Source organism: Salvia hispanica, chromosome 4, assembly GCF_023119035.1.
Source record: "Salvia hispanica cultivar TCC Black 2014 chromosome 4, UniMelb_Shisp_WGS_1.0, whole genome shotgun sequence".
NCBI lineage: Eukaryota > Viridiplantae > Streptophyta > Magnoliopsida > Lamiales > Lamiaceae > Salvia > Salvia hispanica.
In genome coordinates, this window is record NC_062968.1 from 38,377,216 (window position 1) to 38,516,134 (window position 138,919).

General features: G+C 36.1%; 20 protein-coding genes and 1 pseudogene across 24 annotated transcripts; 9 read left to right on the forward strand and 12 right to left on the reverse strand.

Moving 5' to 3' along the window:
• Window positions 1-5,609: 5,609 nt before the first annotated feature.
• On the reverse strand, window positions 5,610-6,660 carry LOC125217754 (UPF0161 protein At3g09310). Its single transcript, XM_048119280.1, has 5 exons — window positions 6,510-6,660; window positions 6,357-6,429; window positions 6,215-6,274; window positions 5,987-6,127; window positions 5,610-5,911 (listed from the first exon to the last, which is right to left on the reverse strand). The coding sequence occupies exons 1-5, from the start codon at window positions 6,630-6,632 to the stop codon at window positions 5,853-5,855; spliced, it is 456 nt and encodes a 151-aa protein (XP_047975237.1). The 5' UTR covers window positions 6,633-6,660; the 3' UTR covers window positions 5,610-5,852.
• Window positions 6,661-6,754: 94 nt separating this feature from the next.
• On the forward strand, window positions 6,755-8,914 carry LOC125217752 (mitochondrial inner membrane protease ATP23-like). 3 transcript variants are annotated; one of them, XM_048119279.1, is made up of 5 exons: window positions 6,755-6,883; window positions 6,948-7,069; window positions 7,145-7,282; window positions 8,284-8,382; window positions 8,561-8,683. In XM_048119279.1, the coding sequence occupies exons 1-5, from the start codon at window positions 6,784-6,786 to the stop codon at window positions 8,570-8,572; spliced, it is 471 nt and encodes a 156-aa protein (XP_047975236.1). In that variant the 5' UTR covers window positions 6,755-6,783; the 3' UTR covers window positions 8,573-8,683. The 3 variants fall into 3 exon arrangements, with proteins under 3 accessions (XP_047975236.1, XP_047975234.1, XP_047975235.1); XM_048119277.1 differs by having other exon boundaries at window positions 6,756-6,883; window positions 8,573-8,914; XM_048119278.1 differs by having other exon boundaries at window positions 6,775-6,883; window positions 6,956-7,069; window positions 8,573-8,914.
• A 625-nt stretch (window positions 8,915-9,539) lies between these two features.
• On the forward strand, window positions 9,540-10,766 carry LOC125185207 (mitochondrial inner membrane protease atp23-like). The gene is made up of 5 exons (XM_048081707.1): window positions 9,540-9,812; window positions 9,881-10,002; window positions 10,074-10,211; window positions 10,288-10,386; window positions 10,462-10,766. The coding sequence occupies exons 1-5, from the start codon at window positions 9,689-9,691 to the stop codon at window positions 10,588-10,590; spliced, it is 612 nt and encodes a 203-aa protein (XP_047937664.1). The 5' UTR covers window positions 9,540-9,688; the 3' UTR covers window positions 10,591-10,766.
• Window positions 10,767-11,414: 648 nt separating this feature from the next.
• On the reverse strand, window positions 11,415-13,889 carry LOC125218656 (suppressor of disruption of TFIIS-like). 2 transcript variants are annotated; one of them, XM_048120373.1, is made up of 9 exons: window positions 13,735-13,889; window positions 12,989-13,043; window positions 12,843-12,908; window positions 12,651-12,748; window positions 12,530-12,567; window positions 12,349-12,436; window positions 11,931-12,260; window positions 11,791-11,856; window positions 11,415-11,718 (listed from the first exon to the last, which is right to left on the reverse strand). In XM_048120373.1, the coding sequence occupies exons 2-9, from the start codon at window positions 13,035-13,037 to the stop codon at window positions 11,560-11,562; spliced, it is 894 nt and encodes a 297-aa protein (XP_047976330.1). In that variant the 5' UTR covers window positions 13,038-13,043; window positions 13,735-13,889; the 3' UTR covers window positions 11,415-11,559. The 2 variants fall into 2 exon arrangements, with proteins under 2 accessions (XP_047976330.1, XP_047976329.1); XM_048120372.1 differs by lacking the exon at window positions 13,735-13,889 and adding an exon at window positions 13,203-13,329.
• Window positions 13,890-27,256: 13,367 nt separating this feature from the next.
• Window positions 27,257-30,628, reverse strand: LOC125219256 (probable protein S-acyltransferase 16). 2 transcript variants are annotated; one of them, XM_048121181.1, is made up of 7 exons: window positions 30,234-30,628; window positions 28,570-28,674; window positions 28,387-28,488; window positions 28,224-28,292; window positions 28,030-28,128; window positions 27,864-27,959; window positions 27,257-27,746 (listed from the first exon to the last, which is right to left on the reverse strand). In XM_048121181.1, exons 1-7 carry the CDS (start codon window positions 30,504-30,506, stop codon window positions 27,633-27,635), a joined length of 858 nt encoding a protein of 285 aa, XP_047977138.1. In that variant the 5' UTR covers window positions 30,507-30,628; the 3' UTR covers window positions 27,257-27,632. The 2 variants fall into 2 exon arrangements, with proteins under 2 accessions (XP_047977138.1, XP_047977139.1); XM_048121182.1 differs by having other exon boundaries at window positions 28,570-28,662; window positions 30,234-30,627.
• Window positions 30,629-31,851: 1,223 nt separating this feature from the next.
• On the reverse strand, window positions 31,852-44,544 carry LOC125221022 (annotated as a pseudogene).
• A 4,949-nt stretch (window positions 44,545-49,493) lies between these two features.
• On the forward strand, window positions 49,494-51,489 carry LOC125222476 (hsp70 nucleotide exchange factor fes1-like). Its single transcript, XM_048125115.1, has 6 exons — window positions 49,494-49,731; window positions 49,947-50,089; window positions 50,184-50,234; window positions 50,317-50,538; window positions 50,632-50,734; window positions 50,868-51,489. Exons 1-6 carry the CDS (start codon window positions 49,646-49,648, stop codon window positions 51,376-51,378), a joined length of 1,116 nt encoding a protein of 371 aa, XP_047981072.1. The 5' UTR covers window positions 49,494-49,645; the 3' UTR covers window positions 51,379-51,489.
• A 135-nt stretch (window positions 51,490-51,624) lies between these two features.
• On the reverse strand, window positions 51,625-52,718 carry LOC125222477 (thaumatin-like protein). The gene is made up of 2 exons (XM_048125116.1): window positions 52,577-52,718; window positions 51,625-52,482 (listed from the first exon to the last, which is right to left on the reverse strand). Exons 1-2 carry the CDS (start codon window positions 52,644-52,646, stop codon window positions 51,803-51,805), a joined length of 750 nt encoding a protein of 249 aa, XP_047981073.1. The 5' UTR covers window positions 52,647-52,718; the 3' UTR covers window positions 51,625-51,802.
• Window positions 52,719-55,853: 3,135 nt separating this feature from the next.
• LOC125221978 lies at window positions 55,854-59,735 on the forward strand. Its single transcript, XM_048124345.1, has 13 exons — window positions 55,854-56,110; window positions 56,211-56,322; window positions 56,404-56,477; window positions 56,556-56,602; window positions 56,704-56,857; window positions 56,937-56,981; window positions 57,065-57,269; window positions 57,359-57,420; window positions 57,507-57,607; window positions 57,835-57,889; window positions 57,979-58,026; window positions 58,101-58,240; window positions 59,427-59,735. Exons 1-13 carry the CDS (start codon window positions 55,924-55,926, stop codon window positions 59,505-59,507), a joined length of 1,311 nt encoding a protein of 436 aa, XP_047980302.1. The 5' UTR covers window positions 55,854-55,923; the 3' UTR covers window positions 59,508-59,735.
• A 415-nt stretch (window positions 59,736-60,150) lies between these two features.
• LOC125221979 (60S ribosomal protein L35a-3-like) lies at window positions 60,151-61,656 on the reverse strand. Its single transcript, XM_048124346.1, has 3 exons — window positions 61,557-61,656; window positions 61,237-61,465; window positions 60,151-60,324 (listed from the first exon to the last, which is right to left on the reverse strand). The coding sequence occupies exons 1-3, from the start codon at window positions 61,622-61,624 to the stop codon at window positions 60,283-60,285; spliced, it is 339 nt and encodes a 112-aa protein (XP_047980303.1). The 5' UTR covers window positions 61,625-61,656; the 3' UTR covers window positions 60,151-60,282.
• A 345-nt stretch (window positions 61,657-62,001) lies between these two features.
• On the forward strand, window positions 62,002-65,000 carry LOC125217749 (protein SSUH2 homolog). The gene is made up of 6 exons (XM_048119274.1): window positions 62,002-62,348; window positions 62,932-63,001; window positions 63,254-63,585; window positions 63,682-63,826; window positions 63,994-64,119; window positions 64,403-65,000. The coding sequence occupies exons 1-6, from the start codon at window positions 62,132-62,134 to the stop codon at window positions 64,785-64,787; spliced, it is 1,275 nt and encodes a 424-aa protein (XP_047975231.1). The 5' UTR covers window positions 62,002-62,131; the 3' UTR covers window positions 64,788-65,000.
• A 1,637-nt stretch (window positions 65,001-66,637) lies between these two features.
• LOC125185450 (O-fucosyltransferase 19) lies at window positions 66,638-70,147 on the reverse strand. The gene is made up of 8 exons (XM_048081984.1): window positions 69,567-70,147; window positions 68,756-68,828; window positions 68,612-68,682; window positions 68,441-68,529; window positions 68,196-68,328; window positions 67,869-68,101; window positions 67,301-67,777; window positions 66,638-67,165 (listed from the first exon to the last, which is right to left on the reverse strand). Exons 1-8 carry the CDS (start codon window positions 70,044-70,046, stop codon window positions 66,946-66,948), a joined length of 1,776 nt encoding a protein of 591 aa, XP_047937941.1. The 5' UTR covers window positions 70,047-70,147; the 3' UTR covers window positions 66,638-66,945.
• A 7,396-nt stretch (window positions 70,148-77,543) lies between these two features.
• Window positions 77,544-78,844, forward strand: LOC125219833 (universal stress protein in QAH/OAS sulfhydrylase 3'region-like). The gene is made up of 4 exons (XM_048121905.1): window positions 77,544-77,808; window positions 77,908-78,014; window positions 78,410-78,531; window positions 78,656-78,844. The coding sequence occupies exons 1-4, from the start codon at window positions 77,565-77,567 to the stop codon at window positions 78,756-78,758; spliced, it is 576 nt and encodes a 191-aa protein (XP_047977862.1). The 5' UTR covers window positions 77,544-77,564; the 3' UTR covers window positions 78,759-78,844.
• A 3,197-nt stretch (window positions 78,845-82,041) lies between these two features.
• LOC125218244 (lectin-like protein LEC) lies at window positions 82,042-83,493 on the reverse strand. The gene has a single exon (XM_048119879.1). The coding sequence runs from the start codon at window positions 83,298-83,300 to the stop codon at window positions 82,236-82,238; it is 1,065 nt and encodes a 354-aa protein (XP_047975836.1). The 5' UTR covers window positions 83,301-83,493; the 3' UTR covers window positions 82,042-82,235.
• Window positions 83,494-86,659: 3,166 nt separating this feature from the next.
• Window positions 86,660-89,779, reverse strand: LOC125217594. Its single transcript, XM_048119114.1, has 4 exons — window positions 89,333-89,779; window positions 88,437-88,615; window positions 87,510-87,858; window positions 86,660-87,181 (listed from the first exon to the last, which is right to left on the reverse strand). The coding sequence occupies exons 1-4, from the start codon at window positions 89,729-89,731 to the stop codon at window positions 87,101-87,103; spliced, it is 1,008 nt and encodes a 335-aa protein (XP_047975071.1). The 5' UTR covers window positions 89,732-89,779; the 3' UTR covers window positions 86,660-87,100.
• An 8,735-nt stretch (window positions 89,780-98,514) lies between these two features.
• On the forward strand, window positions 98,515-101,040 carry LOC125217782. The gene is made up of 7 exons (XM_048119317.1): window positions 98,515-98,737; window positions 98,822-99,086; window positions 99,386-99,574; window positions 99,651-100,326; window positions 100,411-100,520; window positions 100,617-100,676; window positions 100,761-101,040. The coding sequence occupies exons 1-7, from the start codon at window positions 98,564-98,566 to the stop codon at window positions 100,814-100,816; spliced, it is 1,530 nt and encodes a 509-aa protein (XP_047975274.1). The 5' UTR covers window positions 98,515-98,563; the 3' UTR covers window positions 100,817-101,040.
• Window positions 100,991-102,563, reverse strand: LOC125217783 (fructose-1,6-bisphosphatase, chloroplastic-like). The gene is made up of 4 exons (XM_048119318.1): window positions 102,094-102,563; window positions 101,807-102,031; window positions 101,225-101,731; window positions 100,991-101,148 (listed from the first exon to the last, which is right to left on the reverse strand). Exons 1-4 carry the CDS (start codon window positions 102,508-102,510, stop codon window positions 101,071-101,073), a joined length of 1,227 nt encoding a protein of 408 aa, XP_047975275.1. The 5' UTR covers window positions 102,511-102,563; the 3' UTR covers window positions 100,991-101,070.
• A 583-nt stretch (window positions 102,564-103,146) lies between these two features.
• On the reverse strand, window positions 103,147-104,972 carry LOC125217553 (fructose-1,6-bisphosphatase, chloroplastic-like). Its single transcript, XM_048119070.1, has 4 exons — window positions 104,492-104,972; window positions 103,977-104,201; window positions 103,393-103,899; window positions 103,147-103,300 (listed from the first exon to the last, which is right to left on the reverse strand). The coding sequence occupies exons 1-4, from the start codon at window positions 104,900-104,902 to the stop codon at window positions 103,229-103,231; spliced, it is 1,215 nt and encodes a 404-aa protein (XP_047975027.1). The 5' UTR covers window positions 104,903-104,972; the 3' UTR covers window positions 103,147-103,228.
• Window positions 104,973-111,875: 6,903 nt separating this feature from the next.
• LOC125220035 lies at window positions 111,876-113,102 on the forward strand. The gene is made up of 3 exons (XM_048122149.1): window positions 111,876-112,036; window positions 112,133-112,459; window positions 112,769-113,102. The coding sequence occupies exons 1-3, from the start codon at window positions 111,967-111,969 to the stop codon at window positions 112,927-112,929; spliced, it is 558 nt and encodes a 185-aa protein (XP_047978106.1). The 5' UTR covers window positions 111,876-111,966; the 3' UTR covers window positions 112,930-113,102.
• Window positions 113,103-114,558: 1,456 nt separating this feature from the next.
• LOC125219468 (laccase-7) lies at window positions 114,559-117,425 on the reverse strand. Its single transcript, XM_048121447.1, has 6 exons — window positions 117,294-117,425; window positions 116,893-117,044; window positions 116,423-116,667; window positions 116,218-116,346; window positions 115,089-116,036; window positions 114,559-114,896 (listed from the first exon to the last, which is right to left on the reverse strand). Exons 1-6 carry the CDS (start codon window positions 117,390-117,392, stop codon window positions 114,766-114,768), a joined length of 1,704 nt encoding a protein of 567 aa, XP_047977404.1. The 5' UTR covers window positions 117,393-117,425; the 3' UTR covers window positions 114,559-114,765.
• Window positions 117,426-124,618: 7,193 nt separating this feature from the next.
• LOC125224499 lies at window positions 124,619-126,487 on the forward strand. The gene is made up of 2 exons (XM_048127907.1): window positions 124,619-125,125; window positions 125,985-126,487. The coding sequence occupies exons 1-2, from the start codon at window positions 124,797-124,799 to the stop codon at window positions 126,208-126,210; spliced, it is 555 nt and encodes a 184-aa protein (XP_047983864.1). The 5' UTR covers window positions 124,619-124,796; the 3' UTR covers window positions 126,211-126,487.
• Window positions 126,488-138,919: the final 12,432 nt, after the last annotated feature.

The following is a 138,919-nucleotide window of genomic DNA, read 5'->3' on the forward strand; positions in this document are numbered from 1 at the left end:
CCGTTGCCTAAGAAAGTCAAGTTTTTTTTTATTTTAAAAATATATGGATCTTATCACTATCGAACGACATTTTTTCATTTTTTATTTTATTTTATTGTAAGAGTAATTTTTAAATTAAGTCATTTGAATGATTTGTGACTTTTATGTTCTAAAACTCGAAAGAATATCTGTTGAAAATTATTAATTGCATTTTTTAGATTATTTTTAATTTTATCTTTTTCATTATGCTTCTAAATCACTTGAAAATATAATTAACTAAAATTTATTGGCATTTTTATATTTTAAGAAATTACTAGTACTATTATTTTTATAGATGTATACGCATTATATTTATACATTCCTACCAACAACCATATATTAAATTCAACTAAAATTTATTTTAGATGTTTTTAAATTGGTCTTAACACTCTCAACATTGAAGATGACTTTCTAACTCTTCCATGCCCCATTAGTTGGAGTGCAAGTGAGGACACAACACAACTATGAGCACATGGTCGAGTCGAAGCCATCCAATGGGCTAAACGACGAGCAAATCGCAAGAGCAAGATGGTTCTGTTGGATATTTTAATGTAATTGGATTAACTTGATTGATCAATATTATTATAATGATACATCATTTAAGTATGGAGGTGCGGAGTGTACGCTTATTTGAATTCATTATTATGTTAGGGGCGAAGTCCCTTAACAGATGAACGGGGGTCCAGGGGCAGCGCCCCCGGGTAGCAGGGTCCAAGGGGCAGAGCCCCAGGGGAAATTTTTTATTTCCAACGAAATTGCTTTATAAGAAATTCATCCGAAAATGTAATTTCTTAAAATCAAAGGACTAATTTGCAATTTCGAAAACTTTGAAAATCAGTTAAATTCGGTTAAGAATTTAACAGATGCATCTTTTCGAAATTAACAGATGCAACCCTTCATCTTGATTAAGAACTGATCAACTCTTGGTTCATTTTCAATCTCGAATATACATATGATATTTCTGATTTCTCTGAATTTTATCCGATCAAATAGTTTGGTAAAACCACCAAAATTGATTTCATCTGAAAGTGATTTATCACGACTTTCAGATAGATTATCCGTTCTGTTTTCTGTTCTGTATATTGAATCTCCCCAACAAAGATCAAATCAATATTAAAAATGTCGAACAAGGAAACGGTGAAGGAAGGAACGAAAGGTTTCGCAAAGTTGGATAAATTTGCTGACTAAGATTTCAGACGCTGGCAAAAGAAGATGCATTTCATGCTGACAAATCTCAAGGTGGTGTACGTTATGAGTACTCCCATGCCCGAGGCTATTGAAAATGAAACTCTGGAACAGACGAGGAGGCGGATGAAGTGGGAGAACGATGACTACATATGTCGTGGTCACATCTTAAACGGTATGTCTGATTCCCTATTTGATGTGTATCAAAATGTTGAGTCTGCTATTTAAGGATCGTCAATGGTTCAAGGATTTTAAACCAATCGTATAGGATCGCCTTTTGAAGATGGGCAACGTTGTAACTCAACCAATCTAATACGACCAAGTAGCCTTCAAGATTTACTCGAAATTCTTTAGTATTGTGAAAATGTTGTATATGTACCTGGTATTCGTAAAGAATCTAGTTTCGGCATCGTATCAATAATTGTGGTTATAAACAAGTCATAGAAAGTGACAAATACATTTCGTCAAGGCATGGTACTTTTATTGGATTTGCTATCTACAGTGGCATGTTTAGGTCAATCTAGATGTCTCTTTTGCATAAGAATTATGTCTGTACGACTTCTACTAGTATTAGTAATCATGTTAGTAACCGAATTGTGGCATGCTAGACTCGGGACATGTACATTATAAGAGATTGAAAGATATGTCGAAAATGAGTTTAATACCAAAGATTTGAGTCGAACAATGAAAAGCGTAAACTGTGATTGCTAACTAAAATAATTAGACAACCTTTCAATAAGAATGTCAATAAAGTTACTAAGGTATTAGAACTTATACATAGTGATTTATGTGATTTTCATTCAACTTCATCACTTGGTAATAAAAAGTATGTAGTTACTTTTATTGATGATGCTACTAGATTTTGTCATGTCTATCTATGCCATTCAAAAGATGAAGCTCTTGATAAATTTAAAATCTTTAGAGAAAATGTAGAGCTTCATCATGGTGTGAAGATTAAAACTCTTCGCACTGATAGGGGAAGTGAGTATTATGATCCAGCGTATTTTGAATCTGGTATAGTACATCAAACGATTGCTCCATATACACCACAACAAAAATGGTGTAGCTGAAAGAAAGAATATAACGTTGAAAGAAATGATTAATTCAATGGTGTGTTATTCTGGTCTAAGTGAAGGATTTTGGGGTGAGGCTATGTTAACAGCTTGTTATTTGTTGAATAGAGTTCCTAATAAAAGGAACAAGATAACCCCTTTATGAACTTTGGCATAAGAAACCACCAAAATTGAGTTATCTCAAGAGTTTGGGGTTGTCGAGCAGTGGTAAGACTAACTGACCCTAAAATGAAAACCATAGGTCAAAGAGGTATAGATTGTGTGTTTCTGGGCTATTCAGAAAATTCTGTTTGCTATAGGTTCTATGCCATAGAACCCAATGACTATGTATCCGTGCACTCTATTATTGAGTCAAGGGATGCTGATTTTGGCAATAAGGATAGATTCACGTCTATATCTAAACCTGGAGACATGATTGCAAGGTCTAGTAACTCTGGTGTAACTGAAAAAGTGATTGATACACCTCCTGATGCTAGGAGAAGTGGTAGAGCAAGAAAAACTAAGTCTTTTGGAAATGATTTCCAATTGTACTTACTTGAAGGATCAAGAAATGAAATTAATTTTCAATATCAATATTGTTTTACTATTGGTGATGATCCAAGGACCTACAAAGAAGCTATGGCTTCAAGGGATTCTGCCTTTTGGAAAGAGGCAATCCAAGATGAGATGGATTCTATAATCCAAAATGGTACTTGGAAACTGATTGATTTACCACCAGGTTGTATAGCCTTGAATAGTAAATGGATCTTCAAAACGAAGATGAAGGTGGATGGAAGCATAGACAAATATAAAGTCAGATTGGTTATCCAAGGCTTTAGACAAAAGGAATGAATTGACTATTTTGACACCTATGCTCCCGTTGCTAGGATTTCCACAATTAGATTATTGTTAGCACTTGCTGCTATATATAATCTTATAATTCACCAAATGGATGTCAAGACTGTCTTCTTGAATGGTGAATTGAATGAAGAGATTTATATCAAACAACCAAAAGGTTTTGTCATGCCTGGTAATGAACATAAGGTTTGTAAGTTGGTAAAATATCTTTATGGACTAAAGCAAGCCCCCAAGCAATGGCATCAGAAGTTTGATGACGTGGTGTTGTCGAATGATTTTGTATTAAACCAAGCAGAAAAGTGTGTATATAGCAAGTTTGATGCTACCGGTAAAGGGGTTATCATTTGCCTATATGTGGATGACATGTTGATCTTTGGTACTGACCAAGATCAAGTTGATAAAACAAAGGAATTTTTGTCATCTAAGTTTGAGATGAAAGACATGGGGAAGGCTGATGTGATTCTTGGAATTAAGATCACACATGGAGAATAAGGAATTTTCATTTCTCAATCACATTATATTGAGAAGGTGTTGGAAAAATTTAACTTCGAAGATTGTTCTTCAGTTAAGACTCCTTTTGATCTTAGTGCAAAACTCGTGCCAAATAAAGGAGTTGTTGTAAATCAGCTTGAATATTCAAAGGCTATTGGATCACTAATGTATGTTATGATTAGTACTAGACCCGATATAGCCTTTGCTGTTGTAAAATTGAGTCGATATACTCATAATCCAAATTTAATCCATTGGCAAGCAATGAATTGAGTATTTAAATACTTAAAAGGAACCATGGATTATAGGTTGACATATTCTGGATTTCCTTCTGTTCTTGAAGGATATTCGGATGCAAGTTGGATTACCAATATGGAAGATCATTCTTCCACAAGTGGTTGGGTATTCCGTCTTGGAGGTGGTGTTATATGTTGGGCATCAAAGAAACAAACTTGTATCACGAATTCAACAATGGAATCGAAGTTTGTGGCATTAGCAGCAGCTGGTAAAGAGGCTGAATGGCTAAGAAATCTAATATATGAAATTCCATTGTGGCCTAAACCGATATCACTTATATCTATCAGATGTGATAGTGCAACTACCTTGGCTAAGGCATATAGTCAAGTGTATAATGGAAAGTCAAGACACTTAGGTGTTAGACATAGCATGATTCGTGAACTTATTATGGATGGTGTGATATCTGTGGAGTTTGTGAGAACTCATGATAACTTAGCCGATCATTTAACCAAATGGTTAAGTAGAGATCTTGTACACAAATCGGCTATAGGGATGGGATTAAAGTCCACTACAAGTCTCTGATATTAAGATACCCAATTCCCATTTAGTATGACACTAGATGCAGAATTCAATGTGGAAGACTTAATATTTGGAGATTGGAACACATTTGAAAATCGTCCCAAGGTATGTGTTCGGACCTACAAGTTAAGAAGGTTGAATGCATATATTCTTAATAGTTCTTTTGGAAAATTGCAAATGTAGGTGCAAGAATAAAGGAGCTACCTATATAAGCATGAAGTTTAGCCGCATCAAGAAACTGGGACTTGGTTTCGACGTGTTTATGAAGGATAAGGACATAGGCTAGTAAAATATAGTGTCAAGATAGAACATATTCGTATGTAAACTTTTGTGTACATTATCTTCGTGTATTCAATGTGAGTTCCCAGGGTTCAATCCCTAGAGACACCCGGGGTATTCGAATGTTTGGAATGTGTAATGTACTAAGGTGGAATTCATCGTTACGATATTTCATTTATGCAAAAGTTTGAATGTTTGAGATGACTTGTTTTAGTTAATCAAGGATTGCACTAAAATAGGGGAGGATTGTTGGATTTTTTAGTGTAATTGGATTAACTTGATTGATCATTATTATTATAATGATACATCATTTAAGTATGGAGGTGCGGAGTGCACGCTTATTTGAATTCATTATTATGTTAACAGATGAACGGGGGTCCGGGGGCAGCGCCCCCGGGTAGCAGGGTCCAAGGGGCAGAGCCCCTGGGGAATTTTTTTATTCCAACGAAATTGCTTTATAAGAAATTCATCCGAAAATGTAATTTCTTAAAATCAAAGGACTAATTTGCAATTTCGAAAACTTTGAAAATCAGTTAAATTCGGTTAGGAATTTAACAGATGCAACTTTTCGAAATTAACAAATGCAACCCTTCATCTTGATTAAGAACTGATCAACTCTTGGTTCGTTTTCAATCTCGAATATACATATGATATTTCTGATTTATTTGAATTTTATCCGATCAAATAGTTTGGTAAAACCACCGAAATTGATTTGATCTGAAAGTGATTTATCACGACTTTCAGATAAATTATCCGTTCTGTTTTCTGTTATGTATATTGAATCTCCCTAACAGGTTCTAGAGATAGAGGAAATAGATTGCTCCTCCTTCCACCATTTACCAAAATTGCTGGAAATTTGAATTTTTATTGGGGGCTTTTTGGTCATTTCATGCATTATACCATAACAGAGAATGGCCAAAAATTACAAACACTCATTTCCGTGGACTAGTTTGCATTTCTCCACATAGAAGTTACTCAAATCCCTACATACACAAATGTCCACATTTCTCAACTAATAAAGCGTTAAATTAACAGACTTGTGGTTTCTTTCTATCACAAAAGCTTGTTCATGTTACTGATCCATTTTTCTCTTGTTTTCACAAGAGAATTAAGATATCATATTCATGCAGCATTGCCATTTCAATGTTGAAGTCGTCATTCTTGTGGGGGAGTGGTCTCCCCAAACCATCGCGGTGGATCGAAACCAGATCCTCCTATCATATTCATTTATTTCATTTAAATGAGATATTTTGCACAAAAATAAAAGTGGAAGAAGAAGAAGAAGATACCAAGCGGATTGCAGCGGCAGAGACGCCAAGCAGTCAATATAGTCCCCTTCCCAACTCCATACTTTTTGTAAGCAATCATCGAGTATTCACTACACGTTGGGACATAACGGCAACTATTTGGCATCAACGGCGAAATTTCCCCTGTTATTTTAGAAATAAAAATAAAAAAGTATTAGTATCAACAGAATGTTATCCGGCAGAGAATTCATCCAAAAAAAAAAAACTCACTCTTGTAGAACTTTAACATCGACAGAGCTGCTTTGACGCCTATATCTTTAACTTCTTCCTCTGAAAATTGACAAACACACAAGTTCACAAAATCTGAGAGATAGTGCAGTGACAATTGGTAAATGGTTAGTTAACATTGTACCCTCCACACCGCTCCGAGAAGAATCTTCTCCTGAACCGCTGAAAGCGCGTACACAGCGCCGTCCTTTCAGGCCCTAACAAAAATGAGACACAAAAATCATACAACGATTCGACGAGATACAAATGAAATGAGAGGGGGGGAGGGAGCAATTACGTCGGTGAAAGATGAAGAGTTGCGCTGAAACTGCAACGGGAGTTGATTGAATTTGAAGTTAGGGGTTTTTGAAGATTGGGGATTTTGGCAGTTTATATGGTTAGGAGAGAATAGCAGCGCCATTTTAATGGAAAGCAAATAACAAATGGCAAGTGTTATATGAAACTGAATAAGGCCTGGGCACTCAACTTTGGGCTTTGTTTTATGGGCCTACAATACTTTTTTTAGATAATAAAGAATCTGCATAATTTCTTAACCCCTGATTTCAGTTTCAATGGGAGACGACGATGTGGGTTCATCTGCTGCCTCCCCAGCCCCCTTCCTGGACAAACGCCAGCAATGCCAGGACATTATCCAGAAAAATATCAAAAAAAGTACTAGTAATTTTCTATTTTATTATTGCGTTTGGTTAGGGTTTTCATAGATTTCATTTCGCAGATTCCAAGGTGAAATTTCTAATCGAGAATTTGGAGAAATCTGGCTGCCGTATCGGACGCCATTTCATAAGGGCCGTCAATTGCGATCAACCTGCTGCTGGCGGATTCGCGAGGGCATATGGAGTATGCCTTTTTTGCTTATCCCCTGAATTCACAAATCATTTTCATGCTTTTACTGATCAATAGCATTGTCATTAGATTGAAATATGCAGTAATTACTTGCATATGGAAGACGAGGTGGTACAAGCGATGATTCACGAGCTCATTCACGCATACGACGACTGTCGTGTTGCCAATCTCAGATGGAGCGACAGTAATCATCAAGCTTGCAGTGAGGTTATAATAATCTATGCTGTATTTTTTTATTGCTTTTCTCTTTTTTAGATTTATATGACTGTTGGGGGTTGTTTCTGTTATGCCTACTTGTTGAGAGATTTCAGAAAAAAAAAATTTAATCCGTTCACCTTTCAAATTTTGAAATTAAATTTGGATTTTAGTCCCAATCTAGTGAATTCTGCAATGGTCTTCTCAGGTCTTCAATTTTTTGATTCCGGAAATTTTCTATGGGGAAATAAGGATTGTAGAATACAGATAAACTTGAAGCAAAGTTTTTGAAGTGATAAGAAGCAATGGCAGGAGAAACTACATGGATTTCAGAGGGGAAGCGTGAAACGAAAAAGAAGAAAGAAAAATATAGCTGAGAGTGTTATTTTGTGATGATAATTTTCTTCCTAAATCTAAATTGTGGGCCAGCCCATTGATATTCTGGTTTATGTGAGCTCATTTATTCTCCAGTCTTTATTTGATTCATTATTTTTGAAGTTCAATTTTTTGCATAAAAATCTGAACTTGAATTTGAAAATGCAAGCTTGAATCTTCAATTGAGGGAGTGGCATTTTGGGTGTGGTGGGATTTTCGGATATTGTTGAGTTCTGGTGTTTTACTTAGAGTTGCAAGGAGGTATCTTAATTTTGATTTTCAGATACTGTTGAATCTCCACAGATCTTCAATTTCTTATCTCTTCAAAAAACTTGCTTCACATTTCTCTGTATTTTAATCCCTCCCTTGCAGAATTCTCTCTATTATTTTTCCAGAATTTGGGTCCAAATTTGAGTTCGGCAATTTGGTCAATTGATACATGTTGAGAGTGAAATAAATAGAACAAAAAGAGAGAGAGAGAAAAGGGGATAAAAAAGAAGCAAAAATCCCTTATTCTGAAAAAATTTGCTTGCCTCCATCTTATATTTTGAAAGGTTAGCGAAATTAATCCCAATTTCTGAAAGGTCAGCGAATTTAATCCCTTTTTTTTTTAAATCTCTTGCTGTTTGTTGGAGCAGATTAGAGCTAATCATCTCAGCGGCGATTGCCATTATGTGAGAGAGATTCTTCGTGGTCATCTACAGCTGGATAATCTAAAGCTAAAGGGTCATGAACCTGTGAGTTTCCTCTCTCTGTCTCCAGTATACTATAGTACTATACTACCAGTTGAGGAGTGGATGGATGGCTTTATCTATCTCTACCTCCTTCCTTAATTGTCTTACTCATTTTCTGGTGCAACTGCAAATGAAACTACATCCTATTTTTCCTTTGATTATAAATACTATTTGTCTTGAGTTGATGCCATAGGTATGTGTGAAGCGGAGATCAGTGCAATCAGTGGCTGCAAACCATTCACCGGCCAAAGCAAAAATAGCCGTGGAAGCCGTTTGGGATACTTGTTATAATGATACAGCCCCCTTCGACAGAGTTCCTTGACTACACCTAACACATTCTTGCTTGATGATTTCTCACTTCTCTTGGCCGGGAACTAGACTTATGTTTTGTTACTTGAGCATCGTTCTTGATCCGAATTGTTGAATGGTCACTGAAGCTGTGACATCTATATGCAGAAGTTGCACTGTGTCTGTAATCTGTATACCCTGATTCTGTATTCTTGAACTATCATTAATGGTCATGTCCATTTTTGCAGCTCTGTTTCTTTGCATTTCGAAATTAGTGAAAAAGGATTACAAGGTTATACTCCCTCTGTCCCACATAATTTTGCTCACTTTGACCCGGCACGGGTTTTAAGAAATTTAATGGAAAGTGAGTTGAAAAAGTTGGTGGGATGTGGGTCCTACTTTTAAAGTATTAGTTTTATAATAAAATGTGAGTAGGAATGAGTTAGTGGAATATGAGGTCCACTACCAAAAATGGTAAAAGTGAAGTGTGTAAAATTATATGGGACGGCCCAACATGGAATATTGGGTAAAATTATGTGGGACGGAGGGAGTATATGTTTTTTATAACGTGTGTGTATTTCCTGTCCTCGAATGATACTTAATAGCCAAAATGTTCAACCATTTTTTTTATGTTGGTACAAAAAGTTCTAATAATTGTTTTACAGTACAAAACTTTTCATCCTTATTTCATGTTACGTAAGTCACGTATGTAAAGAGTTAACCACGTTCAAACACATATGACAAAATGTATTAAATTGAATATTTTTTTTATAATTTATATAAACTTGAAACATTTTGTATTTATATGGAACAAAGTTTAAATATTTTGTAGTATATGAAATGTTTAATTATCTTCGGCAATTTCTGTTGTATTTACAAGGCTGAGAAGATGAGATGCAGTTTGGTAGTCAAAAGCAGAATAGTTCACAGGCTTTGACTAATGGGCTTACAAAACCTCAAAAATGAAACAAAAAAAAAATGTGCATCATAAAAATTGTTTCTGTAGTTTTGGCTGATTTCAATGGGAGACGAAGATGTGGATTCAACTTCAACACCATCACCTGCAGACTCCCGAGCCCCCATCCGGGGCTACGGAATGACGGTCCAGAAATGCCAGGCTATTATCCAGAAAAGTATCAAAAAAGGTGAGTAAAGTTTGTATTTAATTTGAATTAGAATTTTGATAGGGTTTTGATAATTGTTGATGTTGCAGACCCGAGGGTCAAATTTGTAATGGAGAGTTTGGAGAAATGTGGTTGCAGCATCGGAAGCAAATTCATAAGGGCCGTGACTTGCGGTCGGCCAGCTTCTGGTGGATTCGAGAGGGGCGATGGAGTATGGCCTTTTTACTTACTTGATCTCAGAAATCGCTTTTATAGTCTACTCATCAATAGCATTGTCTCTAGATTATTATATGCAGTAATTTCTTAAATTTTAAAGACGAGGTGGTACAAACGGTGATTCACGAGCTCATTCACGCATATGATGACTGTCGTGCTGCTAATATCGATTGGTCTAACAGCGCTCATCAAGCTTGCAGTGAGGTTACACACATTTTTTTCATAGCTTCTCTCTTTATTACTAGTATTATTCTTACTTGTATGCTGTTTGTTGGAGTAGATTCGAGCTAATCATCTCACTGGCAATTGCCATTATGTGAGAGAGATTCTTCGTGGTCATCTAAAGCTGAATGATCTAAGGATAAAGGGTCATGAGCCTGTGAGTTTCCTTGTTTCTCTTCTAATCATAAATTACTGAAATATACTACTATGTCTTATTGACTTGATTCCATAGGTATGTGTGAAGCGGAGAGCAATGCAATCAGTGGCTGCACACCATTCACCAGCCGCAGCAAAGAGAGCCGTGGAAGGCGTTTGGGATACTTGCTATAACGATACAGCGCCCTTCGACAGAGTTCCATGACTACTCCACCTCTCACGTTCGCTTCTCTTAGTCGGGAATTAGACTTATGTTTTGTTACTTGAGCATTTCGGTTTTCGAATTGTTGAATTCTCATTGAAGCTGTGACTTCATTAAGCAAAACTTTCCCTGGGTTTTGTATTCTTGAACAATTATTAATCTTCATGCCCATTTCTGCAGCTCTGAATGATGATTTTTAATGTTTGTAGCAGTGGATAGTTAAGATTTACTACATTATTTCCTTTGACTATATAGTACTATAATGAGGATATTAGACAAATAAATTGCGAACAACTCTTTTGTATAGATTGAGAAATTATATGATGTTTACATATGTTAATACTTTAATATTTTCATACACTGTGTATGGTGTGCCAAGCCAGCCACACCTAAACGGAGTAATAATTTTTAAAGGAGATAGAAAGGCAAGTTTAAAGAAAAATATATACCTCTAAAGCAACTTATATTAATAGAAAACAAAATCCCCCAGTTTTTTTATAATGACAGCGACATCGACTACGAAATCGAAAAGACTAGATTACAAGTATTTTCACTAATCATGGCAACACTATCAAGACACCGTTTTAACACAGTCATTAATCATATACTAATCCATCACTAATCTTGATTCTTGACTATGATGACTTATAGCTAGTTTGTTACTTCTTCAATCTGCCAATTACATCACTTTCACAATCTCTTTAAAATTATTTGAATCAACAGCTCAATTTCGTAACAAACTCAATTCCAACTTGCTAGATGGGACTAGCAAGTAACAACCATCCGTTGCAATTCAATCACGTGGCAAACACATAACACAAATAGAATCATTGCAAATAATCATAAACTTTATATTAACACCAAAACATTTACAAGGCTTGATTGAAATGGACATGTGACATAAATGCAAGAAAAGAAGATCACATGAAACATGGGATCTCCCTTGCAATGAAAATGACAATAGAAACCTAATTAAGCAGTCACAGATGTCTCAACTGTAACAACCCCTGAGCCAGTGTAGCTCACATTGCCAATCTTATCAGCTTCCCACAGCTCAGGTATGGCTTCCCTCAGATTATGGATGCTTTCCAGCGCGTAATCTGCTCCTTTCACTCTCTGTGATTTCCCAACCTGCATTCAATATTATGTGTAAATCTTTGTTTTTAAAGGGACACAGATATGTTTGCAAGAATATTTCTTTACCAGTACAGTGTCGAGCCCTACGCATTTTCCAGATTGGATGTTTCGGACACTGTCCTCGAAGAATAACTGCACGGATAAGATGAAGATTGATGAGTATTGATTAGCCTAATGCTTTGGAGTGTGAGTGAGTGGTGACTCACTGTTCTGTGAGGATCTATGCTGGCGATTTTAAGGGCCTTTTCGATGGCAGATTCTGATGGTTTACAGACGATTGGTGTTTTAGGCAAGCCAGATGCCTCTGCATCAGGCTGAGAAAAATATCCAATGATGTCGAAAACCCCAGAGCTTCCATTCACTGCAGCAGAGGATTGCGTTGATCCTATGAACTCGGTGTCATCCTCATCATCTGATGCAGTGCTTTTGTGAGTAGGGTTCAGAGTCTCGAAGCAGATTATCCCTTCAAAGCAGTCTTCCAAACCTAGCCGGTTCAGAGCTTTGATCGCGTGCACCTTATCAGCATTTGTGAAGATCTGTTCGTGCAATGAAATTTTTTTTAGTGAACCATCAAATTGCTCGTGAGCTAGCTAGAAGTCGACAAAGAAGGTTGAACGCACTCACCACTTTGCGGATGGGCAAGCTAGACAGGAGGCTTTTCAACACAGGATCCGGTTTCAAGTTTTCGTAAGGCAATCTACCATGGACAAAGCTGCGAGAATGAAAGTTTTGAACGTTTAATAACATAAAACCATGAAAGGAGAAAAAACAACATAGTTCCAGCAAGATGTCCTGTTCCACTTACCTATGGTACTCGTCATAGTCAAAATCATAGCCTATTGCCTGCAAAGGAAGACACGTGATCAGATAAGCTCTCGAATGTAACCAAGTCCAAATCCACAACGAAATGGAGCAGGATGGCTTACCCTAAGACCTGCCATTGTTGTGCCATAGTTTTTGTAGAGTAGATTGCACAAGTCCGGGATTTTGCTCTCGTCTATACCCAACTTTTCAACCATATAAGCTGAATGAAGTTACATATTCAGAAAACATCAGACACCAACAAAAAATTTCACCAACATTAACAACAATATGCAGCAGAGAAAAACAAGTTTTACCTTGAATGTTCTTGAGGACTGATGCTGCTAGACCAGTACTTAAAGGGTAAAGGGTGTCATCAAGATCTGAGACAAGTCACACAAAATCACAAATGTTACAAACTTTTATCATATTTTCCCTCAAAATTGTGTCTTTTGAAACTTACCAAAGAGAAGGCAATCATACTTTGGCACCTGGACTTGACTGTATTCCATCTTAATCTACAGCAAATTGAGAAAAAAACCAAAATATGTGAGCATTGTGTGCTAGGATAACATAGCTCCACCAAAATTGAATTGAAATCAACTTCAGTTTAATATTCAATATGCATCTTTTCATGGCTAGGGAAACAAGGGAAGTTTCCTAATGTTATTGATTACCACAACTTGAAAGAAAAAGGAAAAGTTCATGAATCAAGACTTTATTTGAATGATATCAAGCCACTCTTTTTTATGAGATGGTTAGGATGGTTTGGTTTTGTGTATAATTATGAAAAACTTTTTGGATGCGTAATTTACATGAATCTTGCCATTTGTAATACCGAAACCCCCAAGAAACAATATGAACCACAAAAAACAAGGCCAAAAGTTGAGTGCAAGCAAACACCACTTGAATAATTTCACAGAACATAAAAACCCCACCAAAAAAAGATAAACTTTTCTCTCCATTAAACTAAGAAGATCATTATAAAACACCACTTTCCATCATTCAAATTATGAAGAGCACCAAAAGCTCCCATAATTTTTTTAAAAAAAAAAAATTAACCTGAATCAAAGTTTCACATTAGCCCTCATTTGTGCATTTTATTTATTGATCATAACAATTTGAACCCATAAATTGGCAGAGCTTCGGAATACATTAAATGCATGGAAAATGAAAAAAAATGGCAAAATCCCAAGAAAGGAAGTTTACCAGAAGGATGGAAATAGAATCGAATATAGCAACAGAGAGCACAATATGAAGATCGGCAATCCTCTATTGCAATGTAGAAAATGGATTATTGGTATTAAAGCAGAGGAGAAGAGAGGAGAGGGGGAAGAGAATTCATGCCATACGCTGCCTTAAATAGACAAACAACCCGTGTGCAAACCACCCACCCCCCTTTTTTTTAATTTTTGATTAATTATTGTAAAGATTAATTGGCCTAAACTATGGTTTAAGTAATTGATTAGTGTACTTTCTAGATGCTGCTTGTCCGAAATTTTCGATCTCGCCATTGCATACAAACCAGATATTTTATAAATTAGATATATTATAAATTATAGAGGAATAAGTAGTTGTTGCTACATATAATAGGGTGCAATGCCAGCATATTCCTTTTTAGAAATGCTGATTTTCATTTTGTATATAAAGGATTTTGGAGTTGGATATTTAATGATAGATTAGATGTGAAAGAACAATACAAGAGGTTTAAGACGCTGATTTGTTAGGCCAACTCTTCCATGTATTTCTTATCCATATGCATTAGAGGATTGCTTTGTTCTTTATCCCATAAAAATAAATTATTTCATTTCTTTCTAATTGTGTGGAGTGTTAATTACTTGTCGAGAATAATGAGGTACAGGTACATAATAGAAATTAGAGGTTAGAAAATAGATTTTTTTTATTATTCAGAAAAAAACTAGTATAACATTTTTGGAGAATGTATTTCGATCGGATGTTAAGTTTTGAAGTACTATTAGTTACTTGTTTTTTTATAATGCATTTACGGAAAATGAAAACAATGCCATACATCAAACTTTATATTTGGTGCCTTGATGGTATTATTTTTTTGGCGTTGAATTATTTTTACTTTAAATTAACCATTTCTCCTGTAAAGAGAGGGTAAAGCTTAAGTCCGTATTAAATTTTTTTTTTTCCTACTCTATTTGAAATTTTCAAAAACCAGCTTTACCAAATTTTTGTTGCTAAGATTAAATCATTGCAATTTGAAGGTGAAATAGGCTGAATTGAATTTAAAAACCAAAATTCCAGAAAGGCGAAATAAAGAAACAATGATGGTCATGGTTTTTTTACGCCCGAAAGTCGTTTCACGTGGAATAAAGTGGCCAAAAGGAAGGCGAATGGGAAGGCTACAACAGACCCACTTGGGTAAATACATAACTCATACAAAATGTTTCACATTTGTTTCATATTAGTACAAAAAATTTGAAGTTTACATAAATCAATACAAAAAATTTTACATTTGTTTCATATTAGTACAAAAAGTTTGAAGTTTACATAAATCATACAAAAAATTTCATTCGTATTTCAATTTAGTACATTCTGTTACATGAGATTAGTTAGTAATGATGGAAGTGAATAGAAAATGCCATGAACACCTGCACGAACTATTTCAAGGCGAACTATTTCCAAAGTAATTTAAATTATGGTTTTTTAAAGTTTTAATCTAGGTAACTTATTTTTTGTAAATTATGCATTTTTATATGTTTAATTTAGTTATTTTAAGAATTTAAATTATGTAAATTTTTGTATTTAATGAGTACTATAATTTTAGAAATTTTAATTAAGTAATTTCAACTTTTTAGTTATTTATTTTAATTGGAGAATAATTTCAACTTTACTGTTGTTACCTAATGAAAATATTCTCCTTGCTGTTACAATAATACCAATCAAATTACTATAAAAAACAACTACTAGTAACTAACTAATTAGTATCGCCAAAAGAATTTAGAAAATATATTCGGATTACTGCCATTGTGCTTGGTTTGAGTTAGATCGAATTAATTGTCACCTCAATCCAATAAAAAAGTAAATTTATTAAAAAGGAATACTGCTACTTCAAATCTTAATCCAAAACATAAACGCGAACAATTCAGACAACTCAATAATTAAAATTGAACAAAAAGTTCATATAGTAATTAGTTAGTTACCTGCTTACAACATTGAAAACAATTTGTTGACCTGTCCGAATCACTAAAATGGATTTTTAGCTAAATTAGGTTGAAACTTTTATGTTTGAACTTGCCAGCTAGTGTAAAGGTAGGGGATTTCCTTAGTTGCAAGTTCGAGTTAGCTATTACTACTTTTTGTTGCCAGCAAATCGATTTGAATGCATTGAATTTGAACCAAACTAAGTGTATAAATAAAATTCCAGGAATTTGCTTGTAGAAGAATTCAAAATGTACTGTCTTTCATCCATTTTTTATTATACTAAATCCCATGAGAAGTTGTCATCACTCGCCTCATGAAATTGCACATAGATTTATTCATGCACACAACAAATACTCCATTTGTCCCAATAAAAATGACATTTTTCGTTTTGGATTGTCCCATTGAAAATGAAACATTTCTTAAAATGGAAATCCATAATCTCTACTTATTCGCTCTCTCTTATTTTATTCTCTTTTTATTAACTTACAAACAACACTACATAAAAGTCTGTGTCGAAAAGCAAATATTTCATATTTAATATGTTCATTCAAAAGTTCACATCGACGTTCCAACAACTTGTCTCTAAAAGATGTGTCGATCAATTCGTCAAGAATGCTTGAAATTAATATGTCGCGCCATTTTTTATGCATGCGGCACTGTACATTTGATGTTACCCACATCTCTTGGCTCTCAGCAATTGATCCATATGCAGGAGTCATGTAATGTCTTACCAAGCATGCTTGAGATCATCATTTGCACGCACTACGATTGGAAACATTAGCGGGCTCGTATATTAGCGTTCACCATAGCTCTAATTCAAACATGGTGCTAAAAGCAGCGATTATCCACCAACTTTTGATTTTGCATGTGTTTTTCGGTGTTGCCAGCTCCAAGAACAACACCAACGACGTTAACCACTCCAACATATTTAACGACGTCTTGAAATGATAGAGTCTCGGTGATGGCGTTCACAATCAATGGACGCCATTATAACATGGGATACTATCTTGCGGACAACATTTATCTGAATGACTGACATTTGTCAAGTACTTTTTTTCAACTTCCCTGCCCAACTGAGAACAAAAGAGCTTGATCTTCTCAAGAATAGGAGTTCGCGCGAAAAGGATGTGTAACAAGCATTCAATGTTTGTCGTGTTTAAAAACGTCAATTACGATGGTGCGTTTTAACACGCCAATATTATTGGTTTTTTTCAGATTATGTACATATATATTTATTTTTTTCTGTAAAGATAATTGAAACGCAACTTAGTGGTGGGGAGTCCTTGTGCGAAATTTGAGACCTAGGTTCGAAACATGCTATTTACGCTACTTTTTTTTTAAAATTGTCCACGTTTCGGAAACAAAAAATGATAATATGAAACTGAAATGAATGTTGGTGTCCAGATGCTGGTGAACATGCGTGATTGTTCATGGATTTCCTGAGATGTTCAGGTTTAGAAAAAAAGTTCCATGAAAGGAAACATTTTTTTTCTTTCTAATTATGATAGTATGTTTAAATTAGGGGTGGGGAATATACTGGAATACCGGACTTACCGTACCGAAAAAATACCGAAAATACCGATTTTTCGGTATACCGTAGTTTTCAGTACGGTATCGAATGATTCGGTACGTTAAAGGTATTTGATTTCCTATACCGCGGTATATCGTGGCATACCGAATCTTCGCATTACCGACATATACCGTCATACCGAATAGTCGATATATACCGACACTTCGGTATACCGGTATACCGATTGATTATTATATACATAAACATACTATATACTATATTTATATTATATTTATACTAAAATTTAAAAGTAGAATTCTCTATTATACGAAAATAAAAAATAGAATTGTTTTTTTGAATATTTTGGGTATAATAGATTTTTTTCCGGTATAACAGGTACTATAACGGTATGTTGTACCGCAGTTCGGTATACCACAAAAGTACGATATACTGAAATGCGGTACGGTAATACCGAAAACACGGTATGGTAGCGGTATTAAAAACTACCTTACCGAATTTCCGTTATACCAACCTACGGTATACCGAAAAGTTCGGTACGGTATCGGTATGAGGTTTTGTCATACTGTAACTTTCGGTACGGTATACGGTATGACACTCACAGTGCGGTATACCGAACCACCCCTAGTTTAAATACACTAATATTATTGGCGTTTTTCAGGTTATGTCTCGTGGCATGGAGGGTTGCTTTTACTAGCGGCCACAAGGGCCCACATCGGACTATCGTGCTGGAGGCGTTTGCCGACCAACGTATGTGGATCTGGCATGCACACTTCGGAGTCGTTAGGTCTAGCAACGATCTCAATGTGTTGAACAAATCGATCCATTTTGGATGATCAATGGGCGTACAGTTGGCCACCAATGGTCTCTCGTACAATATAAGCTACTCCCACCGTCTCGCAATAGGAGTCCTATTTAGTCATGGCACGGGTTTTAAGAAGTATAAAGAAAAGTCGGATGAATAAGTTAGTGGAATATGGGTCTCATTTATACATATTAGTTTTATAATATAATGTGAGTTGAATAAGTTGGTAGAATGTGGGGTCTACTTACCATTTATGGTAAAAGTGAAAAATATGACTTTTATTGTGGGACGGACCGAAATGACAAAACATGATTCTTATTGTGGGACGAAGGGAGTATTATTTGGCACATAAGATCTACCTACAATGGCCTATCTTTGTGAAGATGATAACGTGCCTGACAACTCCGATGTTGTTCGCTCATAAGTCATAAGCATGAGACATGAGACAGCTCAGAGTGACATCGAGCATGCATTTGGGGTCCTCCAAGCACGGTGGACTATAATAATGAATAACATGATAGTTGAAAATGAATGAGACAACGTCAAGATATGACAAGATGAATCGGGTGCCTACAGTTGAAAAAATAAATAAATAAATAAATAAAAGAATCGGGTGCTTCCAGTTCGACTGTGGTAAGCGACCCCACACTTAAGGCCTGCCTCCAAAAATTCGCAAGTTTGTAGCCCGTCGTGCTTCTATGCATGAAAAACAAATCCACCGCAACCTCCAAGAAGAGTTAATAGAAGAAATTTGGTCATACATAAACATTTTACAGCATTGACGTACTTTTTCACTTTTCATTTTTATAAATTTAAGTTTTATGTGTTTTAATTTTAATTTTTAAGTATTTGTAATTTTCAATGTTTTTAATGAAGTAATTTCATGTTATATATTGTCTTGTATTTCAGTTTTACAGTAAAACAATGAATAATGCAAATTAATGTGAGAGGTATGGGGAGGAGTAACTCGTATGGAAAGAATGTCTATTATGAGAGTTATGGCCTAGTGCTGAGAAAAAAAAGAGAATGATGATGTGATGGGAGGAATGTGCATGTGAATGTGAATGCTCTGACATTTTTGTGAGATTAATTTACTTATCTGACGTAAAACTTAGTTATATATTCCATTAATTGTTTTTGTTCATTTTTCCAGTAAAAGGGAACCATTTCGCAATACGTGCTGAACACATACAACTTGCTACGCCAAATTTAATCATTTGTATGCTCAAGAATTGCCTCTGAGTCGAGTCTGATTCTTCATTTTTATAATGGTACGTCCCCATCATCCATATATATTATTATTAGGGGGAAATGAATAATAATTCGTGTTTTGGCTACACTCCACTATCTAATAATTGATGTTCAATTATTTAATATTATAATTGAATTAATTAATATTAGTATTTGTATAATAATAGTATTTAATTATATTTTACCAAGCATTAATTTTTTATTATTTTTGTATATTATGTAGCATATTTTATTATATTTTATTCTAATGTTTCGAGCTAGCCAATCAATAGATAAACTGGTTCATTTTGACAATTCACTTATAGATTTGGTTTTTAAAATATTGCTTGTACGTTTGTTAAACTAATAGTAATTCAAAATATAGTTATGAAATTCATGAATAGTGCAAGCGAAGATCATGAGGTTGTGAATATTCTACAGTATATATAAATGTCCTCATGCTTGCACTGTAATGAGATTTGTATTTTAACTGGTCTCCAAATATAGATATTTACTTTACAGACGTTGGAATGATGTGCACATCCACTTGATTTCGTCAACTTTATTGCATATACATAAGTGCACTATCTTTGATTAGTATATCAATACTTAGTCGTATTAATTTTTGTAAAAGTTTAGATCCTTTAAAGAACGTTATCGTCAGTTGAATGTTTCTTATATTGTGTAATTTAGGAACTTGTAAAGTATATATTGTATTTTTTTGGAATGAACATTAAAATTTGACTAAATATATATCACACTAATTAATCTAAAAAAATTGCTTCTATATGGAGGTACATAGGTAATATATAGTAGAACAACTTGCTCGTGTGTAAAGACAAGCATATTTCCATACAAATTCTGAAAATTGGAAGTACGTTCATTAAAATAATTTGCTTGTGTGTAAACACAAGAAAATTCCTTTACAAATTCTGAAGATTAACTATACTAATACTCCCATGTTAATGTCAAACCGAAAATGACCAGTCTTATGACATAACTCCATAGTAATTTTTAATTAATCAGAACAATAATTGAATCAATAAACTAAGTACAAAATGGTATCCCAGAATATTCTTTGAAGGGAAAAGAGAAGACTATTGTTTGGTCTTTCTTATCATACTATTTTAGTATATAAATATATAGGTTCAAATATACTTATTTTTAAGAGGGAACGTCTTTTTTGGTCCACGAACTTTGTCAAAGTATCATTTTAGATCCGTGAACTTTGAAAATATCATTTGAGGTCTATCAACTATGGATTAATATCATTTGAAGTACTTTTGTACTATTTCCAAGTTTTTCTGGACGAAAATACCCTCAATACCTTAAAGGGTATATATTTTTAATAAACTTATCATATACTCATATTTTTTATAAATATCTTTACGATATAATTTTGACGAATTTTCTAAATATAGTTTGACCTTCAATATTATCACTTAATTTTGTGACATGAAAGTAAAATTGCTTCTTCAATTTTTTATATTAAAGAATTTTAATTGAAAAAAGAATTTTTTTTTTAATAATAGAAAATTAAAAAAGGATCTTTTCTTGCATGTCATAAAATTAAGTGATAATATTGAAGGTCAAATTATATTTAGAAAATTCATCAAAAACATATAGTAAAGATATTTATAAAAAAATATGAGTATATGATAAGTTTATTAAAAATATATACCCTTAAAAATATTGAAGGTATTTTCGTCCTGCAAAAATCTTGGAAATAGTAAAAAAGTACTTCAATTGATATTAACCCATAGTTGGCAGACCTCAAATGATATTTTCAAAGTTTACGGATCTAAAATGATACTTTGACAAAGTTCGTGGACTAAAAAAGATGTTCCCTCTATTTTTAAAAACAAGTACACACAACACCTTATTATAAAAAATAAATACATATATTCAATATTTTTTAAACCAAGGGATAAGTAATTAGTATTACATACAGAATATATAGCTGCTGGAACACTTTGAACATATATTTTTTGAAGATCAAGACCTTCTGAGTATTTATTTTGTTGAGAACCATCTTTCCTTCATATCTATTAATTAATGAAAAAGACACGGTAACATACTATTTATAGTAACAAATGCTACTTAACACTTCAATGAAATCATTTGTCCCAACAAATAATCTGGCAATATGTATATTACTATAAATTGAAGACGAGACATGAGACATAGTATATCTTTCAGAATACATCAAAATCCCTAGCCTCGAGCCCTCAACAAAGATAACTTTCCAAAATTCCCTTAACGGATTCAAATTTCTCAACTTTTATTCAAGCCAATTTCTATTTCATTTCTAGAACTAGTCCTATAAGTTTGATCAAACTATAGGATTTAATTCCTTATATGAATAATTTGCGTTCTAAGTATGTAATTAATTGTTTAAGCATGAAAGCAATTAATTATACAATCGACCAAATAATTTTTTTTTTTAATTTATTTGATTTGTTATATAAGTCTTCCATTGCAAATCCCTAACAATATGGTGGAACTACACAAGCAAAATATGAACAACTAGGGAGGGGCAAGTCCCATTGTGGTTTGCAAAAAAACCAACACACACGCAAGTAGGAAGGTTATTATGAAGAGCTCACTTTCCAATTAATGCTCCCTATTCCCAATCCTCACCTAATATCACTCATAATTAAAGGCTTAATTAAACAATAGTGGGCTAGGAAACACACACTCCTCAAATAGGGAAAATATATCCTCGACAAATTAGCTTTAGGAATTGATCCGCAATTTAACTATTAATTTCCAAAGCATGGTACGTAATACTAATATTCAGCCAATCAATGGACCAACTAATCAAGGAATGTTGAGCTATATTTTTGTAGACACACCACTGAACAACAACATATTACATATGGTTAGAATTTCAGATTCAACCATTATCTCTAACTACTCCTATTCCGATCATACAAGGAAAATGAGGAATCCAACCAAACTCTTGCAAGGCAAAAACTTATGGCTCTAGATACCAAAACATATGAACCTTTGATCCATGAAATTGACTTCCTTCATAAATGCCTTGTAAAACTAAGCTCAATTAAGATGAGGCAGAGTCTTATGAATTAAGAATCCCACTTGGACCTCTGGGCCTCCTCCAATGGAATAGATGTCAATCCAATGACTATTTTCACCGTGAAATCTATTTAAATTGACTCAACTTGTTTAGCAATACTCAATTTTGAAGACATACATTCCCATCAATTTATAAGTCAATAAATTCAACCACAATGAAAGGCAATGATAAATGATGAAATCATCGTTGTTAAGTTGTTTTTCGTGGATATTTATTTTCCTAGTTAATAGAATAAGTAGATGAAAAATTAATGATTAATATTAATTGGCTTAATTTGCTTTGCTTATATATAAATTAGTGTTTCCTTTAAATAGAGTAAATAGATATAAAGTTATTGACTATTATTAATTGGTTTGAAATGCTTTTCTGCAAATTAGATTTTCCTTTTAGTTTTAGGATGTCTCTTACCTATTTAAAGGTCAAGTTCAACCAAAATTTGGACAATCTTTCTTTGAGTCAATAATCATACTTCTTTGGCGTCATTTTACTACTCCACATTCTTAAATTCATTTAGGTTGGGTGAACATCCACTCAATCTATCTGATCATCTATCCAGTTTTATCAAAGCTTCCACAACGTTTTCCTAATTGATTCCTCATTGTTCATCAATCAATCGACAGGGATTATACAAATTAGTAAATTCATTGATTAGTATCAAATTAGCCAAATTAAATCATGCTCCCTCCATCCCAAAAAAATATGTATATTTGGGACGACATGAGAATTAAGAAAAAATTGGTTAAGTAAGAGAGAGAAGACTGGTATAGTAAAGTAAGAGAGAGGAGGGGAATGATAGTTAAAGTAGTATTAGGGGATAGTTGAACCTACATTATTAAATTGATATAACTTTTCAAAAATTGGAATGCACATATTTTTATGGGACAGACGAAAATGGAAAGTGCACATATTTTTATGGGACGAATGGAGTAATATATTTAATTTATTCAATTTAGTCAGATACAGCCTAATATGTTGATTAATTAAACCACCACACTTTTTCCTCAATTAACTAATGTAGACTAATGAATCACAAATAAAATGCCTAAGTATCACCAATATAAACTAATACTCCTACTATTTTTCCCAATTATCAATAGCATTTACTTTGATATACATAATCTAGGATGCTAAACACCAAACTAATTTTATGATAATTACTACTCCTGAACAGTTTATCTAGTCTTACTCTATCTTAAATTTTAACATGATCTTGTTATCATCTTGGCATACTTCGTCCATTCCACTATAAGTAATGAACTTCTCATTTTGGTTGTTCCACTGTAAGTAATCGAATTTTTTTTTCTTTTTTTTTTGGCAAAAAGCAACACCTTTATATTTATACTTTATTCTCTCTTTAGAGTGTCCACAATAAGGCGGCACAGCCACAAAAACTTGCCTGCCTAGTCATCACAAAATAAATTAAGAAAATGTCAAAAAAAAAAAAACATTTTTGACCGCCGCTCCACCGCCCCGTCCTCGCCGCCTCCTCGGCGCTCTCTCCTCTACTGTGGCGCTCCCCAGGGCAGCCATAGGCGTTGCGGCGTTGGTATTGTGGACACTCTTATATCTCCTACTTTTTCTCCGCTTATATTTTATTCTCCCCGCTTAACTCAAAAAATATAATTTTCTTAAAATCCATGTCCAAAATAAATGGACCCTTGGCAAAATCTATCTCTTTATTATATTATTATAATAATTCATATCTTATACTTTATGTATGGAGTAATTAGGATTAGCTAGCCTCGTACAGATTACTTGAGTCACGTCTAATCTCTTTTGATGGCAAAGTGTACACAATTAATTAACTATTAATTTCCATGCCACAAAACAGATAAGTTTTCAATGTCTATCCTACATGGAAGCAATAAAATATGTGTCACTTTACATAGGATTCCTCTGTCATATATAGCTCAAAAGCCATAAATTCCCATTTTTATTGTCATTACAGCCATTTGTCCATCAACATAAGGTCATCCACATAAAAATGAACAAAATTAGTGTCAACTCCTACTCAGAAATTGGCCTTTTCTTATACCACTTCTATACTTTTATATATATGGTTCGAATGATAATTAAGCATATTTCGTGGCTGTCATTGGCTCATCTCATGTGTTATAATTTATAGTTGATGACATCCCATCACATCATAATATATGGAATACTATTTAACGTAAATCTTTTAAATAACCATAAAAATTAAAAACTAGTGTAAAATCTCGTGACCACTAAACCATAAAATATACTACAAGTGTGGAGCAAACAAAACTTAAGCTTAGTGTTTTCTTACAACCACAAATATGTGTGGAGTAGTATAACATATGTTCATTAACGAGTGCTTATTATTACAAAAGTCCCATGAAAATAAGATTTCTTTTTCTAAAAGATGGCAGTTTGCAGCAAGTAAGCCACAAAAGTTACTCCCTTCGTCCAGTGGTGGATCCAGGATTTATCATCTAGGGTACGAGTCGTATGATAAATAATTAAATAACACTAAGAAAATAAAAAAATAATGGTAAAATAATATTTGAAATATTATTCAATTTTTAACTCATGTATTTTAAAATAAAATAAACCAAAAACTATACATAACATCTAATTTATTTTTCTACGAGTCTTCATTTTCTCAAGGTGATGGGCTATATCATCATCAGAGACTTGTAGAAACATTTTTTTTCTCAATGTAAGTTACCAAACAATCATCAGGTTGATCACCAATTTTATTTCGCAACTTATTCTTACAAACGTCATTCCAGAAAATACTCTCTCTACCCTTGCGGTAGCAACTGAAAGAATCAAAATCAACTTGATAAGCAAAAAGACAAAGGGGTAAGCCACATCCCTCTTTGTTTCAACAAGCTTCATTGAAAAAGAACTAAGATCTTGCAAATTCTGAAAGCCATTATCTCTTCTCATATTCTCCATGAGTATATCAAGTTGACAATCAAGAGATCTCAAATCAATACTTGAAAAATTGGAAGGATAAAAATTTGCAAGTTTGAATACACTTTCTTTGTCAAAAGAAGAGAAGTCATCTCTAGGAAGCAAGCTTATATTTTATTTTATTTCCTTAGACGATTCTTCCTTCAATATTCACAGCTATCTTTTTGAAAAATTTATAAAATACATTACTAATAAAATTATATATATAATAATAATAGTAGTGAAAAGGAAAAAAATTTGGGGGAACCACCATCCCCCCTTGTTTTGAATTGCCTCCATCAGTGCCCCTGTCCCATAAAAGTTGAGATAAAACTTTTGGGCACAGAGATTAAGAATTTATATTAAATAAATAGGAGAGATGAAAAAAGTAGAAAAGATAAGAAAGAGTAAAGTAAATGATGATGGATAAAGTAAGAATGATTAGATGTTTTGTCTTTTGTTAAAAAAGAAAATGACTCACTTTATTGGGACGGACTAAAAAGAAATACTACTTAACTTTTATGGGACGAATGAATTATAAATTTTGAATAGTCTACTAATTGTTGATGCCAATCTCATGACCTTATCCATCTCAAAATGGCACGGCCCACTAATTTTGATAGTGTGATCTGGATCAAAAATATTAACTATTATTATTACAATTATTATAAAAAAAACCAATCAAATTCGTAGTTTTTTATTTAGGTTGGATAGTCCTAACTAATTATTAAATGAGAATGCGCTTTTTTTAATTTAATATTAATAGAATATGATTGGTTTCGACAGAAATTCAACTTGTATGATGTATCTCACCTTTTTTGCAGTTTCAAGAATAATTCGGATCAGGGATCGACGCACAATTACTCTATGTTTTATTGTGATAATTAATAGGAATTTTTACATAATAATTAATATAAATTATAAAAAATTTGACGATGTTATATAAATGAAAATATAGAGTATTTTAATTCAGTAGGGGCTTAAGCCCCTAACTAACTCCATGTAATTTCTTCATTGATTTAGATCAAAGTAAAAGTAAAAGTCAGCAGAACTGCAAGAAATAATCCATTATGTTCATTCAAGAATATAAACTCAGAGAATATTAACTCTAGCATTATCAAAGTCGCAGCTTCAACAATTCGAATCGATAAGAACGCTAAAGTTATATAAAAATAAAAAAAAACAACAACGATTAAAGAGAAATTAGACATGATGCAGCAAGATGGTAATCGTGATTCGTGGCGAATTTTAATGGTGCTTGGGTTCGTTGAAACACCCCAACCTAAAATATTCATATATGATTTATACATTGTAGCAATTTTTGTTTATTTTAGCTCTTTCTGTCGTTGAAAAAAAAAATCGATTTTGGCACTGCAAAATTATTTCTGGGTAGGCCAGCCAGGAAGACTCAGTTAGCTGCCTAGTTTGGTCATAACTGAAGTGGGCTGAACTGTTTTTTCTACTAATAAATTTGGTTTAGCTCAGGGCTGGACTGAAATGGGCTGCATAAGAAACACTACTACCATCTCTCTACGTACAATAATGTCATATTTTATCATATTTCGGTACGTCCGTAGTTTAAAGGTGTGGACGCACAATCCATTAAATCATTACGCTCATATTTCATTAGAAAATCAATATATAAAAATATGACTAACAAACCACTCATTTTTTTTAGAAAGTAAAAAAAATATTTTAAAACATCCCCCGAATCAAAACGGGTCTTTAAATCAAATACAAAGGAAATAATTTATTTCATACTTCATATTTGCATTTATTTTAACTTTTCTTTTAAAAATTATAAATGAAAATGGCGAGATTTTAAGATCTAGTTTTATTACTACTATGTATCTTTAATTTCGTTTTTAAGAATTTTAAGTTTTAATTATCAGGTTAAATCTGTGTTTGAGATTGTGCAGCAGGGCTACTGACCTAAGTTAGCGGACCATGTAAATACAAACAATTGGAAATACCTGGGATCTAAAAATGTAATCAGATCAAATTATACAAACCATGTATTGCAAGAAAAATGTTTGGTGATCAGATGATTACAGTTTCCTGCTCCTCTACTTGTATAGGCCAACTGGGGTGCTAAGTGCCTTTTTGTACATCAGAATGCTGTAAATCTTCTATACAGATTACCGGAGGGAAGCTCAAACTTCCAACTCAACGCGGAGAAGTGGGCATGAAACAAAACCTACATGATACAACACGCTACAGCTCGAACAGGAGAAAGCTTACTGACCTCAGCTACAAGACTATTTTTGGTTAATACTACATGTTTGAATTTTGCAACTATCCTTTACCATCATCAGCAGAGTATTGAGTGTATATCATCTGAGGCCACAGACTCGTCTTCAATCTGGAGTCGACAATCCCATGATGGCATCGTATTTGGTTTTGAAACGAAGGCCAGACCCAATATGTCCTGAAGTGGGGCAAAGCCAGCACAGAACTTTTGGACCCAGAATCTGTAGGAGATGAAGACAACCAATTAGGTTTGACAAGTAAAATTCTTTTCGAGTTTTCCAGAAAGATGGTACTAAAGGATCTTGAAGCAGCAAACAAGAGACAGAAAGAGCACTAACTGCTGTCAAATTCTCAAAAGTGCCAATATCATATGGATGTGAATAGATCTGGCCTCCTTTCTCGGCAAGCCACATCGCTCTTACACCTTCATAGTACTGGCAAGGCAAAAAATAAATTAAGACTACTCTTTTTGGCCGAAAAGTAGAAGGAAACTACTATAAGAACCTCGATTGTAGTCTTGTTTTGTAAAATAAGATAGAAGTGCCACCCGAGGAAAAATCCTAGCGCCAAACACAAGGGTACCAACAGTAAACCTGAAATTACCTGTATATAGATCATTAGTCAGTCCAACAACAAAGAATATAAATCCAGAGAAAGCAATAGAACAAAAAACAAAAAACAAACTTAGAAGTAATCACATGTATTATTCTGGAAGAGTCTTCAGCGTCTTGATGAGAATCAACTGTCGCACTTCCAACAAGCAATACCTAAAATAACACAAGGTCGATAAAATGATTCATATCAAAGCGTGAATGCAGACGAGACAAAGGTAACAAGGGTGCATCACAAAGTAAAGCGTACCAGGGAGTATACGCAAGCAAGAACAGCATAAAACACAAAGACAAAGAAGATCTTGTAGTTTCCGTGCCCCACACAGTTATTCATCCAAACACAATGGTGATCCTAGCATCAAGAGGCAACTGTTTAACAGCATTATACAGGGCAGTCGAGAAAATGGAGAAGCATTACATGGATTGGGCATACCATTCGTAAAACACATCTATTACAGATGCGGCAATGATGGGCCCGAGGAGGCTTATAGTGCGAACACTTCTGGCAGTACCTCAAATCACCACCCTGCAGACAATTCTGAAGAACTTCAGGAAATCATATTTAAGAATCATGCCCTTCCACATCCAGCACCAAATAAACTACAGGAAAAAGACGAAAAAGAATCACTTAAGTAAATGTTGCTGTCTGAACAAATGCGTTCACGTTTCCAATAGTTAGAGTATTCTACCTAATCCGAAAGGCTATCTTAAGAGCAATTTAAGCAAGTATCTAATAGTACCCATTTAAATTGCCAAATGCTATCACTTAAAGGTTGATAATATCAAGGAAACAAATTTCATGTGAACTAATTTTCTGAAGTTAAAAGTTACATATAGAATTTCATCTGGAAACACGATAAATGAGCTAAAAATGACGCAATGACCATTATGATGACGACCTAGTACAAACAAACTCGAGTTATAGACTAGTGCCACCAACCACAAGCACCAGCCTAAAGAAAATGACTATATCAACAGTTCATGCAGTATGGGGAATGTAACTTAAGCCACTGACATCTTGCTTGCATATATTGGGTAGCAAGAAACGCCATCTGTTAGACCAACAGAACCCAACATAGAAACACAACAATAAAGACATCTCCAAAGGGGCCTTACCACAATAGAGTTCAATTTAAATGTTGCCGCGCATCAAACAGAATTTGATTCGAGGGCTCAATGAATGAACTATAAACGACACCACCGCTATTATGATAACCTATCAACAAGCTTATGTTACAAACTAATGTAAGTGGCCAAAAGTCCCACCTAAAGAAAAAGGACTATACTAACGTGCTGAGCAGGATAGGAAAAATAGAATTTCAAAAACTGACATTTGGCTCTCATACAAGGACGAAACACAACAACAACAATGAAAACTCGAAACCAGTATTTCTACTGTCTGGTAACCATATTTGGTAGAACTATGCTAACTTCAAATTCAATTTGCATTTTTCAAGAGAAAGAAATTCAAGACCCCAACTTTATGACACGGTTGTAACCATTGAATGACATCACATAATCCCAAAAAAAATCAAGGCAACAAATTTAAGCCAAGGCCAAATAAGCTAACACCACCAATCAGCATCGTGATGATTCCAATCTTTAGGGATTGATTTCTGCCTATCAAAGTCCAATTTTGTAGACCAATCAGCATAAAACATTTGATCTAGCTTTCTAATATCAATTCCAGAACAAACTCCAAAAAACATGGGGACAAACCTAATTTTCAAATACAATAGAATGAAAGTAAGAGAAAATTTTAAATCACAAGGGACATGGCTAGAATCAGCACTGGACAAACTAAAATGACTCAAGTATTGAAAAAGCTGCAGATTATTTGACAGCTGTATAATACTAGTTCACAAACAACTCCGAAATCAGCGGAATCAGCACATGCATTAGATTTAAGCAGACATTTCAGAATACAACAGCAATTCTGGAAAAGGCGAGAGAAATAGGAGTATCAATTTTGGCAAGAATTCCGCACTAACTTAAAACGCCCAAATTCCTCCAAGGCAACAAAATCACGAGGGAAATACCGTAAGAAGACATTCAAAATAATAGGCGAAACAGAAGAAAAACAAAAGAATGACTAACTTTGCGCTTGATCTCGTGGATCGGGGTGTCGGCGTCCTCAACATCGGGCACAAATGAGCTCGGGACCCGACCCGGATCGGTGTAAATGGCGCGGCGGTAGCTGGATATGCTCACGAGTGCAATGAAAGTGAAAACGGCGGCGTTTAGCATGCCGGGAGAGGATCCGAGGCCAAACCAGCGGTCAATGAAGACGAACACCGTGGAGAAATAGATGTAGAAGATTGCCGCGGCGACGACGGCGACGTGGAATGAGAACTTGCACGTGCGCCCCATTCCGTTGATCTTTCACCGAACTGCCAAGAGACGGAGGCGCCGGCGTAATGGCGGATTACGGCGGCGTCCCCGGCGAGTGGGCCTGAAATCTGGTTGGGGTTTTAATTTGGTGCGGTTTGCCGATGCTGCCACTTTTATTTCTTTAATGGGTTTTAAATTTTTCCAGTTTTCTTTTTATTTTTATTAGCATTTTGTCCAATTCCGTATTAAATGTTTAAAATTCACATAAAAATGTTTTCATTCGTGAATCGTGATTCATTTTAATTACTCCACATTTTTAGATAAAGTCAATTTTTTGTCGGATAATTCCAATATTATTTTTTATATAGGCACAAAATGTTTATTACGGTTTAATATTAGTAAAAAAACCATCATTTTTATATTTTTTACATTAGGCCTTTAAAAAGTTAAAGTGTTTAAATATACATGACGATATATGTTAAAGTGAAATGTAAATACCCCTGACGGATCTGGGGGACAAGAAGGAGCGGTCACCCCCTCCGTGTGATTAATTTCTCCTTATCGGAACGTAAAATTACCATGTCCGCCCTCTTCGTTTGCCTCTGGTGTTGCCCAAACACTGAAAAAAAAGCCACATTCGCACTAAATCAAGTTGATACTATAGATTTCGCTCCTTCTATTTCTGATCCTAGATCTGCTACTAACTAGTAAGTACTACATAGTAGGAGTAATATTTGTGCAAATTTCAAACTATGCGCCAATAAATTACGAAGATAATTAAATTGTTATATATTGCAATTAATTGCTTTATTATCTTATAGGTACTATAAGAATATGAGTCAAAATTGAAAGTGTATACGTATTATTCATTTATGGGTGATATCTACGTTATCTCATATTGAGAAGAATAACCCAAAAAAATTTAGTACGATACATGCAAATATTTATGAACCACTTCCTGATTCCACAAAACAACGCACTTGTAGAATTAAAAATTAACAACACAAAACTCTCTTAAGCTCATGATTCAAATCTAAAATTCTAAGGAAAGATACTCAAACTTATGTGGTTGCTCTCAGTGTGAGGTCGGAGGAGATGATTTCAAGACAAAATTCTATGATCTTGACTTCTAGTTTGCCCAGACGAAAATTTGTCCAACACGATAGTCGATAGCAATACAAGACACACAAGTCTTGAAAGAAATTACGAAAAAAAAAGGATTTAATTAGATCACCAATGAGGGTTGACGTGAGTGATTTAGTGTGTTGTGCGATACTCAACTCCAGACATTCTCTAGATGAACTGATAAGCATTGGGTCAACATATGATCTAGATTTCGAAGATGTATGCATAAAACACAAACCAAGATTACCCAGACCGCATATCATTTCCATACTTTCCTTCCACGGAATTGTTTATCTGAATGTTTTTGTTTTATCTTCTTCTGTTGGCGCGTTCTTGATATCCTGCCTTTTCTTGCGGCATCAGGCATGACTTTTTGTGCTCCTTTTCCCGATTGCTTAAACCACCAGTCTGTCCAACAATGATACGTATAAAAAACACCTAGACTGGTATATAATCATGAAAACAATCTTGCTTACGATGTGGAATCAAAAGGTCCCTCTCTGATCATGAAGTTCTTACAGCATAGGTAACATACATTTTTCTTCTTTAGAGAGCTCCAGGCTTGATATTTCCCTCTGTCTTCCCTTCTTTCTCTGATCAATGCCAATTTTTCTTCCTTTATCAGCTTCCTCTTTATGTTTGCCTGATGCACAATAGCAAATGCATTAGATTTGTATTCACTAAAATAAGAGAAGAAGAACTAAGATTGGTAAGGAATAAATAATATAATGCTCCAACTTGAATACTCAATTAATGAAGCTTGAATTTCCTAAAAAGGAAGATATTAAACGAACTGTGTCATTTCTAATCGGAATCTCCTTTTATTTATCAGGGTACTTGAAACAAATATCATGTTGCGTGTGATTGATATGAAATAGGAGAGCTCACTTCGAGTGTTGCAGCATCTACCCTCTTGAGGCTAAGCTGGTCTGAGGTATTGATGGGGATGATAGCCAAGGAGATGATTCTGTTGATCTTGTTGAAGATGATGGAGGATGCGAAAGTGATGGCGGGGGCTCCATTGGCTCTTATGATGAATTGGTTGATGGCAGTGATGAAAGCGGCGAAGATGATGAAGATTCTGATGGAGATGATATTGATTACAGTGTTGACGGTGCTAGTGAAATCAGTGATGTAGAGAGTGAAGATGATGATTTACTAGAAACCAATAATAGTATTGGGAAGGAGGCTGATGTTGATAGCAATAAACTAAAACAGAAGAAAAGCAAGTTCTCTTATTTTGAGGGACAGTTGAATGCTGCCAATAACAGTCTTCGTGCTTTGAAGAAATTAGCAGGAAACTTCACTTCATCCTCAAATGATGGAATTCTTTCCAACGAGGACTTCCAAAGAATCAGAGAGCTGAAGGTTTGTGCTTCTTAATTCTGAATGAAGACTTTTTTTTTTGGCTAGTATCCCAAAGGGTTGTGTGTTTCTATATGAATGTAACATGTCGCTGACTTTGATAATAGGCTCCCTTGATCTTCTTCTTCCAATAGCTCAATGCCTGGGATATTGCTCTCAACATGCACCACGCCAGGCTTTAGGTTTAGCTTTAAGTTCAGCAGGCCTCCCTCTATCCTTCTTGACTAGCAATGATGGGCAAATCTAGAAACCAAAATTTCAGATTCTATGAAATAAATCCCGACACAACACAAGTGATTTTCCAATAAAGGTGCTTACTTGAGTAAAGACAATCACAAGGGGTGGAGAGAGATATATACCTTTCTAAATAGTGTAAGAAGTGATCGAGCAGAAGCAGAAACTGCTTTCTCATGTGACTTTCTATATAATACAAGGTCTTGTAACAGTTCTTCAGTCATCAACTGAAATTAGGAGCAAAATGCATAGTTAGTCTCTGCAACTACATTTCTAACAACATACTTCAAAACTATTATGAACTTACCAAAGGCATGCGAAGACATATTTCGCGAACTACATTCAAACCAACAGTGATTTTCCGGAAAAAAAGGAAGATGAAAATTGTAAGATACTCAAGATACACTGAACTCCAGGTTCCTCTTAATAAAGCACAATGGTACCTCGGGTCGCGATCGATCATGTACAAACTGGTTTACTATTTGCTTAAACAATGGCTCAACTGCATCAGGTGGTACCTAGTATAAAGAATCCAAAATGTATGAATGACAGAATGAGAATACTATCCAGAAAATAAGATAAGCTCATGAGGAATCAAGAACAGAAAACACATAAATTCGGCCAATAAAATTGAGGTTACCATTTCGTGGCAGGCTTGAACAGCTGCTGCAAGTAGAGTAGTAAGATCTGGTTGATGTTGCTACAGTGAATACAAGCAGACTTGGATAAATATCAGGATGAATACCCTCCTTATTGAAAGAATACACAAGAAAGCATCGTGAAGAAGAAAGTGATTTTGTATTCAATACTCAAAATAGCATATGAACTGTTTTTCTGCGTGCAGCTCTTGAAAGCTATACTACATACTTATACTATCACCAGGAACAATCTAGAATCATATATTAATCTTGTGCTAATCATAACAGAAACTTAATTATCTCTTCTTCACTGCACCAAGCACTACAACGTCCTTCCACGTCCTCAGGTGGTCTTGCTCGGTACATTGCTCAAGTTTATCTTTGGTGTGTTGCACACCTGTATCATCTTGTGCACTCGGTGGTCCTCCTTTACCAAGTGCCAACTCATCCCGAGATCCTTTTTCAACACCATTCAACTTCCTCTGCAGTTTGTCTTCTTCCACTTGAACACCATTATTCGATTGGCCATGATCTCTAACACGCCCCCTCAATCCGAGCGTAGATAGAGACACTACACCCAGTCTGTCTCTAAGCTTCACGAAGGATTGTCTATGCAAAGGCTTCGTAAAGATGTCTGCAATTTGATCCTATGTTGGAACATGTCTCAATTCGATCTCTTTCCCAAGACTTTATCTCTAACAAAATGAACATCAAGTTCTATATGCTTAGTACGTGCACGTAGAACAGGATTAGATGCAAGTGCCATTGCACTCATGTTATCCATCCAAATCACAGGACTCTTCTTACTTCCAATCTTCAACTCATTCAGCAATAAGTCCAACCAACTGACTTAAGACGCTGCCTGCACTAGGCTTCTGTACTCTGCTTCGATGCTGGATCTTGCCACCACATTTTGCTTTTTAACACACCAAGAAATGAGGTTTCTCCCAAAATAAGTGCAGTACCCGCTTGTAGATCTTCTATCATCTAAGTCTGTAGCCCAATCTGAGTCAGAGAAGGCAGAAATGATTCCACTCGACTTAGTGATCTGAATTCCATAATCAATAGTGCCTGATAAGTATCTAAGAATCCTCTTCTCTACTCTCCAATGAGTGTCTAAAGGAGATGATTCCACTCTACACCTATGTACTGACTCTACACCTATGTACTGACTCACTTTGTTTACAGCAAAGTTGATGTCTGTCTGGTGATTGCAGCATACTGCAATGCGCCTACTACACTTCTGTATAGTAGCAGATCATTCAAAGGTTCACCAACATTCTTACTCAATTCACATCCAGAAACCATAGGTGTAGGGTAGCCTTCTGTATAGTGCCTGAATGATTCCACTCTACACCTATGTACTGACTCACTTTGTTTACAGCAAAGTTGATGTCTGTCTGGTGATTGCAGCATACTGCAATGCGCCTACTACACTTCTGTATAGTTTCTGATCATTCAAAGGTTCACCAACATTCTTACTCAATTCACATCCAGAAACCATAGGTGTAGGGTAGCCTTTCGCTCCAACCATGTTTGCTTTCTTTAACAGATCTTTGATGTAGGCAGATTTGCAAAGATGTAGGCCATTATCAGTTTTGACAATCTCAACACCAAGAAACAGATTCACCTCCCCAAGATCTTTTAAAGAAAAATGGGAGTTCAACTGTGAGATCACTCTTTGAATTGAGGAAGTCGAATTACCTGTTATTAGCATATCATCAACATAGATTAGAAGGTATATCACCTCATCACCCCTCTTTCTGAAGAACATTGAGGCATCAGCCTTAGATTGAGTGAAACCCACACAGAATATATAGTGAAAAACCATGCCCTTGAAGCTTGTTTGAGGCCATATATGGCTTTCTTCAACTTGCAAACCAAATGAGGTCCACCTTGCTCGAAACCAAAAGGTTGTTTCATATAAATGTCCTCCCCAAGATCACCATTTAGAAATGCATTATTAACATCCAAATGAGTCACAAGCCAACCAAGAGAAACTGCCAAACATAGAATAACTCTAATTGTAGTAGGCTTCACCACCGGACTGAAGGTCTCATTGAAATCAAAACCAGGTTGTTGAGAGAGCACCTGAGCCACAAGCCTAGCCTTATGCCTGGCTATGTCACCAGAAATGTGAAATTTCAATTTAAAAATCCAAGTGCAACCAATGAGGTTCTTCCCCGGAGGCAATGTTGTTAGAACCCAAGTACCATTCTTTAAGAGAGCAATAAACTCAGCAAGCATAGCAGCTTCCCAAATTGGAATTAAAATGGCTTCTAGAGCAGACCTAGGCAACATGTTAGGAGAAAGAGCAAGAGTAAAAATTTTTGGCTTGTAGATTCCTGCCTTAGCTCTAGTAGTCATGTGATGGGTGGACTGAATGGTTTGAGGAGGGGCTTCAGGTTCAGTGGGAACAACTGGAGAGGAATTTAAATCTGGAGAATTGTTGTGTATAGATAGAGTGACTGAAGGGGGGATGAGTCTGACTGAAAATGAGATGATGAAGGAAAACTAATGGGGTTATGATCAGTAGGAGAAGGTGGTGGTGGAGGGTCAGGAAATAAAATATGGGTTGCAGATATGGGTACAGGAGCTGACTGTGGACTAGAAGAGACCAGGTCTATACCTTTCTCAGACATAGAGTGATAGGGAAAAACATTTTCATCAAAGATAATATCTCGAGTAACTATCACTCTCCCATCAGGAAGTAAGGCTTTATACCCCTTATGAGATGTGATATACTCCAAAAATGTAGCTTTTACTGATCTGTAGTTCAGTTTGTGCTTGTTGTAAGGCCTGATCAGGGGATAGCACAAACAACCAAATACTCTAAGGGAAGAATAATCTGGTTTACTGGAATGAAGTTTCTCAAAAGGTGAGATATTTTTGATGATCTTGGAGGGCATCATGTTTATTAAATAAGTAGCGGTAATAAAAGCATCATCCCAAAATTTGTGTGGGAGAGAAGCCTGAGATAGAAGAGCTAGACCAGTTTCAACTATGTGTCTATGTTTCCTCTCTGCCAATCCATTTTGTTGGGGAGTATAAGGGCAAGAGACCCTATGAACAATATCACACTCTTTCAGAAAAGGAGACAGACCCTGAAACTCTCCACCCCAATCGGACTGAAGAATTTTAATCTTTGAATCAAACTGAGTCTCAACCATAATTTTGAATTGCTTGAAAACTGCAGATACATCAGACTTATGTTTCAGGAGATAGATCCAAGTGAATCTTGTGGTATGATCTACAAATGATATGTAATAGGAAAATCCGTTTCTGGAAATGATGGAAGATGGTCCCCAAAGATCACTGTGAATTAATTCTAGGACAACACCATGATCAGAATGAGATAGAGAATAAGGCAGTCTATGAGCTTTTGATACTGAGCATGGATCACAAAGAGAATGATTTTTCATTGATTGATAAGGGATATTACAGCCATTCAAAGCATGCTTCACTACATCTAGAGTAGGATGTCCAAGCCTATTATGCCATAAGGCAAGATCTAGAGTTGAATCAGCCATTGAACTACTACTAGAATTTGAAGTTTGCATATGAAGAGAATGAGCTGTTGGATTTTCTGGAATGGATGAGAGGCTGGAACTACTGGAACTAGAGCTTCCTTTGATTGGAGAACGATCTACTAAAAAGTGATAGAGTCCTTTTTCAAGTGCCCCCCTGGGCACGATTTCCTTGGTGTGCAAATCTTTAACAAAATAGAATGTAGGGTGAAATTCAAAAAATACTGCATTGTCTTTAGCAAACTGAGAAACACTAAGGAGATTCTTGGTGATGTTAGGAACATGTAGGAGATTTTTAAGATGCAATATTCTTGAAAAATTTGAAGAGTGAGGCTGAATCACAGATTCTCCTATATTCGCTATAGCTACTGCCTCTCCATTACCAAGAAGTAGGTTCTTACCTCCAGTATACTCCATGCTTATGTTGAGATTACTGAGGTCGTTTGACACATGATTGGTAGCTCCAGAATCTGGATACCAGCTGGTAGAAGTGCCTACATCATAGTTATACTCAGGAGAACTCCCAAAAGAAAGAGTTGATGGAGATCTCGTTCCAGATTGCACCAGATTTGCTGAGGGGTTGAAGAAGGATTGGTGCTGAGAAGGCTGATTTGGCCTTATCTGAGCCTGAGGTGGAGCGTAGTTTTGCTCAAACCTATGTCAGCATTTAGCCGCCGAATAGCCCGGCTTCTCGCAAAGTTGGCAGATTATCTTGTTTCCTCATCTGCCAAATCCTCTTCCTCCACTTCTTCCGCTTCTCTGGTTCCTGGATCCTCCCCTTCCACCATTATTTTCAAATTTGTTGTTGTAGGGAGTAACATCCTTTTTCTGGCCAGATTGTTGCAGGAGCTTGAGTGAGGGTTGTGATCCTTCAACACTAGTGGCATGAGCTCTAGTTGCTTCCATTCTTGACTCAAAGCTGAGGAGAAAAGCACAAACATCTGCTACTGTCCAAGGATCAGATCTTGAGGTGATTGAGCATACAACTGGATCATAATCTTGTCCAAGACCCCCCAGGATGTGAAGAATTTGTTCTCCATCTGACACTCTACACCCAACTGAACCAAGGAGATCAAAATAAGTTCTCATTTTAGTCAAGAACTCACTCATAGGAAGGGAATCCTTTTTCTTATTCTGCATTTGCTGGCGGTATTGCATGACCTTTGCTGTGGATCTACTTGCAAAGTTAGTCTCCAAAGCTCTCCATATATCTTTTGCAGATCTCAACTCTACCACGAGCACCAGTGCGCCCTCTGATAGTGAAGACAACAGCCATCCAGCTACCCTCCGGTCTTGTCTTTGCCAGGTAATGAAGGCTGGATTTGGTATTGCCGCACCTTGAACTGGATCTGGCACCATTTGGGGTGGTGGAACTGCATCTCCAGTGAGAAATCTTTCCAATCCATATCCCCATACGGCTACTTCTACTTGTTGTTGCCACATAAGGTAGTTCCCATCTGTTAACTTCACTGATATTGGTGGGAGTTGTGAAAAAATAGGCAAAACAGAAAAGGGGATTGAGTTGGCGTTTGAATCGTTTGATTCTGCCATTTCAAGCTAGGAAACAAAAGCAAAGATAGGTCCCTAGAGCCAGGATCAAAAAGATCCTGCTCTGATACCATGAAAGAAAACACAAGAAAGCATCGTGAAGAAGAAAGTGATTTTGTATTCAATACTCAAAATAGCATATGAACTATTTTTCTGCGTGCAGCTCTTGAAAGCTATACTACATACTTATACTATCACCAGGAACAATCTAGAATCATATGTTAATCTTGTGCTAATCATAACAGAAACTTAATTATCTCTTCTTCACTGCACCAAGCACTACAACGTCCTTCCACGTCCTCAGGTGGTCCTGCTCGGTACATTGTTCAAGTTTATCTTTGGTGTGTTGCACACCTGAATCACCTTGTGCACTCGGTGGTCCTCCTTTACCAAGTGCCAACTCATCCCGAGATCCTTTTTCAACACCATTCAACTTCCTCTGCAGTTTGTCTTCTTTCACTTGAACACCATTATTCGATTGACCATGATCTCTAACACTTATATCGTTTAGGGATAAGCATACCTGGACGTATTTTTGAAGATAAGAATAGAAGTTCAACAAAAGATAAGAATAGAGGTTCAACAAAATCAGGTGGTGAAGTCCAATAGTTCGTGCAATTACTTTAAGCATCATCATTTTAACCTATGAGAAGACAAACAAAATATTTAACACGTCATTAAAGCATATATTTTCAAGCCATCGTCCTATGTGAAAGTACACAAATGAATTACCTCAAATTTTTCATTGGTGCTAGACTGCAGTCGAGAAAATAGCTTCTCGGAAAAACCCTGTGGACAAAATTTGACCAGTGTCAGTCTCCCCCAACACCTTCAAAGAATAATATATTAGAGAAGAGACAGTGCACATTATTAAGCAAACCTGTGCATCTATCAAATGGTTTAGTGGTGAGGAGTAGTTTGTGTTACTTTTCTCGGATGATAAACCCTGCTGCTTCTTCATATTTCGGATAAAACGCTGCAGTTTTGCCTTCTTCTTCTTCTTTTTGCTTGATGGTGTGCCTTTAAAGTTTGCCTAAATTGCTCAAAGTAAATCATAAACATTTGGTACATATATATCATGGATGTCTGAAACAATTAATTCAAGAAAAGTTGATAAAAGAAACTGGCGAGGACTTGGCTCAAGCACCAGCCATATATATCAGATAAACAATTTTTTAGAGATTCATGGAGCTAAAAAGCATAATCCTCAAATATGAGTCAAGTACTCGAGGATGTAAACGCATTACTAAGCCTATAAACAGTTGAAAGAATGAAACACACCTTGTATATAGCTTCTTTACTCAGAAATACTTGAGGCTGTGGGGTTGCTTGGTCATCTTGGCTGTCAGAATCATCACTATCATTATCTTCGATCTTCTCAAAATCAAGAAGAAACGACAAGGCAGCAATCATGATTCTGCAAAGTAAATTTATTTATAGAGACAATTAGATATCAACCTGATAACTTATGAAGCAACACAAAAAAATAAACCTTGTTGACGGATGAAAACATGCCATACATATAGCATTTGCTGTCCTATCATCACACCAAACTTTCCTCCAATGGAGATCACACTGGGTAATTAGCTCGCTTAGATATTGCTTCTTCCTCTTGCTGATTTTCCACAAAGATCAGTTGCATCACACTTCAGAAATGAAAAAATCAGAGATGAGAGAGCCAAAAGCATGTAAACACTATACACCTGCAGCATTCGAAACAAAATGTTCTGGAGTGCCTTATTCTTCGTATCGTTCTTATGTTTCTGATTCATCCGCCTAATGCTTTCAATAACGTGGGAAAATGCCAGTTTTTGCAACTCTTTGCCAGGCAGTGTCTCAGCAATATCTATGATCTGGAATGCAAGAAATCATACCAAGAACTTAGAGATTGTTCATTGTACCTAGACTAGAATTACACACATAGTAAAAACAACGATCATAACACACCATGATTAAAAAACACATTTCCAGTATGCCACCATATTCCATGTTACTTTTTGCATAATTATGGCCAAACAGTGAGGAAAATAAGCATTTATATTTTACTAAATTCTAATAATATCAATTAATTAACAATAACAATACACAGAAAAATAATCCAATTCCACAGAAAATGCAACAAAGCAATATTCCTTCAGGTTTTCACATAAATCTCGAAAAATGCAATCCGAGAAAATAGTTACCTTTCGATTGACCAAAAGTGTCAACGCTTTCGTCAATTGCACCGGGAGCAGACTCTTGGCCGAAGATTCCAGAATCTGGACCAATTCAGTAGGAAATTGGGCCAACTCCTTGGGGTAAAAGGGCGCAACATGGGCTAAAAACATTGATTCAAGGCGGCTTGCTGATGAAAGAGGTCGGGAGACGATTTAAATTGATCGTAAACAAGCGAGAGCTCCGAGCTATATCCTTCGGGATCAACTTTCATACTGGACTGCAGGGATGTGGGATTGAGCTTTACTGAGGTCCGTCCCGACGTAGATATCTCATTGCCGGTAGCGCCGCCATGGCCGAGAAGTTGACGTGCACAAGAAGCGACGGCGCTATATTCTTCAGGATTCTGTTTCTGGTATTTCACTGTTATTTTGTTTTTATAGTCTTCGGCTCTGTTTACATTGTAGGAGTATTAATATTAATGGGCCAAGTTTTAAAAAAATTCATTTGCTCACTGTTTAATCTATATCTATACTCATCTAAAGGGACAGTTTATTGAAAAGACATTTTTATCCTTTTTGGAGGGAAAATGTGAAGTTATTTTGTTTACTCTTTTAATCATTTTAAGAAATTGCAACTATTGGACAAAAAAGAGGAAGATATTAGTGGACAAAAAATCTATACAATCAAAATGGACATTTAACTTCTTACAGTAAGTACTAATTTGAATGGCAAAAATTATTGGGGAAAAAATAGTCCACTGTATGATGGACGAGAGAGAAAGGTGAAAAGAAAACAAAAAGAAGAGGAAGGAGAATGAGAGAAATGCAACCGCCGCCGGTGGTGCCGGTTAGGTGGCTGGTGGAACCACCAAAATACTACGGAGCACACTACAGCGAGGGCAGCGGGCCAGGTTCCTGCGAGCGGTGAAGCAGGGCGGAGGAATTGGCGAGGCAAAGCGATGGGGCGGCATGTGCAGGCGGGCAGCGAAGCAAAGCGATTGAGCGGCGAGACTATTCGAAGAAGACGGAGAGATGAGAGATATGCAGAAACGGAAAAATGGGGAAGAAGAATAAGATGAAGAAGGCGACGGTCGACGGTCGACGGCTCATTTTTTTATTAGGTTTTAAATGGACTTAAATGTTGGGCTTTTGGCTATCCAATTAAATATATTTAGTTAAATTTTAATGATTAATTATCTTAAAGCAAATTTTAATTTAAATGGTATATTTAACTTTAAATTAAAGATGTTTTTTAATCTTAATTGTCCAAAAATAATGTTATCTTGGAGTGAAAGAACTTAATTCAATGATCACACACGATATATTATACTTTAAATTCAAGATTTGTCACAATTTAAATTATGACATAAATCAATTTAAATTTGTTGAAAAAAGTGATTTGAAAAAAGTTTTGTGAAATGTGGGACCTATTAATATTTATGAAATATTTCAATTGGAGGAGGAAGTAATATCTATTGATATATTCTTGGAAATATCACAACCCTTGAATTATTGGATTGGATGGTTGTGATAAGCTATATTATTATACTAAATGTCTACATTATTAGTCGGTGTACATTATTAGGATGAAAATCTACATTATTAGACTATAATACTACATTATTAGTCGATGTACATTATTAGAATAAAAATCTACATTATTTAATAACAAATTCATATTTTGGTTAGAACAGTTTTTGATCTTATTTTATAAAGTGTTACCATTATGGAGCAGTACATTTTTTATCTTTAAAGTCCATATAATAAGGTACAATTATTTTTTTATTTTGAAATTATTGAAACACATTTTTATATATTTATATTTTATATGTAATAAGGTTTTATTATATATTTCCTCTTCAATCCTTAGTAGCACATTTTCTTTTATTGGTATATTTTATTCTAATAAATAAATTTTTAATTTTGTGCATTATTATCTCCTCTTTTTTCTCCGTTTTATTTTATTTTACACAACTCATTGTAAATTAAAATTGTATAAAATCATTTGCCGAATATGAAATACTTTATTTAAAGTGGGATGAGAGAAGTATATTTTATGTACTTTTGTTATTGTTTATAATGTTTTGAATTGTTTACATGTTCTTAACTATAAATATCATTGTACTCCATTTGTCCTCTGATTTTTTTTAATTTTAATCCGCTCATTTTAAAATTTATCTTTATTATTTGAAAAATCTTATGACCCGTGCATAGCTCGGGAGGTAATACTAGTTTTATTTACATGTTAGGTTTACGAGCCTTTGATATTTTTTTTTTATAGTTTCTTTATACAATGTGCTATGCACGATCTATTTTATTTTATGAAATACTACGTACTTCCTCTTTTCGCGAATAGGAGTTTCGTTTTTCCATTTTGGTCCGTCTGCGAATAGGAGTTCCGGTTCATAATTACCATATATGGTAAAGAGGCCTCACACTCCAATAACTCATTTCACTCACATATCATTTAAACTAATATAATATACAAATGAGACATTTATTTCACTAACTTTCTTCCACCTACTTTTCTTAACATTTTTTAAAACCTGTGCAGGAAAGAAATGAGACTCCTACTCGCGGATGGAGAGAGTAATAAACAGTAGGATCATACGAAGTCTAAATTTATATATATATAAAATAAAATTATGGTATTATTAAAAATAAAATATTTTAACATATTAAAATTGTACAGAAATACTATTGAATAGTGAAAAAATTAAAAAATATGATATCCTGGGCCTTAAATCTTCATGCAAATAGAGAAAAAAGAGAATAGGGCCTTAAAATCTTCATGCAAATAGAGAAAAAAGAGAATAGGGCCTTAAATCTTCATGCAAATAGAGAAAAAAGAGAATAGGGCCTTAAATCTTCATGCAAATAGAGAAAAAAGAGAATAAGGCCTTAAAATCTTCATGCAAATAGAGAAAAAAGAGAATAGGGCCTTAAATCTTCATGCAAATAGAGAAAAAAGAGAAAAGCAAGTAGAAAAACTTACACAAAATTCTCCACCCTTGGTTCTCCCTCACAAAGTCACACACTACACCTCTCGACGTCATTCGCCTGAACTCCGACTCTTCTACACCACGCCGTTCACGCCCTAATCATTACCGCCGAACTTCTCCAACGCCTTCCAGGAATAAACCGCCACCATCTTTCTCATAATCAACTCTCCTTTATTCTCTATTTGCTTGAAGCTTTACACTTAAATATACTTCTTATGACCACTGCACTAAACATAACCCAAAATAATATTCTACATTCATTTACTTTTTATATTTTTTTCATTCACATTAACCCCACAACACTTAATCAATAAGTTTTACATCTTTAACTTTACTTTACACCTCTATATTTTTCAGATATCAACCGAACCAAAATATTAATCGGTGACCAGCTCGGTTAACCACAAAACCGACGTGACTGAATTGCCAATGGGAATTTGGAATGCATATTACATTGCCAATAGGCTTTTGGAAGAGCCCATTACTCAACAATATCAATAATATGGTTGTCCTCTTTTATAGGATTAATAATTAATATATCCATCCACCCATTTTCTTATTCTAGGTCTAGGCGATGTGGGAATCCAAGTAATAATCTTCAAAAATATATTTACACTGGAAGTTGAAATATTTAAATGAGAAAAAAAATTAGCAAATAAAATCTTATGAACATTGTTACACTCGTATACAGAATCAATTCAAATAACATGTTTCTCTTCCAAAATATCATACTAGTATTTATATGATTAAATATTTGGATGATTCATGTGTTTGGTATTTCATTTATATCACTATTTTTTCCCATTTTGTTAACACTTCTCTACTGAACAAAGTCAACCCCACGTACATGTGTTAATTATTAACTCGATAAATACATATCAAATTTGCTGTGGTTATAGTTTGACATATGGTAGTAAAAAAAATACTCCTAGTATAAGATTTTATATTTTGTATGCAAATTCTTTTATAATTTAGATTTATAGTCTATTTCAATTTCTTTTTAATACTACTATATTGTTTGAACATGTCATTCGAACGCAAGACCTAGAGTTTGGAAGGCAATTTCCATAACCAATGGGTTACCACAAGAAATTTGCATTATGACTAATAGATTTATATTAATCAACATTAATCGTATTTTTTTTTTAAGTATACTAATCGGAACCGAACCAAACTTGAGATTTCAGTTATTGGTTAACCGATAACTGACATTTTTCGATTCGATTCTCGGTTAGCCTAATAACCGAGAACCGTTTATCCACCTCTAATTGGTGTGGTTGTCGACTCGGGAAAAATTGTTACGTATTCTGCATCTAGATTCATCGAAATCCAACTATCAAATACTCAATAAGTGTTGAATCATTGTTTTGCTTTGTTATTTATTGAACGTATTTGTAACCCTTTTTTTCACATCCATGCTTTTTTGGACATTGTGGGGGATGTCGTTGATTTATATCTTCAACAAATGGAAAGAATTAGAGGGAAAATGCCTATTCTTATTGTCCAATTTTGTAAACCTACTTTGTTCCACGATAAGTGTCATTTTTTTTTATTAATTATATGTATTTTACTGTTGCGACAAATTATAACTTTTTTTTATTAATCAAATTATAACTTTAAAAGGTTAAATATTACTATTCGAGCGAATACGCACTTTAATATATCTAGTGTTTACATCAACCAAGATATTGATGAGATTTCCAGTTTCAGAAAGAGGTAAAGCTTTTCGTTACATTTTTTAGTTTTGATTTTAAATCACTCTTTATTATAGTGTTGACTCTCCGTGAAATGTTAATGGTCTTAAGTAGTGTCGAAACGGGTACCCGTGGGTATCCGCACCCGATTTTGCGGGTACCCAAACCCGAAAAACAACAATTTGTACTACCCGACACCCGACCCGCAATGCCTTGTGGGTATCCCGATACCCGCATCGGGTAACCCGCACCCGCAATCGCGGGTACGGGCAAGTTAGATTGAAATAATGAATGCAAATATGCCGATATTTATACCTTGATTAAGGACTCATTTATTATGCAATCAACGATGTGGGATGGCCTTTGTGAATAAGCTTATTACTGATATTTTTAACTTGTGAATAAGCTTATTACCTAATATTTTTACACAACTTAAGCTTATGTATTTATTTATATATTTCTGAGATTGGAAGTATGCCAAGATCCAAAACACTCAGCATAAATTAAAGAATATTCAGTGTTGTCAAATACTATAATAATGATTAATATCTTTGTAGAGATCAGATCACCCGGGATTCGCTAATTACCGGAACCTCTTTTATTGATTGGGTCTGAGATGGCTAATCTCAGAGGTACAAGCCAATACAGCAATGGTATCACGATTACTCACTAAGTACAAGAGTTACAATCAAAATCCTAGGCTAATCTCAAGTACTCCTCTAGTTTTGAGATTCCATCACTTCTGATTGCACCTGCACACTTAATAGAAGAGTTAGTCACACAAGAAATGATCCCGAAGGATCTAAACCACAAGAAAGGACTAAGTCAGAGAATCGGGCCACAAGTGGCTCAGGTCACATCAGTGACTGCACTAGGCCTCAGACCTCCCCAATCCTCACAGCAAGTCACAAAGGAGAGCACCGTTGAACGAACTCAAACCAGAGATCAGTGTAACCCTAGATCTCACCGGTCACCGCACACCACAGCCGTCTCACACGCGGACTTACACCCACAGCTTCAGAACACAGCCAAGAACACAGGAACCCTCACCACACACTTCAAGCACTTCGGGATTGGTCACAGACAGAAGACCAAACCCTAGAAAGGGAAGGAAACCGAAGGAGTTGCCTAACACTCAATATACACCGGTAGAACTCTTAGGAACTGAGCAACATCGGTGGAACAGAAAGCTCGAAGGAGAACTCCAGCTAGATTCGCCGGAATCTTAGAGAGTAGGGGAGAGAGAAGGCGGTTTCTGGAAGCAAGAGAGAGAGAGAGATTGAATCGAATGAGAGAAGTCAAACAACCTTCTCTCACTTAACAAACACAACACTCATCCAACGGCTGTGAGCCTTGATCCGCGTGGAGGTGCCAGGTGTCGCACATCCAGCTACTCTAGATAAGTAAACAGGCCAGGCTCAATTTTGGCCAACAATTAATCATATGGGCTCAGCAAAGACTAGCCCAACCAATTAACAAAGGAAGCCCAAAGCAAGGAGTCCAATATTCAACAATCTTAAACAAAGAAAAATAGAAATAGACACACTATTGATAGAAATAAGACGGCAAACCTCAAAGTTCAAATATATCATTACTTGTAGAAATTAGAATATTGATCATGTAAATTCTCAAAATTTACAATATTTAATATTTTTTTTGGAAATGTACTTACTATCTTTGATTTTATCTACGATTCTAATTCTAATGTTGAATTTATTTTACAGTTTTTTTCTTTTCTTTTTTTTTTTGTCTAAATCCAACTATTTTTGTAAACTGGTTTGTTGATGGTTGTTTCATTTCAATTGATATTCAAAATTAACAATAAAAGTTTGCGTTTACGTTTAGTTGAATTACTTTTGTAATGGCAATTGGAATGATATTAACCCAAGTTGTCCCAAATTATTTCATTTCATCTTGATTCAAATTGATATGGTTTTTGAATAAAATCTGAAATAATAGTGGTGGTAGTTGATTAAGTTGACGCACATTGAAACTGAGGTAAATGATATTAGATGATGAGTTGTACAAATATGGGAAAATTCATTATTTCTCAAATTTGAATCGGGTATTTATTCGGGTATCGGGTATATCCGATCCCGATACCTGACATTCTGAAAATTTTGTACCCGAACCGAACCCGATCCCGAATTTTGCGGGTAACGGGTATCCGATACCCGTCGGGTATCGGGTCGGGTTGGGAAATACCCGATACCCGCTATCCGTTTCGACACCCCTAATCTTAACACCCACTTAATATCTTCATAGGAATTCTGGTGATGCCACTTTTTAATTTTTAGTGTCAAGAACGGATTTTTCATTTTGCTGATACAAGGGTCTCTAATGAATTTGATGACTTGGTCATAAAGACTCTTGCAGATGTACAAGAAGAAAATGAGGCCATTTTTTCCTTTTTTATTTACTATTTTGTTTCTTTATATATTACTTTTATTTGAATAAAAATCAAAATTAACTATTGTGTTCCACAGGAGGGTTCTTAATGAAATTGTGGTAGAATTAAAAATGTTGAGTGCCACTATAGACAATAGTCCTATTTGGCATGCAAACACTGTGTCAAAAAGATTGCGAAGATTAAGAATATGTCATATCAGGCATCATATGTGCGAGGTGTGAGAAGTCAGATGGAATTGTCATTCCGAGGTTTGATATTTCTCATTGTTTCTCATCATTTATATTTGTTTTCACATTTGACTACATGTCTACTTGCTTTCGTTTTGCAGGTTCCACTTGGTCTAATTTTGGGGGATGTCTCAAAATGGTCAAAATAGTCTATTTTTTAGGATCAATGGAGTATTAAAAAAGTAATCGAACCACAAGTCATTTTAAAAATTAAATTTATAATTTTATTTTTTATAATTAATATATTTAATAATTTCATAGTGTTAGTTTTTATTTTTTACTCTCTAAAAGTTTAAGAGAAATAGAAAAAAAGAGGATTTGTCATAAAATGATTGATAAAGTGAAGTGAAAAATATCATTACAGGCATTTAAACCATACAAAAATATCATACCCAATACTAGAGAAAGATATAAAAAAAATATCATACTCATTACCTAAATGTCCCATATTTTTGAAAGTTCAAAAACGTCATCCATGCTTTAGGGCATTTTCGGTGAAAATTTAGGATGAATAGTGAAAAAGTACTATGAATGTGATTATATCTTAGTCTAGGGACTTACTAAAATTTTTTTTAAAGTCCAATAACTATTGGTGTGTAAAACGAAAATTATAGAGATCATTTGTGCATTTCATTGTTTTCTGTTTATAGTAGTATTAACTACTTCCTCCGTTCCAAAATGTTGTCCATGTTTGACTCGGTGTGGTTTTTAGAAATATGAAGAAAAATGAGTGGAAAAAGTTAGTGGAATGTAGCCCCCCATGTTTATACATTACTTTTATAATAGAGTGTGAATGTAATGAGTTGGTGGAAAGTAGGGTCCATAAAAAAAAATGAAAAAGAAATAAAAAATAAATTGGACAATATTTTATAGACGGACAAAATGACAAAATTGAACAACATTTCATGGACGAAAGGGAGTAATTTTGATGAACGGGGTGAAATCGGAAAGATATAACTAGCAGTATTTCATTGTCAAAATAATTAGAAAGAATCCAAATGAAAAATAAGCCCATTAGGCTGTAGGTTTTGGGCCTACCTCGCATCCGTTGTTGACTAAAGCTATGTGTAGAATCTTGTTATCTAGATCCAACTCGATCATTCCAGAACCCTTCACAAATTCTTCTGAGGAACTCGTTTAATTATCTGAAATATTTGTCTTCGAAACCTGATATTGCCGCACTAGTATAGTATTTCATTCCCTCGTTAATCCTTCTTGTTTATTGTTTGTTAGAAAAGAAGAAGCAAAAAACATGGCAAGAGAAGGCCCTAATTGGGAAGGACTGCTTAAGTGGAGTCTTTCCCACGCCGACGGTACTGACACTTCTCGCAATTTGAGGTATTCTCTTATTTCCCCAATTCTTTTACAAACTGTTCTTTTTCAAATTTTAGTTTGCTTAAATTTATTGGATCTTAATTTTACTAGATTTTTTTAAATTTATTCTTAATTGATTGATCGAAATATGGTGCTTTAGCTGTTTCTGGAGTTTCACTTGTGTGTTTCGACATGAATTAATTAGAGTATATATTTTTCATGTTATAATTTGGGCTTAGTGAGGAGGATAGAAAATGGTTTATGGAGGCGATGCAAGGGCAGACGATTGATGTTATAAAGCGAATGAAGGAGATAACACTTGTTATGAAGACCCCAGAGCAGGTGTTGGAGTCTCAGGGGGTCACTCCTCAAGATATTGAAGGTCTTCATAGTTTCTAATGATAATTTCAGCATCTTATCTTAATGTATGTATGTGGTTGGTTTCTGAGGTTTTTTCAATTATGCTACTTGTGTAGATATGTTGGATGAGCTACAAGAACATGTGGAGTCTATCGACAATGCTAATGGTTAGCTCTTAGTTATGATCTGCATTGAGGATTCTTTGATGTAGAGAGATAGTGGATTTATTATTTTTCTGTGCTTTGCTAGATCTTCATTCCATTGGTGGTCTTGCACCTCTCCTCGGCTACCTCAGGAACTCGCATCCTAACATTAGGGCGAAAGCAGCCGATGTTGTTAGCACCGTCGTACAAAACAATCCCAGGAGTCAACAGCTGGTCATGGAAGCTAATGGCATGGAGCCATTATTGACAAACTTTACTTCTGATCCAGATGTCGGAGTTCGTACCAAAGCACTTGGTGCAATCTCTTGTAAGGATCGCTTTGTTTGCGCAATGTGCAGTAATGTAATCAATGGATGAACAGTTTCTCGATCCTTTCTTTTATTCAATTTTCAATTTGCAGCTCTGATTAGGCATAACAAGTCTGGAATTGCTGCGTTTCGGTTGGCTAATGGTTACACGGCGCTAAAAGATGCTTTGGGCTCTGAGAGTGTGAGATTTCAAAGGTATATATGATATATCTTATTATACTTAGCTAGACATCTTTGCTTAGCTTATAATATTGATTAATCGTTTAGCCTAAAGTTGAGGATGATTATGTTTTGTGTAATTATTAATGCAAAAATGCATCATATGCAGGAAAGCCCTTAACTTGATCCACTATCTCCTTAGCGAGAATCGTTCAGACATTGGTGTTATATCCGAGCTTGGATTTCCTCGCATAATGATGCACCTTGCATCAAGTGAGGATTCTGATGTACGTGAAGCAGCACTAAGGAGCCTTCTTGTTCTAGCTCGGGACAGGTCGGAGAAGCCTGATACCTCAAGTGAAGATGATGATAAACTGAAGCAGATTCTACAAGACAGGATCAAAGGAATTAGTGAGATGTCTGTTGAAGATCTAGGAGCTGTGAAAGAGGAAAGGGAGCTCGTGGACTCTCTTTGGAAAGCCTGTCACAATGAACCATCGCCACTCTTTCAGCAGGGCCTTCTATCCCTCCCCGGAGAAGACGCTCCTCCTCCAGATGTAGCGAGCCAGTATTTCCAGCTGCCTCTTAGAGCTTTGGCTGCAGACAGAAATCCCGACCCAAAACCAGACAACGAGAAGAAGGAAGCGCCTTTGTTATTAGGTCCTGGACCCTCAGCTTAGGTCAGTTTGTTTAACGCAATTATGCACCAGAATCATTGTATATGACTTAGTTAAGATCTTGTGCTATATTTATACTTTCGCTATATTCGAAAATCCAACCTTTTTATCTCACTCTGCAACTGTTCATTGTGTGCTTCACTCTGTTCAATTTTGTTTTATATCGAATGTTTTGGATTCTGTTATCTCGTCACCAAGTCTCATGTTAGACAGTTTGATTAGTTGGATTGATCAGTTGGATCAGGTAAGTGTCATTAGATATGAGCTTGAAATTGAATATAAATAATCGACATGCTAGAATTGTTGCATAGGAAACGCTATTGAATTTTTAAGCCTCTACAACAGCTCCTTGCCTAATGCTAGAGTAGCTAGTTAGACAGAAGGAAAATCTCGTAACTAAACGAGATTGTTTAGGGCGAGGCCACTCTCATTGTGGAGGGCAGAAAGTGATAACATATCTCTTTGCTATGCATTTGTTGAGGCTTGAAGAATCATCAAAGGCATAGCTATACGCCTTGGGACAAATGGCCTTGAACAAATTTGCAAAAACTGTAGGTTTGCAAGTTTTGGGATCTGCATACTGCCCTGTGCAGCAGTATTTTGGTGATTGCATAGCTAAGCAAGCACTCTTGCACCCCACAACCTGCCCTCCCACTCTAACCTCCAGAGCCGAGGGGCAGCACACGTTCAGATCGACCTCGCACGACGCCACTCCGCACCCCACCCCTCCCCCGACGGGCTTCATCGAGACGGGCAGGTTGAAGCCGTCCACCAGGCTCACATCGTAGAAGTGGAGTGGCGAGGTGGATGAGCCTAATGTCATCTCCACCACCGTGGCCGGGGGTGATCCGCCAAGCCCTTGGCAGTGGAGTTGTCCGGCGCAGTCGCCCGTGGCGCACGAGCCCTTCCCATTGGAGTCGAAATTGCAGAGCTGCCTTCCCCATAGCCGACCCGACCACTTCTCAGGGACATCGATGGCCACCTCTCCCCCGCTGCTGAGGAGGAAGCCACCCTCATTGAGCGTCCGCTGCCCTGCACCGGCCTGGATTCCGGGCCATATGCTCTCGTTGCAGTTGTTTACTACGATCAGCTGATAACCACTGCCATCTATAAACATAAATAATTGATATCAGGATTTTGACCACAGATTGCATTGTGCTAAAAATGAAAAAAAGCAAAGCTAAATCATAATAATGTATACTTGTTCTAGTGAGACAGAGGAGGAGTATGGTGATAGCTATGAAGAATGCACATTGGTTAGTAGGCAGCATTTTTGTTAAAATCAATCTGCAATGTTGAACTGAAACTTGTGATTTGTGGGGTGAACTGTGAGGGATGGATGCTGAATTTAAAGCAGAGAGGAGCTCTGCTAGAGGCTACTGCCTCAAACTCAATTTGCATTTCTTTATTTAATTTTGTCCCTCTTTTTCCCACACTTTTTTCTTTTTTGTAATCAAACAGAGAGCATATATGCATTGCTTCTAGCTGAGGATTTCTTCTACTTTGATGAAGTTATAGACTTATCATGTCTTTAACTTTAGCACGTAACAGTGAATATAACTATTAGTGTGCAAGTGTATACCTTGTACTCACGTTCAGGTAAACACTGGATTGAGTTATGGTTCTTTCATACATATGAGAAACAGAATATTTTGCCCCTTTTTCACCATAAACAAAACTAGTCTTTTTCACTTTATAGTCGGCTGAGTATATTTCCCTGCGAATACAAGATTGCCTGATTGTCAATCTGTTGGGCAAATGAAACAAAATTCAGTGAAGAAATAACTGAAACCATGTTCATTCGTTTATCATCATTTAGTTTAGGTAGAACTTTATAAATTTCTATCATACTAGAGTGGATCGCTGTCTATGGGCTAAATTTATCCGACTCATTAGTATATCTAGACTGAAGTTTAAAAAATGTTAGGAACTAACGCATAGTACATGGGGTATTATTTTTGAATTAGTTACTTAATAGTTGGTTGTAGTATATCTAGTAGCGATTATTAGATTTGTGATTAGAGTAGGATTTAATATTTAAATTATATAGTCTATATTAGGATTAAGATTTGCGTGAGTTAGGCATTAGCTAGAATTTAGTTAGAATCGGGTTTTTGAGTTAATCTCTTTTGATTTGTTTAGGATTTGATTGTAGGTTTTGAAGTCTATAAATAGGCTGGTCTTGTTCTTTAATAGGGAGACGAGTTTTTGATTGAGTGTGTTTCTTGAGTTTTTTTACTCTTGATCCTATTCGAATTCTTGTAGCAAAGTGTTCGTTTTCGAATAGTCTATCGATTTATCGATTGAGTTTCCACCCTCAATCGTGGCATCATTCATTCCATATCCACTTCCATATTTCACGTCAAACTCATATCCATCCATATTGTGAAGTTGTAGGAATGCCATGTCTACAACGACTTCTTGCAATTTTCATCCATATTCCGAAGCATGTTCGTGTTACAGATGTTACAACTTGCGGGGTGCCATGTCGCAGCCCTTTTGCGACCAATATCGCAGGCCATACAGTCGACGAGAGGCTGATTCGTTCGGAGAGGTGTCGCGAGATCTTGGCGAGCCAGCGAGGCTCATAACACTTGGGCTTTAAATCTAGACCAATTCGGTAGAGGGCTAGTGCAACCCGATAAAAAAAGTCTAAACCCTCAAAAGTTCACTTTGAAGGGTTTGAGGAATAGTGTTGGCAAAATAAAATAAATAAACATTGTAACAATATTACAATATCTCACATCGGTGCAAAAAGAGACTTTAAACTACTCCCTTCGTCCCAGATAAGAGTCACTTTTTGCCATAAAAGTTCGTCCCAGTGTAAAAGTCACATTTAGAATTACATCAAAATTATAATTTTACTCCATTGCTCATCAAAATTACATCAAAATGTCATTATCTACATTAAAATAAACCAAAACAAAAATAAAAAACTCTAAAAAGTCAAAAGGGACCCACCTTCAACCAACTCACTTTATCTATTACACACTCTACCATCTCACTTCATTAATTACACACTCCACTATCTCACTTCATTTATTACACACTTCAACTCTTTCTTAAAACCCGAGCCATAACAATAAGTGACTCCTAATTCGGGACAGAGGGAGTACTAAGTGACCGTTCGGTTGGTCAATTGAAGCATGTGTACTATTTAGTTCTGTGTTCGGTTAATAAAATTGGAGGTCTAATTAATCCATGATACTATCTTATATGGATAATCTCCCCATTGTCAGTCGGAGCCGTACCCCTACGACAAAAACAATATGGGGCATGATTATTCCAGACTCAATCTCCATATTATTTTGTAATGTAAACCGAACGTGGCCTAAGTCTCTAATAAATTGCTCCCTCTATCATCAATTGATTTTAAGATGAAACTCTATGGATTTCTACCATCTTTTTATCCTTAAAATTCGCTGAGGCTGAACAAAATACTCAAGTTTTGTTGTGGCTAATTTGATGATTCATGATTTCATGTAGAGAAACAAAGAGCATCCTCAATAAAGCCACAAATTGTGGCCGTCGAAGCTCAAAGTGTTTGCATCTGCAACTGAAAAGCACCGATTGCTTCTTCTTCACTCTTGTGTTATTGACTTCATATGTCTGGCTAGATTTTATGTGGTGCTCTTTACATTTAGTTTAAATTAATTGATTCGATGATTTACCTTTGATCTTTGTTTATTCCAATGCTTTTGTTTTCGTTTATGGGTTTATTGATCGTGTATATTTTTATGCATCTTGAGTAGTATTATTCGTTTAGTACTCCCTCTATCTCATTAAAAATAAAACGTTTTTCTTTTTAGATTGTCTTATTAAAAATGAAACGTTTTCTTAGATGGAAATAACTCTATCTCTACTTTTTCATCTCTTTTACTTTACTCTCTCTTCATTAACACACAAAACAACACTACATAAAATTCCGCGCCGATTCTCAAACGTTGCATATTTAATAGGACGGAGGGAGTACTTAATATCTTTTTCTTACTTAATTAGAAATTGACTGAAAACGAGAAATTATTGAGTTTGATTCATTTATAAATAATTCAATAATAAAATTATGCTATAACGATATTTGAGAACTTGATTCTGAACTTTCTACACTCTTAAACTATTTATGACCGATGAAAAGGCTAAAGATTAAGTGTTGAACTAATGCTATAGCTAAAATTTGTTAAACATAGTCAATGTCATTGGAGTGAAAATAAATGTATATCCATTAGCTTTGAATAGAATTAAGAGATGAGGTTTAACTCATTTAATCAGTGTTAAAAGCGATTTTTACTTTGTTGAATTAGTTTTAAATTTATTTTGTAATTGGAGACTGGTTGTTTAAGCTTAGAAATGAACTAGACAGACAAATAATAGCCCATTCTTGGATATTTGAAGGGCCATTTTCTGGTTCAAGACCCAATTGGCCCAATATAAGCCCATTAAGTCTCACCCCCAGAGAAATCAAGAAAAGAGAGCAGCAATTCTGCTTTCTCGATTCCTTGATCCAAAGCAGAACAGTAGGAGAGAAGCGAGGAGGATAAAAATTAACACATGAGGCTCGCAGCTAAAGTTTCGAGGGTCTTCAGAAATGGAATAGGGTCCCTTTTAGCGGTTAAACCGCCTCCTCCAAAAGTGGTGGCACCGCCGCTCAGACAATTTTCAGCCACTAGCACGCCCAACCCAGTTGCAGTTGAAATGATCAAATACGCCACCTCTCTTGCTCGCCAGAACAAAACAGGTGCCACCACTTGTTTCTTCACTCTTCAAGTTTGAATTTTTAACTTTGAGGTTTAAGGTATCAGAGAAAAAAATGGGGTTTATTGGTATTGCAATTTCAGAAGAATCGTACGCGCAAGGATTGCTGGTATTGGAACAGTGCGAATCAACTCAACCAGATGAGAATTCCAAGGGTTTGGTTGAGCTTGCTCGCTCTACCTTAATGTTTGAGAGGTACATTTGATTTTATTTTTTTCTTGTTTTTTTTTGTTTTCTTTTAATTCCCTATTTTATTCTGCAATTAATTCGATTTAGAGGGTTCCATGAGACAGCAATTGAGGGATTGGGAAAGCTTCAAGATTTAAGCTTGTCTTCTCTTGATATCAAAGGTGATAAGATTACTTAATTTACTTGACTTATTTATTACTATTATATTCAATGGTGAAATCGGTGTTGGGCTTGTGCAGTTGCTGCTTCTGAAGCTCTGGTGGGAATTTATCTACAAATATATCGAGTAAGTCGCAGCAATAATGAGAATAGCTCCTTTTCAAGTAGAATAATGTTGTTTGTAGATTTGAAGGTTGAATACCCTGATGTCTGTTAAAAACTCATTAGGAGGATGCAGCATCAGCTGTTGCAGATTTGGCATTGCAAATCCTAGGATCAATTAGACATGGATTAGGTGATGGGGGTGGATTTGAGGTTCTAGAAGCCCGAATCAAAGCTCTGAAAGGTCTGATCGAGCTCATATGCGGTGACACTGAATCTGGTGCGTATGGTCGATTTGTCAGGTCCTTTGTATGCTTATCGTTTGTTCACAGTGACTGAATTCCAATCCATGTCTGCAGCACAGTCGGTCTTTGAGGGAATACCGGGAGAGGGATTGTTGAGTGGTAAGGTTTATACTTTATGAGAAATATATTTCTCGAAATAATATGCACTTCTATAGTTCCATTCATCAACATTGTCTTTGTAGCCAATGCTGCCCTGTCTTATGGCGAGTTCCTTCATGGAACGCGGAAATTTTCCACTGCAAAGGAGTTGTACCAGAGAGTAACTCAGGCAATGTCCGACATCAAGGATTTTGGTGATCCTAACAACCTTGGAGCTTGTAACATGACACCACGGGAAGTTGCAATTGCCGCTGGTTGTTCTTTAGGGCAGCTCGAGGCCCATGTGGGGTAATCTGTCTCTAGATTATTATAGTCTGCGATCAACTTCCTCTGTTACCAGGGTCATCACGTCTTAACATGTGGTTTTTCTTCTCTAGGAATTTTAGTGATGCAGAGGAGATACTGACCACTGCAATGAATCAAGTGGAAGAGCACTTTGGTATGTTACTTTAGTGGTAAACCTGATCAGTGTTCCAACGTGATTGAATTACATTTGCATTATAGTACCATTGCTTATATATGCAGGCCCTCAACATCCCAAAGTTGGTGTCATTTTGACCTGCATTGCTCTCATGTATCGGCTAAAAGCCATGGCGGAGCGCTCGAGCTCCCTTCTAATTCAAGAGGTAAGGAATTTTGTTATGCTGCAAAACTAGGATAAAATGTCAGATATATCAGTTATGTTCGTTCACTTTTCTTCACGGCCATTCCATGTAGATGAATCAGTATCTGTTTATATCTTAGCTTCACTCAGTTTCTAGTAGAAAGTTTTTCAGTCATTCTTCACATGTTTTTGTATGTATATTCTGTTGAAACATTCTGCTGTGTTATTCTTTTCTTATATGGTTGATAGGGTCTTTTCAGAAGAGCAATCGAGCTGCTTAAAGCTCCATCTTTAGAGGTTCATGGTAAGAAATTGCTATATATCTTCACAAATCTCCCCTTCCTTAGAACTTCAATTGCTTTTTTGCTGAGGCGTATTTCTTTTTAATGATAGGTGTCGATGGAAACATTAGCATGAAAGATATAATCGCACTAGCCAGAGGTATGTCTTAATAACTGAATTGATTTGCTTGCTAATAAGCTTTTGCTTGTATTTATATGCGGTTATTTGTGAAGGTGGGTATGCAGAAACGCTTCTTGTGCAACAGTCGAGAAAAGCAGAAGGGGAGAGATTGAAACATTGGGCAGAAACTGCTTGGGGAAACCGGTGGATGTCACTGGGCGAAGCATTGGAGCTTTCGGAATCTTCGCCTAAGGTGCCAGTCATAGATACTAGGATATGCCGTGCGGTTTAGTTTCGTGTACATAATATGATGCTTAGATGGTCTTGCCTCTCCTAGACAAAGCAGCAACACCTAACTCTAATATGTGGAGAAAATGGTTCATTTGTTGAGGTTTGCTAATAAGAAGGCAAGCATGGAGGTCATATGATTTCTAATTGAAGGTGGAATGTAAAATATTATGGTAAATGTTAATTGCCACTTTATTTGAAAATAAAGAAACTAAATAAAGCATGTGCCTGTTTTTTGTTATTAAATTAGTATATTGATGGTTGTGTTTGTTATCTTAACATAACTTTTAATATTTTTTTGTGGGTATACATGGTAACGGTTGAAGCCTAATTTTGTCTGGTGCATAACTTTCTTTCCTGTTTTAATTATGTCTTGGAAAAAGGGAGGGTGAAACTTAAAATTACTTGGAAAAAAAGGGAGGGTGAAAAGGGCATGGAAGACCGTAAATAATGAAAAAGGATTTCAAATGATATTATATCCATACATGGAGGCGTCTGGTGCATTTTTTGAAACATAGGTACCTCCAACGTTCGATTAGTCATATATAGAGGCTAATTTTGTAGTTCACTCTAAGATAAATTGCTAAAAGTAATAAATATAACTGAAATGGCATATCATTTTAATTATGTTACTGAATATCACTTGTTGCACATACTTACATTTATTTGCTTTATTAACGTAACTAAATTCCAATAATATGTAGTATTCATTATATGTGACATAAATGTAATAGTATTAAAATTTACATACAGTTGGCTATAGTTATACTTGCATTCCTAGTTGCTACTTTAATAGTGCCACATTCTCAACTATGCTTGGCCGGCAGTATAAATACATATGACACATTTTATTTAGCTTCTCGACTAAGCTAAGGAAACATATGACATTGATATTTCGACATTTTCAACTATGTTTGGCCGGCATACAAAACGTGGACATCATTTACTAGTAGTACTATATATATTACTACTACTCCCAAAAATTAATACTGATAAATCTTGCAAATATAATGGCTGAGAAACAAAACCAACCAAAAGAGAGTCATCAAGGTGATCAACTATTTATATGTATATTTATAGATATAGGTTTTTGAGAATTATTGATAATATTTGTATGTATTTTAAAATGGTTGTTGGTGATATTGGTTTAGATGGATCCGAATATCAACCAGGAAAAACAGAGTGGCCCGAAGTCGTCGGACTTGCCTCAGAAGAAGCAGAGAACAAGATAAAGAGAGAGGCCGCCGCAGGGACTAAAATCCATGTGGTGCCTTCCAATTCATTTGTGACAACAGATTTCCGCATGGATCGGGTTAGAATCTTCATAGATTCCTCCGGCAAAGTTGTTAAACCACCCAGAATTGGATAATACTACAGTAATATATTGATCACCTTGTAGCTGGGCATTTTATCGGATTTCACATAATAGTTGATAAATAATTGGCACCTTCGTGTACTGAGTATATGAGTTACTTTTATTTTGGAACAATATTAGATATCACAGAAACTGAAGTGAACTTTACCTTGCCACAAACTATAAGAAAAATTACTTCCTTTTTACATAGAAGTACTTTGTCAAAAATTAGTGTTCTTATAATTTGAATATTACTCCACTTTCTAAAAGTGACCGTTATATATAAAATTGTCTCTGTGAATAAAATTAATGATCTTAAAAACAAATGTAGAGGGAAAAAGTAATAATATTTGATCATTTGCTTTTGAAACTAATTGATCTTAAGATTGAGATTGTGGAGTTGGTAAAGAGATACTAGAACGGTCTAGAAGCAAATTATTCGAACTTAACAAAACTAAACCAAACAGCAATAGGTAAATCCAAAACAGCCATTACGAATAAGAACACAAGCTGGCAGCAGATTCAAAAACAAAAGCAAAATTATAAGTCAAAGAACTGTTTTATAGTCACAAAACAAGCTCAATTCACGCATCATATGACAACGGGAATTTCACTTACATATGTAACGTAAATCTTGAGTGGTGGTGGTCACTTCAAATGTTGCTCGGATACATAAAAACCCTCACTTTAGCTCCCTGCTCACAGTTAAAAAAATGCAAAGAAGATTATAAAAGAGATCCATACATCTCTAACAAATTGAGAATGAGATATTGCCTCAATTTCAATTTAGAGGGAGTTTTTAGAGAGGCTTCATTATTAGAGATTGATTGATTGATTGCTTCACAGATAAATATTCAAGAAGGTTAACTTGCCTATTGTCCTTGCTCCGTACTCCTAGGTACGGGTCGGTTCGCATGACTCATTATCCTATGATTATCCATCTAAGATTAAATTGTGGCATTTATTTTAGTTGGAGGGGTGCTATGACTAATTATCACATGAATATCTATCTAGGACTAAGTGAGACTCATCTCATAAATCAAGCATAATATACATATAATCATGAGATACAATCTTGCAAACCAATCAGCCACTAATACTCCTAATTTACAAAATTTGTCTTCTTGAGAATAGAGATTAGAGACATTAGAAGACTATATACCACTCAGTTCATGAGATGTATTCTTTTACAAGCTTCTCTTTTTCCCAATAAACTGAAAAAGGCCACAATGATAATGTAGTCTCAATCTAAAAAAATTCTTCTTGTTAATTATCTGCATCTATCTTCTGCAGATGCATTCTATACTTTTGTGCCTCTAAATGTTCAATTTTTAACCTAATTTTCTATAAAAAGGGAAAACCTGAAAAGAGAAAACTATCAACATTTAACCTACAAAACCATTATCTACAGGGGAAAGCATGATATAAATTGACAATATCATTTAATAGAGCTAATATCCAACACAGTTAATCATAACAATATGCAACATAAAAATCTAATCATAATCTGAAACAGATTTAATCGTTAGAAATTTATACCGCAGTGCGAAATTTTCAAACGGAAGAAAAATACTGAAATAAACAGATATTGAAACGATTAAACGTACCATGGATTTGGGAGGGAGATTGGACTTGAATTTGGCGCGAACGACGCCGCTGTTGCCGTGGGGACGCGCGACCTTGCCCCAAATGCAGCGATAGTGAGAGCCGTTCTTCTTAACTTTGGCTTTGTAAATGTAGGCCAATTTCTTCCCGAGATACCATGCCACTTCCTCCTGAGTGTTCACGCCCTCTACCTGAACCAGCGACGTGTTTGGATACTGGTTCGACTTCGACCTATCACCGAGTCACCGATTTCGTTATGGCACACACGGCCTAGCCGGAGATCGGAGGAGCGAAGAAATGAAAAGTATTATTTTCTGTTTACCTTTTGTATCCGAGGATTGTACCGCGGACGTAGAGTCTCACGCGCTCGCCTTGCCTCCCCTTCACCATTGCTGCTCTGAACCAACGCACAAACCCTAATTTTCCATGGGGATTTAATGACATTATTGGGCTTATTTAGAAACCTAGTTGCGGTTTTACAACTGGGCTGGACCGGCCCATTTTAATTTTTATCAGCCTGTTTGTTTAGATCTCTACGCATAATAATCTCATTTTTTTTTATCGTGCGTTTACCAAAATTAGTTATAGAATTTAATCTCAAATAATCATAGCAACCCAATTGTTAAATTCATTACACAATATCTACTATATAAAATTCCGCAAATTCATTATACAATATCAACTAATATCACTCACAACTACTCATATTTTAAAATAAGCAAAATAATGTAAAATAAATATTTGAGGTATGAACAAGAGCCAAAACTGACAGCTCAATTGACCGCGTTAAGAATATCGGCTCACTACCTTGTTGATTAAGCTTAATCCTTCAAATTGTTGGACACTCCATTCCCTTCAATCATCTACTCATCAATTGAATTTCTCGTAGCAACTAAAATGGAGCAGCCGTTGCTTTCAGATGGTAAGAGGGAGAGCGACAGATGGAGTTCTTACGAGCATGTGGGGAGAGCGGGCTCCGCCATTCCGACGGCGTCCCTCGCCGGAAGCGTAGTCAGCGTCGATGAAATTCGATCGGCGTCGGCTTCTTCCGACATCTATCCGCCATCTCTTCATGCCCCTTTGCTTAGCTCTCCACAACCTCACTATCCCAGTGGTAATCGGATTATCGACACAACTAATTTCTACTATTATGAAGTTTCTGATTCGGTCTAAGATTGTGTATTAATTTCATTTTTATAGTTTTTTTAGGGGAAATTTGGAAACCACGATCAATTTTATTTGCATTTGAGGGTGAGACCTAAATTGTTTATCAGTAGTGGTTTTGTTAGGATATAAGAATCCAATCCAAATATTACCATCGTTTTTTTCTTAAGATTCATTTGGCTATGTTAAAAAAAAAAGATTCTTTTAGGTTGCATTTGTTCTTACTTTAGTGGAACACATTTTAACAAATATATGCACTTTTACCCCTCAATTTAGAATCTGCACTTGCAGACCTGTTCTAGCTGATGTTTAAACATGTCGCGTTTATCACGTCGAAGAAAGAAATGATATGTACTCTCTTGATTCATAGCTTACACACACATAGAGGAAGATGCTATTTCACTGTTATTGTGTACAGTTATACTTGCTTTATTTATAAGTCAAACCGCTTAACTTGTTAATCCAATCTATGTGGATTTTCCAGAATGTGTGATGTTCTTCATTATTTAGTAATGTTGGTAATCTTGTTGCAGAACAAGTGGTTGGTCATCCTCAAGACGCTTATGATGGGCATTTTAGAAGGAATATTATAGATGGACAAAGGTTAGTATTGAATCCACTGCTTGGCACATTGCGTTATAGATGATTAAAAAACTGTTTTGCTAGATATTAAGACTGAATTGGGCTAGATTTCATATATAAAACCGTTTCGTAGATATTAAGACTCAATTGATTATCAAGCCAAATCACTTTCTTGGATCCTTATATTGCTTGTGTTGCCTTTTTTCCAAGAGTGGCGTACTTCATATTTTGCCGATTTGTGTTTCATTGTTATTTCTCTGAATATCTACTCAGGCAAGTGCTGGATGAGGTAGAAATACGAGAACTTCTCTTAGATCATGTTGGTCATCGTTGTTGTTGGGGTAGTCGGCCAGCTCGAAATTGGAATATTCAAGCAGTGGAGGATTGCAATGTCTATGTGGGAACCCTCGAAACTTTTGCTGAAGATAGGGAAATAATAACTGAGAAGGAGCCATATCTTGGTGGTGATACACATGGAAAAGATAAGGGTCCTGAAATTGGAATATGGGAACTGGATCTGAGGTCTGAGTTTCCTCCTCTATTTATTCCTGAAAAAGAGTCGAGTGTCGTAGTTCCTCGATCAGAAGCTGTTGAGAAATGCTCAGGTACAAACTCAAGAATAGTGAATTACCTGGCTTCATAATCAATATTTGGACCAAAACGTTGCATACTCACGATGATTTATCATTTCATTTCTTAAGGATGTGGAGGAAGAGGAGATGTTGTATGCTTGACTTGTAATGCAGATAATAAAGAGCCTGGTTTCTACAAGGAGAATCATATGTTTCAGTGCTCTACTTGTCACGGGAGAGGTTTGTTGGCACATATGGATGGATCTGATTCAATGTGAGCATTTAATTTTTGAACTATTTATTCAGTCCTCTGGTAAATGATGTAATGGTCTTTCCATGAAGGATAATCACAATGAACAGGGTTATCACTACAAATTTGCCATATCTGATTGTGGTGTTGTGTTCTACGTATACTTGTATGACCAAAAATTCCATTTGCAGATGTAAAAACTGTAAGGGTAAGGGAATGTTACCTTGTGCAACATGTGGATCTCGAGGATTGATCAAATGTGAGATGTGTCAAGGTAGCGGCTCTCTTCTGACACGCAAAGTGGCCATTGTAAAATGGTAAGTAGTATTTACTCACTTCAAATATAAAGTATCCATTTAGTCCCCCTTTGGTATATACAGAATCTTCTATGAAAACTAGGAAACTGGAGTTAAATATCGAGAAGATTTTGCTAATAAATGACATACTGGATGGGGCATAACAGGGGTAAAGTTCATTTCATATAAACTTAGAGCAGAATCATCGTATACACGGCATTCTTCTTTCTAGTCGGTTTTCTTCACTCAAAATAGATGACTCTTACTCTGAACTAAGACCATTACTGACCATTTTACTCGATAGGAAAACCTTGCAAGCAAGAAAAGTGAGTGCGACCAGTGGGGCAGCGTCTGTCCCAGATGAAGTCTTCCACAGGGCGAAAGGAGTGCAGCTGTGCAATACACAAGCCCACCAGTGCACCCCAGCCTATTTTGCGGACTCGTATTTCCTCAATAAGTTCTCGTCAGAGGTGATTGCTGAAAGGGATCAAGTATCTCCAACTGCAAGAGTGATCTGTGAAAGGCATATCATCTCTGTCGTTCCAGTGACTCGAGTAACCATGGCTCAAAACCGTAGCTCTTTCAGTTTCTATATAATCGGAACCACCAGAGAGGTGTACTTGAAGGACTCGTATCCTTCGACGTTTTGCTGGGGGGTTTGCCCATGCCTCGAGTGGCTGAAGCTGTAGTTTAATGTCTTGGACTGAGCTGGTTTGATTGAAGTGAAAAAAATAGTCAGAAGATCTCATTAGTAGTTTGGAGTGTGTTATCATTATGCAACGAACAACTTTGGACCTCATCTCGTTGAGTTTGTTGATGTCTTGTACTGGTGTCTGTCAGGCTTGTGTTGTTGTCCGTGTCTCTGTGAGGCTCTAGAGTTTTGCCTTTGTTTTGATCTTTCATTCAACGTCCAATTTTTTTATCTACTTTTTTTTTGGGGGGGGGGGGGGGGCTGGGGGTGTGTATTATGTATGGAAAGTTATTTCATGTAGAGTAAAAGTGATTAAGAAAATGAGAATCCATTTTTTCTTTGTACCATAGCCTCTATATTATACTCCATGTGAAAAAAATACGTTAAAATTAATGAAAACCGAGCATGGCCTTGTCGTACCCGACCGTGTGGAAATTAAGGATCAAATCATATCCAGGTGGGTATAATCCTCAGGACATTGCCTTTCGGGACCTACCTGTGTGGAAGTACAAAGTGGTTCCTACCCAGTTGGGTACCACTCTCTGGAGTCTCGCTTTGTTTGACCCATGCGGGTTGAGTTTAATGCATAACTCATACCCGGTTGGCTCTAAGATCATGTAGCCACCCACCCCCTTTCTTCATTGGACCGGGTGGAGTTTCAAACAAAGCTCCTATCTGGTCAAGAGAAATATCTAACTTTGGTCCTATGTTTATTCAGGTGTCTCATGTGTTATTCAGGTGTCTGTTCTTCACATAAACTCAATAAACTTGTCAAATCATCAAATGACATGAAATTGATTGAAAAATTAATATTCAAGCTAGTACTAAATTCGACAACATGCATACCAATCAACTATGGTTTTCTACAAAACTACAAGCTTATCACCTATAAGTTATAGTAGTATTTTTGAAGAGAACCCAGTAACCCACGTCCAAACCTAAATAATTTAGTGTTACTTACTTTTTTAAATATAAACGTAGTTAATCTTCCTCTATATATCTTTCTTTTAGAGCGTTCAACGTCTGCCTCCATCCAGGTATGTTCTCTGTTCAAACCAACACAGATAGAGAATTCAAATGCAAACTTATATTTGTGTTTGCACTTTGCACTTTAAAAAATACAGAAATTTTGCGTTTTGGGTATAAATTTAGAGGACCATTGGAGCGAATGAAGTATAAAATTACTGTACATATAGGATGAAGATCCCATTTAGTGAATAAACGTAAGCGCTATAACTTTACAAAATCAATAATATTGGCTCATTTATAAATGAATGTAACTTTATTGGATTATGACATCATTAATACATTGAGATAGGCATTCTATGATGATTAAATTATAGAATAAACACAATAAACCTTTTAAGATAGTAAAAGAAAACAAATCCAGTGAAAGTTCACTTAGATGAGGCTGTTTGCGAATCTTGTACTAATCATGCACCAAACAACAATATAATTATAATTTATACAACATAGTATTATGTATCCATCATTGCCGTCGTTAATAATTATAGACCGGTGATTAGCTTGCATTAAAAAAAGTGCCGTTTAAGGATTCCACTGGCTGTCACATATATACATATGCCAGTTTGTGTTGCTCTACTGTAATAAACAATGGCATTGCTGAATGTGTTTGAGGCCTTTTCATTAATTTTTAATGTACACCTGTCATTTCATGCATTCTCTCCACTTTATACCTGTTTTCCCCGCCCTTCACGCCATCATTATTCGTTTTCATGGACACCTTTCAAGACAGGGAACTACCAATTTAATGTTAACCATACATTTCTGATTTCCCCACAATTAATGTATTCAGGCCCCAATTCTGAAATATAATAAGTAGAAGTATTTCTATACGAATCATTCTTTTCGAATTATATTGCTATCACATTTGTATTTGTTTCCAATAGTTACACTCTGTACTCCCAATCGAATAAATTATGAAACAATAAATTGAATGCATGTATATATATCTGATATTTCTCCCCTGCGCTGTCCGTCCGTACCCACCAAAACCCGACCAACTCGTGCTGCGGCGCGTGTTCTCGGAAGGGTGTCTGTCCCTCTCCAAACACCTCCTTTCCTTAACCAACCCAGCTCATATGGCACCGTCTGCTGTACACTATGACAACACTTGTATCTAACCTACAACCTTGTCATTGTGAACCAACTCCAACTGCTTCTTTACTCTTGTTGCATACACAACCCGGGAAAGGATTCGCGTAGAAATTCTCCTCAACTCTCGGCACCTCCCCTGCCTGCCTCGGGCTAGGCCCCCCGATTCTCTCGCTGTGCAGACGCTTCACCTCATCGGTGAAGCCCTCCCAAGAAATCGTCCCCTCGTCCAACGAATCAATCAGTCTCACAAAATTCAACCTGTCACAAGTGCAACACGTTTTAGTTAACATACAAATGCCTTTGTGTAGACATCTATAACATAGACTGTTGACATAGTCAGCAATTAGTAAATATTTAGCAACTGATCATATCCCATAAAAAATATATATATACCTATCAGGATTTATTGTCCTTCTAAATCCCTCGAACTTTCTGTGGCCCTGCACCGCCTTCGCCATGTTCCCGTCGTAGGTGTACACAAACACGTCGCTCTCCAAGGCTATAATGTAGTCCAACGCAGCAAGCCGGTTCTGGTAAGGCTTGAAGGGCTCCAGTTCTTGCTCTGTCGCCAAGGTTGAGTGAGAGAACACGTTTGGATACTCCTCGCGCAGCACGTCCATGCTGTTGTTTCCGTATATTTCTCCTGCAACGATATAGATTTTCGTTGAAGAGGGATACCCCATTGCCTTGAGCAAGAAAGCTGCCTCTCTTGGAGACATGGGGCAGCCTCCCTGAAGCCGTTTCTCTCTGCTGTCGATCTCTTTCTCCTTCCAATGCTTCACGCTATACCTCATCTCGCGAAGCTCCTCTGCCTCTGGAGCGCTAAGATTGTGGTTGCACCCGGTGAACGCAAGCATGTCTTTCTCATACCTGAATCAAATGAAATCAAATTATGTCAACAATTCATCTTCTTAACCTACAACAAAGGTAAAAAGTAACTGTAAGTATGATGTTTAATTACCTCAAGTGAAGAGCGATGTAAGGTACATCTTCGCCTCTGAGGCGCTCAACCAGTTTCTTCCCAAACTCTTCAATCTCAGGCGTGTAGCGAAGGGCCTCATAGTTAGCACGGCATCTCAGCTTCTGTATGGAGGAGGGAAGGCCATTGTTGGCGAGGCGCGAGTCTGTATGTGTGAACTTGATCACCTTATGCTTCTTCAGCAAATGAAGAATTTCTCCTCTGTAGTAACTAGCCTATGCATTCACCATAAACAACCTTTAGTTAGTTCGATTTCGATCCACCAAATGCAGTAATAAGTTGCACATAGAAGCAAGAATGTGACTATACCTTGGACCATGAAACAGGCGCTTTAATCAGGGGATGCACTGATTTAAAACGCGATGGCAACGTCTCAATTATGTCGACATCCTCTCTCAGAGCCTCGATAAAATGCTTCCAATCAAAGATATCCTTAAAATCACTGCCAAAAAATAAGGAAAAGAAAGCAAAGATTATTAAAAAAATTAAGAATTCAAGTACTAGTTTACAAGTGATGGATTATGATATTGAAACAAATGAAACAAACTTGATACCTAGGGTCTGTCCAAAAGCTCTGATGATCAAGGGAAGGAAGCACAAGAGTGGCATTCATAATCTTGGCTACTGCAACCATATCACATATCTGCATTCAAAGATTATTAATTAGAATACTACCATCATTCGACAAGCTAGCTAAAAGCACAACGCGATCATCGACTACTCACGCCTGTTCTCATTTGATTCAATCCTCCGTTGGCGTGAACTAAAATGTATCCAGTTGTCTTATTTCTTGTTCCTGTAATAAATTTTATGTCAGGGCAACACAAAAAGATGGTAAGGGCTTAAGAAAGAAGAGAAATGCGGCCTACTTGTCCAATTTCGTGGTCGAGATATGCATCTGTAGTAGTTGTCACTATTGGGTTTCATCCATATTTCTGGGACCTGTATGAAATAATCCAAAAATTAGCTCTTGTCAAAATTATTATGCAGTTAAATTATGAAAAGGATCATGACTTTTTAGCCAAGTCTGCAGGTGTAAAAGGCCGATATGGGAGGACAGAAAAGTAAGAATTTTTTCATTGGAGATAGAAATAAATCACAAGAATGAAATACAGATAACGACAGGATATGGAAAATTCAAGAACAGATCATTGCAGACACGTGAGAAAAATGATCAGCTAGCTAGCATGAAATTATTTTTTGTTTTATTTTTTATTTTATTTTTAGCGCAACGGTCGAATAATTAGCAGAATTCCCACATCAATAATAATAATAATAATAATAATATGGACGAAACAAGTCAAAGGCGACTTTACACGCTCAATTTTGTTGCCGCCCACTAAGTTCTGGTTAAACAAAGAGGCCAAAAATACGACCATTCTTTAATTTTATCAACAAAAATAATTCAATAAATCAGTGCGCCATTAAAGGGATGACAATTTTCATGGGTGAAAAATTTAAAAAGATCAGTTTTCACTTCCCCATTAATAATTTATGATCGCTTAGACACAGCTCAAAAACTGCTCATACATGGAATGTCAAATTAAAAAAAATTCAGAATTTGAGTTGGAAAATCCGAAATTGACAAAATCTAGGAAAATCAACGAAATCCGAAGCATAGCTAAAAGTGGAAACCAAAAAAAGTTCCTTTTTCTATAGAGAGAAAGAGAAAGAAGTGACCGGAAATTCTTTCATCTGGCGCTTCTGCAAAGCGGCGCCGTTTGAGGCTTCGGAGTCGAAAACGGCCATATGCGCATTGGACGAAAAATCATTCTTAAAATTGTGAATAAACAAAATCTCCTTCTCCGTCCGGACAATGTTGCCGCCGCCGCCGCCGCCCAAGGATAATTTGACGTAGACGGAGACCATCAGCGCCACCAAAAGCAACGAGAAAACCGTGCGCCCCATGTTCTTCCTTGAGGCACTCAACACACATTCCTCCCCGCGTAAAATCCAACTCTCCGCCGCTCTCTTCCGCGACGCCAGGTACCGAATTGCCGCTCCGCTGCCGGTTGTCTCTTCGCCGGCGGGGGAGACTTGAGCGGGATCGGCGGCGGCCTTCTCCTTCTCCGCGGGATCGGCGCGGCGGCGGTGGTGGGTGACGGTGGGTAATTGGGCGGTGGGGGTGTTGGCGGCTGACATTGCTCGGAAGATACACATAGGAATAGAATTGGGAGGGAAACGGAAAAGGGAAATTGAGTTATGGGGTTAGAGAGAGAAAGGAGGGGAGAGCAGTGGCCATCAACGCTGAACCGTTGCTTTGTACAACTACTACTAGTATTTATGTTGAATCAAAGGAAAATAATGTTTTGTTTCGATTATGTTTTTTTTTTTTTTTTTCCCTTTTATTGGAAGTGGGGACCGAAATCCATGGGAACAAATGTCAGAAAACAGTTTGGCTGCGTGTGTGCAGAGAGAGAATGTGATTGGGCATGTTAGTAATTACAAAAAAATTTCAACTTTAACCAAATCAAAAATTTCTTATCCTCTACGATTAATAATAAGCAGCAAAAAATACTCACATTTACTGTTTTAAGCGTTTCTGAATTTCATAAATTTGTGTTAGTTGTCCAATGGTTCTTGTCATATACATTACTACTTCTTATTTTTTAATTTTTACTATATTAGTAATTTTATTACAGTATTAATCAATTGTTCAATTTTGTCTCAATCTTTCCAAATTATTTATTCGTATATATCTTTTCAGTTATCGGAGTATCATTTTTAGATAATTCTTTATAAAAATTACCAATTAAAGTGAAATATTATTATTGTATATAAAACTTATTTTTGGATCAAACTATTAGTAGATCATTCTATATTACTACTACATTTTAGGACTCAACAGTTGGAGTGATATTTTGATCATAAAACTGATACACAACTAATACTCTCTTCATCTTTAAAAAAATAGTCCATCCTATTAAATTAGTAAGGGGAGTAATTGATAATTTAAAAAAAATGGTAAGATAGAATTAATACGGTTGCCACTTGCCCGAGATTTTAAGAGAAAATTGATAAAAATGAATAAAAGGTTTCATAGATTCATCAATCCTATTTAAGTATTTATGGAGTATTAGCGGATTATGGGTACTTCTGCTTCCGATAAATTACCTTTCTTGGAGAGTATGAATTAGTCTGTGAGTAATTATTAAATGTAGAAAATTAATACTAAAAGATTCTCAGTATCTATATATTTTCAGTTCACGAATATATTTGATTTTTTACACAAATTTAATTTCGTTAACTTTGACAAGCTATTCAATTACATATAAGTGTTAATACGTAACGATTAGGCAAATCCAAAATAGAGTTTTCGAAGTTTAATGTGGCGACGAAATTGGGTTCATTATAAAAATATGAACTCAAATTAGTTTAATTGCAGAAATAATTATCATCATAAAGACTAGAACGTGAAGGGTCTCTCCCTTTTTGGGTTTTCAGTTATTTGTTAGGGAAAATTATTGTCACAAGTGCATTAATTTAGATGTGGAGCACATGACATGCATGAAATTTGGGACTCTTCTTTCCAATTTTTTTATTTTCTCTTTTTTTTCTTTTATTTGATTATGTACTTTCTATTAGTATAATGGAGTACTTACTAGTATTTAGTTTGAGTAATTTATTTGAAATGTGAAAATGTACTTCACATATTGAGGAATAATTTAGTTCCCAAAAAAAATAGAAAAAAAAAGTGCAAAAGCACTTCAATGGTAGTAATTATATTAAAGTTTGGAGATTTTTCATGATATTTTTTTCCCTAGTTAAGACTATCTATTTAGGTCACTCTTTTTTCAATATTAGTTTTCTTTTTTTTACTATATATTTTTTCTGTCTCTATTTGATTACTAGGTTCGTGTATTTGATAATTTATGATCCACTCGGTTGGCATAGCGATTTAGAGAACGAATTTGTAAAGTGCATATTAAATAGATTTCAATTAATACACACTAGTATTTCCTTTTAAAAAATCAATGTTACCTTGCTTGGAAATTATATTACTACGTGTTAACTACTACTATATTAATTTTGACGCGTACTATAAGTAGCTGATATGCATGATACATATATATAATAATATATTGATTATCCCGATTTTTATTGTATTAGTCACCCAACTCTCTCTCAATAGCTAGCATATAGTAATATTTTTAACATTCTGGTTTTTATATGGTAGTATATATTTTCCTAAAGTTAAAGATGAAACATTTAAACGTCACATTTGCCAAATTGGAAAAAGAAGATCAAAACTAGAAATACTAATTGCATATTGATGGAGTATTATTTAATTGTATTTCCCTGGTTTAATTATGATGGGGAATCAAAGTTACATAGTTACACACGCAAATATTAGCTAAAGGAGGTTGATTTAACCTAACTAATAATCAATAGTGATGCTACTAAATGTTATATAACGTGGTTTAACTAATTCGCACTAAATAAAATTTCTAAATTTGGCAAGGTGGAATATATGAATCTTACGCAAGAAAGTTGTTGATGTAATAATTCTTTATTTCCAATCTAAATAATCAGTTCTAGACTTCTAGTTGATCGTATATAAACATTTTTAATCCATCAGAACTGCTTTACTCTAGTTATTATTGTTAAGTATGGCCCAAAATATTTCCTTGTTTATCACTAACTCTCTTAATTAGTCGAAATAATAAATAAATACAATCATGTTGATTCATGCAACAAAGTATTTGGAAAATAAATAAGAATAAAATAATTGAATTAATCGTAATTTCTCAAGATATATTGAGATCATATATAGATATAGGATATCTATGTATCTAAAAATCCATCGATGGATTTTTCGTCTTGGCAATTGGGTACTTACGCTCAGATAATCACAATATTATCGGATTTTACTCTCTGAATAAAGAAAGAAATATAATAGATAAAAAAATTAAACTTGGAAAATTAGATAATGATACATATATTAAGATAGTGATACAGATATTAAGATAGTGATACATATATGTCGAATTGAGAATTTCTATGACCATCTTGGAAAAAGTCGATAACATTTTGGATGATTAACGGAGATATTCATGCCGTAATCATCCTTTATTTTATTCACATTTTAACTTTAGTTAGCATTGACTACGAACTAAAGTTAGGATATGTATGTATCTCAACGTTGATTTAATTAATTAGTTGTAGGTTATTAATTCTTAAAATATTACTCCTACTAGTTTTAAATTAATGGTTTCCAAAGGCATGTTAATGTTAGTACTTAGTAGTTTTTTGGTTTTTTATTAATTATAAATAAATAGTATTTTTAAACAATAAAAATTAATCACAACATTATGACGTTGTATGACCAGTCATGATTAAGTAAATGTAATAAGTGCAAGAAATATGCTACCCAAGATAACTTAATATAGCACGATCGAGTTTTTGTTGTTTATTTATAGATGCACTCACAAAAAAAATAAAGAAGAAAAATTTGATGTGTTAGTAGTTGGTGGGGTAAGACTAAGGGCACAACTTATGTTGAATTTTCCAAGTTTCATTATGGTGTCTTAGATTAATAAACTAGTTTTTATTAACACTTATTATTGTGGGACTAAATCCAACTTCCTAGTTGAAAATTCCGTGTCATAGAATGGAATACAAACAAAAAAGAGATAAGATTTTCAAGGTTAATTTTCGGTGTTAAAATGGACTTAATTCTGAACGTAATCTTACACATTTTTGAAAAATTGAGTTGTGAATTCTGTTTTACAAAGCACTCAAGACTAAAAACTTTATTAACTCCACATACTATTGGGAATAGGTTAATTAATTAGCAAAAACATTTCTAAAGCTTATAGTGAAAACGAAATAGGTCCTTAATATGTTTTATTCAACTTTATATCATATCTTGATAAAATAGAACCAAATAGTTCTCCTATATATCTAACATCGGTTAAACTACCGTTACAAAAAAAATTAAATTTTTTTATAAAATTATCTACCATATTTCACAACCAGCTACTTCAATTATACCAATTTTCTATATTCATTACTACATTAGTTATAATACATAGTAATTAGAGTGAAGAAAAGGTGAGCTGAAAATTTTCTTTTACCCCTCTCTGAAATGCTTAACGAACTCATATGTTTACATACCTAAACACATAGGCGGTGCATTTAGAAATTAGGATAGCAGCATAAAAGATAGTAAAACATTTAGCTTGCTGTGTCGGTTGTTAATTGTACAGCTTTTGGAATGACAACATCATTCTTGGATTGTTATTAATTTGGCGGTGTAGGAGATTTGATGACTAATTCATATTCTTAAGATCTCTCCTGATCTAAATAGGTGGTCGCTCACAATGTTGAATGTTCTTATTAAAATACTATTATTTCAATTCTATGGAATAACAAAAAAATTATGTGCAAGTAATAGTAGCAGTAAATTCTTAATAAATTCATATATAACAAATTAATACTAGCCCAGCTAAGCCGGTGGTCGAGGATGTATGTATGCATAGTTGGCAAAAGCGCGTGCAGATCTGTACACAAATATGCCACGCGTCGCGCCCATCAAATATTCACACCGCCGCACCATCGCTCATAACATTTTCTTTTTGTATATTTTTCAACACGGACGGACGAATATTCTGTGCAGCTGGATACTGGCCTTTCTTTGACTTAATTGCTAGTGGGATTTTTTTTTTTTAATCCCAAATAATGATTTCATAACTTAATTTCCTTTTTCCAAATTTAGCTACGATAAATGTTTACTAGTTACTCGAAAAATTGGGCACGAAAATAAAAAATGCGTACACGTTTCATCTGCCACAAGTAAAATTTTACTACTCCTATATATAACAATCTAAAAAAAATTTGTGAATTTATTAAAGGGACAAATAGGGTCTATATATAATTTGGAAGCAATTCTTCTTCTCTTCTGGAATTTTTTACTCCTATATACTACTGACCCTACTATTCGCTAAATGCAAAATATTTAATATCAATTAACAAGTATATTACTTATAAGGGAAGCAATTCTTTTTCTCTTTTGTATTTTTTTACTCCTACATGCTACTGACTCCACTCTTTGCTAAAATTCACAATATTTAATTTCAGTTAACATGTATATTAAAATATTGGAAAATTGGTAAGAAAATTCACTAATTTTTTTAATGGAACGGGATTTCTACACTAAAATTTCTGGCATAAATCTTGCCCACGTGGAATGCCGGTACTAATTTTAGAGTATGCATATTATCATCGTTTCGTCTTTCCCACATACATGGAATACACGTAGGTTTTTGGCATTCCACGTAAGGCAAAGTTTATACTGGAAACTTTAATGTGGAAAATAAATGCATAATTCACAAGGCTAGTGATTTTAATTTTTAAGACCACTTTTAATAGTTGTGGAAAATACCAATTTTTTTATGAAAGTTCATAGTTTTTATAATCAGTTTTCCTAAAATATTAATACTCCTATTTATCGTAGGAAATTGAATACTCCTATGAAGTTTGATAAATAATTTGTTGGAGGCGAGGTACCCTTTCTACTCATACGCAGAAAACGTGCGAGATTTATAAGTTAATTAGTAAGATTAGCTTAATTGGTTTATGCTGTTTAACGTAAACCAAGGATTAAGTTTAACTCATCTTAGTTACTTTTTGTATTTATACGCGACATTCATGATTTAATTAGTAACTAGTAAGACTGACTTAATTGGGTTGACTTGAGCGGTTTAACGTGAAACCTGGTTTAACGCCATTGATTAGTCCATCTAATAAGGAATAAATGTTACTCCTTAAATAAAATAATTAGCCGGATTTCGGATCTCGTATATATAAACAACCTAATTTCTCTACCTAATTTGTTTAATTAATTATTATGAAAACCCCTGCCACGACATTGTTCGGATTGTCGGACACCACATTTTTTAAATTTTCTTGTTGATTGTAGTTCCTCAAAATGGTCGATGTTCTGATTATGATTAAATTTTAGAAACGATTCTCAGAAAATCTGTTGGAATTCGGCAACTTTCACTTACAATTTGTTAATATATTTTTTGTATTGTATGTATAATAATGTGTTGAGTCATTCTGGTATATCTATAAGATTTTCTGAATTTCAGACCCTGCTGTCATATTAGGATTTTTATTAATAAAAAAAAAAGATTCTTTTTTTAGGGAATAAAGAGCCTAGTATTACGTACGTACTAAATTATTTTTATGAACACGATCATATTAGTACACATTAATCAATTGCTTTTGGGTGGAATCAATGGGAAGCAAAACACAACATAATTATAATTTATTGAAATAAAAATGAATAAATGGAACAGTATAATGTAATACAGTGAGTTGTTAATTGCTTCGCATTGATAAAAGGGACCAATATAATGTAATTTATTAACTGAAACGTGTATAACTAAAAATTTTAATGGTTTAAATACATACTTACTATTTAATTATGTATTAGAATCAGTTTGAGTGCAATTGTGAATAGCATCAGTTGAGGATACGATAATAACTAACCTAAGTTAGATAATTTAATTAAACTCAATGAAAACTTGGTAGTCCTCGATCACAAGATAATGGGAAGTTTAAGTAATTCATTTGAAGCATATGAAAGTCGAGGGAAAAAATATATTTAGAAAATGATGGAGTCTGTAAGCCTACTTCCTAAAAATGCTAAGTACTTCTAGATATATTATTCTTTTTTTTGTTTTATTTCCCTTTGCTATAATTGACTTTTCATTCTGGTTAAGTATGGCTGTCCACCAACGGAAGATATGTTGACTTCCACTATTAGTTGTAGTTAGGAAAAAATGCATAATTAAATGTGCCTGATTAATGTGTAAACTTAGCCCTTTTAAAATTGGCCCTAGTTATGATATTATGATGTTAAAAAATAGCCCATTTGATCATATTTTGTTCGGCCCATTTCTGAAACATAAATGTAAGTTGTTTGCAACGAAATTATCAAATAGTATTACTTCACAAGAGAGAAAAAAGCCCAACATTAGTTCCCTTCAAAAAAGATAATTACGTTTTCAACCTTTTCCAAGGTGAGACAGTAGAGATTGTAGAGCTTGCTTATGTTTGATCAAATGATCAACTAGTAAGCATTATGACCAAAGGTTAACACTAAAAAAGACCTATTTTTAGGACAAAAAAAGCAAGACGTACTTGCGTTAGGAATTTTTTTGAAAATGACAATAATTAGGATGCAAAAGAAAATATTCTTAAATTAATAATAAATTAACTTAATATTTTATATTTAATTTTAGTTGAGAATTAACAATAAAAATACTTTTTGAAGCATTAATAATATATTTAAAAACACACATTACCGTCTTTAAATGCATTATAAAATGTCCTTAAAAGGATTTTTTTTCTTTTTACAGCGTAACTATCAGAAATCTCAACACTTAAACTTAAAAGGGAAAGTGTTTAAAAAAATTAAAGAATTCTGTTAAAATTAAGAGATAAATTTTTACCAATTGTCCTTAAAAATACACATGCAAATCATATGTACATCAATTTGGACATTCAAAACCTTATTTCTATTTCAAAACTACAATAGAGTGGCAACACATACATAAGTTGTGCGCCACGTGTACTGCATAGGAGACCTCAAGCCCGCCACGTTTCCTATTTATCATCTGATTATTAATATTACTGTAAATCCGCCGAAGAAGAAGAAGAAGAATAGCAATGGAGAAGGGCATTGCTGAGGCATTTAGCTCAATACCCGAGGGCGGAGGCACGGCGGCGATAGGAGCGGAGGAGAAGAAGAAGGTGAGGGTGATGGTGGCCATCGACGACAGTGGCGAGAGCTTCTATTCTCTGCAATGGGTTCTCGATCATGTCTTCGGATCGCGAAATAATGATGAATTTTTGCTTAGCATCGTCCACGTCATCGAGCCCTTCCCCACCTACATGCTTCCCGGAGCCCCTGGTCATTTTTATTTTTGTTTTTTTACTTTATAAATTAAATTTATGTAGTGTAGTACTAGTAAATGATTGGTTTTTGGAAATACCAAATCATATTTTTCAGCGGTGTTCCCCTCAACTTCGATAGTAAGATCAGTGAATAAAGCCCAAGAAGAAAATGCTTCCGCCATACTATCTCGTGCAATTGATATGTGCACTCAAACAAATCAGGTTACTACTACTTCATCCGTTCATGATTAAATGTCTCATATCTAATCGATACGGGTTTTAAGAAATTGTTTGATTTAGTAGAAAAAGTTAGTGGATGTAGGGTCCACATGTATGTATTAGTTGGATAATAAAAATGTGAGTGAAATAAATTTGTGGAAGGTAAGGTCTATTTTAATAAAAGTGAAATGACACATTTATTGGCGAATGAACGAAAAAAGTAAAATGTGACATTTAATGACGGATATACTACTACTACTTATTAAACATTTGAAACGAAATTAATTGTTTAGTAAATGAACGAAAAAGGTAAAATGTGACATTTAATGACGGATATACTAGTACTATTAATCATCTGAAATGAAATTAATTGTTTAGTAATGTCTCAAAATTGGTAGGACGTTCACATTAATACATCTATAATCGAAGGAGATCCGAAGGAAATGATATGCGACTTAGCCGAGCAGATGCAGGTTGATCTTATTGTTATAGGTAGTCGTGGGCTTGGAAAGATCAAGAGGTATAATTTACATTCATGATTCTTGTAACTAGATTTGCTCCTAATGAATTACTAGTTGTATTTATGTGAAATTGGAGTATGATGATTACTATGATAGTAGAATATGTTTTGTTAATTACTGTAGGGCATTGATGGGGAGTGTTAGCAACTACGTAATTCACCACGCCAAATGTCCGGTTCTCGTCGTAAAGACGCCAACGACTAAATCAATGTCTTCGAATGCTTGACCATTATATTATTATCACTATGTACAAACATAATGTTACTTATTTAATGCTTTTCTCATGTATATATAGTCGATGTTGGTTTTCTATGTTGTATGTGAAGGTCACTGATGCAAAGTTGACTGTTGTGTGTAGTAATGTACTTTTAATTGCAATGTGTTAGGGCATCCACAATGGATGCCCTAGTGAGAGCCCTAGTGGTTGCCACGTCAGCATGTCCTATCTTTCTGTAATGGTGGAGTCCTAGTGCATGCCCTATCTCTTATCCACTTTTCATTTCAATTTTAAATCATTATTTTTTTAATTTGTTTTTAATTACTATAAATTATCAAAATATATTATTTCAAACACCACAAATGCAAAAAAAAAAAAACTACATTACTTAATAGAAAAGTGGAACTACATCATACTTAGATTATAAAAAAAAAAAACTACATTAAAACTAAAATACTAAAAAAAAGAAAAAACCAAACTAGTCATCTAAATTCAACCTGTGCGCCAAATTCTTGATCATATTTTTAGTCCTTTGTCGGGCTTCCGGATCGGTTTCTTCACGAAGGCTGTTTTGGGCGTCAAGTATAAACCTATACTCAACCACCTCGCGATAACCTCCGAACTCCTCGATCGCCTTGTCCATGAGCTGAACAGATGGAGCCCGCCTTCGCCTTCCCTTTGGCCTGGGCTTTGGCAGCCTTGGTACCAATGGGACGTCTAAAAGTAGACGTAGGCGTGCCGGAACTCCCTTCCGGCTCAGCGTTCAGATCCACAGGAGATGGGCCGCTGCTCGTGTAATCGCCAGCGGCGGTGTTCGCAGCTGAGGATCCAACCGGTATCCCTCCGTTGAACTTCCCCTTGTCCTTCAAGATCAGCCAAACATTGTACAGCTTGAACTGCCCGAACTGTTGTTGGTACTCGGACAACGACTTGTTGAGGACATCCTCCATGCTCTCACCGCTAGCTCTTCCGTCCCTGTTCCTGTTGTAGATATAACAAAAGTTGTTGACGTGGAGCTTGATCCGATCCCAACACTTGCGCAGCTGAACCTTGGTCCGCTTGAACGCCCACTTCGGTTTTACCTCGTTGTAGCGTTCCTCAATGCGATCCCACATCCTGGCCGAAGTCTGGTTGTTGGAGGCTATCGAATCCTCCGATACATCGACCCAACACTGAGCCACCTTCAGGTACTCATCCAACTCGTAGTCAGTACGCCCTGTTGCGTACTCCTCGTTCGGCTCATCGTCTGGGAGTGGGGCTGGGACCGATGGCGCCTTTTCTTTCCGCGCCATCTTCTTCTTCCCTTTCTTCGGCGGCGGCCGCACAGGGGCAGGAGGTTGCCCACAACTAGGCTCCATATCCTCAACCCGATACTCCTCGGTGCCGAAGAACGGATCGAACTCAGAGTCGGAGACGAAAGTGGATCCCACAGATCCAGGCGTCTCAACCCGGTAGTCTTCGTGGCCGGGCCACCGGGCGCCGCGGCCGCCGCTTCCTCCTCCAAACATCGGCATATCGTCGTCGACATTATTCGGGCTCGGGTATTGACTCGGATCCATTGTTGGAAGTGTGGATATTGAGAGAATATAGAAGAGAAAGTGAAAGGTTTGGTGTGTGAAAAGTGAAGAAAATGGAGTATTTATAGTGGTTTAAATTAGGGTTAAATAATTAAAAAAAAAAAAAAAATATGGCTCGGGCTCGGGCTCGGGCGCGGCTCTGCAATGGGCGCCCGAGCTCACGCCCGATCGGTCGGGCTCGGGATCGGGCGCGACCGAGGGCTGCAATGGATGCCCGACCGCGCCCGAGCCCGATCTCGGCCGATCGGGCGCGCGATCGGGCATCCATTGTGGATGCTCTTAATGATGTTATAAGTATTAAAAACCAAAATAGTGTACTTTGATAATACTAGTACATAAAGATTGGGACGGTACCAAAAATTGGCCACCGAGCACAAGAGGTGTTGGGAAATTTCCAACCATAATTGAGCACGTCTGAGCAACAATCCAAAACTCCGAGCACTTTTAAGAGCATATGAAAAGATATTCGGAAAATATGACTAGAAAATAGTTTCAGAATGAATAGTTCTGTGCTATTGTCGTGCTCAGAACCAAATTGTTTTCGAGCACTGTATCTATACGTGTACTCGGAGGTAAGAGGAATTTTCGAGCACAACATATCAAGAACAACATTATTGGTCGTATGAGAGATAGAAAGAAAAATGAGTGGAAACTACCTCTCACATTATTACCTTATTGAAAAGAAAGAAATTTCTTAAAATTAAAAAAAAAATAGGGGATGAACCTTAAAAGAAAAAAAAATTAGGATGTAAAGAGTATTACTCCTTCCGTCCCGCTTAAGATGACACGTTTTCCTTTTTAGTTTGTCCCAACTAAGATGACACATTTCCTTTTTTGGAAACTTTCTCTCTCCAATTAATACACTCAACCACCTTTTCTCACTCCTATTAAAATATTCATCTTTCTTTATCTATCTACTTTAATACTTACATCCACCTTTTCTCTCTCCAATTAAATACTTTAACCAATAGTAGTAACTCCTAAAATCTTATGCCGGCTAAGAAATGTGTCATCTTAGCCAGGACGGAGGGAGTATTAATATATTACTAGTACATAGTACATGTCGGCTAACTAGTAGTATTACGTATACTGATTAACTTGATGTCTTGTTTGTTTCTACACCAATTGATGGATCTAGAAATGTCAGCAAAGTCAGTAGATTTGTTTCCAACATTAGATACGTTTATCACTTCTGCTATGCAACAGCCCTCTAATAATCAATTTAAGATAAAAATGAGTTCAGTCTGAATATAAAACTGATAAATGAAATCTTCAATCGTAAAACTTACTGTAATTTCCCCCTTAAATTTCTACAGAATCAGAGTGCAAGGATGACAATGAAAGATTATAAATAAAAATTGGAAACTCTTATGAACTGTTGAGATCTTGGGGAGATTCTTGCGGCCCAGTGGGCTGGGCTCAGAACCATACGCATTTAGGCCTTCCAAGTCGTTATAATTGGGCTGGGCTTCTAATCTTATTATTATTACGAGGTACTTTTCTTAAATTAAATTTGTAAAATGGCTTGTAATCAATATTATCATGTTCAAGCAAGTAAATTGATAATATCATTTAAATTATATCTCACCAACTAATCTACTCCATTAAATAGTTATACACACCGTGACCTGTAAAATGGATTTTCGGTGAAATGGCAAAAAAGTTCAAAGATATCAATAAATATATTAGTAGTAACTACATAAACTTGGACTCGATTATAGCAATAGCTGAAATATTATTGGTAACAAACTAATAATTTCGCAGATGAAGCTGTATTTCAATGATCACAACATACAGATCAAAACTAAATTAAAATGACTGATCACTAAAGTACAGCATTCCAAGTACTACTAACGAGAGAGGATTTACAACGTAAAACACCACATTCTCTACTCTGCAAATCAAGCAACTAAACCTTACCATCTTCGACGGTTTTATCTACACAAACATCAAACTTCTTGTACCCCAACTCCTTAGGTTGTTGAACAACAAATTCCTCTGGCACGATGGGGCGCCTATCACCCAAGATAGTCCACAGGACCAACACTAGGAACGCCCCCAGCGCTCCACATCCGGTGCCCAACACCAACGCAGAAAGGACTCTCAATGTGCAGTCGCTTCTCTTGCGAACCTTCATCTCTTCCTCCTTCCCCACAAAGTGCTGTGGATCCAAGGGTTGAGAATGCATCCATTGTGGCATGATTCTTGACTTGAAACTCCATGAGTGGACACTGATTTTCTGGGACGTGTTGGTGCTCGATGAGCTCAATCCCACAACTACATTTTCATCTCCCCACATTTTGGAAAGATCAATGGAGTAAGTGAGCAATGGATGCAATGGCCTACTCTCACCAAATTTGCTCAACCTAACCTCAAATCTTTTACTATTTGCTTCATAATCAATCCAAGATTGCAACTTCTCTCCACCATTTAGCACCAGATTGATGGATGAAACATTGCTCACTTTAACAGAGACAGGACTACCAACATCTATCCCAACATGATTACCATTCAAATCTCCATGCTTTTCATTCTTAAAAGTATCGAATTCAACTGCAAGAAACTTCACCTCTCTCTCTCCTAAAAATCCCATCTCTCCACCATCAAAAACACTCAAAGGAAATTGAGAAGGGAGCATCACAAAAGCCAAACCATCCCCATTTACCCCAGACATGGAAAATGCAAAGTAATTCGAAAAAGAAACCATTTTTCTTGATTTTTCATGAACAAGATTAAGGGGCTTCTTGCAAACAAACCTACCAGCAGTAGAAACCCCAGACCCAGAAATTTGAACAGAAGAGTTGTCCCTGCCAACCTTAGCATCCCCAAACAGGGCAAGCTGCGACTCAAAGTTGGAGTCTTTACCGAAATTCTTGAAATAAAAAGTTAAATTCGGATCGGCATCCATAAGTTTGAGGTAAAGATTGAACAGTAAGAAGGCTAATAGGTACCTGGAAGAAGAAAATGCAACCATATTTGATAGGAATTTTGTGAGCTAGGGCAATTGTGCGTGTGTTTTGGCTTTGATTCAGGATTTATTGCAAGGGTTTCTTGGAAAAATCAGATTGTGAATATTTTTAGGGTTTGAGCATGGAAAATTTGGGGAAATGGGTAAGAGAATGGTGGTGGAGGAGGTTGTGAAAATTAAATACGTTTACTTACTTCTGCTACACTGTCCGAGTTGCTTTCTCAGTGGTTGAGGGAATATAATATGACTTATTCACGTTTAGGCCCTTATGTTTCCTTTATTTGCAGTAGTAGTCCTCTATTTTTTGCTATTCAGTGCTTGTATGCTTATGAGTTTTTCCTTCCGTCTCAAGATAAGTGAAGCACTTCTTTTGAGCACGAGATATAAAAAATTGATATTTAAGTAATTGAGAGAGAGGAAAAAAAATAGAAGAGTGATAAAAAAATAAAGTATGTGAAGAATAAAGTAAGAGAGATAATTTTATGCTAAAAAGGGAAATGATTCACTTATAATGAGACATCCAAAAAAATCAATATGACTCGATTATTTTGGGACCGGGGGAGTATTTTATTTCTACTAAAGTATTATCAAAACTAATAATTCAAAACAATGATCAGCCAACAATAACTCTTTTGAATATATTAATTTTACACTTCATAAAAAAATTCAAATAGTAATACGTTCCAATTATAATCACATGAATTAATCGACATTATCAATATATAATTGTTAGTTATTTGTAAATAAAACGTGAAATTGAACGTACCAATTATGCAGTGTCCAATTCATAAATAATAATAGAGACATACACATTTTTATTGGATATGGCGTAAATGATTTGATTTTGTAATTGTACATGTAAGTTAAAAAGACTAATAATGTCAATAGATATATACTTACATGCCATCATTCTAATTTCTAATAATGTCTACATCTCACCATAAAAATAATCCGGCATGTGAATAAATTATCTTACAACATAATCATCATCATTATTTCGACTTTAATAAAACAATTTAAAGTAGCATTAGGGCCCCAAAACGTAGTAATTAAATCAAATAAAAAAAGAAAAAGGGAAAGTAGATTCCTCGTGAAATAGATTTAAGTTTGAGAGTGCTTCACCCGACAGTAAACAAACATGTGCAGGGTTGTGGCCTTGGTGATTACTCTAATCACTCTACACTTTCTTTTCCCATAAACTAAAAAAACAAAAAAAAAATGCATATTGAATGATAAAAAAATAATTGAGGTGGGCGTGCCCAATTTTATCTTGATTCATTCAAACGGTCTTCTCCACATTAAAAAACACACACACTTTATGCAGAGATGACAGCTTGTTTGGAAGAGGACATGTCACTGATATGTTTAACGAACTTTTGTGTGTGTGACTGTGTGTAGCCCATTCTCATGCTCCAATCCTCCACCCCTTGCATATTGGGTCGATATCACTCTACTATTTTAGCCTTTAGGATGTTTTGGTACATCCATACTCAATTTTCTGCTATTTTTGTATTAAATGGAAAGTGGTTGGAGTTACTTTTCTGTTTTCTTTGAATTCTTAATAATATTTTTAGAATTTAAGAAATACTACTCTAAATTTATCATATTTTATTCATACTCAATGGAATGCTATATATGCCTAGTTTTCTGTTAATACAAATTGCGTCCACATACAATACAAAACATCAGAATTTAGGAAATGAAATCAAGTATTCAAGCCAATCAGCTCCCTTTCCCTCTAGTCAAAAAAATGATCCATACAAACATGTTTATAAGCCTATCATAGATAAATAGATAAGTATGGGGCACGTTCAATTCGTTAGACAAGATAATAGTGAAATATATGACTATCAAAATCAGATTTAACTGGGTTTAAATATGTTATAAGGGTGATTGTGAGATATATACAATGTAATCTTGACATTATAGAGACGGGTCAAGATACATTGTCACAAGTTCAATCTTTAAGAAAAAGACAACCAAACGAGTAATAAGATTAAACATAGTAGTCACAACTCACAAGTAAACATGGCAACAAAACCACCCTAATAACATTAAATCATATAGTAATAATATAAAATTAAGGCCATTAAATGATAAATCAATATATAATAGAGAAAATATACTTATTTAATGCTCCCAGTGACTATTTTTTTTTATACTCTTGTTGGCCACTCCTAATTAAGCATGAAAAAGACATTGTCACAATTTTTGTGGACACGTTGCTTTAATATATGTAGATATTGGTTGTAATTTGCAAATGAATTGACACATCAGACATGTGAACGAATTATGAAGGCGTTCGTATAAGAATGTTAGAATCGCATACAGAATTAATTAATTTCACGATATGCTTATGAGTTATCAGGTCCACCTAAATGGGCCTCAATAATTCAATTTTTCAAATGGGCCTCAATATTATAATTTATTTTAAAATACTTTCCTTATTTACATGCCCATATGGATATCTCTAGCAATTAATGTCATTTATGAAGTAGCTACGGCTTAGTAATAAAAAAAAGGATCTGGACCACGTACCTAAATATTTCAATTTAGCGGGTAGGAAAAAATTTGTCTTATGCAAATATCATAACCCATAAAAACAATACTATAGTCTATATGCATACACTATTAGTTACTCACATAATCCCTTTAGAAGTGGATCATATTTTTTTTTATCGTTCCATTAAAAATGGCGCATTCTAAACAAAAAGAACATTTTTTAAGCAAAAGAAACTCGGTTCAAATCCAGCAGGATTACAATACTTTAAACACGTAATAAGTTGTGCTATAGCATCTATAACTGCTTCCGGGTTAAGGGGACAACCCGGCAAGTAGATTTCGTTAATTGGGGGAAGAATCTGCACGAATAAGATTTTTTTAGGAACGTATCAAGACAGTGTGTGGTTGGTAAACAAGGATTGGTTTTTTAAAAAGGTACATAATATATAGTCAAATATTCAATATGATTCCACGAGATCCAATTTTGTTCAAGTAACGGATTCTAGCCAACCGAAAGGATCTTCTGATCAATCCAGAGATCATTTGATAGTAGTACTAGTATAACTTTCTTCATCTATGTGCCCACAGTAACAAGCCACTTATAATAAGACGAATGGAATATTATATTCAATGTAGTTCAATAAGAGAGCCAGCAGTAAGAGATAGGTTACTGAGAATTGCTTCACATGTCTACAATGCCATGTCCAAATCTAGCCTTGATAGCACTCGTGAGCATTTATTTCACCTACCAATCAATCATCAAACTAGATATAGCCATCTAATACAATAAGAAACATCAATGGCAGATATTAAAAGTAGCTGGTAAGCATTAGATCAAAGCCAAAGTAACCAACTACAGCAAATGAGAAAATATATCTGCAAATTGAATAAACACGGATTCAAAAGCATAAAATATCAATGCATGGTATGGGAACTCAGATGGCTATAGAATACAACATCTAAACACAAACATTTCCTTCTAACTAACAAATATGGGATCTACCAGTGCCTCCTTGCCTATGGAGAACGTTAAAGTTATCTTCTTGGCTCGCCATAACACAACCACAATGGATGCTCTCATCGCGCTAAGATATCGGAGTATATTTCATCATAAGAATTTTTGGTGGTAGATTCTTATTTTGGTAACGTACCAGGCGGAGGAGATGTATATCGAATTAGCATGATTGTTCGTCTGCTGAATCTTTTCCTGGCCATTTAAGGGGTCTCGCCATCAGTTTTGGACACAATCTATCTACCGTTCCTCAATGTAATTTACCATCTAAGAGTTCTGCAATACTTTTGTGTCAACTCGTCTCAGCAACAATTTCCTTGGCGTCAATATCCGCTAAAGTTTCCTTCCCAAAAAGTGTAAACCCAATGGTCGCCTGTATGAAAAGTTACTAATATCACCAGAGAGTTTGTGATGTGCAAAGTAAGACAAATTCACTGTGAGATTCATGATTAATGAAAAAGCATATGCAAGTCAAAGGTTAAAAGAGCATGTAAACAAGTTAAGAGCTTCACTGATAAGCAGACACATCACACAAGGAATCTTGCAAATTCACTGTAGCTTAATTTTATGAGATTAAACATGTCCATTCTTAGGCTTGGGCTTCACCCTTTTTCCTTTGGGGTTTTTCTTTTTTTTCTTTAAATCTATTTTCCGAAGCCTATACTCGTGACATAAGACAGGATATGAGCAAGATAACATACCAGCCCGGTCTTGCTATCAAACTTCTTAAGGGTGCCAGAAAATCCAGCAAATGCCCCGGACATAACTTGTACAGTCGAACCAAGCTTTATGGAGATAGTCATTCCCTCTATTGTCTCTTTCCGACTTTTTCTACCTCTGCCACCAGTCTTTTTTATGGGTTTTGCCTGTGCAATATTTTGAGAGACTAAAGGAGAATCTATACCAAGTTTTTCAGGATTGGAAGCTTCGGCCTTTAATTGCTCTTCTTCAAATGCTTGATCAGCTTTTACCTGCTCTTCCTTTGCTTGTTTGAATATAGCTTCCATGTCATCTTCATCAACTGGCCTAGGCTTATTGATCTGGCGCTTTCTGCACGAGTAAAAATGTAAAATTTTGATTGGTCTGCTGATACAAAACAAATATGAATAGGATAGAGCATCAAGAAAATATACAGAAGTTATGCTCGCTCTTGATGGAGATTTACATGTCAGCAAAAGTAAAACTGCTACCACAATTAACCACTATAACTAATATTCAGATTGGTCACTGATTTACAAGCATAAAATTTATGAAATTCCATTAAAATTTTCAGATAATTTCAGGCAGAGGGGCTGAGCATACGGCAAACCATATTCTAAATCCGGGACAAATGTTCACATGATTACAGCATACGGAGTATAAGTTACTATAACATTTCATTCAAGATGGTAAGAAAATTACAAGCATCACCCCCGACGTGTTCCTATACCATGGGTGGATTTATTATTAATGTTGCAGTTTTTATTTCTAAGAGTTAGTTGGTTCAATTTAAAGCCAAAATTAAATCGAAACTATTGATCTGCCAGACTCATGTACTATGCTTGTATCTATCAAGACATGCCATGTTTTTCAAATAATTGGAAGAAAGGATCCACAGAACAAGAAAAGTACGAACATGGAAGTCTTACGTATTTCCAACCTTTGATCCAATAAACCCGCCAACCCCATCACATTCTCGTATGAAGTCATGTACCTCCTTGTTCATCACACACTTGAGAAACATACATCCAGGGAAGATTGGTTTTGGTTTAACGGAGAGTGTGCCATTTTTCAATTTTCTTTTAATTTGGACGGATGGACTATAAACCTGAGGATGAGCATACAGAGCAGCAATCAGAACCAAAGACTCAAACAAGTTAGCAGTCATATTAACAGCCAATCAAGCCAGCAAAAGGGTATTTTCCATCATGACCTCCACAGCATGGACAATTACTCTCTCGTCCCTTAAAATAGTCACATTTTGCCATCTTCGTACGTACACAAAAACTATTTCCTTTTTAATTATAGACACTACCCCGCATCATATTACCCTCAATATATCTAGCAACTTCTTTACCCTTATTAAAACTAGTTAATCATGAATAGCATTATCTTTAATGTGAGACCGTTTTCCATTCACAATACAACAACTTATACTATTAAAACTCGTGTCGCACCCATCAGACCTTTTTCATTTGATCGAATAGAGTAAAGATGCTAATTACAAAGCCTCGTAGGCATAGTGGATTCACAACGCTCAGTTCTAAATCAAGCAATTCGAAGTTGATCCTTAAAAGCAAGCTCAATTAATCACAATAACAAATAAAACTTGCAAACCTTAAATTCAGCATATAGTCCTCTCAGTACGATTAAAAAAAAGCTTAACCGCTTAAAGTGGATGATTTAATAGAAGCAAATTCGCGTGTTCAAGACAACACTAGCACAGTGTAGTTTCATATGCAACCAACTTAAAGGAATATAAATATATTCTGCAGTTGCATAAAAAGCAAGTAACCTGAGATTATTGGAACCATTGAACATTTACCTTGAATTCCATATTGGGAAAGGTCCGGGCCATTAAACGGGCCACTCTTTCGGCCGTTTCGTGGCCGGAGACTCTGGAAACTCGGACGACCCACCACTGGGGGCCGAGCAAAGCGAGATTGTCCAAATTGAGCTCCTCCATCCAAGAGACGTAGCGCTTCTTGGGCTTCTTGATGAGCTTCATCTCAACCTCCTCCTTCCAGTTGTAGGCGGGCTTTCCCTCTCTTCTCTCCTTCCTCATCTGCCGCCTCTCTCTACCCGTCGCCGGGCTTTCCTCCACTGAATTAAGGGTCACGCTGATTGTTGGGAATTTGGGTTTGGGGACTGTGGGTCTAGGAATTAGCAGGAGAGGGGGTGAGATGGATATTGCGTGACGCCATGAGATAAGTCCTTGCTCCATCTTCTCCAGCTTCAACGGATTGTTGTGGATAATGAATTCTGCTGCTGTTATTGGGTCATAAGCTCGTTTTTGGGCCCAGCCCCTATTTCTATACTGTTCCTCTAAATTAGCTTGCATAACTACCAATTTTAATATTACAAAATTAATAAAATTACAGAAATATAAAAAATGGTTAGAATATTACTAGGATTAATCTTATTAGACTGAAAAACCTACCAGGTAACAAACAAATACTCCCTTCGTTTGATGAGTATTGGAGTATTTCTTTTAAGTTCTAAGAATAAGAAATGCATATTTAAAAAATTAAACAGAGTGAGATCGAGAATAAGCAGACAACAGAATAAAATAGGAGATATATAACTGAGATACGTTAAAATGCTAACTTTTCTTAAATTGTTAACTTGCTAATACAGTGTATTAAAAATGTCAACAGGATCATATTAAAATGTCAACACATATTCGTGTTGACATTTTAATAAACTATGTCAACATAATGTATTAAAATATCAACTTAAGTTTATGTTGACATTTCAGTATCATCGTGTTAACATTTTTAATACATTGCATTGATGAGTTAGCAAGTTAATAACTTAATAAAAGTTAGCAACAGATCACACCCCTATATATAAGTGAGTGTTATTTTCATAATATAAAATGACCCAACACTAATACTAGAATATCCTAAAAGGGAATATATTCCAACACTGATGGAATAAAGAGAACTAGTATTCCATTCATTTTACAAGAATATGCATTTTTTGTTGAACACAGATTTTAATGAATAATTGATAAAATAAGAGAGAAGTAGAATAAAAAATAATTAAAGTATTGTTATTGAAGAATGTGTCTCACTTCATTAGAGAGAAGAGTTTTCAAATGTAGAAAGTGCATATTCTTGTGGAACTTACGTCTAAAACGGATATTCTTGTGGGACTGGGGAAACATTAATTTGGTGGACCGTCCCGAAACAAAAAAAAACATGAATATTAAATGTGGGACTGATATAGTAAAAAATTTAAGATTATAGAACCACATCGTAGTGGGAGGGTTCCTCGTGAATCGAAAAGGTCCATGTGTCTAGGAGAGTCATCAGACTCAATATCTGGCGAAAATGAACCTAATCCATGTAACTGCAAGGAAACGTTGGATGACTCGGATAATTGCTCTTAGGAATAAGAATGGATTTTGAACTACAATCAATAGAATAAATATGTTTACAAAATATCAATCCTACTTGAAACTCGTACTACTGTTGGGAACTGGATTTGCAAGTGAAAACGAGATCCCAATGTAAAAATTAAGGTCTTCAAAGCAAGACTAGTGGCTTAGAACATCTACAATCATTTACATCAAACTCAAATATATTTTAATGTAAATAGCACATCAAATTGTAATTTCACTCCAACCATTTACACCAAAATCAAACTTAAGAAAAATATTTCTTATTCCCTCTGTCCCATTAGAAATGAAATGTTTTTCTTTTTTGTTTGTCACATTAAAAATGAAACGTTTCCAAAACTAGAAACAACACTCTCTCTACTTTTTCTTCTCTCTTACTTTACTCTTTCTTCATTAACTCACAAAACAACACTATATAAAATCATGTGCCGAAAACCAAATATTGCATATTTAATGAGACAGAGGGAGTATATAATTACTTTTTATATTTTTCAATCGCCCATATATATTTTATTTTAATCACATATTAATCCATGACAGTGTATTAATACCTTATCCTTATGTATAAAATTTAAGAGGAACATTTTTTTAGTTCTTAAATTTTGCAAAGGTATCAATTTTGGTTCGTAGCGTATAAAAATATCACCTGAGGTCCTTTAACTTTGATTCAATATCGTTCGTCCTACTTTTTCAATGCTTGGAAATTTTTAAAGCTAAAATAGTATCAAGCACATGAAAGACATTTCAGTCTATTTAATATCTCCTCTCATTAATATATTTAATTTATCTCTCATTCTTTGTTCTTCCCTTTTTTCACTCTCTTTTTTGTGTCTTTTTTTCAGATCCAATTTTCGATGACACTGGTGGCATTTTCCCAAGCAGAAGATTGGCTCGCCATCAATTCGGGCTTTGTGAAGACGACGACGACAGAGTTGTGGGAAAGGGCGGTGTTGAGTTTGAGCGCATCGACTGGATCGATCCTTTATGCCTGGGCCATCGGTATTGAGGAAGCGGTGGCAGGTGTGGTCGCAGACAACATATAACCCTCCCAATATATATTAAAGAGTAAAGGCCAAAACTGGTCCTGAACATAGGGGTGTCGAAACGGGTACCCGCGGGTATCCAAACTCGATTTTGCGGGTACCCGTACCCGAAAACGTCAATATTATACTACCTAATCCCGACCCGTATAGTTAAACGGGTAACCCCATACCCGCATCGGGTGTCCCAAACCCGCAGTTGCGGGTACCCAAACCCGCATACATAACTTGAATTGTGTATTATATTATTCAATGGTATTATGCTTTTAGTTTTCGCTTATCATCAATACTAGTCATCTAATTCAATAATTTTATATACATGTTGGAAATTCTAGAATGAATTTAGGGATTGTTGCTAGTTGCTACACTATGATTTTAGATTTGTATTTTTTTTTTACTTTGTTGTATTTGCATAATTTCCAACTATTAATTATGCACAAATATGGTGATTTCTCATCTCTTAAATATAATATGACTACGTATGAAATATAATGCAAATCCAAATTTTAAATAAACAAATATGATAGAAACATCAGGCATGTCTAAAATTAAATCACCATTCAAAAGTTTAATATAAAATAAAAAATAATTCACTTTCATCAAAAGTCTAAATATAAATAACTTCAACTAAAAGTTTAAATATTTTAAATCTTTAATAAATGACACTAAACTAATAAAAGTTTCACTTTCACAAATCTTGCAATCCTTCATTTGGCAGCGGATAAATAATTGGAAATAAAGTGTATCGTCGGGGAGTATATACAGATTTGAAATTAATTAACTAAAATAAAATATTTGAAAACCCTTACCCTAAAAATAACGGGTATATCGGGTTTAATGGGTATACCAACGCGGGTAGCGGGTATACCCATACCCGCAAAAATTGAAAACAAACTACCCGATCCCGCCCCGTTTCCCATTGTTGTCGGGTAGCGGGTACCCGTTACCCGGCGGGTAGCGGGTCGGGTTGAGGGTTTCCCGATACCCGCTACCCGTTTCGACACCCCTACCTGAACATATGTCGATTTTATGATTTTGGTCCTATACTTTATCTTTTGAATTTTTGCATCCTGAACATTTCAACTCGAATCACAATTGGTCATACACTAACAATTCTGTCAATTTTTAAATGGTTTTAACCCGATTCTGACCGATTTTTAAACGGTTTAAACCCGAATTACACTGTTAAAACCATCAAAATCGGGTTAAAACCGTTTAAAAATTGACGGAATTGTTAGTGTATGACCAATTGTGATTCGAGTTGAAATGTTCAGGATGCAAAAATTCAAAAGATAAAGTATAGGACCAAAATCATAAAATGGGCATATATTCTGGACCAGTTTTGGTCTTTCCTCTATATTATATTTTGGGTTGATTTAGTAATTATCCAGTGGATTGGTCTATTCCAATTCATCCATAGATCCCTAAGCCAATTTATATACATGACTCCATAAAATAGTATTGAAGACAAAACTGAATCCTAGACACCAATACCTAAAATCGGTGCCTATGTGTGAGAGGAGAATTTTTTCTAGTTGATCTAATCCTAATTCTTCAAATTCTTCGAATTATTAGGACACTTGTCTTCATGTATATTATTTAGATCTATAGTGTGATTATTCGAGATTTTTTCAATGCAAATTACTAATAAGAGCAAGGGAATAAGTTGAAAGATTTGAGATTGAGTAAACAATTTTCTGTTATTCGGTCAAGACTCTACACATGGAGAATGGACAAACAACGTCGATCCTTTGAAGTAGGGGTGGGTAAACAGTTTTCTGTTATTCGGTTAACCGAGAACCAAATCGGAACCGGACGGTTATCGGTTAACCAATAACCGAAATTTACGGTGTTCTGGTCGGTTGACATTTTGCTCCAACGGGTTATCGGTTATAACCGACCGGTTATGGATAACCGATCGGTTATAACCGATAACCGACCGATAACCGAAATTAAATTCAATTTTAATTTGAACTATATTTTTTAATTAATACTTGAAAATTTGTAATTTACTTACAAAATTTGTCACAAAAGAAGAAATTGTAATTTACTTCCAAATTTTGTTAAAGTCTCATATTGCAATGTCAAAAAAGTTTAAGGCTTTTAAAGTGCCTTAACAATTTATGTATTACTTGTAAATATGAGTATAATAATAATAATATAATAATTAAAATAATAATAATAATTAGATGAAAGTTAAAAGTTAATACCATAAATAATTTTAATTTAAATTATATTTGTAATTAATGATAGAAGTAATTGTAATTTACTTTCAAACTTTGTCACAATAGAAGAAATTGCAATTTACTTCCAAATTTTGTCAAAGTCTCATATTGCAATGTCAAAATAATCTATTTTAATTTGTATCTCTATCAATTATACTTATAATATCTCAAAGTTTATAAAGCTTCCAAATATAATTTTATAAATAAGATCTTTCAAAGTCAATAAAGTGCTTAAGCATTACTATTTTAAAAATAGGACAATCCTTCACTTATTATTGGATAAAAGTTTTTATATTTTAGATCATTTTTAAGTTTAAGTATTTTAAAGTTCCTAAACAATTTATGTATTATTTGTAAATAGAAATATAATAATAATAATAATAATAATAATAAAAAAATAAAATAAAATAAAAATAAAGTAGATGAAAAGTTAAAATCATAAAAATTTTAATTTAAATTCGGTTAGTTCAGTTATAACCGTTAACCGACTGTTCTAACCGAGTCGGTTAATTAAGTAACCAAACTTGAGATCGGGTCGGTTCCGGTTAGTTTTTTGACCAAATTTTTGAGTTAGTTAACTGACAAGTCGATTAAGTTATTAACCGAACCGACCAAATAAGGGAAAATTACACCATACATACAAAATGTTTCACCAATGTTTCAATTTAATACAAAATGTTTGAAGTTAACACAAATCATACAAAATGTTTCATTTGAGTTCAAGTTTATACATTCCGTCTATATTTTCAAACGCCGTCAGTTTTACTTATCTATGCTCCAATTTGTCGGTAGAATCAGTGGTGGATGCAGGAATTTTACTCTGGGGGGTCCAATTTACAATTAACAATTGTTGAATATTTTTCGATATTTGTTAGTAGTTATGGCATAGGTTTAGTAAGTTGCGAGATACATAGATGAATAATGAGTGTTAAATAATAAAGGTATGGTGTCCCACTGAATGTAAAACATTTGTTTTTTTAGTATGTTTTATTTGGTGTTATTTTATAAGTTAAGTAAAGAAATTATAAAGTAAGAGAAAGAAAAATATAGAGATGATATTGTTTTCGTTTTAATAGGGAGTAATAAATAAGGCTAAAACATTTGTTTTTGATACGAGATTTTTATTTGGTGTTATTTTATAAGTTAATTAGTTAAGTAAAGAAATAATAAAGTAGGAGAGAAAAATATAGAAATAATGTTTTTATTTTAATGGGGAGTAACAAATATAAAGACTTTTTTTTTATTGCAAAGTATGAATAAAACAAACAAATGAAGTTGTGTATGTTAATAATATTAAAGCTTGTGGAAAATCTTAAACAAATGCTTTGTGGATAAAGTATAAAAATGTGCTAAATTTCTACTTGGAGAGTATTGAACTCGAGTCTCCATAAAAAGAGTCCAAAGGATCAGCTACTTGAGCTGATTGATGTATTTATTCAAAATGTGAAACTAATGTATTATATAATAACAATTCCGAATGTTGGGGGTTCTATGGGACCCCATGCCCATGTAGGTCCGCCAATGGGTAGAATGTTAAAAAAGATCAAGGATTTAGAGCACTTGATGAATATAAACTTTTCCTTTATATGGAGAAGAATATAGACTGTGGAGAAGAATATAATCTTTTCCTTTCTATGTGTTTCCTACACCATAAACTCTATAGAATATAATACACGTGTTCCCAAAAAATTTCAATCACTCCTCTTAGATATTTTGCACAAAATGGAAACTGACTTCCCAAAAAAATATCAAAAGCAAAAGCGAAGGGCAGCATTTTAGAACAAAGTAAAATCAGAAGCAAATGACCGATTCTAAAAGAACGCCTACTGGATTTACAACACTCGATCACTCTGAATATCACTCCCTCCGGATAAAAAGCTAATCTGTTTGACTCCAAAAATTCTTAAAATTTTGATTTTTATTTGGAAATTTGTTGTTTTGATCACTCTTTAAGATGTCTTGTAATTTATGAACAACTTGAATTGCCTTCATACCAAGAAATTTCATTCATTCAGTGAATGAGGTGAATTTTTTTATTAGTTGTTATTACAGAAGTCATGGCCATGATAGCTGGTAGCACGGTTCATCGAGTTTGTATCACAATATGGAATGCCTTTTTCTTTTAACTTGATGTTGAGTGTGTCTGTCAACATAAAATAGTAAAATTGTTGGAATCGTGGTCCGATCAACGCAATTGGACCGGGTCGTACAAGTGACGAATTATTTAATTTTGAAACAATTAAATAATTTGTAATCGATCTACGCTCCGAGTAGATGATTGTGGTATATTCACTTTCTCTAAGCCGATTCCGGTGAGAGAAATAATATATTAAAATATGTCACGGAATATGGAGATATGTAATTAATTAAGTTAATTAATTAATTATTATTATTTTGCATAGCTCTCTCCCTCTCTTTGCATAGTCTTCCGTCGAAGCTCTGCCCTCGTCATCATCCAGTTCGCCGAGGCTTGTTATGTTTGCGGTACTCCAACGAACAAGACGAAGCCGTTTTATCTTTGGGGACGACACGCCAATCCGAGAGCACTACCAGGGCATATCTCGTCTTGCGGAAAGAGGACTCCTCGGCTTAGTTTACATATTTAAGGTTTACAGTTTCGATTATTGTTTGTTATTTCAGTTTAGTTTATTGTACTTTTATCTTCGTTCTTCATTGGGTAGTATTACGTCCGGTTAGTGTATCTTTGTATCACAGTAATCAAAGAAATCCAACAAGAATAAGTAGTATGATATGGAGTGATAGGGCAGTAAGAACCAATGGATAAACAACTCAAAAATAAAGAACAGAAAATAAGTCTCAAGCTTTTGTAAACAAGAACCAACATAACTTGGAAATAAAATAGATAATATTCCTCTCACCGATGCCTTGTTTTTCACCGCCTAATAGCTTTGATCTCTCTCGATACATTCTTCAAACTCTCCTATGGAATATATATGAGTGTAGTAGACAATAATCCCACCAAATTTGATCTAATTAATTCAATTATTCAATCAATCCCTAATCTATTCAAATCCCATGAAATCCTAACTTTCTTAATTTAAAAACTAATCAAAGATAATGCAATAGGTCGAGAAATCAGCAATCACTTGGATCCAATCACCATCCTTTCCATTCCTAATACTCTCTCCGTCCTCGAAAATTTGTCCCATTTTTCTATTTCCGTTCATCCCACAAAATTTGTCTCATTTAACTTTTTACCATTTTTGGTAGTGGACTCCATATTCTACTAACTCATTCATACTCACATTTTATTATAAAACTAATATATAAAAGTATGACCCACATTCCACTAACTTTTTCAACTCACTTTTAATTACATTTTTTAAAACTCGTGTCGGATCAAAGTGGGACAATATTTGGAGGACGGAAGTAGTACTTGATATCATAGTAGGATGGTATATAGGGACAGAGTCGGTATGGAATAAGTGTATGGTTGTTGAGTATGCAAGGAATAAGACACTAAAGTGAAGAGAAGATATTTTTTTTTTGAATACTCTTTACTGTCATATGATGATTTTTCTTTGAATATTAGGTTTTTATGATACATGGTAAAAATTAATGGTGTTAATAAGAATGAAACGGACTGTATAAACTTGAAACCCAAATAAAATACTTCGTATGATTTATGTTAACTTAAAAATATTTTGTACTAAATTGAAACATTAGTTAAACATTTTGTATATATGAAGTAATTTCCCCACCAAATAACTACCCCTATTTTGAAGGATCCCAAAGTAACAATCACAATCAATTATGTATTCTATGTGATGTACACGTGTTTTATACGAAAATAGAATTAATCAATGAATCATTTAAATTGAACTGTTTCGAGATCTGTTTGATAATCGCGTGTTTCTGGTGCAACCCAACAGTCAATTGTGTGTAGGTGCGTGATTGGATGTAGTGTTTGTATTGTGTACTTTGGTGTAGTGTGCTTATACAATATAAGCATGGTGTGTTTACTAATTAAACAATTCTAAATTAATTTATAAATTAGATAAAAATTTAATTTTATAAAATTATACTACTACTACTTTGGTTCTGAACACTTATTTTCAAAAAATGAGTTTTCAAAATGCATTAAGTACAGTCAACATCCAATAAGTCCAATAATAAATACTAACGTAATTACTTAAAAACTTATTAAATGCATTAAATACAAATCATCGGCAATTCATTCGGTCGGCTATTAATTTGAAGTTGGGAGGGAAACCAAAGTGAATTTGCGCTTAAAACTTGCATTCTCAGCTCCAAAAATTTTGAAATGCTCCCGCGCTCTATTTTCACACTATTCAACATCCTCTTCCTCTCTCCCTCCATTTCTTGTTCCACCTCTCCCGTTTCCCTCTCTACTCAGGAACACAAAAATGGGGAAGCAAAGCAAAGCCAAGAAGCAAGAACATGTGGGAAAAGGAAAAGTAACGCCAGTTCAGATCGCTTTCATCGTCGATCGATATCTGTCCGACAATAATTACATCCAGACGCGCTCCAATTTCCGATCCGAAGCATCGCATCTAATCGCCAAATCACCCGTTCAAGAAGTAATTTCAATTTCTCATATTCCGCTTTGTGTTTCGTGCTTTAGGTTTTCGGTTTATTGATCTGTGATTTGATAATTCATCTAGGCTCCGAAGAGCTTGCTCAGTTTGGGGGCGATTTTGGATGAGTACATCACATTGAAGGAGCAGAAGGTGTTGATAGATCAAGAGCGTCTCCGATTGGAACAGGAGAAATTTCGTGTTCAGAATTTGCTGAGTGGAATGCAGGAGGCTATGAATGCTTATAATAGCACTGGAAGTAATGTTATTACCCCTCCCCCACCGCTGCCGCCGCCCTCTGCTTCGGTGTCTATGACCTCTCAGGCTGAACTCGCCGTCGGGAGGCCTGCAGGTACCAATTTTGCCCTAATTTGGTTGTATATCTCTATTGAGAATTTGCGATGTCTCTTATGTCTCTGTCTCTGTTTACCCTAAAACCCTTTTTCTATTGAAAATGTCTCTCATGTTGAAAAACACAATTTTCAATACTCTTAAACAAACTCTGAATACCTTCACCTTGTATAAGAGAATGTAGTTTAAAATAAACTAGATACTGGATTCGCTGTTGACTAAGAAATGCTTCAGAAATCTGCACTAGCCTACTTGAAATTCATGCTTTTCTTTGGAGTGATGTCTGTGTTTGTTATTCAGGCTATTATCCTATGTACAACACTCCAGCTATGATGTCAACATCCAGGCCGTCCAATACTAGGAAAGTTAGCACACATTTATCCACTCCAATCACAAATCAAGCACCAACCAAAAGAAAAGAAATCAAAGATATCTCAGATGGTGCTGGAGCTTCTAAGAGGACTCGTAGAAGTAGTACACAGTCTAAAGGTAAATTATTTCTGTGGAGCACTATCATGGTTGTAGTTAAAATGATGTTAATGTGCTGTATTTTCTAATTTCTCAGATGCTAGCATAGTTACACAATCAAACAATGTTGTCAAGGATCAAGAAACAACTGTGACAAATTCTTCTACTCAGTCGTTTGCTTGTGGTAATGCCAACAATGGATCACAAGTTCAAGGAACTAACGTTGTGAAATGTCTTTTCAACCAAGAAAGTTCATCAACACGAGCACATTCACCCGTCCCAAAAACACCCCCACTAGCATCTCCTTCTCAAACTGAAAAGTCCAGTTCCCCTTTAGAAATTTCAACTGCTAATTCCAGTAAAGATGTTACTCCCCAACAGATTATCTCTACCAACCGCACAATAATCTCCTCAGAGACCATACTCGTGAGCCCTAACAAGCAAATATCTTATTACTCAATAGAGAGAAATCATGTTACTTGCTCGCCTATTAAGTCAAATTTGAAGAGGTCCAACATGAAGGACCATGTTAAGGGAAGGCTTGATTTTGGCTCTTCTGAAATGCCAATGATCATGGAGAACCAAACAATTGATGGCAACTCAACATCTGAATCTGAGAAAGAAGGGGATGCTCTTGACTTGGATTTCTCGAGTTTAGACACTCTTGGTATGGATTTCAACCTTTCAGACTTTCTGTTGGACTTTGATATTGGAGGTGACTTGGCTTCATCTTCGAGGCAAGAGTTAGTTTCTTCACCGGATACATGTTCGGGGTAATTATTTGGCCTTCTCTATGAATTCTCTTCGTTATCAAATTGTTTTCTCAATAACCTAGTCTCTATGCCCCACCGTTTCAGGTCACCTCTTACCTCTGGAAACATTGAAATGGGTACTACTACACAAATCACATCAGAATATTCCTCAACCATGGCAGGACTTATAGGGGATACAAATATGAACTTAACTGGTAAGAAAAGAATCTAATGATCTCAGTAATTTTAGTAAAGTCTTGTGTTTCTTATTTGAAATGCTGAAATTTCTTTCATGATTTACTTGTAAGCAGGTGCAGATTCTGTTTCAGCTATGCGATCTGTCACCAAATGTATAACAATTGTTAGCCCTGGTAATTTTTGACCCCTATTATGCTGGTTCAATATACGTTGTGATGCATTGCTCTTCTTGAAGCATAGTTTTGCTTTGTTTGCAGTCAAAAATCAGAGAATGAACTCTGCTCAGAGTAACTATTTGATAGGCCATGATTGACACTAGTAACCTCTTCATCCCTATAACACTGACAAGCTACAAGGGATCACCGACAACAGCATTCACACTTGGGGTCTAGATTTGCTAGAATTGATTTATTGTTTATGCATGATGTAAATGCACTATAATTATTCATAGACTTAGTATTCTAATTTTGTTCAAACGTTGACAGTGTATAGGAAAGAAGTTAATCAACAATGCATGAATGAAATATCTTTTGTCTGGATTTGGTTCTCATCTCATACAAAATAACACTATTTCTCAGACAAGTATGTTACCAACTTGTCAATCTCATCCGGGCTCCCAATGTATATTGGAGTGCGTTGATGTATCTGCAAAAGACAGAAATCATGAGTTTCACAACATGTCTAGTTCAAGAAAGCTGTTGTAATCTCATAGATGCATCACCTGATCAGGCTTGATATCCAGTATTCGTTGTTTTCCATCTATTGCCTTCCCCCCAGCTTGCTCCACCAAATAGCTCATGGGTGCACATTCATACAACAACCTCAGATTACCATTCTTGCTGTTTTTGTTGTCTGGATTCCCATAGATTCCCCCCACCAGCAGCATTCTGTGAATCTCACCAACCAGACAACCTACATAACGGCCTGAATACGGCTTCCCATTGGGCCCAGGTTTCCTCAAGTCATCTAGATACTTCTGCAGTTTGGCATCAAAAAGATCATAGTTGCCTTCATTGAAGGAGTAGATTCTACCAGCATTTGGAATCTTGATGTTTGCATGGGTCAGCACGAATTCACCGTAGGCGGTGTCTAAGGTGAAAGCATACACTCCTCTCCCTATGGAGAGTGTGAAAACAACGGAGCTCGAGTACAAGCAATACCCTGCAGCCAAAAGGTTGCTCCCTGGCTGGCAGACGCTGACTACGCACTCCTGGCCTTCTTGGTCGAGCTACCATCAAATAAACATGAGAATATTTGCAACAGCAAGACGTGTTGTACAAAATAGAGTTTGTACTGTTATTACCGTGGAATCATCGTCTAGGTTGACGAGGCATTGCTTGTCGGGGCCATAGATTCCGAAAATGGAGCCTGTAGTCATGCTAGTATCGATATTGGCAGAGCCATCAATGGGGTCGAAAACTACAATGTAATTGCCGGAATAGGTCTCTTCGACTGCAACTGGCACGTCTTCTTCTTCGGATGCTATAATACCAGTCCTCCCGCTGGATCTGAGACAGCTGCAGAACAACTGGAAACCTCGTAGATAAGATATGAATGTTGTCTGTAAATGTAATAAATGTGGGCAGCTACCTCATTAGAGATGACGTCGAGTTTCTTCTGATCCTCGCCTTGGATGTTGATGGTGCCATGAGCTCCGGTGAGGTTGAAGATGCTGGAGCGTTGGAGGAGTGAGGCGATCTGTTTGCAGGCCAAGGAGATGCTGGAGAGGACTATGGTGAGCTCGGCATCGATGTGGCCTGCTTGTTCCTGCTTCAGTAGCCACGTCGTCAGGTTTTCTATTTCGTATTTGTTTATGCTCTTCCTTTTAGCAGGCTCTGTTGCTGGCGGTGCTGCTATTCCAATCTCCACAGCTTTGCAACGTATTCCATCTCGGGGGCGGAGAGTGGTGGTGGTGGTGGATTGCGTCGTGCGGTGGGGACGTGATAGGCGGGTGGTGAGATGGGAGGCTGACCTGATCAGGCTGCTCCACCCCACTGCTTCAGCCATACTCCTCCCTTTCCCTCTCTATCTAAAATTATGTGGATGACTAGACCTCTGCTTATCTTCAGTCAAGTGGCAATTGTGTGAAAATGGTTGTGTAATCTAAGAGACAAAAGTGAGTGTGATGGTGACTAAAGTCTATCTTCATTCTTCACGAATTATGCTTCAAATACACTCTAAATTTCTTCTTAGATTTAAATAAACACTATTCTTTTCTCCAAATTGGCTTGAGTCTTAATCAGATGTTATTTTCATTGCTCAAGTGTTATATTTGAGGCATTTTAGTTCCTAGCAACTGGATATTCTTGTGCATCTGTAAACTTGTGGTCATTTGAATTTCTGGTCCTTTTTAAGTGTATAAATATGAAAAACTAATCATATGCATAAGTTTATCCTTTTTTGCCATGGACAAAAAATGAAGAAAACCTTGATCAAATTACAATTATAACTCGAAAGAATGTATTCAACCTAAAAACCAAGTTAATCATTTAATCCAAAAAGAAGAAAGAAATGACAAGAAATCAATTAGTAAAAAACTGGAGTGTCACAGAAAGGTTTAAGATTTTGTTTTAGCATCTACAAATCTCTATTTAATATACTCTTCTTGGATTAGCTTCAACACCAGTTGAAAAAGTAAGTGACTGAGTAAACAAACATTAATAACAGTATTGCTTTATGTTGGTAAAAATTGACAATAGTCCGCAATTACAATCTTTGGCATTAATTAAGCTAAATATTTCTCTAATTTCTCCACCTCATCCACACTTCCAATGTACAACGGCACTCGTTGATGTATCTGCACACAAACAACACACCAAAATCAATCAATCTCATCAAACAAAAAATCAATGAATAGAGTCGATGAATGCATGGATGCAAGATAGTGACCTCAGTGGGCTCGATATCGAGAATCCTGTGGTGGCCATCGGAGCCTTTTCCGCCGGCTTGCTCGACAATAAAGCTCATGGGAGCACACTCGTACAACAACCTCAACTTCCCATTCTTGCTCTTCTTATCCCTCGGGTAGCCGTAAATCCCGCCATAGAGCAAAGTGCGGTGGAAGTCCCCGACCAAGCTGCCGATGTAACGGGAGGAGTAAGGCTTGCCGGTGGGGCCGGGGTCCTTAAGATCGTCGATGTACTTCTTGAGCTTGTCGTCCCAGAGCTGGTAGTTGCCCTCGTTGAAGGAGTATATCTTGCCGGATTTCGGTATCTGGACTTGCTCTGTGGTGAGCACGAATTCCCCAAACATGGGATCTAGCGTGAATGCGTATACACCTTTGCCTATCGTCAACACGAATATGACGGAGCTCGAGTACATGCAGTAGCCTGCTGCTAGGAGGTTGTTCCCTGGCTGGCACACGTTCACCACGCACCTCTGTTCCACTGAGTCCAGCTGAAATAATGTCCAATGCATCAATTTGAGAATTCTAGGAATGGATATTATTTGAATAAAGGTGCTGATGGACTTACTGTGCCGTCTTCTTGGATTTCGGCGAAGCATTCGTCGTTAGGGCTGTAGATGCCGAAGATGGAGCCGGTGGAGACTGCTGCGTCGATGTTGGATGATCCATCGAGGGGGTCGAAGACGACAATGTAGTTGCCGGAGTAGCTCTCCTCCACTGCCACCGGAACGTCTTCCTCCTCTGATGCTATGATCCCTGTCCTCCCACTTGATCTCAAGCAGTTTGAGAACACCTACAACAATTCCAAATCGAGTTTTAATGTTCACTAAAATAAGAGAGACATAAAGAAAAATTGAGAATGGGTCCCAAACTTTAGCCATTAGAATGTTGCCTTTTGGGAAGTGTCAACAAAACTGTGATGGTGTTGGGTTACAAACACATCCCACATCAGATGAGTAAAGGAAGTTGGAAGCAATATCTAAGTGGGGTGACGCAAAAATAAATCTGTGTCCACCCAAAACGGACAATATCAAACTAATAATATCAAAATAATGTGCATCCATCCCGACAAATTGGTAGTACCTCGTTGGAGACGACGTCGAGTTTCTTTTGATCCTCGCCCTGGACATTGACGGCGCCCTGAACGCCGGTGAGATTGGAAATGCTGGCCCTCTGGACAAGGGAGGCAATCTGCTTGCAGGCCATGGAAATGCTGGAGAGAACGATGGTGAGCTCTGCGTCGATTGTGCCGACTTGTTCTTGCTTGAGAAGCCAGTTAGTCAGCGTCTCAATCTCATAACCGCTTTTCTTCTTCGTTGCACCGGTTCCCTCCGCCACCGCCATGCACCGGACGCCAACGCCGCCGGTCAAATTCGGCCGCCGCGGGCCGTGCCTGGATGAGCATGAGGCGAGTGTTTGAAGAGGTGAGAAACGGGAGATGGATTGGGAGCTGGAGAAGATAAGGCGGGATGCTGCTGTCGCCGCTGAAACCATGGCTTCTTTTCTCTATTTCTTTTTCTTTTTCTTTTTAAGGTGTGGTTTGGGATCATACCATTTTTATTTGGTTTAGTTCTTAGATTTCTATCTAGGAATTGAGAGGCTGTCGACGGTTTCTGTTTGTTGAGATCGGTCCCACTTATCCTCGTTCTGTTAGAATTTATAGGTGGACTGGAATTTGTAGTATTATTTTTCTGAGATCACAGGCTGATACTCTCGAATATAGGCCCATTTATATATTTCTTCGGCTGAGTTTAATTATTTTATCTTGTAGTAAATTATTTATCTCAATTTAATTAAAATATTAAACATAATAATTTATTGAAAAACAAAAATACATAATTAAAATCTTTAAAAAACACAAGTTGTGTCCAATTTTTATCAAAATGTGGTTGATTAGATCTTGTTGGAGTGCATTGTGGCGACTCTGGGATGCATACGTATTCACGGAATGGTGGCGGTGTACTTTGGTTTGTGGGACTAGTTGTGCGCAAATAAATGACTTCACAAAGATAAGATACCTTGGATAAATATCATTGGCGAGCTGATAATTCATGTTCTAGCTAGCGTCGATTATTGGTTTTGAATTTTATCATCTTTCAAATATCGTTGAAGATGTTAGAGTGGTTGAGCACGTTTATATAGTTCTTCAATCCCGGGACACTGAGAAATGCATACTAATCAACTGGCGACCACTTCTAGCACCATTGTCAAATGATTGCCTTTGTGGCCGCTGGTGTATGCCCCTCTCCATATTGTGGGACAATTTCATGGGCAATGCACGTAGTCAATGCTGCCAAGCATGTTGAAAAAACTATGGCGTGCTTCGTGAAGGCACAATAACTGTTGCGGTCGTTGGTTGTAAGCACCCTCAAGTATTCTGCACCGAAGGTGTCGCAAACATCCATGCAGAAAAATTTCAAGCACTCATAATCATTGGTTTCGACAACGTGTACGTACTCGTCAAAGATGTCCAAACTTCCCCCAATGGTGAGCTGTCATGAGGCAAATGTACACTTCTGAAATGTTAAAAGACCTTGCTAACTTTCTTCACGAGCCACCAATATACCTTCTATGTGCAAGAATAACTCTCGACACATATGAAAACAGCATCAAAAGGCGTCTGGCCCCCATTGGGGCTGATAGAAAAGTAATCCTCGAAGAGCCTTTCCACAACAAGCTCTCGTTCTAGATGCATGTATCGTTGGGTTCTTGGTGTAGGAACCGGGGGAGGATTGGCGTATTACTCATGAGCTCGATGAAGATACACAATCAGCCTTTTAACCTCTTCGTCGGATGAATTTTTTTCATTGTTGGGATTCATACTTGGGAAATTATTCATATCCTAACGCTAAATATATGTAAAACACTTGTAAGTCCATTGAATCTTGTGATCTCACGGTTAGATTAATGACAAATGTCATCTAATAATGTATTAGCCTAACAATGTAGCTTGGATAATAATGTACTCCCTCCGTCCATAAAAGTTGAGTCGTATTCCTTTTTAGTTTGTCCCAACAAAGTTGAGTCATTTCCTTTTTTAACAAAAGACAAAATATCTAATCACTCTTACTTTATTCCATCATTTACTTTACTCTCTCTTATCTTTCCTACTTTTTTCATCTCTCCTATTTATTTAATATAAATTCTTAATCTCCGTGCCCAAAAGTTTTGTTTCAACTTTTATGGGACGGAGGGAGTAGCATTTTAGTATAATAATGTGGATCTTTAGTCTTATAATGTAGATTTTCAGTCCAATAATATACCTCGGCTAACAATGTAGATTTTTAGTCTAATAATGTAGCTTGTCTTTAATTAGAGCATCCGCAGCGGCGTTCGAGCCGACGGCACGACACGACACGCAACTGTCTGCTGATGCGCTCTCGCGCTAGCACGGCGCTGCTCGATGCATCGAGCTCGTCCGTGCCGCTGAGCAGGCTGATGTGGCAGCACGCGATTGGCCAACGGCATAGCCGTTGGCAATTTCGTTTTTTTTTTCCAAAATTCAAATTTAATTTTAAAAATCGTTTTTAAATAAAAAATATATTTTACAACTTCCCAATAAATTATATCCGTTTTCTACACACTTTTAATTTATTTTTCAATTTTTCCCCCCAAAATTCACATTTTCATCTATAAATACCCCCACTTCAACACAAAAAAATTCCACCACACTACACAATTATCATCTATTCTCTCATCTAAATTCTCTCATCAATTCTCAATCTTTCACTCTTATAAAAAAAATGTCCTGCTCCGGCGATCACCCCTCCGATTCCCGCAGTTGGAACCACGAATGGTTCGGCTCACAACCATTCCCTAGTCCGGAAACACAATTCTCAGCTCCTCCTCAAACCAAAGGTTCTCAAGTTCTGGGTGGCTACCGGCCTTACCCGGTGGACGACCAAGACGCCCCTGATGGGCGATATGGGTGGGCACCCGAACCTGGCTCGGGAGGGAGCGGCGACTCTATTCCTACTCCTACTCCTCCTACTCGTGGTGTCCGCACCCTGTACACTCCGCCGGAGATGGATCCAGTTATTCAGAGCCTACTTGGAAATCTCCGAAGATCCGGAAGTTGGCACGAACCAAAGCGGGGGTAGGTTTTGGTGGCGTGTCACTCGTCGGTACAATGAAAACCGGCCGGAGGGAACCATCTATCGCAATGATAGTATGGTGCGCAATTCCATCTTCAGAGCCAACGACGAAATCCGAAAGTTCCAGGGGTATTACCTCCAGGAAGAGCGGTCGGGGGGGAGCGGCAAGAGCGAGCTCGACATCATCACTGCCGCCTTGGCGACCTACCAATCCATGAATTACAAACCGTTCAAGTACCTCAACTCTTGGCAGGAGGTGCGCCATCATGAGAAGTATATGGGTGGCGTAGTAGCATCCTCCTCCAGCTCCTCCAACAAACGGTTGAGATCGGTATCCCTATCCGACGGTGGCTCCGATGAGGTGGCTAGCCTGCTTGCCGCAGCTAACTTGGGTAGCCCCGACGTCGGCCCGAGCAGTTCCCAACGCCGCCGCAAGGAAGGAAGAAGGCGACAGCCACCGCCACCCGCCGTCGCGCTCCCACTCCGGATCCCGCTCCCTTTGTGCCACCTCAACCCCCCACCAACTCGTTGTGGACCCTCTTGGCTCAACTCAATATGGCCGATAGGTCTCGGATGACTTCCGATAAACTTGATTCATATGTTGCAATGATATGGGGTCTCCGAAGAACATTTGGGATAGATGACTAGTCGTCCACATGAGTATTTTTTTGCCTTTAATTATGTACAGTAATTTTTAATTTGTAGAATTTTAATTATGTATTTTTTTTACTTTTCTAGGATTTTAATTATCTATTTTTATTTTTTAGGATTTTAATTATGTAATTTTTATTTTTTTAGGATTTAATTATGTATTTTTAGTGTATTTTTATATTGTAGAAATGTTTTTAGTAATTGAAGTATTTAAATTAAATAATGGAATGGTGGGACCCTTGAGCTTGTCCTTGCGGAAGAGCATGGATGTGGGTAGGCCTGTCAAATCGGGTACCCGCGGATATCCGATCCGAAAATTCCGGGTACCCGATCCCGAATTTCTCAAATTCTAATACCCGATACCCGATCCGAAAATTACTTCGGGTACCCAAATACCCGACTCGGGTATCCAGTCCCGAAAAATCAGGTATCCAGTCCCAATTTTGGATTTTTATTTTTTATTTTATTATTATTTTTAATTATTTTTTAAAGAAAACTAACTACAAACTTTTAGAAATACAACTTGTAGTTCGAATTTTGATACAAATTTGAAGTAGTTCGAAGTTAAGAGGAAAAAAAACTACTAAAATTTAATTATTAATTTTTAAAATAATAGAATGAATAAATAATTTATTAAATTTTAAAATAAAATTAGTAAATCGGGTAATTCGGGTAATTTGGGTATACCCGATCGGGTATCGGGTAACCCGATATCCAATAATCCAAAAATCTTATACCTGATACCCGAAAAATCGGATATCGGATATCCAATTACTTGATATTTCGGGTTTGGATATCGGGTGTCCAATACTCAATATCTATTTTGACACTCCTAGACGTGGGTGTTGTGCTCTTGCCTAAGAGCATGGAGTAAAAAATGAATTAAAGTGGGTCCGAGCTCACATCCGTGCTCTTGCTAAAGAGCATGAATGTGGATGCTCTTATCACAACCATCTAATCCAAAGATCTAACGCTGTAATTTGTGTTATATTTTATACTCCGTACTAAGAAGATGTAACAATCCTAATACATACTAGTATTGAAAGACAAATTTTAAAGATGAAAGGTGTGAAAATTAGTTTTGAATGAGGGTAAGATAGATTTTTTTGAGTGTAAGCAAAATTATGGATTGAATGTAAAATTTATAGATGAGTGTAGAAGGTATACAATACAAAATGAAAAAATAGAAAAAAATTGGCTATAAATCTACTGGGTAACCGATATATTTTGAATAATGAGATCAAATTGGAATTAAAATATTATAAAAACGGAAAACAAGGAAGTCCACTCGCATGCTTAAGAGTGTTCTTCATGACGGCATTTCATTGGTCGAGGACGATAGCACATGGAAGGATGAAATTAAAAACGTGAAGGAGATCGTATGAATTAAAATTCTCATATAAACTAAAACGATCTAAAAATAATGTTGTTATTATAAACCAAATCGATAAGTAAACTTAATTGTTCTCTTAAAATACATCCGTATTTGATTATTTGATTATACATTACCATTTAACTGTTTTCTTAATAAGAAACACTATATATATAGGCTTGAAGAGTTGAAGTTCTCACTATATTCGATCCACACAAACCATTATTCACTCTCTCAGGTTTAAAACATATTGACCCAAAATTTATAGAAATTTACAGTTTGATACGTAGTCTAATAATTTAATCAAGCCTCGTGTTCGAATTAGATATTTCGATTTGAAAATACATTAAATAAGATGGTAATTAAATGGAATTTGAACCAACTTTTCATTTTACTTATTTATTATTCATAGTCCGAATTTTCCTATTTTTATAACGACATCACTGTTTACATCTTGCCATGGCAATAATAAAGCTATACCACGTAGTCGGTCAACGCTTAGTGGGAACATTGGGATGACTAATTTTGCATGTAAATGTTGACAATTGACTCTCTACTTCTAGACTCGATTTGCCAATTTTTCGGCAGATTGAGCTACACGAAACTTCGTAACTTAATCGATTTTCCCCTCGGTTTATTATTATTTAATTAAATTCTATTAGAATAAACCCTATATATGTTGACGTAAAATAATTACTACTACATGTTACGAAGCCACGTTGCCAAATGACTATTTTTATATTTTCTTTTTGAGATTTCTACTTATTGTCACATTTTTAGCTATGTGAATCGAAATATATATATGATTTCTAATTCAAATGTTATGAATTTAAATTTCAATTGAATTAGATTGAACTCGGATGTACCCATAAATATGTGGATACTCATATTCAGCTATTCAATAAACCTAGATTACTAATTTCGTACTCCAGAATGAGGTCCATGTTTTTTTGTTAATTTTGTTACTATTATTATATTATTAGTATTATTATTTGTACAAAGGGGCTTAAGTATATTAAGGACAAAATCCTTAACCCAAACATGAATCCAAAAGCAAAAGATGTTATCTCTCATACAAATATATATTTTGTCAATACGCATAATGATTATGTAATTACTGATTCCATGACATAGTTAGTTATTTTTAGGAATACGGCCTAACTCAAATAGTGAAGTTTAGTTATCCATACATTTTCTTTGCGAAAGGTCTTCAATTTTGAATGCATACAGAAAATTTTCAATCTTATGTGGTAGTGTATTGTTAAGAGTCTTCCTCTCAACGTAGGTCGGAACTGAGAAGAGAGATTGAGAGGTCGGAACTGAGAAGAGAGAAGTCCTGGGAGGCGGAATCCCGTTGACCGCTTAGGGTTGAGAAATAGAGAGAAAAAAGAGAAGGAAGTAGGCGTAATTCTTGTCTGCTTTATTGATGAATTCAACGCCTATTTATATTCTAAGGACCCTAGGGTTGGTTCGACTTTACGGCCCGGGAAAGAACCAACAAAGAAAACCCGGAACGGAGCTTATAAATTGCTCGACCCAATTGTTCATGAAATAATAATAAAAAATAACAGAAGCAAAATAAAATAAAACATAAGTCTATCAAAAAGAATAAAACGATTCTATAAATCTCCACGCTCTATTTGGAGACGAAGTCGCCAAATCGAACGGGTGGTCTTGTCCTCCTCCTCGGCTTCCCTTGCTCCACCGTTTCACAGTTCGGCTCCTCCGACCCCTCTTCCTCCTGCTCCGTAAGCTGGACCTCCTCCTGTACCGACGTCGCACCTGTATAATGTATTTTCCACCTTATATATTAATGTAGTGATCTTGTATGCAATATTTGATATTATAGAATTGTCCTCCTTTATTCTACATTAATATTTTTTTTATTTTATTTTATACATTTAATCTCTTAAAAATTATTATTGATTTTATTTATTTAATACTCATAGTATAAAAATCAAATCAATATTTATTTTTTTGACTAGAATATATTGTCCAAAACAAAAATGAAAAGTCTAAAATTGTATGTGAGACCACGTCAATATGGAAACTAAGAACCTTCCATTTGTCGGACACTTCAAACCGTGCAGGCATCCCAACACGCTTTCTCATGGCATCAATTCAATTGGCAGCCAAATTCTTACTATTTTCAATTAAATTAAGGAACTAAACATAAATTAGTTTAATTCTCGAAGAAAATTCCACGAGACAAAGCAATGAAATAGAAAGACGTAATTAGTTTAAACGCGTGGGGTCAACCAAATTCCCAATTGTGAATCGTAGAGAAATTTCGTGTAATTTAATCTAATAAATCTCTCTGTCGCTTTTCACACACTCTCTCATAGGCATCGCCTTATATAAAGAGGATCCGAATCAAAGCATCCCAGCAAACAAACCAAAATAAAGCCAATAAGAAGGAAAACATCCATCCAAAGAAAAGAATGGCGTGTGCAACGAAAATCTCATTGATTATCTTCTTCGCTTCATCTCTCCTTATCCAAGGAATATTAGGTAATTTGCCGATCAAATTCAATAAGATCGAAATCGGATGGATCTATTATTAATTATTAATTATTAATTAATTAAATGTATTGGATTTTGAATCAGGTGAGCTGATCTGCGAGAATTTGCCGACGAATTTGTGCGCATTCGCGATTGCGACGTCGGGGAAGAGGTGCGTGTTGGAGAACTACCGGAACGAGGAGGGGAGTGTGGAGTACACGTGTAAGACGTCGGAGGTGGTGGTGGAGAGAATGTCCGGATACATCGAGACTGATCAGTGCGTCAAGGCATGCGGCGTCGACCGTGGATTCGTCGGAATCTCGTCGGATGCCTTCCTTGCGCCTGACTTCACCGCCAGCCTCTGCTCCCCATCTTGTTACCAGAATTGCCCTAACATTGTCGACCTCTATTTCAACCTCGCTGCCGGTGAAGGTATTTTTCCGCTCCAATTAATCAATTCACTATTTTTTTTTCCTTTTTCTTTAAAAATAAAATAAAAATTATTGCATGAACATGAAGGTGTGTATTCTGGGCAGGGGGGGAATAATTTTAAGCTTAGTATTTATAATTAAAAATGCTACTATAATTTAGTTTTCTACTATTATTGAGAAAAGCATGTTTATTTTGCTTTAGTGAACGTAAGTGAAGTGACTATTGTGAGTTATAAACTTTTTGTGATTGAATAAGGTACATATTAATTGGAGAGAAATTATAACTTATGTGTCATAATTTATTGTGCAGGAGTATTTTTGCCAGCTCTTTGCGAGAAGCAGAAGACGAATCCCCATCGGGCGATGTTGGAGATCTTGAGCAACGGTGGTGCTGTAGGTGGCGCGGCCCCTGGTCCGATGGCTGCAGATTACGTGGTCGATGCTCCTGCTCCTGCCCCAGGATATTTCTAAATTATACGTCCAATATTATGATTCTTTGAATTATTATTGTATAGAGTGAGAGAAGCTGGAAACGATTCTGTTCATTGTTTTGCTTCGGATTTGTGATCCGAATTTTCGTGTATCGTTTTGTTTCAAACTTTCAGTCTATAATATTTGAATAAATGTTGTGTTCTTTCGTCGTATTACCCCTCTCGACTTCATTAATCTTTTTTTACATTTGTTCGAATTTGTAATCATTTGTTTTTGTGGTCAGAATGTAGGATTCGATTAAAGATTATAATTAAAATATGTTAAATGTTTGTTTATTATATTTATATATTATTCACACCGCTAGGTATAATTTTCCAAAATTTGAATTTTATAACAAATAAAAGAGTTGTAAAAATAAATATCATAAGAAAGATTATATACTTACATTTCCATTAAAATTTCTACAATTCTAATATTTGAATCTCAACTTCATTTTCATTTTACATATTTAATGCCAATCCACAAGATATTATAAGCAAATAATATTTGAAACGTTTGAAGTGTTGTCTCACTTCCTCCAAAGTTCTTTGTTCGACCATCCATAGATTCGTTGCTCTTCCTTGTTCAGATCTAGTAAGTTTTTTCGTATCTTGGAACTAGTTTGTTTGGTGCCCATAATTAATTCATACCGATGAAACACCATATGTAGACATTTAGGTAATGTCTTCTTGCTCACTCCAACTATTTGTAGTGTTTAAATTAGAATTCATATTGGTATTGCTGCTTATCTTGAAATGAGTTTCGGGATATGTGTGAAACAAGCTATGATATCCGCTAGAAGCAAATTGGAAACTTATCAAAATTGGGAAAATAATTTTTGGAATGATTGAAATTTTGGGAATTCGAGGTTATGTTATTTTCATAATACATGGTATATTAATACTCTCCCCGTCTCATTCAACATGTTCATCTTTCTTTTTTAGTTTGTCTCAATATTCAAGATGTTCACTTTCTATATTCAGAAATAAATTCCTCCCCTTATCTCTTCTCATTAAAATATTCAACTACCTCTCTACTTATTTCACCTAACAATTCCTCCTAAAATCACATGCCACTTAAACATATGGAAATCTTGAGTGGGACGAGGGATTACTAATTTAATACTCCCTCCGTCCACGAAAATTCATCCCGATTTGACCGGACACGGGTTTTAAGAAATGTAATGGAAAGTGTTGAAAAAGTTAGTGGATTGTGGGTCCTACTTTTAAAGTATTAGTTTTATAATAAAATGTGAGTAGGAATGAGTTAGTGGAATATGGGGTCCACTACCAAAAATGGTAAAAGTGAAATGAGACAAATTTTTGGGGACGGACGGAAATGGAAAACTGGACAAATTTTTGTGGACGGAGGGAGTAAGAAATTACAGAATAGAAGAAGGATGATATGTAGAAGAAAATGGATTTTGTTTGCGTAAAGCTATAGCAAATTTGTTCATTATTTTTGGAGAAAAAAAAAATTTGATATCATTTTCATTATTTTTTAATAGAATATTTCAATATTAAAGTAAATATTTATTGATTAATGAAGATGTAATAAATGACATAACCTTATTGTTGTCAATAAAAATTGCCGATAAACCTGATCTTAGGAAGTGGCAAATGGAGCTTGAATATAAAAATTACTATATAATATCGAGTACATTATTATTTTACATTCCAAATAGATTCCCAAAAGCAAAACCAATAAAAACAAAAAAATAAATCAAGCAAGTAATGTATAACAGATAATGACAAAACGGAAGGGAAAAAAAGATTATGAAATGATACAAAAATGAATGATATTCCCCCTAAAGATTATACATGTCCTCCAACACAATCAACACTTGGGAAAATCCGGCGGCGGCGGAGGTAGTGTTGTTGCCGGCGTAGGCCCATTTTCCACCACGAAAGCTGTTGCCAGACCCCATGGCAAGTGCACATCCAAGTGACAATGCATCAACCAAACACCTATTAAGAAAAAAGTATAATTAATCCACATAATATCATTCTCAATTTTAATTACTTTGGAGTGAAGAACTCTGTAAAAATGAAAGGTTTTTTCTTTTTTCAGTTAGGTTAATAAAAATGAAACATCTCCTAAAATAGACTCTTTTCTCTATGTTATTTTATTCTCTCTTTATTCACTCACAAAACGTTTACCTGGATTATTGGCGCGGAACCTAATGACGGCCCATCCCCCAACTGGAACGCCGATGGTGTTCCGTTCTTGTGGATTCACGAAATTGAACTTTCTACTATCAATTGATGGGTTATAATTGCCGAAACCTTGCGCCAAAACGTAGAAATTGAATCCGTGCAAATGTATGGGGTGATTTTCGATTCCGATCAACGCCGTGTTCTGCAACACCACCTCCACCGTTGAATTGAACTTGAGCTTCTTCACCTTGGTGGACTTGGTGGTGTTGAGCAGCGCCCGGTTGAAGCTGTTGCTGGAATTCGTGTAGTCGAATTGCAGCGGCGGATTATCAGGAAAGTCGGCGGTGTAAATACCGCCGACGTCTCTGAAGAAAGCCTCCAGCATGGACAGCCTCGTCGGGAACTGGAACGATGCGTTGTTCATGCTGGCCGCAAACTTGAGGCCGAATGGGCCCTGGCAGGTGGGAAGGTCGCAGGCCGACAGGCCCAGCCCAATTGTGATAAACATGCGCTCGTCAACTTCACGGGGAACGGGGGCCCAAAACCGGCTCGAGACTAACGCCGTTATGTTGGTTGAGAATCTGTGGGCCGTGGGCGTGTCGTTGAAGGCTGGAAGGAGGGGCATGATCGGCGTGGACGGCGTCGTTTCGCTGTAGGCGATGATCCCCGTGGTTGTGGTGTTGGGGAATGGGACGCCGGCGACGCTGTGGTAGGCGGACGCCGCCATATAGTATCTCGCAGGGGTTTGATCGGCTGTGAGGAGGACATCGGTGGTCTGCCCCGGCCCCACCAGAACCACGTCCGTGGCATAGGGGTTCGTGTAGGCGGCGTCCGTTGCTACTACAGTGAGGTTGTGATTTGCTATTTTGAAAAATAGTTGGTTGTTGAGTGCAGCGTTGATTATGCGCAGGAGATATGTCTTTCCATGTACCACTTTCAATCGAAATGTATCTGCCACAAATAAAATAAAGGTCGTATTCATCGATTGTAGGATATACATTATTTTTATTGGTAAATGAACAGAAATTTAAAGGTCGCGTCACGCCAGACTTGAGCCTAAGTCTTTGATTTCAGATTAACCACTCTACCAATAGGCTAACACACGCTTAAATTACAGACTATATTAATGTACCGTTTGATGAACACGGATATAGCTTTCCGGGATGGCCGTTAATAGTATAAGCATCAGATAAATTAGGCGAAGCACCCGTAGCTAAGGCTTGGTTCTCTACATCAATAACGTTAGCATTCCACCATTCCCCTACAAATAATTAATAATAATTATATAAAGATTTTGGTAATGAGAAACTAGTGTTTGAGTTTGAAGTTCTACTTACCAAGGACAATAGGTATTTCTCTATGTGGCTTCGGAAATGGGAATGAGTGGCCGGATCTCGGTCGGATTATCAAGGCTCCATACACTGTGGCACGGAGCCATCCCACGTGTGCATGCCACCAAAGAGTTCCCTCTTGGCCCGATACGTTAAATCTGTACGTGTAGCTTAGACCCGGTCGGATCGGACATTGGGTAGCGAACTCCGGCCCATCAGCCCACCCGCTAAGATATTGAAAAATTCCGTGCCTGCATATTTTTTGCACTTTTAAATAGTGTCTTTATAAGTATTATGAAAGAAATTTTGAGATAATCAAATTTATAGTCGGAGCAAAATAATATTCAACGACTAGACTAAGTCGTAGATGTGACAACAAGGGTTGCAATTCTTTCTAAAATTCATGCCTATTATCTCTCTCTAATGCATATGGAAAAAAATATGAAAATTAAGTTTTGTAGTTTTGCAAGACCTACCAATGAATGCTTAGGTTATAGGGCGATTTATTAAACACGTGAACGACTAAAGTATCTCCCTCGTGTACTCGAAGAGTTGGCCCTGGAAGACTACCATTTACTGCTGTTATAACTTGATTTCTGCATAATTTGTTCACCGTAAGATTTTTCACCTGCAATTCACCCAAATAAAGGCATTAACAAAAAAATCAAAAATAATTTCATTAGTAGACGACACGAATTTAATAGAATTTTAAATGTGAGCAATAAATTGAGTACGTCTTATTTTTATATTTTTAGTAATGTGATTAATTACCTATATATATGGTATATGGCATGCATATGCTGAATTACTGTACTAGTTAACTAAAGTAGTAGACTTGAAAAAAAATGAAATTGGAGCAATAGAAAAAAAGAATTACGTGAAATGTGTGTTCCACAATAGCAGCGGAAGCAAAAGACGAAGCACAAATGCAAAGAGTCAAAACCCAAGCCGAAAACACCAAAGCGCGGTGGTCCATTGCTACCAAATATTCACTTCTTAAACTCAAAGTTTGAAAGATTTCTGCATAAATGAACAACACAAGTCTCTTATTTATACAACATGCTAATCAGCTAGTACTATTATATTTGTTTTTTTCATTTTCTATGACCTTTCTTTACATATGGCGTGAGTATATAATTCTCTAGGTAGCTCAAAACTATGAACATCTAATTTAAAAATTGAAGGACAATATTTTCGCAGGTTTGCGTGAGCAAATAATCTGAAATTTTCATTGGCAATAATAATTGAAAACTAGGTGTTAGGGGAAACTTCGTTACCTAACCGTTTTGAGTTGGCCATCAAAGAAGTTGTATGTAATAAAATAGTAGTATATGTTGTTATCTCTTTCAAAAAGTCATCCATTGGCTGTTTCTCAATAAAATCTCAGTGTTTATCTCTCAATTCCATGTTTTTGACTGTTTCTTTTGTTTTTCTCATTTTATTAATTCAAAATGTCGCTTTTAGACAGAGTTATATTACCATATTCTATCACTTACTCCATTATTTATATGTTTGCATTGACAAATGTGGGCAAGAAACAATATTAATACCCAACCAAGAATGAGCATTGGTTTGATTTCATCATATATATATGTATAATATAATGTGTTTATGTAGATTGAAGAGTCATTGAGCATTGAGGTACAGTAGGTGGTTAATTTTTTAATTATAATAAGATAGTTTTTACACCCAACCTTTTTCAAGTCATGTGCATATTAAATTCAAAGGCATAACCTTTTTTAATTAAAACAACAATTTGGGAATATTGTAAATAAAAATTAAAAATGATGTGAGGTTTTAAAATTCGTGTGAACATTTATGAAATTAAATAGACACTCTTTTGTTTCTACTAATTAACCCAACTACAAATACGACCAACAAAGATTAATTGGTTTGTCGAATAGTGAAGGTTAATTAATAAGTACACTCTATTATAGTACTAATGCAGGTCACTTGACACTATAATATATCAATTGTCAATAATCATTATATATGTGTCTCTGAATAATTAGCAAACTAAATTAAGTGTTAAATTAATTATTTTCTATTAAGCTTCTATAATTTGTAGTGTATAGATATCAGTATTAATTTACGTAAACGACACGTGAAAGGTCATTATTAGTCTGGTATACTAATTTATTTGCAGATAATCCTGTTGTAAAGTTGAATTAATTTTCTATAAATATATATGTCAAACAAAAAATAAAATGCCCTCCAAGTTTTAGTTTACTTGACAATCACTTTCGTCTTCGACAACCACACCTTGAAATCTAAAGTATATGGGTGAGTTAATTAGATGAGCCTGTTACATTTATTTCAAACTGTATGCATCATTTTTTTCATGTCAAAATACACTCAAATAACTTTAAAAAGACAGTCTACTTTATCATAAATAATTGTTTAATTATTTGATTCCTAAGTACCAATTAAATTAGGTTTATCGTTGGAATATTATGTGTGTTGAACTATTTTTATTTTTTGAAGTTGAAGGAAGTTGGATTACTGTTGGAGATGTAGTAAGCAGACCACCCAACAAATCCTTCGTCACTTATAGCTTCCCTTCATATTCACCACAACCACTCAAACTAATCCAATTTTTATACTCACAAACATAGGGAGAAAGCTTTAAGCAAATAATATAAGGAAAACATTACTTTTAAATCTTTCGAGGGAGTTGAAGACATTTTTCTAATGTCAGTTCGAAATTTATAACGTGCTATTATTAGTGCAGAAATGTGAAAAATAATAGAGACTACTATTGATGTTTTTAATTTTGAAAATATGTGAAATATTGTTCAATTCTAATGTAAAAGTGCGATATAGAAGGTCTGAGCTGGAAGGTTTGTTGGGTCAAATTTTCCAAGATAGCTTTATAAATTGATAGATGTGAACTTAATCAAGGGGTTCAACTTCCTAACTGTATGACAATGATAGTTATAACCTATGATTAGATTGCTTGTGGTTGGTTTAGTCCATAACTATCTTTGAATTATCTAAATCCATTTTTTCAATAACTTTCTTTTGCGTTAAGCTATATGTCAATGTTGATATAATACACTATTTAGCAATTTAGCAGTCAGATTTATTTAGTCGTAAATTTTTTTTAAAAAAATTGCACATCTCCTCTGTCTATTTTTCTTGGAAATTATAATTAATTTGATCAAAAACAAATTAATTGCATACGCCTTTTTAATCTCGTTGATAATTTGTAGGCACCTAAGTGAAATAACTGTCTAAGATTTAAAACTATGTCATACCCAAAATCAATAATCAAATCCTGATCTTAGGTTAAGAATGAATGCATCTCTACCAGTACACCTCATCCTAGGTTGTATATGACTTTCTTTAACTCGCAACACTTATGTGAAATTTAATTACACAAGTATAATCGTTGCATATAAATATATATGTTGCGCTTTATCTTTTTGGCTACAAGCCTATTACATTTAGCAACATGAAAAATTTAAGGTAGATTGATTTGGGCATAATTAAAAATATTTGGTGTTGATAAACTATAGTAAATATTATTCAAAAGAAAATAGTATTCTCACGAGAAAAGAAGTTTCTTTATGAATTTAATAAAAAATTTGGGGGCTGTGGAGTTTGTTAAAAGTTTGGTTAACGTTGAATATAGTGCTATTGGTGGTCACTCTTGCTTGTTATATTAGGACTCTGCACTAATCTACCATCAATTTTCTGTGTGTTTTTATTTCTTGTTGCCTGTTATTTATATATATCATTATACAGTCTTTTCAAAGCTTCAGCAACATATAAAATGTGAGGACACAGAGGAGTAGTAAAATGGAAGAGGACTAATAATCCAGCTGGTTATACTAATGTAACTGCCCGTACACTGATATATTTACCTTTTCACTTTTTTCTTGTCTAATGACACGTCACATGTGTTGGTATGAACCGCAGATTTTTGTATTTTCTATTGTATTTAAAGGATAGAGTTTAAAGTTTTAGTTTGTTATGTTAGATTAATCCAGGAGTATTTATTAATCTCCTAGGTGAACCTGATTTATTATACTTGAATTGCGTGTATATAAAATAAATTTATATTTAGAATAATAAAAATTATCTTGTCAATTAATAAAAGATTAACTATCTATAATAATAAAAGATTAACCTGAAAATAGAAGTAATGTGCTGATAATCATTTAATAAAACACATAATTACTTTAAAGCTTCTCAGGAAGTACTCCCTCTATTCCCATATAGTTGAGGTGAAACTTTTTGGCACAGTGTTTAAGAAATGAATATTGAGTGTGTTAAATAAATAGATAAAAAAAGAAAGAAAAAAGAATAGAGAGAATAAAATAAAAGTGAATAAAGTAGAGAGAATAAAGTAAGAGAGAGAAAAATAAGAAAAAAATAAAAATTATTCTATATATGAAAGTGACTCAATTATAAGAGAATTTCTTGAAATGGAAAATGACTCAATTATAAAAGAATGGAGAGTCGTATAATATTTTTGTAGCAATATCCTCTTTATCTTTCCTCGCACTTCGCATGGAATATTTGACAGTCCAATCATTCTTTGACTGCACTTTGTATTAAAAATTGATCCTATCGATTTAATAAGCAACAATCTGGTGTAGAATTGTCTTCATCACCTCTCTTTCTCTCCTTTTCATTTTATTTTTCTTGTCGTGTTAGTCACAAGTGAAACATTTAAAAGTTTATTCGATTTCACTTTTTCCCTTTATGTTTTGAGTAGCGAATCAATTTAGAAGAATAACATCGTTTTATTTTATTTAGAAGAATAACATCGTTTGACTGCACCAAAACTGTAAGGAATAATTTATAAACCTAGAACAAGAGGATCTTAAATGTTTAAATTCTTTTTATCCAAAGACTGAAAATCTTTTAACACGATCGGAGTTTCGCATAACACTTTAACATCGCAATCGTTATTAACTTAAAATCTTTCTCTACTACCATCTTTAATTTAAATAGTTGGCAAGATATGATCAGTTAACAACTATTTTAAATTGATAACTGACAACTATATCAACAATCTAAATTATGGATGTCAACACGAAGTTGACATACGTATATCTTGACATCCATAACATAGGTAACTTGACATAGTTGTCAATTATCAATTTAAGATAATTGTCAAACTAACAGAAACATTATAGTTAACTTCTTTAAACATAGAAATTTTTTTTGGACAATGCAGTCGAGTGTTTAACGGGCTGCCCAAAGGACATACGTTCTAAATTTCTATGTTATTCATATATAAAAACTGATTAAATCAAATAATAATATAAATTTCCCACACGTATATGATATATTTAATGCACCATATCTATGTTTTATCATCATTCAAGATTCACATGCATCTCTATTTCATTACCCAACGCGGTATAGGCACAACACACCAAAATGGCCATACAATAATCTTATTAGGTGTTTCCATCATAGTAGTGATTTAATATCTATTGAATCAGTCAAACTTACATTAAAACTATATAAATTTGCAATAGGAAGAAAGCATATGAATACTGATCGATATCCCAGAAATTTCACTTGCTATTACTATGACAACTCAATTAAAATTTACTACTCCACTCATTGATTTGGAGACTGTTCAAATCAAACCATTTAAGTTAGTGACAAAATGCCCCTCATGAGATGACTTAAGAGTAGGGATGTCAATCGGGCCAACCCTATTCGGGTTGCGGGTCAATCAGGTGCGGGCTAATCGGATTGTGATTTTTTCGGGTTATAAAAATTCAACCCTAATCCTAAAAGCTCGGGTTTCGGGCTAGCCCAACGGGTTAATCGGGTTGCTACCGATTAAATTAACATGCGATCAATCCAATAAATAATGGTGCAAATTAGTTATATTTATAAAATGTATAAAAGATTTAATTATGATAAATTTGAGATATATGCTTAAACTCAAACATAAACATACTAATATTTGAGATTTATGCAAAATAAAACATAAACATCAAGAAATTTTAAAGCATGTTTTAGAAATTTAAATATATTTTTTAGTGAATTTGAAGTTTCTAATTTATTTATCTATTATTATGTTAATAAAAATTTAATATATAATTTATGTATTTAATATATAAAATTAAAAGTTATTTTTTTAGTAATCTATATTATAAAATAATCACTGAAGTGTCGAATTAGAGTCAAACAAATAGAACGATATAAATTTTATCGGGTTTCCGGGCCAGCCCATCGGGTTTTCGAGTCCGACCCTAACAGATTGCGGGTTAATCAGATGCGGGCTAATCGGGTTGTAATTTTATCGAGCTAGAAATTTTCAGCCTTAACCCTATAAATTTGGTGTGCTATTCGAGCTGGCCCATAGGTTGCGGGCTACATTAACGTCCCTAATTAGGAGATGAATATCGAATTCGTGACTAGAGCTGGTTATTTTAACATTTAAAAGAAGAAGAACATATATATAATAAGTATCATATATAAATGACTAATACCATTGGTTCACACTTGTTTTCAAGATTTAATAATTTCAAATTCAGTCAAGATGACATATGTCACGAAAGAATTTAGGATTTGGCCTCTAAGGTTCTTAAGGGACAGAGGGGAGAAAGCAATGCATGAAACAACATTAAAAGGTGTTTATGATGAATAATTAGTCATAATTATAGCCTAATGAAAATCACAAGCAAGCATCATTCCCACCTGGAAAAAAGGCAAAGATTTCACTCCAGCATTGTTTTAACTTAATAGTAATTCTTTTGTATACTATACACTAACACAAACCCTCTTTTTTCTCACGCAAATTCACAATTATACCCTCTTTCCGTCAAATTTTGCTATTGTAAACTAATTTCTTAAAAAATACTAGTAAATACTATGCATATGTTGTTGTTTGCTATAGTTTGATTGCATCATATTTACACCTACCAATATAATACTTCCTCCATCCGGCATTAGGAGTTCCGGTTGAGTTGGGTGCGGGTTTTAAGAAATGTTTGAATGTGTAATAATTGGAGTGAGTGATAATGGAATGTGTGATCCATTTACACTATTATTTGCTTTATTCTATGGATGCGTTTTTACTTGTGCTTTTTAGTGTTTTATTTTATACTAATATTTTTATTTCACTTTTATGGAAATGTCTAATCGGGATTCCTAATGCCAGACGGATGAAAGTGGTCAACCGGGACTCCTAATGCCGGACGAAGGGAGTAGTATTATTTGAAACTGAATATTAATTTTTTTTTTCAAATCTTATAGTACTTCCCCGGTTCCATAGTAGTGAAAACATTTCTTCTCGGTACGGAAATTAAGAAAAAAAGTGTACAATGTACTTCCTCCGTCCCTTAAAATTTGGCACCATTTGACCCGGCACGGATTTTAAGGAATGTAATAGAAGATGGGTTGAAAAAGTTAATGCCATGCGGGTCCTACTTTTATTTATTAGTTTTAAAATAAAATGTGAGTAGAAATGAGTTAGTGGAATGTAGGGTCCAACTACCAAAAATGGTAAAAGTGAAAGGTGACAAATTTTTAGGGACGAACAAAAAAGGAAATAGATGACAAATTTTTAGGGACAGAGGAAGTATTAAATAAAAAGATAGTACTACATGAATAGAGGAAAAAATAGAGATAATAAAGTAAGATAGAGGAAAAATTAAGAGTGAGAAAATGTGTTACTCCATTTTTACTAAAAAAATAAAATGACTCTACTACTATGAAATGTCAAAATGGAAAAATAATTCTTTTTTTAGTGGTTAAATGAACATAAATTTAAAGGCCGCGCTACGGAGTACTCGAACTTGAGACCTTTGGCCTCAGACATTATTAATTCTTTTTTTTTATAGCATTATTAATAGAACATAAACTTAAAGGTTGCGCCACAAAGGATTCGAACCCGAGACCTTTTGGCCTTAGGCATTATTAATTTTACTTCTATGAAAAGGAGGGAGTATTAATTAGGAGACTCTAAAATGTAGCAATAGGTAACATTTTTGTGACATTTGTGTGTGATAATAGTTAGTAGGCACGCGCATTATATTATTGCTACTGTGAAATTAATGAATCGTAAAAAGAGTAGTAATGCAGATAGAGATAGCGTATTAAAGTGAAGATTAAGATGCATAAAAATTCCTCGATTTCAAAATCAAGAAACAAACTTTGAACATAGAATCCCTCCATTTCGATGTAAATTCATGTTATTAACTTATTTTCCTTATGAAATAAAGATCACCTAATCCTATACCACATTAAACTCTGATACTAAATCATAAAGAGACAGACTCTTGCAATTGTTCAGACTCTGCTTTGCAAGATTCATTCTTTAACCTCTACCTCAAAAACAGTCCCTTTCACCACAGAAACAAAAGTACAATTCAATCGTTCAGATTAAACTTGAAGACAACATCAAATGGCCGCTTTAGGAATGTCCAACATAGATTTAGAATGCGGCTGCGCCATCAGCGACGAGGAGGCCAGTTTCTCCGACGCCGTCAAGGGTTCTTGCAATTCGCAGTTTGCCTCTAATTACGATGATTGCAGCTCGGGCTGTGGCTCGGAAGATGAGGATTTGGGGCAGAGGAAGAATGTTGAGAGAGATTGCCGGATTTGTCATTTGAGTTTGGAGAGCAGCAGCCCTAGCTCTGGGATTGCCATTGAGTTGGGGTGTTCTTGTAAGGATGATTTGGCTGCTGCTCACAGACATTGTGCTGAAACTTGGTTCAAAATCAAAGGAAACAAGTCAGTACCACTACTTCTCCCTCTCTCTCATGATTCTTGAATTTTCAAGACGAAAAATTGTTTCTTTTCTTTTTTGATTCTTCCATGTTTTTGTTTGTTTTCTTGGATTCCTTTGTCTTGTGAAGGTGCATTTTGTGACTGCTGCTGTTTATGGTATGGTTTGGTTGTCTTTACCACCAAATTAGTGTCTGTGAACACAATGTTGGGCTGTTCTGGTAATGCTGATGAGGTAACATAGTCTTGGTAAATACTATCAAGAATGTGTTGTTAAAGATAATGCAGAGAGAAAGTAAAGCAAAAGAGTTAAAGTAGAGGAGCAATTGCTTAAGTTTCTTTCTTATCGCACCCCTATTCTTGAGATCCTCTCCCTTTATCAAAGTACTATCATATCCTATTTGATGCTGCTCAATAATATTCTCAGCCATTTGTGCAACTTTCATAACCCTATGCTACTAATCCTTGAATCAGAATCCTAAGGCAACCAAGGACATGATGACTATAAGCCTAATCTGAATTTACACTCTGCCCCTTTATGCACCAAATAGTTCTGGCAATAATCTTGTACTACCTTATGGTGTAACCTTCATATGGTGTCAATATAAATGTAATGCATTTCAAGTTCTGATCTAGTAATATTTTTCCATATTGCATAAATACCAGTAGTACTTAAGACCTTCAACTTCCCAGCTGTTCAAACTAAGCAAAGTTTTTGGCTTATTTTTAGTGGCATATGCTGTGAAACTGTTTGCTGTTTACACTAGTAAAAGATGACTGCACTATGAAGCCATTGTAGTACTAGAATTCAGCTTTTATGGTCTTTAACTCAGCTCTGATCTTGTCTGCTGTTCCTCGACCTCAGGACTTGTGAAATTTGCAACTCAGTGGCGCGCAATGTTGTCGGCTATAATGAGATGGAGGCTGTTGAACAGGTGAATGAGAGCAATGCAGCATCCTCAGGGTCCGCCCCCTCCACTGTAGAGACTCGAACTTGCTTAAATGGTCATCGCTTCTTAAATTTTCTTCTGGCTTGCATGGTGTTTGCTTTCGTCATTTCTTGGCTTTTCCACTTCAACATCCCATCGTAAGTATTCCGCAGAAGATGATTAGAATCCTGTGAAGACAGAAACCGGGATCGCAGATGGCAAAGTGATAAGTTGATACACCTTGAAGTAGTAGCAGTAGCAGGAGTCATTGAGAGTTCCTTTTCCTTTACTTTTTTTCTTCGAAATATCTTCTCATTGTTTGTGGTGTTGAGGGAAGGGGTTGGTTGCATATTGCAGTGTGCATTCGTTGGTAAAAGATGTAAAGTTTGGCTACTGTTTTCTTTTATATACAAAGTGTTGCAGCTTCTAATTGCCACTCTTCACATCTCGTGCTTTATTTTATTAGTATAGTCATTTGGCAAAAGACATCTGAACATCCTTATACTAAACTTGATATCAAACCATTTAAACTTTCCTCCCATTTCGCTCAAGTATTTTTTTTTGAAGTTCATTCACCTCAAGGTGTACCCATTGAAGGTACGCTATCTTCACTAGATCCTTCAGCTACTTGATCAGTGAATAGTTGATCAAGTAAAGAAAAAGTTTTGTTTCTCATGAAAGTGCATTCTTCATGGCTCTACACAAACACAATAACATAAGAGCATCCCCATCCGTGCTCTTAGCTATGAGCACGGAGGTGGGCCCGGACCCACTTTTACTCCTTGTCCTTAGCTAAGAGCACAACACCCACATCCGTGCTCTTAGCTAAGGACAAGCTCAAGGGTCCCACTATTCTATTATTCAATTTAAATATTTCAATTACTAAAAACATTTTTACATTATAAAAAATATATTAAAAAATAAAAATTATATAATTAAAATCCTAAAAAATAAAAATACATAATTAAAATTCTAGAAAATAAAAAAATACATAATTAAAATCCTACAAATTAAAAATTCCTATAATTAAAGTGTTATGTGAATTTTTTGTTTGAAGTGGGGGTATTTATAGATGAAAATGTGAATTTTGAGGAAAAATTGAAAAATAAATTAAAAGTGGGTAGAAAACGGATATAATTTTTTGGGGAGTGGGAAAATATATTTATTTTATTTAAAAACATTTTTTAAATAAATTTCGAATTAAAAAAAAATAAAAATAAAAAATCGAATTTAGTCGTTGGCCAATAAGAATACGCCACGTAGGGTTGCTCAGCGGCACGGACGTTAGCTAAGAGCAGCGCCGTGCTGCTGGCACGGACGGACAGCTCGCAGCAGCGGACGGACGAGCTCGTGCTCAGCGGCACGGACGGACGGACGCCACCGCTGCGGATGCTCTAATTTCATGATAATAATAAATATACTGCCTTCGTCCCATAAAATCAACTAGTTTTAAAATTATTCTAGTTTTAATGCGCAATTAGTAAAATAAGATAGAAATTACAAAAAAATATTTCTCTTCAGTCTAATAGGTCGGGAGTTTGAGTCATCACATAAGAAGATGAAGAACTATTATTGATCCTTTTAGACCATCTCCAACCATACTCCAAATATAAGTTTTGGTGTAAATTTTTTTTCCAATCATACACCAAACTCAAACTCATTTTAGTGTTTTTTGTGAAACAACACCTAAATATGGTGTTACTGCAAAAATTTTTGTGAGACAAAAACTGAAAAATGGTGTAAATTTTGATTTTGGTGTAAATGGTTGGAGTAAAACTACTTTTTGGTGTGACGTATACTCACAAATGAGTTTAAGTTTGGTGTAAATAGTTGGAGATGGTCTTAGAAAAAAAAAAAAGAGAGAGAGACAAGATATGTAACATCCCGAATTTCCGAACCCTAATTTTAGAGCCCTAAAATTTATTATTGATGACGTGGAAGATGTGAATTATTTGATAAGTGAATTTATTGCATGAGCTTCTTTGACCGAGAAGTTTGAAAAGTCAAATTTGTTGACTATGTGATGTGGCACGTGATTTATTAAATTATGAGGTGAATTAATTGTTTGAGGGTGAGTGAGAATATTAGAGAAAATTTCCATAAATACTAGCCATTTTCGACCCCCTTGATTTTTGAAGAAGAAATTATATTTTTCCGGATTTAATTTAATTCTTGGGATATTTATCCAAATTAAATCCAAGACCCAATTATTCCTTATTCTAAAGAGGGAAAAATCGAAACCCCCTTGTTATTTGGTGATTTTCGAAAATCACTATGTTGGGAAGGAAGAAATTATTTTATTGTTTAATTGATCCCTTATTTGATCTCCTTCCATACCTAGAATTAAAATATTCTACCAAATCTTTCCATACCTCAAGAGACCTTGTCATATCTATTTTAGTTGATATTTAAAAATCCATTCCTTATTTACAAGACTAAATACACGCCTAATTCATTCTTCCAAGGGGAGATTTTTAATATTTTATTTTTCTCCGTGATATTTTATTCTACTCCGTAAAATATACCAAAAACAAAATCTTGGCTAATTGGGAGCCATATATTTCGAAAATTACATGCCTTGATACCCTAGTCTATTTTTGTTAATTCTTCTTTCCTACTTCACAATATTTATTTATTTAATTGTGGAGAATGAAATCTTACCAAATATTCTATTTTAGTTACCTAAAGATCTTGTTGAGCACTATAAATAAGAGAATCCCTAACCCTAGCCCCCATAAATTTCGCCCCTCTCCTCTCTCCCACTCTCTCCAATTTTTTCTTCCATTCTCCAATATTTTTGTCATCTTTTGAAGAAGAATTGAAGTTTGATCCAAGAATCTTGAAGAACCGAGTCTAATACTTTGTTTCTACCGTTCGTTTTTCTCAAAAATGTATTCTTATATTAATCTTCTTCTTGCTACTCGATCCCTCTTCTTTCTAACCGATTAATCGGTCTTCTTGAGCCCTCATGCATCTTGGTTGAGTGAAAGTGGGATAAAGGGGATATGGGAATATGTTACATGTGTGTGGCGTGTGTGTGCGGCGTGTGTGTGTGTGTGTGTGTGTGCGTGTCGTGTGTGTGTGTTGTGTTGGTGTAGTGTGTGTTTAATGGCTAAATATTCTTGTGTGACATATGTCGATGTTAGATCTAGATTGGAGATGCGAATGGAACTTGTGTGATAAACATGATCTTGATTGATTAGTAATGATAAGATAAATCGATGGGAAAAGGGAAAAGTATTGAGACATGCATGAGTAAGAGTAGTGTTGAACCTAATTTGTGATATGTGCATATGTGATTAAAAGGTGAAACTTTGGTTGCGAAGCCGGATAACGGAAAAGCGAAACTACTTGAAATCTAAGCAGTCGAGGTGGGCTTTACTCTTAAAACTCTCTTTTATTTTGTCAAAAGTATTGATTGGTGTTATAAGGGTGGTTTAATTGTTATTCCATGCTCATGTTTGCTTTATTGTGATATTGTGTGTCTGATGCCTAGTTTGTGAGTTCGCTCCATTGGGCTATAGGGCTATGAATGTGATTATACGAATTCGGGTCTGAGTATGGGCCGCAAACCCTACCAGGCTGTGTACACGAGGGGATCGGGAGCCGTCCTTGCTAGTCGGCCGGTCTCGTGGGCGAAAAGTGTGGCCACACTTTCGTTGCACCATGGAAAGATTGTGATTGTGGAAATTGATGAGAAAATGGGGAGTTATTTTGACTGGCCAGTCTATGAAAATATATTTTGTGATACTCGTGATATTCTCTTATAACTGCTTAAAACTCGAGTTTACTTGGTAAGGGTGGCATAACTTATAAAATGTTTTGGCAATGAGCTCACTGAGTATTTCAAAATACTCAGCCCTGCATGTGTTTTCCTTATGTGCAGGTTGAACGATGACGAGCGGTGGCGGGTGTTGAGCATGATAACTAATTAAGATGGATATTTTGAACTTCAAGCGTAGTTGTGTCCTCATACATAGCTACTCTTTCTCTTGGTCGTCTTCCGCTGAATTTTGATACAATTTAGGATTTGTTTTTTGGGATATTTGCATCTTGCCTTCGATTTGAGGCCTTAGCTCTTTTCTTATGATTTTTATCTTGGATATTATGTCGTACTCTTGAGATTTTGATCGCTATTTAAGATACCCCTTTCTCTTTCTTATTCAAGCTTCTAGGTTAAGTTGTTGCTTTACTGCTCTGATGTTTCCTTTAAATGCTATGGTCAACACTCTTTAAATAAAACCCTAGCCTATGTTTACTTCTTTAGAGTCCGTTTGGTAGCAGCCGCCGCATTTATTGTACCCTAGGAGGGCGGGCTGTTACAGTTGGTATCAGAGCCTCAGTTTCTTTCCGCTCTGGACCCAAGAGTCTTTGTTCAAAATAGAGAAATTTATCCTTGTACTCTTATACTAATGAACTAAATATGGAAGGCTCAACACCGCAACTCGTCCCGTTCAACCACGAAGAAAGAGGTACAATGTATGACTATGATTTATGATTGAAACTTTATGCTCTTGAAAATTTTGGTGGAAAATGTATTTCTTTGTGAAAAGCATGCCTTAGAAATTGGATATATGGTGTGATTGTGAAGCGATGCTTCCCGAATGGTGATCTGTCAAGTATTGTATGCGAGTTTGTGAAATTGTGAAATGTGAAATGTGATTACTTGGCTGCTACGAAGCAACTCTGATAAGGCTAATTTCATGCATCGGTATGCGCAAAAAAATGTTATAATTTGCTGGGTCTAACACGTTTCCTAAGCCAGGTGTGTGAAGAAAAGCGCTAGATCAAGGAAGTAAGGAAGGAGATGGTCTAGCGAGAGAAAGGAGTGAAAATGAGCAGAATTTACAAAGAAAAGTGGCGTGACAGAGGAGTCTACAGCTGAGGGCAACAAAGTCATTATCAATACCTCGTTGGGCCCACCTAAAACGCCTATATATAGAGAAGAGCATGCAACGCAGAAGATATAGTTTTTACTCTTCTTAGCTCATACATACACACACACACTTGGGAAAAATTCTGGGGATAATCGTGATAGGGGGGGTACTTTCTAAAGATCTCGAGTTTGGTAACACCGTCCTAGTGAGGGCGAAGATACAATTGTTTTAATTTCAGCTGTTTTTGCTAGTCTCCACCGTCGAACTTCACTTTTGGGAGTCGACTTTGATGTTGATAATGTTTAATTGCTTATCGCTCATGGATCTGAGTTTAGCTGTTTAATTTCAAGTTATTTTGCTTAGATCTCTCTGCTGTTAGCGTAATTCTTAAATTGCTATGTCGATCTCTGCTTATTTCGTTATTGAGGTGTTTGATGTGGAATTTGGTGACAGATCTGTGGTTGATTGAGTGTTCGGAGCTTAAATTTGTAAATCTGACGTGATGGAGAATTTCTTCTGTTTGGAGTCCGTGTCGGACGCTTGGATCCGGAGTGGATTTAGCGTCTGAAGTTGGTTTTGGCGTGTGAAAGAAACAGTAGTTGATAGACTTGTTTAATTTCCTTTGTTTTCTATTTCACTTCGTCTATGTATGCAGATCTGTTAAGTTCTTCGTTATTTATGCATAGATTTGATTTCAAGTTAGTAGCCCTGTTTTGATTTGCTTATGTGTTTTCTCAAAAAGTTTTATGCGAATTTGGTTGTAGAAGACGATGTCACTGTCAGTTAGTACGAGAGTTAGTTATTCTGCCACTTTCCAGTCGTACTCTGCTTTTCCTTAGATGTGGTCCCACCGTAGAATTATTTCCTAGGTCTAGCTATTAGGTTAAGTTTCTTTCTAATATTCCCAAGTCAAGTTAATTTTAATTTTCCTCAACCCAAGAAAATGCGTGGCAGCAGCCAACACCAAAAATACTCCCAAATCCTTGATTACGAGTCTTACGCATCATTCTCTGTGGGATCGATCCCTACTTCCCTATACTAGGTTAGTAAAGTGGTTGAGGGTTTTTGAAGCGGGGAAGTACTTGTGTGTCCGACGACCGGGATTCCGCACAACCTACGAGTTCCTAGACCAAGTGATCTAGTGGGCTTGCTGGATCTGGGGAACCTGCCTTATTTGAATATCGCAACACTGCACACACACCACACTTGTACTGTCACATCCCAAGTAGCTTCAAACTCCTATGTGAAATATGAAGTAAATACTGTGGATTTTGGAAAATGTGGTGAAGATATGAAACGGGAGACACTATGCAAATGTGTAATTGCTTTTGTTTAATAATGAGGCATGATGTATCACATATTGAGGTATGATTGTGAACACGTGTTGCTTGATGTTGAGATTTGTTATTACATATTCAAACTGCAAGTTTAACTTGAAGGACGTACATGTTGATTACTTGGAAAGCAAAAATTTTAATGCATATTTGGTTGAAAAATACATGATTTTGAAATTGTGAAGGCGAAGTATGACGCATGTGTAGTTGCAATTATGTGATTGTGAAATAGATGGACATGAAATGAAGTTGTAAATGCGATTTTGGTGGATGATGCATTGATTAAGTGCTAATCTTTACATATATTAATATACGATGCTTGATATGCTATGTGACACGGCGAGAAGAAGACTTTGAAGATGCGACCATCAAAAATAGTTATTTTCGACGATACGATGAATCCCGACTTGGAATCCACGGTTTCATAGAACGACGTTACCATGATCAGGCTCGGGAGAGTTGTACGAGGGAGTGCGACCTTCGTAGTTAGAATGACCGATTTTTAAATCAACAGTACTTACTTGGATCCTAAGTTCTTTTCGGGACGTTTTGAATAACCATGAACCCTTATCTATTTAAACACCTCGTTTGACTCACAATTTGCAAGTGATACCCATTATTTCTTTTCCTATATCGAGTCATGACTCACTTGGCGTGAAATTTGTGTTTGCCCTTGTAACCTTGGATCTCTTGCTTGAGTAGTATTCTTCAAATTCGTAAGAACGATATTTGGTTTTGTGAGCTTCCGTCATTGAACTTCATTCCTAAAGTTGTTTGTAGTTATGACCTTCAGTATGATCACATCTCCAGACTTGTTTTTCTTCAAAGGATGGAATATTCTTCTTGGAACTTTGGTTCACCCCTTTATTTTGTAACCATGTTTGTGGCAAGCTCTTTTTGGCAAAAGTGAAATTCTTTTTAGCTCGGTTTCACTACATATATTGTTTCACACTCAATGATTTTTCTTTCTTCAGCACCAAGTTAAGGCTATCATGTTCTCTTCTTCCTTAACGGTTCTGAAAGGTTCCAATCACTTTGAGTTGCCCTCAACAAACCCGTTAAACCATTATTAGTGCAACTTCATGACATTTGTCTATATTTCTAGGTTCTGACGCGACTGGTTGTTTTAGGCCTTGACATGTTTGATCAATAACCGCTGTCCGAAATTTTTGCAAATTTTGATCGGGCAGTCTGGTATGGGATTTGAGATTTCTAAAGCTTTTATTCACCTTACCATTTTACTTTCGCATTTGCGTTACTCCTTTTCGTTCGTTGTACTGAGACCCCTTTGAGACCACATTTTGAGATTCTATGGGGAATTCGCACCTTTTATTATTTTATCTTGCACTGAGCCACTTCTAATCTTTTCTACCTTATTGCGTGAACCTACTTGTCCATTCTATTTTCTTCTAAGTATCTTTCATCTTGTTGTGCAACTGTCCCATGTCCTTTCTTGCGCAACTGCCCTCTTTCAATGCTACTGTGTGATCATTCCTTGAACCCTACTTATAGGAAGAATCATAATTTTACAAGTACATCAGAATAGGTTTCACCCTGTTTTCATGACCCATCCCATGTTCTTTCGAGCTCTCATCAGAATTAAATTCTCAAGCTCTATGGGTTTTCTTGATACCTCTAAACTTTTAATTCTCAGAATGGACGAGTTATGTTCAATGGAACTTAGTCCTCGCTCAGTTTCAAACCAATTGTCAATGATGAGATTTGAAAGTGTCGAGCTAGAGATGTTATTCTTGTTTCCTTGATAAAGTTTGGAGCCTTTCCGATGAAAGACATTTTGTGGTGCTTCTTCGAATTGAAATCGGCCCATATCCAAGTTAAGACTGTTTGATTAAAAGTTGAATTCTTAATACATACTCTGAGTTCTTGATGCGACACGACAAGGGAAGGCGAAAGCTTAAATCTTTTAAGATACACGTGGGAAATAAATTCTACAGACAGACACGCGCTGAAATGATACACCAACAAGAGGTGTAGACATGACCAATAGAACGAGACGAGAAATATTTCGCATTTACGAACTGCTTATATCGAGCAGCTAGGAAATCGAATGTCGTGTTATAGAAATTTCCCGAACTTGCTCGAACGTAGAAATCGTACTAGGAGAACTTAAGTTAGTCGCTTACGATCTGCGAGTTATGGCGATGAGAGATGTCGACGTAATCTTAGGAATGGACTGGTTGACCGCGAACTTTGCGACGATTCGTTGTGACGAGAGGCAAATATCCCTACACGCCCCGAATAAGGAACCCATCGTATACCACAGAATCTCGATGAACCGGCGAACCGCCATAATCACTGCGCTACAAGCCACCGCGATGATAAAGAAAGGACGCCCCACCTACCTTGTCTATCTCCACGGAGAGGAGAAGGAGGAAAGAAGGATCGAAGACGTCGCTACCGTACGAGATTTTTTTCCTGACTTTTTCCCTCGAAGCGTTACCAGGACCGCCGCCAGATCGACAACTGGAATTCACGACCGATCTCGAACCAGGAGCCGCACCTGTGTCCAAGGCACCATACCGAATGACGCCAAAGGAATTGAAGGAACTAAAGATACAGCTACAAGAGCTCATGGATTTAGGTTTCGTTAGGCCCAGTGTTTCGCCATGGGGCGCACCGGTGCTCTTCGTTAAGAAGAAAGACGGGTCAATGAGAATGTGTATCGACTATAGAGAGTTGAACAAATTGACCCTCAAGAACAAGTACCCATTGCCAAGGATAGACGACCTGTTCGATCAACTCCGAGGAGCCGGAGTGTTTTCCAAGATGGATCTGAAGTCAGGATACCACCAGCTGAAAGTGCGAAAGGAGGATATACCTAAGACCGCATTCCGTACCAGATATGGTCACTATGAGTTCGTCGTGATGCCGTTTGGACTGACCAATGCCCCAGCAGTATTTATGGACTTGATGAACCGAGTTTTCCACCCGTACCTAGATATGTTCGTCCTAGTGTTCATAGATGATATCTTAGTCTACTCGAAGGACGAGGAGGAGCACGCGGAGCACCTATGAATCGCGCTGGAGACGGTGAGGACGGAGAAGCCGTACGCCAAATTCAGCAAGTGCGAATTCTGGTTGAAGGAAGTAAACTTTTTGGGACACATCGTGTCGGCAGAAGGAATCCGAGTGGACCCCGCCAAGGTTGAGGCGGTGCAACAATGGAAGTCGCCATCGACACCGAACGAGATTCGGAGTTTCCTGGGATTGGCAGGATACTACCGAAGGTTCATAGAAGGGTTGTCCAAGATAGCGAGACCGATGACCCAACAACTCAAGAAAGGAATCAAGGTGAACTGGACGCCGGAGTGTGAAGCGAGTTTCCAACTCTTGAAGGAAAAGTTGACCACCGCACCAGTGTTAGCTGTGCCAGAGCTTGGAGTGAACTACGTAGTTTACACCGACGCCTCGAAGGTCGGATTAGGATGCGTGTTGATGCAGAACAATAAGGTGATCGCCTACGCGTCACGACATTTGAAACCGCACGAGTTGAACTACCCCACCCACGATTTAGAGTTAGCCGCAGTAGTGCATGCCCTGAAGATTTGGAGGCACCATCTTTACGGAGTTAGGTGTGAAATCTTTACGGATCATAAGAGTTTGAAGTACTTCTTCGAGCATAAGGATCTGAACATGCGACAACGAAGGTGGCTCGAGCTAGTGAAAGACTACGATTATGGCATCAACTACCACCCTGGCAAGGCGAACGTAGTGACAGATGCTTTGAGCCGTAGAACCCATCCGCAACTCGCTACTTTTCTGACGGAAGAGGAAAGCTTAGTGCGAGAGTTGAGTAGGTTGCGGATAGAAGTAGTTAGGACACCCGAAACCGTAGAGGGACGAATCGCCGCGTTAGTAGTAGAACCTGATCTAAGGACGAGGATCGTTGCAGCACAACGGCTAGATATGAGATTGGAGGAGATTCGAGTCGAAGTAAGAACCGGTGAATCCGAAAATTTTAGCGAGGCTTCCGACAACGCTCTCACCTTTGAAGGGAGACTGTGCGTGCCGAACGACGAGGGACTTAGGAACGAGATCATGAGCGAAGCCCACGAAACCCCATACACTGCTCACCCCGGGAGCACAAAGATGTACCAGGATCTGAAGAAGTCCTTTTGGTGGAACGGCATGAAGAGGGACGTCGCAGCATTTGTGGAGCGCTGCTTAGCCTGCCAACAGGTGAAAGCCTTACACCAACGGCCGTACGGGAAGCTACAACCGCTTGAGATACCCGAGTGGAAATGGGAGCACATCGTCATGGACTTCGTGACGGCTTTGCCGAGAACCCTAAAAGGGAACACCGCGATCTGGGTGATCATAGACCGACTTACCAAGAGTGTGCATTTCATACCTATCCCCGTAACCCATGGATCGTATGGGCTAACCCGGATCTACATTCAAGAGATCGTGCGATTACATGGAGTCCCAATGACGATTACGTCTGATCGTGACCCGAAGTTTACCTCGAAGTTTTGGATTAGCCTACAGCGCGAGCTTGGAACACGCTTAAACTTTAGCACACGACATTTGAAACCGCACGAGTTGAACTACCCCACCCACGATTTAGAGTTAGCCGCAGTAGTGCATGCCCTGAAGATTTGGAGGCACCATCTTTACGGAGTTAGGTGTGAAATCTTTACGGATCATAAGAGTTTGAAGTACTTCTTCGAGCATAAGGATCTGAACATGCGACAACGAAGGTGGCTCGAGCTAGTGAAAGACTACGATTATGGCATCAACTACCACCCTGGCAAGGCGAACGTAGTGACAGATGCTTTGAGCCGTAGAACCCATCCGCAACTCGCTACTTTTCTGACGGAAGAGGAAAGCTTAGTCGAGAGTTGAGTAGGTTGCGGATAGAAGTAGTTAGGACACCCGAAACCGTAGAGGGACGAATCGCCGCGTTAGTAGTAGAACCTGATCTATGGACGAGGATCGTTGCAGCACAACGGCTAGATATGAGATTGGAGGAGATTCGAGTCGAAGTAAGAACCGGTGAATCCGAAAATTTTAGCGAGGCTTCTGACAACGCTCTCACCTTTGAAGGGAGACTGTGCGTGCCGAACGACGAGGGACTTAGGAACGAGATCATGAGCGAAGCCCACGAAACCCCATACACTGCTCACCCCGGGAGCACAAAGATGTACCAGGATCTGAAAAGGTCCTTTTGGTGGAACGGCATGAAGAGGGACGTCGCAGCATTTGTGGAGCGCTGCTTAGCCTGCCAACAGGTGAAAGCCTTACACCAACGGCCGTACGGGAAGCTACAACCGCTTGAGATACCCGAGTGGAAATGGGAGCACATCGTCATGGACTTCGTGACGGCTTTGCCGAGAACCCTAAAAGGGAACACCGTGATCTGGGTGATCATAGACCGACTTACCAAGAGTGTGCATTTCATACCTATCCCCGTAACCCATGGATCGTATGGGCTAACCCGGATCTACATTCAAGAGATCGTGCGATTACATGGAGTCCCAATGACGATTACGTCTGATCGTGACCCGAAGTTTACCTCGAAGTTTTGGATTAGCCTACAGCGCGAGCTTGGAACACGCTTAAACTTTAGCACGGCTTTTCACCCACAGTCCGATGGACAATCCGAAAGAACGATACAAACTCTCGAGGATATGCTACGAGCCGTGGTGCTCGACCGAGGCAGAAGTTGGGAGACCGCACTCCCTCTGATCGAATTCGCTTACAACAACAGCTTCCAAGCAACGATCGGCATGGCGGCGTATGAAGCACTTTATGGAAGAAAGTGTAAATCTCCGCTCTACTGGGATGAAGTTGGCGAACGAAGGGCACTTGGACTCGATGCAGTCGAAGAGATGGTCGAAATCGTTCGACAAATCCGTGCGAGGATGAAGGAAGACCAGGACAGACAAAAGTCATACGCCGACGTCCGGCGGACGGACTTACAATTCCAAGACGACGATAAAGTTTTCCTCAAGGTATCCCCGTCGAAAGGGATAACGCGTTTTGGGGTCAAAGGGAAACTGAAACCGCGTTTTATCGGACCGTAGGAAATTCTTGAAGGAGTAGGACCCGTAGCTTATAGATTAGCGTTGCCGCCCAGCCTTGGGAACGTGCACAACGTCTTTCATGTGTCGCAGTTACGAAAATACGTGTTCGATCCGAAGCATGTGATTCGCTACGAGGATGTTGCCGTAAACCCGGACCTGAGCTACGAGGAGCAACCCTAGATGATCTTGGATCGGAAGAATCAAACCTCGAGAAATAAATCTACTACCTACGTGAAAATACAATGGAGAAACCACGGGCCCGAGGAAGCCACATGGGAGCTTGAGGATAAGATGATGGAACTATACCCGGAACTCTTTCCATAAAGGTACCAAATTTCGGGACGAAATTTCTTTTAAGTGTGGTAGGATGTAACATCCCGAATGTTCGAACCCTAATTTTTGAGCCCTAAAATTTATTATTGATGACGTGGAAGATGTGAATTATTTGATAAGTGAATTTATTGCATGAGCTTCTTTGACCGAGAAGTTTGAAAAGTCAAATTTGTTGACTATGTGATGTGGCACGTGATTTATTAAATTATGAGGTGAATTAATTGTTTGAGGGTGAGTGAGAATATTAGAGAAAATTTCCATAAATACTAGCCATTTTCGA

Bases quoted from the DNA above. Each gene is read 5' to 3' on its own strand.
- LOC125217754 (XM_048119280.1), bottom strand. From the start codon at position 6,632: ATGGCGCTGCTATTCTCTCCTAACCATATAAACTGCCAAAATCCCCAA. The intron at 6,128-6,214 runs GTGAGTTTTTTT...CTAAAATAACAG, and splicing joins GATGTTAAAGTTCTACAAGA to GGGAAATTTCGCCGTTGATG. The intron at 5,912-5,986 runs GTATCTTCTTCT...TGAATATGATAG, and splicing joins CTGCCGCTGCAATCCGCTTG to GAGGATCTGGTTTCGATCCA.
- LOC125217749 (XM_048119274.1), top strand. From the start codon at position 62,132: ATGGAGCAGCCGTTGCTTTCAGATGGTAAGAGGGAGAGCGACAGATGG. The intron at 63,002-63,253 runs GTTAGTATTGAA...ATATCTACTCAG, and splicing joins AATATTATAGATGGACAAAG to GCAAGTGCTGGATGAGGTAG. The intron at 63,586-63,681 runs GTACAAACTCAA...TCATTTCTTAAG, and splicing joins AGCTGTTGAGAAATGCTCAG to GATGTGGAGGAAGAGGAGAT.
- LOC125217594 (XM_048119114.1), bottom strand. From the start codon at position 89,731: ATGGAGCAAGGACTTATCTCATGGCGTCACGCAATATCCATCTCACCC. The intron at 88,616-89,332 runs GTAAATGTTCAA...GCTCATCCTCAG, and splicing joins TTCCCAATATGGAATTCAAG to GTTTATAGTCCATCCGTCCA. The intron at 87,859-88,436 runs GTAAGACTTCCA...TTACTCGTGCAG, and splicing joins GGATCAAAGGTTGGAAATAC to AAAGCGCCAGATCAATAAGC.
- LOC125217553 (XM_048119070.1), bottom strand. From the start codon at position 104,902: ATGGTTTCAGCGGCGACAGCAGCATCCCGCCTTATCTTCTCCAGCTCC. The intron at 104,202-104,491 runs GTACTACCAATT...GAATTGTTGTAG, and splicing joins TCGACGTCGTCTCCAACGAG to GTGTTCTCAAACTGCTTGAG. The intron at 103,301-103,392 runs GTCACTATCTTG...GTTTGTGTGCAG, and splicing joins TCGATATCGAGCCCACTGAG to ATACATCAACGAGTGCCGTT.
- LOC125224499 (XM_048127907.1), top strand. From the start codon at position 124,797: ATGGCCGCTTTAGGAATGTCCAACATAGATTTAGAATGCGGCTGCGCC. The intron at 125,126-125,984 runs GTCAGTACCACT...CCTCGACCTCAG, and splicing joins TTCAAAATCAAAGGAAACAA to GACTTGTGAAATTTGCAACT.
- LOC125219833 (XM_048121905.1), top strand. From the start codon at position 77,565: ATGGAGAAGGGCATTGCTGAGGCATTTAGCTCAATACCCGAGGGCGGA. The intron at 77,809-77,907 runs GTCATTTTTATT...CATATTTTTCAG, and splicing joins CATGCTTCCCGGAGCCCCTG to CGGTGTTCCCCTCAACTTCG. The intron at 78,015-78,409 runs GTTACTACTACT...CAAAATTGGTAG, and splicing joins TGTGCACTCAAACAAATCAG to GACGTTCACATTAATACATC.
- LOC125219468 (XM_048121447.1), bottom strand. From the start codon at position 117,392: ATGGACCACCGCGCTTTGGTGTTTTCGGCTTGGGTTTTGACTCTTTGC. The intron at 117,045-117,293 runs GTAATTCTTTTT...GGTGAATTGCAG, and splicing joins TTGTGGAACACACATTTCAC to GTGAAAAATCTTACGGTGAA. The intron at 114,897-115,088 runs GTAAACGTTTTG...TTTTCTTAATAG, and splicing joins GTTCCGCGCCAATAATCCAG to GTGTTTGGTTGATGCATTGT.
- LOC125185207 (XM_048081707.1), top strand. From the start codon at position 9,689: ATGGGAGACGAAGATGTGGATTCAACTTCAACACCATCACCTGCAGAC. The intron at 9,813-9,880 runs GTGAGTAAAGTT...TTGATGTTGCAG, and splicing joins CCAGAAAAGTATCAAAAAAG to ACCCGAGGGTCAAATTTGTA. The intron at 10,387-10,461 runs GTGAGTTTCCTT...TTGATTCCATAG, and splicing joins GGATAAAGGGTCATGAGCCT to GTATGTGTGAAGCGGAGAGC.
- LOC125220035 (XM_048122149.1), top strand. From the start codon at position 111,967: ATGGCGTGTGCAACGAAAATCTCATTGATTATCTTCTTCGCTTCATCT. The intron at 112,037-112,132 runs GTAATTTGCCGA...ATTTTGAATCAG, and splicing joins CCTTATCCAAGGAATATTAG to GTGAGCTGATCTGCGAGAAT. The intron at 112,460-112,768 runs GTATTTTTCCGC...TTTATTGTGCAG, and splicing joins CAACCTCGCTGCCGGTGAAG to GAGTATTTTTGCCAGCTCTT.
- LOC125219256 (XM_048121181.1), bottom strand. From the start codon at position 30,506: ATGGGGCGCACGTGCAAGTTCTCATTCCACGTCGCCGTCGTCGCCGCG. The intron at 28,293-28,386 runs GTACGCTTTACT...GTGTTATTTTAG, and splicing joins TTGCTTGCGTATACTCCCTG to GTATTGCTTGTTGGAAGTGC. The intron at 28,129-28,223 runs GTGATTACTTCT...ATCTATATACAG, and splicing joins ACTCTTCCAGAATAATACAT to GTAATTTCAGGTTTACTGTT.
- LOC125217783 (XM_048119318.1), bottom strand. From the start codon at position 102,510: ATGGCTGAAGCAGTGGGGTGGAGCAGCCTGATCAGGTCAGCCTCCCAT. The intron at 102,032-102,093 runs GTAGCTGCCCAC...CGAGGTTTCCAG, and splicing joins TCGACGTCATCTCTAATGAG to TTGTTCTGCAGCTGTCTCAG. The intron at 101,149-101,224 runs GTGATGCATCTA...TGTCTTTTGCAG, and splicing joins TGGATATCAAGCCTGATCAG to ATACATCAACGCACTCCAAT.
- LOC125217782 (XM_048119317.1), top strand. From the start codon at position 98,564: ATGGGGAAGCAAAGCAAAGCCAAGAAGCAAGAACATGTGGGAAAAGGA. The intron at 98,738-98,821 runs GTAATTTCAATT...TAATTCATCTAG, and splicing joins CCAAATCACCCGTTCAAGAA to GCTCCGAAGAGCTTGCTCAG. The intron at 99,087-99,385 runs GTACCAATTTTG...TTTGTTATTCAG, and splicing joins CGCCGTCGGGAGGCCTGCAG to GCTATTATCCTATGTACAAC.
- LOC125221978 (XM_048124345.1), top strand. From the start codon at position 55,924: ATGAGGCTCGCAGCTAAAGTTTCGAGGGTCTTCAGAAATGGAATAGGG. The intron at 56,603-56,703 runs GTAAGTCGCAGC...AAAACTCATTAG, and splicing joins TTTATCTACAAATATATCGA to GAGGATGCAGCATCAGCTGT. The intron at 57,608-57,834 runs GTAAGGAATTTT...TATGGTTGATAG, and splicing joins GCTCCCTTCTAATTCAAGAG to GGTCTTTTCAGAAGAGCAAT.
- LOC125222477 (XM_048125116.1), bottom strand. From the start codon at position 52,646: ATGCTGCCTACTAACCAATGTGCATTCTTCATAGCTATCACCATACTC. The intron at 52,483-52,576 runs GTATACATTATT...TTATGTTTATAG, and splicing joins CCTCTGTCTCACTAGAACAA to ATGGCAGTGGTTATCAGCTG.
- LOC125221979 (XM_048124346.1), bottom strand. From the start codon at position 61,624: ATGGTGAAGGGGAGGCAAGGCGAGCGCGTGAGACTCTACGTCCGCGGT. The intron at 61,466-61,556 runs GTAAACAGAAAA...ACTCGGTGATAG, and splicing joins ACAATCCTCGGATACAAAAG to GTCGAAGTCGAACCAGTATC. The intron at 60,325-61,236 runs GTACGTTTAATC...AACTGTGAGCAG, and splicing joins ATCTCCCTCCCAAATCCATG to GGAGCTAAAGTGAGGGTTTT.
- LOC125217752 (XM_048119277.1), top strand. From the start codon at position 6,784: ATGGGAGACGACGATGTGGGTTCATCTGCTGCCTCCCCAGCCCCCTTC. The intron at 6,884-6,947 runs GTACTAGTAATT...TTCATTTCGCAG, and splicing joins CCAGAAAAATATCAAAAAAA to ATTCCAAGGTGAAATTTCTA. The intron at 7,283-8,283 runs GTTATAATAATC...TTGTTGGAGCAG, and splicing joins ATCATCAAGCTTGCAGTGAG to ATTAGAGCTAATCATCTCAG.
- LOC125218244 (XM_048119879.1), bottom strand. From the start codon at position 83,300: ATGGTTGCATTTTCTTCTTCCAGGTACCTATTAGCCTTCTTACTGTTC.
- LOC125185450 (XM_048081984.1), bottom strand. From the start codon at position 70,046: ATGTGTATCTTCCGAGCAATGTCAGCCGCCAACACCCCCACCGCCCAA. The intron at 68,829-69,566 runs GTCACTTCTTTC...TATTTCATACAG, and splicing joins GCCAGATGAAAGAATTTCCG to GTCCCAGAAATATGGATGAA. The intron at 67,778-67,868 runs GTAATTAAACAT...CATTTGATTCAG, and splicing joins TACATCGCTCTTCACTTGAG to GTATGAGAAAGACATGCTTG.
- LOC125222476 (XM_048125115.1), top strand. From the start codon at position 49,646: ATGGCAAGAGAAGGCCCTAATTGGGAAGGACTGCTTAAGTGGAGTCTT. The intron at 50,235-50,316 runs GTTAGCTCTTAG...GTGCTTTGCTAG, and splicing joins GTCTATCGACAATGCTAATG to ATCTTCATTCCATTGGTGGT. The intron at 50,735-50,867 runs GTATATATGATA...CATCATATGCAG, and splicing joins GAGAGTGTGAGATTTCAAAG to GAAAGCCCTTAACTTGATCC.
- LOC125218656 (XM_048120372.1), bottom strand. From the start codon at position 13,232: ATGAACTTTTCCTTTTTCTTTCAAGTTGTG. The intron at 12,437-12,529 runs GTAAGTGGAACA...TCATTCTCGCAG, and splicing joins GACTATGACGAGTACCATAG to CTTTGTCCATGGTAGATTGC. The intron at 12,261-12,348 runs GTGAGTGCGTTC...TTGCACGAACAG, and splicing joins GCTTGCCCATCCGCAAAGTG to ATCTTCACAAATGCTGATAA.